Source organism: Tachysurus fulvidraco, chromosome 7 (assembly GCF_022655615.1).
Source record: "Tachysurus fulvidraco isolate hzauxx_2018 chromosome 7, HZAU_PFXX_2.0, whole genome shotgun sequence".
NCBI lineage: Eukaryota > Metazoa > Chordata > Actinopteri > Siluriformes > Bagridae > Tachysurus > Tachysurus fulvidraco.
Window position 1 is genome coordinate 25,570,005 of NC_062524.1, and position 144,179 is coordinate 25,714,183.

At 37.0% G+C, this 144,179-nt stretch overlaps 11 protein-coding genes and 2 long non-coding RNA genes across 17 annotated transcripts; 6 read left to right on the plus strand and 7 right to left on the minus strand.

The window, feature by feature from the left end:
* Window positions 1-22,371: 22,371 nt before the first annotated feature.
* Window positions 22,372-31,146, plus strand: LOC113650059 (serine/threonine-protein kinase TAO2). Of its 3 annotated transcripts, none has more exons than XM_047815997.1 (9): window positions 22,372-22,528; window positions 23,185-23,291; window positions 24,628-24,712; window positions 24,828-25,026; window positions 25,112-25,180; window positions 25,348-26,333; window positions 26,617-27,389; window positions 27,495-27,695; window positions 28,121-31,146. In XM_047815997.1, exons 1-9 carry the CDS (start codon window positions 22,407-22,409, stop codon window positions 28,378-28,380), a joined length of 2,802 nt encoding a protein of 933 aa, XP_047671953.1. In that variant the 5' UTR covers window positions 22,372-22,406; the 3' UTR covers window positions 28,381-31,146. The 3 variants fall into 3 exon arrangements, with proteins under 3 accessions (XP_047671953.1, XP_047671954.1, XP_027013898.1); XM_047815998.1 differs by having other exon boundaries at window positions 28,142-31,146; XM_027158097.2 differs by having other exon boundaries at window positions 25,348-26,330.
* A 102-nt stretch (window positions 31,147-31,248) lies between these two features.
* On the minus strand, window positions 31,249-35,949 carry LOC113650032 (butyrophilin subfamily 2 member A2-like). The gene is made up of 8 exons (XM_027158061.2): window positions 35,599-35,949; window positions 35,158-35,214; window positions 33,960-34,322; window positions 33,580-33,870; window positions 33,376-33,474; window positions 33,212-33,295; window positions 32,793-32,831; window positions 31,249-32,500 (listed from the first exon to the last, which is right to left on the minus strand). Exons 1-8 carry the CDS (start codon window positions 35,603-35,605, stop codon window positions 31,911-31,913), a joined length of 1,530 nt encoding a protein of 509 aa, XP_027013862.2. The 5' UTR covers window positions 35,606-35,949; the 3' UTR covers window positions 31,249-31,910.
* Window positions 35,950-37,673: 1,724 nt separating this feature from the next.
* si:cabz01076231.1 (calcium-binding protein 2) lies at window positions 37,674-41,010 on the plus strand. The gene is made up of 7 exons (XM_027158063.2): window positions 37,674-37,783; window positions 38,132-38,279; window positions 39,476-39,506; window positions 39,703-39,846; window positions 40,067-40,176; window positions 40,347-40,494; window positions 40,746-41,010. Exons 1-7 carry the CDS (start codon window positions 37,746-37,748, stop codon window positions 40,772-40,774), a joined length of 648 nt encoding a protein of 215 aa, XP_027013864.2. The 5' UTR covers window positions 37,674-37,745; the 3' UTR covers window positions 40,775-41,010.
* Window positions 41,011-41,735: 725 nt separating this feature from the next.
* LOC113650033 (putative C-type lectin domain family 20 member A) lies at window positions 41,736-46,575 on the minus strand. Of its 2 annotated transcripts, XM_047815999.1 has the most exons (6): window positions 46,413-46,575; window positions 46,203-46,246; window positions 44,684-45,070; window positions 43,945-44,292; window positions 43,503-43,591; window positions 41,736-42,999 (listed from the first exon to the last, which is right to left on the minus strand). In XM_047815999.1, the coding sequence occupies exons 2-6, from the start codon at window positions 46,234-46,236 to the stop codon at window positions 42,892-42,894; spliced, it is 966 nt and encodes a 321-aa protein (XP_047671955.1). In that variant the 5' UTR covers window positions 46,237-46,246; window positions 46,413-46,575; the 3' UTR covers window positions 41,736-42,891. The 2 variants fall into 2 exon arrangements, with proteins under 2 accessions (XP_047671955.1, XP_047671956.1); XM_047816000.1 differs by lacking the exon at window positions 43,945-44,292.
* A 2,541-nt stretch (window positions 46,576-49,116) lies between these two features.
* Window positions 49,117-51,267, minus strand: LOC113650006 (C-type lectin domain family 1 member B-like). Its single transcript, XM_027157990.2, has 4 exons — window positions 51,252-51,267; window positions 50,331-50,678; window positions 49,894-49,982; window positions 49,117-49,427 (listed from the first exon to the last, which is right to left on the minus strand). Exons 1-4 carry the CDS (start codon window positions 51,265-51,267, stop codon window positions 49,308-49,310), a joined length of 573 nt encoding a protein of 190 aa, XP_027013791.1. The 3' UTR covers window positions 49,117-49,307.
* A 7,689-nt stretch (window positions 51,268-58,956) lies between these two features.
* On the plus strand, window positions 58,957-63,446 carry LOC113641481. Its single transcript, XM_047815700.1, has 3 exons — window positions 58,957-59,154; window positions 60,307-60,422; window positions 61,389-63,446. The coding sequence occupies exons 2-3, from the start codon at window positions 60,315-60,317 to the stop codon at window positions 63,324-63,326; spliced, it is 2,046 nt and encodes a 681-aa protein (XP_047671656.1). The 5' UTR covers window positions 58,957-59,154; window positions 60,307-60,314; the 3' UTR covers window positions 63,327-63,446.
* Window positions 63,447-64,823: 1,377 nt separating this feature from the next.
* On the minus strand, window positions 64,824-66,450 carry LOC125145089. Its single transcript, XM_047815686.1, has 2 exons — window positions 65,905-66,450; window positions 64,824-65,242 (listed from the first exon to the last, which is right to left on the minus strand). Exons 1-2 carry the CDS (start codon window positions 66,274-66,276, stop codon window positions 64,916-64,918), a joined length of 699 nt encoding a protein of 232 aa, XP_047671642.1. The 5' UTR covers window positions 66,277-66,450; the 3' UTR covers window positions 64,824-64,915.
* A 1,496-nt stretch (window positions 66,451-67,946) lies between these two features.
* LOC113650061 (putative C-type lectin domain family 20 member A) lies at window positions 67,947-75,771 on the minus strand. Of its 2 annotated transcripts, XM_027158099.2 has the most exons (6): window positions 75,554-75,771; window positions 75,217-75,260; window positions 70,326-70,712; window positions 69,558-69,905; window positions 69,145-69,233; window positions 67,947-68,662 (listed from the first exon to the last, which is right to left on the minus strand). In XM_027158099.2, exons 2-6 carry the CDS (start codon window positions 75,248-75,250, stop codon window positions 68,555-68,557), a joined length of 966 nt encoding a protein of 321 aa, XP_027013900.2. In that variant the 5' UTR covers window positions 75,251-75,260; window positions 75,554-75,771; the 3' UTR covers window positions 67,947-68,554. The 2 variants fall into 2 exon arrangements, with proteins under 2 accessions (XP_027013900.2, XP_047672492.1); XM_047816536.1 differs by having other exon boundaries at window positions 75,217-75,771.
* Window positions 75,772-101,401: 25,630 nt separating this feature from the next.
* Window positions 101,402-102,483, minus strand: LOC113650005 (putative nuclease HARBI1). The gene is made up of 2 exons (XM_027157989.2): window positions 102,104-102,483; window positions 101,402-101,615 (listed from the first exon to the last, which is right to left on the minus strand). The coding sequence occupies exons 1-2, from the start codon at window positions 102,189-102,191 to the stop codon at window positions 101,422-101,424; spliced, it is 282 nt and encodes a 93-aa protein (XP_027013790.2). The 5' UTR covers window positions 102,192-102,483; the 3' UTR covers window positions 101,402-101,421.
* A 4,398-nt stretch (window positions 102,484-106,881) lies between these two features.
* On the plus strand, window positions 106,882-121,594 carry LOC113649968. The gene is made up of 6 exons (XM_047815651.1): window positions 106,882-106,913; window positions 118,919-118,975; window positions 119,659-120,036; window positions 120,312-120,644; window positions 120,718-120,809; window positions 121,368-121,594. Exons 2-6 carry the CDS (start codon window positions 118,942-118,944, stop codon window positions 121,473-121,475), a joined length of 945 nt encoding a protein of 314 aa, XP_047671607.1. The 5' UTR covers window positions 106,882-106,913; window positions 118,919-118,941; the 3' UTR covers window positions 121,476-121,594.
* Window positions 111,184-113,210, plus strand: LOC113649970. Its single transcript, XR_007143395.1, has 3 exons — window positions 111,184-111,582; window positions 111,656-111,747; window positions 112,309-113,210. It is a non-coding gene; the product is annotated as an uncharacterized LOC113649970 (long non-coding RNA).
* Window positions 121,595-125,948: 4,354 nt separating the features above from the next.
* Window positions 125,949-129,793, minus strand: LOC113649969. The gene is made up of 3 exons (XR_003442303.2): window positions 129,510-129,793; window positions 127,175-127,364; window positions 125,949-126,659 (listed from the first exon to the last, which is right to left on the minus strand). It is a non-coding gene; the product is annotated as an uncharacterized LOC113649969 (long non-coding RNA).
* A 7,953-nt stretch (window positions 129,794-137,746) lies between these two features.
* Window positions 137,747-142,009, plus strand: LOC113650042 (macrophage mannose receptor 1-like). Its single transcript, XM_047815720.1, has 6 exons — window positions 137,747-137,855; window positions 138,459-138,515; window positions 139,203-139,580; window positions 139,823-140,155; window positions 140,229-140,320; window positions 140,917-142,009. Exons 2-6 carry the CDS (start codon window positions 138,482-138,484, stop codon window positions 141,022-141,024), a joined length of 945 nt encoding a protein of 314 aa, XP_047671676.1. The 5' UTR covers window positions 137,747-137,855; window positions 138,459-138,481; the 3' UTR covers window positions 141,025-142,009.
* The last annotated feature ends 2,170 nt before the right edge of the window (window positions 142,010-144,179 follow it).

Here is a 144,179-nt window from a genome sequence, read left to right on the forward strand (position 1 = left end):
TGTGATTAATTTTGAAGTTTAAGCTTGCCATTTCCTTTCCTTCCTTTCTCTAGTTTCTTCTTTCCAGTCTCTTCCTCCCTTTCTCCAATTTTAATTTCTTTTGTTTTATTTTATTTTCATTTTCGCTTTCCCAATTTTCTTTTGTTTGTTTGTGTAGTTAGTTTTATGTTGTGTTTGTCTCATTCATTAAATGGCATAGTTTTGAGCCACAGGTGATTTGTCTCTGAGTATCGCTCACAAATTAAGGTACCTGCAACATCAGGTCTGAACTATACAGTAAAAGGAAAGCGAATCTTCCTTGGCCGGGAAGATACCGCCTTCATAGAATTAATAAAGGCACACGAACAGACCAAATAAGTGTAACCTTAATTCCAGTACCGTTAATTTCAACTTAGGTTAAATTATTTAGAAGTCACTATAACACGTTATAGTTACTTATAAATATTTACCTTGCTTCGCGAGCCAAAATCGCTACATCATAGTGAGGATTATTACTGAGAATTCTTACATTATTCTACACTGAAATGCTCTTTTAGATTTAGATTTTTTTTAGTACATAAACAAATTAGATAGTATTAAGTATCTGTTAAGATATTTCCTGTTTTTCACTCCCGGTGGTCTGACCAATTTAACAAATAAATGTTATGACAGTGGGGCACGGTGGCTTAGTGGGTAGCACGTTCGCCTCACACCTCCAGGGTCAAGGTTCGATTCCCGCCTCCGCCTTGTGTGTGTGGAGTTTGCATGTTCTCCCCGTGCCTTGGGGGTTTCTTCCGGATACTCCGGTTTCCTCCCCCGGTCCAAAGACATGCATGGTAGGTTGATTGGCATCTCTGGAAAATTGTCCGTATTGTGTGAGTGAATGAGAGTGTGTATGTGCCCTGCGATGGGTTGGCACTCCGTCCAGGGTGTATCCTGCCTTGATGCTCGATGACGCCTGAGATAGGCACAGGCTCCTTGTGACCCGAGGTAGTTCGGATAAAGCGGTAGAAAATGAATGAATGAATGAATGAATGTTATGACAGTGGGTGTGCTGAACAATAATAATCATGTTGTGTCATTGGTAACATTCACATTACAAACCTGCTTCATCCACAAACTGTTACCAAGAACACAATTGTACAGGATGTCTTTATATGCTGTAACATTACAACTTCCCTTCAGTGGAAAAAAATGCCAAACATGACAATGTCCATGGGCAAAATTAGAAAAATTTATGCCAATGAATCTTTGCCAAGATTGGAGACGAAGATCTCAAGTGGCCCTGACCTCAACCTGACTGAAGATCTCCTTCAGAAAGACTCGACTACACCCCAGACCTCTTGACCCAACATCAGAACCTGACTCTCACTGCTCTTGTAGCTGAACGATCACAAATCCCCAAAGCCATGCTCATACATCTACTGTAGCAGAAAGTCTTTCTCAAAAAAGTGGATGTCATTACAACAGCACAGGTGATTAAATCTGGACTGACATGTTCAACAAGTACTTATGACTTTTGGTCAGGTTCCCACTATAACAAATATTTAAACATTAGATATATCTTTGTTTACATTTCACTGTGAAAGCTAAACATATTTTTGTTACTTTCATTATAAATCTACAGTATGCCCCTGTCTTCTTGTCAAAATAAGTCACATTTGACTGAAAAAACACAATGCAGAGAGTTCAAGCTATTCGTGTCACACAGTAATGATGTTTGACGTCTCATATGCAGTGTTGTATAAAGTACTAGATAGCGATTCTTGAGTAAAAGTACAAGTATCGTACTAGAAAAAGACTTTGGTAGAAGTGAAAGTCACCTTTTAGAATATTAATCAAGTAAAAGTCTTAAAGTATCTGATATATACTGTACTTAAGTATCAAAAGTCATTTTCTGATATTTAATGTACATAAGTATTTGAAATAAAAGTAAAAAGGAAAATTTCAGTGATTTTCGGTAGGCATAAGAGCAGGGGCGGTTCTAGGGTTTCATCTTTAGGGGTTTTAGCCTTCAATGAGAATTTAAAACAAGAAGAGTTTTATATTATATATTATATGACTACATAGTAAGCCAAAGGTTATGGTATTATTAAATGGCAAAAGTGGACACCAAAATTTTATGCATGATGTAATGATGCCAGTCTTGAATCAAATCAGTTCATGTATTTGTGCATTCTCTTGAAACAGTGTGCTCAATGAATGCAGTCATTAATAAACAAATATTCACAAGACAAAGACCAAATCAATAAATGTTATTTTTATTTAGTATTGATATTGCATTAATATTTTGTTTGTGCTATCAACTGTGGTAATAAGAATAGTGACATTTCACTGCTTTTGGTTGCTTTTGGTTGCCGCCGTTATAGATCAATGCCTCCAGCTCTGACTGCGCATGTCTGTGCTTCTCTGTAGAGCGTGCGGACGAGCAGTGACTTGCCAAACCTCCCTTATTGCAGTCGCACGCATTTCTTCAGATTTTATTTTGTAGTAACGAGTAACGAAGATGCCTATTGGAAATATAACGGAGTAAAAGTATACATTTTATCTAGGAAATGTAGTGGAGTAAAAGTGAAAGTTGACATAAATGTAAATAGCGAAGTAAAGTACAGATACGTGAAATTTTTACTTAAGTACTGTAACGAAGTATTTTTACTTCGTTACATTACAACACTGCTCATATGTATTCACTATCGACTGAAGAAGGGCCTATAGGCAGGGGAGCTAGTTGGAAATTTGTTTCCTGTAAAGGAAAAGAGGTTTGAGTACCCTTACTACATTTTATTTAATGTTTTCTTTGGTTTAACAAAAATCTTAAAAAATATATTTGGTTTAACTAGCTTGACCTACTTGCTAACTAGCAAACAGGTCAAATGTGCAGGCATGTCATGTGGGTAGACATTCTTTCCTTATAAATCATTTGATTCTTATTCTTGTGAGGTAGATTTACAAGATAGGCATCTGACCTTTCTAAACCCATGACTATTTTAGACATGTACCTTGAGCTTTGAAGGTTAATCATCATATGGATTAACATTGCTTCTCCATTGGCATTTAAGATATAATCAGTTCTAAGTTTGGTTTCATTTTAACTAAAGAAAGGTATTTAACTAAAGAATAAAACTGCCCAGATCAAGATCAACAAGAAGATCAAGAACTGGAAATAAATTATGTTTGCTTTGAGAATTCACATGGAAAATAGCAAAGACTTCAGTGTGTCTTTATGTGTCAATCATTTCTCTGTGTCAAGCATCATTAAAAAGTCAAATCAATGAGTCAAATTAAACTCTTTTGTTTTTCTAAGGAAAAGGTAACTTAATTTGTGGCCACATCATCTAACTATATCTCACAATAGATCAATGTCAGTGTGCTAATATAACTACAAGTACTAACTAGATAGCTGGGTTGGTAGCAGGTTATAGCTAGCTAGAGTAAATTCGCACAAATTGTAGCATTCAGCATTTTCCTTAAGGATTCCTAATATGAATAAATGAGGAGAGAGGCCAAATGCTTCTCAGTCACCTGCCAAATTACTTCTTACAGTTAAACCCTTTGAATTGAAGTGTGTGTGTTTGTGTGTGTGTGTGTGTGTGTGTGTGTGTGTGTGTGTGTGTGTGTGTGTGTGTGTGTGTGTGTGTGTGTGTGTGTGTGTGTGTGTGTGTGTGTGTGTGTGTAGGGTGTTTTCCAGTAAAGTGAATAAGGTCACAAATGTCTATGTCTCATTCAGCCAATTGAATAAAAAACAAAAGTCTTTAAGTTGTGTTGAGTTTGTGTTGTTTCTTATTTTAAAAAAATATGTGAGATATCTAAACTATTCTGGAACATAATGTACAACAACTCAAATTAGCACTTACTGTTCTTACTCAACAGAAGAACGTACTTTACATAAAACTTTAATGCTGTTCCTTTGTTACGTAGGCTGACTTTTGTAACATAATGGGTAGGGAAGTTGACACTTGTTTTGTGACAACAAAATATATTTGTGAACCGGCAGGCCAAGGTTTTAAGCTTTTTTTTGTCAGGATATACTTTGAAGCTATTTATGGAAAAACTGCATAAAAACCTTGAACTTAATTAGATAAATCCCATTGAAAAATAATTATCAATACATTAATTTCATATTAAATCACTTTACTAAAACAACATTGCTAAAAATTTTATACACATCTTCAGTTACAAGATGAATAAAAAACAGAACAAAGAATTAGCTTCAACTCAGAGATGTAAAGAAAAATTCTACAATAATATCAACACACAGCAATTAAAAACACACAATAGCCTTGAAATACTTCACTGGTACTAGTACACACAGTTTGTGTTTAACACATTAAAACAGGTCTTAAATTACAGTCATCAAGGAAATCACTTAAAAACTAAGGCTCTACTTAGTGTATTGGTACTAACTATCATTATTTAAATTCCTAACATGGAAATATTTTAATGACTGTATTTTTATTTCTTAAACAATGGCACAATGTGCATTTAGCACAAATCGTGTGTGAAAGAAATTAGTCCTGCTTACTGCTATCATTTATAAGTGGAAACAATCATTTCCTCATCAGGCAATCTCTCTTTTCTTCTCTGTGGTTAAAAATACAGAAGGAAAAACAATGCTTGTCATATTGCTATGAAACCAGAAAGTGTACATTCCTGTAATTTTTTTTATTTCACTGAGAAAATACTGTGCTATAATGATAACGTGGTAGCTCGGTGGTAAAGGTGTTGGGCTACTGATCGGAAGGTCATGGGCGTGAACCCCAGGTCCACCAAGCTGCCACTGCTGGGCCCCTGAGCAAGGCCCTTAACCCTTATTTGCTCAGTTGTAAGTCACTCTGGATAAGGGTGTCTGCTAAATGCCATAAATGTAATGTAAATGTAAAATACGCAATTGCAAGGTGACTAGCGATGATGATCTATGTTGTAATTAAGATTTAAATATCTTTCATCTAAAATATTTAGTGTATATTTTTTCATATGTATTTGTTTTACATGCAGTCTTACTTTCCAATATTTCATTATTTATACAATGAAAAATAAGTATTGTTGTTGACATTATATGTTATGTTAGGAATCCAGTTTACTAGATTTTTCATTAAGTTAGTTGCAAGCATGTTCATGCAACAAATGTGAAAATGTCAAATGTTAGTACTGCAAAGTATATTTGTAAGTAGGATATGTTTATTATAAGTGTATTTGCAAGCTGGAATTGAGTGACTGTATGCTAATAACATAAAAAAATAGCAGGGCTACAGCAGTTGTTGGATCCAGATTTGGACATGTTAATATCAATACCTCAGCTGCATTATGGGAACTGAGATGATACTGTACTCAGAAATTACTCAAATACTTACCTATACAAATGTTAGGTATTTCTGCAGAAAATTGTACTTTATATCACCATTTTTACAAGTTAAGAACAAGCAAAAATACAAATTATAAACATCTACCTCTTAGGGCATAATCGCTGTGATTGCTCAAACACCTCCAAACTGGTTAAAGAAAATAATGGCAATAGATCATTGTGTTGTTAAGTATGTGTCATTATTCTAAAGGGCAGGATTGTTTTGCAATAGTTGTTTGTTAAAAACTTTGTGAACTCCACCTTTGTGACGTACATACTGCCATTTGCCACACAGGAATCACACGCTCTTTGGATGTCAGAAAGTAGGAATTTGTCAGCGTGTCTGGGGACCGATTCTAGACAGTTAAATTTCATTTTCAAAATAAATTATGATCATATTTTTATTATTAATAGCCTTTAAATCAAACAATGCCAGCAAATTCAGGTCAGTACTAAATATCATATACTCGAATATTATACCACTAACATATACCATTTTACCATTACAACTATACAAATATAGACAAATGGATAAAAAAAAATATAGGCACCCAGCACAAAAACCTGTCAAGTTAATATCACACACACACACACACACACACACACACACACACACACACACACACACACACACACACACACACACACACACACACACACACACAGAGAGAGAGAGAGAGAGAGAGAGAGAGAGAGAGAGAGAGAGAGAGAAAGAGAGAGACATTTTATGTCTAACTGTGACTCACCACTTATATTTCCAATAGGTGTTGCCTAAACTAAGCAAGTATAAACAGATCATTATTATATACACAAACCTTACATGCAAATAAACAATGACTCATCACATATTATGCAAACTAATAAACAATGAACATATACAAACATCTCATATCATAATAAATAATAAACAATTCATCAAAAACAACTTGTATGAAAATTCAAATTTGCCACATCGGTATGACCACAAATAAAAGCAGTGAGATTTTAAAACTTAAATCTGGACTGTTCAAAATTCTATATTAAATACAAAACATATTTGTCCAAAGTCTAAATTCATATAAGTATTACTTTTTGTATTAAAACAATGTGGTACGAGGTTTTAACACTAATCTAAATGCTATGAGAGATGAGAGGTGGGCCTTGGGCTAAAATTCAGGCTCATACAGCAGTCCAAGTAAAAGGAGTATCAATGAAGTATTAAAAAGTAGCAAAACCTAGTGTAAAATAAGAATAGAATAAGATAAACAGAATTAAAAATAAAACAATAGAAGCAATAAAATTAAGTAGTTTGTATGTACATATGATAGTTTTATATTTATATATACATGCGCAATATCCATGGTATTTATATGTGCAATATCTGAGGAATGCTTATTAATTCTTAAGTGCGTGCGTTCGTGTTGGTGTCGTAGGAGGTACTGGTATTGTTGCACTTTGGAATCTGATAGCTAATGGCACGAAAGAGCCCGCAAGACATCTTGAGTCATGTGGCTTTTGTGTGTGTGGCTAGACCTGCTAGACCTTTTTCTGGTTCCAATCAGCATAGAGAGGTTTAGAAAGATTATCTATGATAGCATTCAGCTTCCCTTTCATTTCCACATTATTCACTGCCTCCACACTTTCCAGTCCCATCCCCTTCATAGAGCTGGCCTTCCTCACCAGCTTGCCCAGTTTGTCAGTGCCACCAATCTCAATGCCACCTCCCTAGAGGCTCACAGCAAAGAAAATAATGCTGGCCACTACAGACTGGTTGTAAAAATGGTTGTTGTATCATCCTATGAAGCTTGTAATAAGATCTGTAGCGTCCTTCTTATCATCTGAGATAAAATCAACAATGAAGGAGTCATCTGAGAAATTCTGTAGGCGGTACATTCATGAATCAACCAAAGGTCAGAGGGAGAACAAAGAAGTACCAATGCAGGTAGACATCACTCCTATGGACACATGCACCATTTTAAAGTTTTACATCTGCAACAAATTAGTTGATCTCAGAGAGGTCATGTCTGGACAGAAGTAAAGAGACTTTGTGTATGATGCCTTGTGCTTTAGGGTGCCTTTTGCTACCCTTATGGGAAACATAGCTGTTGTGACAATAACTGGCCAGACCAGCATATGGCTACATTACTGAACTGGCAATGATGTGCAACTTTTGTGTTTTGTGTTGTAGAATGCAAATTGTCTGGCAGTATTTTCTGATAGCATTCTGCATTCATCCAGCCATCAATTTTAATTAACTTCCTTGTGCCATTAGAGCTCACACAGCCCCAAAACATGAGAGATCCACCACCATGCCTTAGATTGGGGATGGTGTGCTTTTCATCGTAGGCCTTGTTGACTCCTCTCCAAACATAGCTTTTATGGTTTTGACTATAAAGTTAAATTTTGGTCTCCAGGGCTGTCAAGTGTCACGCATTGAGAGTAACAGTCACGCATTTCTGTCTGTTATCACGCTCTCCCGCCACACATCCTATTTCTCACACAAAAAAACATTTTGACGATTTATCATATATTTAATATGCTGCAGCGCCCAAAATTTATCTGTCTGTACCGCACAATCAAGCACGTCTCCCCTGGAGTTCTTAGTCGAGCCTGACACTTATCAGCCAATCAAAATAAAGAGACTACACAGTAGCTAATCAGAAACTAGCACTATCTGGCTAAGATTTAATGCAACAACCAACGGAAAAAAAAAACATATTCCTTAGCGAGGGTATTTTCGTTGGTCAGTTTGAACAAAACCTCAACATAAAACAGCTTGTCTCTGGATGGGGCATTGTCCTCATTCCAAATGACTCTGCTCCAGAAGTTGTGAGGCTTGTCTAGGTGCTGTCTAGCATACCGAAGGCCTTTTTGTGGCATGGGTGCAGTTTTCTCATGGCAACATATATATCCAATTTATACTGATGTATGTGTCCCATAGTGACACTTGTTTTCGGGTTCAGAGTCAGGCTGTGCCTGGGGTCAGGGTGTGTCTTCTCTTCCTTGGCGCGATTTGGATTTCTCAGTCAGTTTGTCAGTAACTTTAATTCTTTGCTCGCCTGCTCTGTTTGAGTTTCTCCTATCTCTTGAAGTTGACCTTTCTTGCCTAGTTTTTATCCTATTTCTTGGTTGGATGTATCTTTCATCTTCACTCTCACTGGAAAGTACATTCTTCCCCGGTAGCTATTGGGGTACTGAACAATACCTTGGAAGGGTATTTTGGCTAAGGTAGAGAGGGGTAGAGACCACTTGTTTGAAAATCATCCCATGGCCTCTGTGTTTCTGAGTCTAAGACATCCTTGTCTAATGATGAATGTCCCACACTAATTCTTCTTTTCCTAAGTTCATTTACCAATTCTTGGGCCATGGGAGTCTTACCTCACACTGCATTATTTCCTGCAATTGACATGCCTCCTAAACTTACTTGTGACATGTCGCCTGGGGATCTTCTCCCCATTTCTGGTGGTAATGTTAGGTTGAGTTCCCTACCGTTGTGCCATATACTGCTTATCCAGGTTGAACCTGGATGTTCTGTGTGGGTTGGCATGTTATCGTCCACTCGGATGGTAAAATCCTTTCCCAGAGATCTACTGTACACAAATCCCTGATACTCTCAGTTAAGGCGTACATCTCGCCTACAGATGTCACTACCCATTCTGCCCCACTTTGCTGGTGAGGGCCAGAGGGCAGCTTTGACACCCAATGTATCACACGTGGATTGCTCATTTTTACGGGATGGAAGCTTTTCAACTATCTCTTGTATTGGATACTTTCTAGTTTTTTGCGCAGATACCTTGTTTAGTTGATTTTTCCACTAATGCCATAGACATTCTATGTATTAGTTTTCAAAAGGTCACTGTACGGGCCTCCATGAAGTAATTTATACTGACGTACGTGTCCCTTAGTGACACATGTTTTCGGATTGCGTAGGAAACCCTTCCACAATCCCACTAGGATGTGTCCTAGTGGGATTGGGACCATTCAATTTGGCCTTGGATGCCTTTCTAGATGCAATTGTTGCCATTTTCTTGCAAAACCAGGGAGGAGCCCTGGTACCAGCAAGGTGCCAGCAAGTCTGGTTGCTGACTAAAGGGCTATGAATTCTCGGTATGGGCTGATAACAATACTCATATACTCATACTCATATATGAAGCTTGATTGTTACATGGAAAGTCGGGTGGCTAAACTGGCTCCTTACAATGTGGTTGCTGATTCTTTCAGAAGATTTTCCTATGTCCTAACAGTGTCACTCACGGAAAGCGCATGTGAAAAGGAATGTCTACAAACAGTGTGAGTGAGCACTGGCATTTGTCAGCCAGGCAAGTTGCTAGGGTTCTGTGCGGAAAGTATTTTGTATTTATGATCAAAGTGCAAACTTTAATTGACAGTTATTGAGCTTCTTAGGGTCCCTGGTGTAGGCAAATTACACACCATTTATTATTAGCCTATTAGTAATGGAAGTGTGCGGCATTTTAACAGAACTCTTGGAAATGTAATTAGTGTATCGCCATCAGATGTGAAAATAGACCAGCATTTGCACCAACATGACATCAGTGCATGCAGTCATCAGAGCATGCAGACATGCAGTATTAAATAAGGGTGAAGTCTCTACTCACCTTGATAAACTGATAAACACTGCTGGGTTTCTAAGATGCCTGATGTGTTGCAACACCTATCCAATTCATACAGAAATTAGGTCCTGGCAGGTCCCTCAGCACAAATGTCTCCAGTATTGTCTCAAAGTGAAGAGTCCCATGTGTCAAAGAATGTGAAAACAGATGTTGTTGATGGTGATACTGCAAAACAGTCAGCTTCAATGGATGCAACGTCGGATACCACAGGAATATACGAAATAAATTTTTGTCATATATTTCCTAATTACTACAAAAGAAAAAACACACTATAAGCAGGTTTTACTAATCAGATCATTGTTTAAACTCCTTTGTGCATGTTCATACAAGTGCTGACACAAGTCATGTCATGCTAGCAACCCACTCAGTTCTATTCGATTCTAAGCCAGATTTTATGATGGAAGCAGAAATAATTTTGGTACCCGATACTCCAGTGACAAATGACGTTTGTAATGAAAACACCCGTGGCCATATCTGCAAGAATAAATTGTTTAATTGCGTCTAGCATCTTTAGATGAACAGTATTGCAGGGAGTCTCTCCAAATTCAAATTAAAGAGTTTATTTTTTAATTTTTGGAATGAATTATTATTATTATTATTATTATTATTATTATTATTATTATTATTATTAACTTGTTATACTTAAGTACAATAATTATCCCTGATTTTTTACTTAAGTAATATTTAAATGGTTACTTTAATTTCTACAAAAGTTATTTTCTGGTAAGGTATCTATACATTTACTCAATTGTCGCTTTCATGTACTTTATACTCAACTGCAAGTTAGGGCACATTTTGATCGCATCACCAGACCAGTTGATAGATCAATAGATAAAGTGAAGTGAAGTGATATACGGCTAAGTACGGTGACCCATACTCAGAAATTGTTCTCTGCATTTAACCCACCCAAAGTGCACACACACAGCAGTGAACACACACACACACACACACACACACACACACACACACACACACACACACACACACACACACACACACACACACACACCGTGAACACACATCTGTCTGGATATGCCATAATTAAAGACACAGTGTTCATTTGTAGGGCATTGCCATTTTGGACTAATGTTTCAAACACTGTTCCTTTACATATCTGTTGTAGGGAGCATTTCTAACTGTCAGTTAGAGAGAGAGAGAGAGAGAGAGAGAGAGAGAGAGAGAGAGAGAGAGAGAGAGAGAGAGAGAGAGAGAGAGAGAGAGGCAGGCTGTCACAAATAAATAATCTTTCTAAATATTTACATTTTTTGTAATTTCTGCTAAGATGTTTGGTTTACTATAAATTTAAAACACATTATAAATTTTATTTGAAAATTGGAGTTAAATTCATTCATTCATGTTCTACTGCTTATCCGAACTTCTCGGGTCACGGGGAGCCCGTGCCTAAATAATGTTGATAATAGTGACATCTGTAGGTGATCAAAAGAATTGCATTATTTTTGAAATTGTCATATCATTAGGTTAGCTGATTTTATAGCTAGAAATGTATACATGGAATAGGACGTGTTAAGATTATTAAAAAATATTCGACTGGAAATTGTTTCCTGGATTTTCTCTTTTTTCTTTTTTTTTTTTTTGATTGTATGTTACTTTCTAAGTTAGTGTAACTGTGTGTGATGATTCAGGTTAAAAAGGCAATAATAGTTTATTTTCAGTTTTTTCACAGTGTCTATATGATGTTGACTGTCCAGAATCCTTAAAAGAACTCAATACACTTTATGACACCAGTTGATGAAGCTCACTCGCAAGAAATTCAGTACATACTAAAACTAGATTATTTAGTAGTGTTCTGGAAGAACCTAGTGTGCAGTGCATCAGTGGCCACTAGGTGCTTCCAGACTTATTTTGATCCTTCTTGCTTGCCGTAACCAAGCATTTTTTCCTATTACTTGAATGATTATTTTTGTGAATGTCGAAATATTGAAGAAATTGTAGAAATAACTTCACTTTGGATAAATGCGTCTGCCAAATAATGAAAATGTGTCTATTCATCGGTTACACTGACCACATGTTATTATTTATATTGTATAAAGGTATAAATATCATAATAAATAAAACCAGAATTTATATTTGATTGCAAGAAAAAAATGTAAATAATATCTATCATGAATGACACCAGCAATTTATTTGTCTCAGATTTCATAGAAATTATTGCTATTTTTAAGTAAATGTTTTTGTTTACAAAAAAAGTATTAAAAACAAAATGTAGCATCTATTTGAGGATATCAGGATATAAATTTACGTAAATTTATTTACGTAAATTTATATAGGTATGATGTACATAAGTAAGGAATAAAACGTGACAGGGATATAATAGGAACATAATCAATAGGGGAGCTACATTTATTATTAGTGTTAAGGTGCGTCAAATCACACACTTTCGCACTCCATAGTGTCCATTCTGCATCCCTGCGGTGGTGTCAATTATTATGTTCAATTGTGTCCTATTTTTCTAATTAATAAAATAGTAAATTCCGTATTTTAATTCATTGTGAAGATGTAATTAAATGATATTTCATTGTGGTTGGGCTATATTTTTGCTTGGCTCTGATGACGCAGCAGCGAAACCATTCCATAGGACACGCCCCCGTGGTTCAGCTGTGCACTTGGAGTGGTGGTGAGAATGAAATACAGCAGGGCGACTTTACAATATCACGCGCATTGCTGACGCTTCAGACGTTCCCAACACGATATTAACACTTCTGCGGTATTGTAGATCTGATTTGAAGAGGAATTAACTGCATTTTCTGGATAAAATTCAGGCATATTTAGCGTGCGTCATGGAGGGCCAGAAAGACTCGGAGCCGGGGCGGCCGGCCACAGCGCGAGCTGTTGCTCTCGCTCACTTACTGCACCAGGAGTGCAAAAATTTGTTGGAATTATATGTGAGTGTGGGATGTATTTACTTGTTAATTTTGATTTGTTAATTTATGCTTCATTTTTAAATCAACATGACTCGAAATCTTTGCTGCTTACTGTACATACCTGTGTACCGTTATGTTACGCGCTACAGTATGATTCATTCAGCTGTTGTTGCACCTGTTAATGTGCTCTCTATTTTAAAAAAGCACGTAAAGAGATTTTATTTATTTATTTATTTATTTCTACATACCTCATAGCTATTCCTGCAGCAAACAAGACTGCATTTTGCTTACAATGTAAAAAAATAATTAGCTTGGAATACTGAAACAACCCATCCATCAACTTAAGTGGATTGAGGTTGGATGTCTTATCCAGTCAACTGTCATTTAAAGGGAAACTACACCCTAAGGAACATTTAAAATTATTTGATTGAAATATTTTGCGGATTTGGACAAGAATGGTGCTGAAATGTTAGTTGAAGCTGTGTTATCATTATTAATGTAAGAGGTTTGTGGTTGTGTTCTGTGCTGATGTCACACAGGAGACAGACAAAAAGAGAACCAAAAAATATGAACAGAATTTCAATGATTCTTTGGCAGTAATTCAGCTGGTGATGTCTGGAGAAAGAATGACTGTGTATGAATCCAAGAACACCAAACCCACAGCGAAGCATGGGGGTGGCAGCATTGTTGTATATGGTGGCTGTTCTGTAAACCCTACAGTGGCAGCTGATGGATAATTCAATAAGAAAAACAGTGCCAGACATACAGCCAAAATAATGCACAATGAAACGAAGATAATTTGGCAAGAAGAATGGACAAAAAATGAACCATGCTGCAGAAATGTGATTTTATACTTATGAATACATAGGTTTTTGACACAAAACAAAAGTCACATCATATCTGTAAATCTGAAGTGGATATGTGAATTGAAATTATGTTAAATGACAGAAATGTCAAAATATTTACTTCCCTATTTTTGTATTATTTGAAATGGTCCTTGTAAATTTCAGCATTGTGATACTGTAGGTTTATCTCTCCTCAGTAGGGTGCCTTCTTACTCACATCAGTCTGTTCTCTTGTTATTCAGAAAGAGCGAGAGCACTTTTTCTCACCTCACATCCCTGATGGTGAGCGTTTGTTGATCTTTGACCTCTACACTGACACACCAAGCTCTGAGCAGCGGGTTGGCCACGCCCACTCAGCCTTGAGCCGGTGCCTAGAGATGCTAGAGTGCTTGATTGCCCGAGAGGTAGAGGAGCTGGGTGAAGAATTCGAAGGCGAGTATGAAACCGTCAGGAATACGGTGAAGAATCGACTTGGGCATCTGCTGCACAGCACTGGAGCATTGCTGGAGAATGGAGAGGGCGTGTGCGAACCATTGCCTGAGTTTCATTGTGTCCAGGTGGGTAAAAGAGAGATAGAGAGAGAGCTCCCTTCATGGTTCATAAGTTTGTATGACATAACTCTTATACTGTAACTATCCACTTGTAGCACAAATGTGTCTCAAATTTTTCAACAGCATTTTCAATGGCAAACCAAGCAACAGTTAAAAAAGCTTCCCAAATGCCTTAGCTGCTAATTTCCTGTTTCACTTATTTAGAATAAAATAATAAAACAGATGTCGAAACAATCAATATATCGCTGTTAAAATGCTGCAAAAAATATCGACTAACATGCTTACTTTTGACTTTCCAATACAAGTTGACTGAGCAGTTTCTTTACTTTTTACACTGACTGGTGAGTTAGGACTCTTGGAGTCAAACCTGTACGCTTTCTTTGCTAGATATATTGAAAGGCTATATGCATTTTCCCATCTTTGTGAAACTTAACCCGGGGAGTCGCATTACAGCCTTAACTATTTATTCACTGCCTGGCCCCAGGATCATTTTGCATTTACACTTGGTGCAGTCACTTTAAGCAAAAAAGTCTTTCATGTTAAGCAAACCAAAGACCGGAGTAGTCAGGTGCACTAGAGATTTGTTTCCTCGAGCCTTTAACCGAATATCAAACTGCAGGTTATGGGCTCAGGTTTTGAAAAATATATAACCAATTATTTTGTAGACCATTTTAAAGTTCCTCTAAAATTAAAATTTGATTAGAAACATTTCACTTTTATTTATCACTTCTGGGGAAAGATTTTGATGGTTCATATTTGTGGAAATCTTTCTTATTGTTAAATTAAATGCTCTCCAGAAAATAAACAGGGTCTTGCTTTACTGTAGTGACTCGACAGTGGGTTTTTAGCAGTTTGTCTTTGTATTTAAATCACAACTAAGAAGGCAATTCATAGGGCGCCAAACATCTAACCACTGATCACCAGTGACCTTATAGTACTGAAAAAGCATACAGAGCTCACCTCGATTAGAGCTTGGGCTGGAAGAGGACTGCTGTTAGAGATGTGAAGGGATGTGTATGTATTTTATGTTATTATGTTATTATATTTTAGATTTATATTATTATATTATTTATTTATATTATATTATTATATTATTTAGATTATTTCTCTACACTGTGAATCAGTATACAGCTGTGGCTTTAGTGAGAATTTTAGCTCTGGTTGGAGCTTTGCCATGTTGTGTCAGTAAATCCTTCTTTACGGTAAATTAGACACCCAACACCCCCTAACACGCACACAAACACACACACACACACACTACACACACACAGGATACAACAGCTGCCAGTTAATCCTATGGTGACTATAGGTGCAGTTACAAGCTGAGCTGATAAAAAGTATTGTTTGGAAATTCTTGTCAGAATTTTATTCTTACATACCATAGATAAATTCTGTAGATACTGCAACCCAAACAAGAAAGACTAGTGAAATTATCTGTTAGGAGGAATGTCTTGTTGACACAGGCAGAACTGTTGTAAATGTATATCTTCAGTGTCTCTGATTTGATCCTCAGCTGTAGTTTATCTCTGTATAGAATTTGGCATGCTCTTTTTCTGGTTCATATTGTTTGGGACAGGGCCAAAGAAAATGTGTGTTTTTTTTTTTGTTTTTTTTGTTTTTTAGTTTTTTATTTATTTTTTTCAATATTGAAATTAATTCAAATTAAATAAAGGTATGATCAGTTGTACAGTATAATTAATCTTATTAGTATTTATTATTAAGCTATATTAAAAAATATAGTTATATACTAAACTTCCTTGCATCAAACCTATTTAAAAGCTAATTGTATTTTTCACATTTTTCGCATACCAAATCTGTATAATTCCAGTCTTTTATGCATGTACAGTTTATTCTGACCAGAAAAGAATGTGCGTACCTCTGCAGTTTGTCTGCCTTTTCTCATACACATGCTCTTTTCCCTTTCCCTACCGTTGTAGACACATCGCATTCTGTACGCACACACACGTACAGTATACGTCTGTCTCTCTTTCCCCCTGAGACTGTCTGTAAGAAGAAGAGACCACAGACATCTCCTTCACTCTGCCTCTTTCAATCCTGTGTGTGTGTGTGTGTGTGTGTGTGTGTGTGTGTGTGTGTGTGTGTGTGTGTGTGTGTGTGTGTGTGTGTGTGTGTGAGTGTGTGTGTGCATGTATTTGTATTTGAATTAGGTTTAAAAAAAAAATACTTAAACAGCCAAGCAGACAGACTGAAAAATGCATTTAAATAGGGCGCCCTGTTTGAAAGGGACCAATAGTGCGCTTAGGAATCAGATCAGCTGATGGGCGGGGTTAGAAAATTTGACATCAGCTGATAGCCGAGCTTGACTATGTGGCCTGCCTGAACTGACGCTGAACGCTATATATATATGGGGCTAACCTGCATTAATTATAATTTGAAAAGAATCTTTAAAGGATACCAGGATTGTAATCCTAATATCTGTGTGTGTGTGTTTCTTGCAGGGTATGGATGAGGTTGAGGGTACCGGAGGCTTTGCCGCCAAGCTCTGGACCTACAGGGTTCTACTGGAGCTGACCCACTGGAGCGACATGGCTGCCCACGCCCTTCGCCTTCTCCACTCCGAGCGAGCGAACGAGCAAGAGCTCTAGACGATTACATCCTCCGTGCGTGGGCTGCATCCTGATTTTGCAGGGAGTTATCAGGGGCGAGGCTTAATTTTTTTCCGTTTCTTTCTTTTATTTTCTTCTCATTTCTTTGTCTTGTCATGCTGACGTACTGAATAAATTCTGGTTTTAATTACACAAAATAACACTATCTATAACATATCAGCTAAGCTAGCTAAAACACTGCACTGAGCTAGTATGAGCCGGCTAACTAATCAACTTAATTTACCCTACCTTGCTGGAACCAGGCATCTGATGTTAAGTAGACAGCTAGCTAACCTTAGATAACTATTTTGATTAATTGACAAGAAGTCAAGTGCACACGTGAGATTAATTTAATTCAGTTTAAGCCCTGTCCTTGTTGCCCCAAGAAAGGCCGTCACTGACACAGCTGTGCATTATGATTACTTACTATATTCAAAAAAACACCCAAAATGACTCCTGAGTGGCAAAACAGGAAATTGTTTATCCTGTCATTAAATTCCAGTGATGCCCCAGCTCTCCATGGCCAGCAAAGCTCTCTGAGTGGGAGGCGGTGACTTAATCATTCCCCCTCTATCAATAACACTAGCAAATCACGGCATCTGTGAGCTTGTGTGTGCGGAAGGGGGCGGACAGCAGTTTCCTCTTAGTGTGTTACCTTGCTCTGTGACTCAGCATGAGCAGCTTGAAAAGATGTGATTATCTGGCTTTACAGTATGTGTCTCAGAAGAAAATGCGTAGCTTTCAGACTCAATGGTTGCCATTGATTATGTATGTGAGACCAAAGACTCAGTTAGGGAGAAAATATGGGGGCAAAAAAAATCCAAAATGATAAAGCTCTATCTGACTACTTACTTACATTTCTTTTTAATGCGATATATACATGTTGTCCTTATTAAGTAAGATAGGGTTAAGATTATTTTAGAATTTATCTCCCATAAAATTGATTATTTTGCAATAACAACACGGCATCAAGTTTTTTATTCCTGTTGCCAACAATGAAAATGTTGTACTTATTAAGGAATGACACATTATATTAATTTGTCACATACACAGCATACTTTGATCTGTTACAGTGAAATATAGTGTTTTTCGACCAGTTAAGACAGAAAAAGAAAATATAACAATACTATAAACTACATCATACTTTAATTATACAGTAAATCATTTATCATCACGTGGCAAATTTTCTCAGAAAAGAAATTTACTCTAGAAATATAAGGGCATTGATATAATCATCAAAACACCTTCTGACCAATCAGATATAAGAAACAAATAGGGTTCAAGTAAAATTTCATGATGATGATTTAGGTTTTTGAATTTTTTTTGTACATTGTAAGATCCATTTGGAGTGGCACCAATATGTAAACACTTTTTTAGTTTTCTAACTCAAGAGTTCAGAAAATTATTGATTGCTTGTTTTGGTGTTTACATATGTATTGAAAAACAATACAAAAAGTGAACATAATATGCAAATATCCAGTTAGCTGCTTGTTTATGTATACATTAATAAATCGTGTTGTAGCTTTACTAATGATAGCAAAGCTATATAAATGTATTTGAAAGTGGACGGTGACAAAATGTGTCCCAATGATTAGATTAGATTAGATTAGATTAGTACAAGGCAGCAAAATGCAGTTTGGCATCTAACCAGAAGTGCAATAGCAGCAAGTACTCTGACATAACGTAACAACGAGCACTGTCATGCTGCCTGCAGGATAGTAGCATCATGGGCATTTTCTTAATCAGCTACACGTTGCTATACAGATTAATTTTTTTTTTACATCTACACAACTGGTTGTTGATTTTTAATGCACTTTTTTTTAGTAAAGTGGGATTAAATTAACTTGCTTAACATTTGTCTGCTAGACAAATTAGCTGCTGGTGTGCTAGTTATTGTTAAGATGAAAGAGATGTTTTAATGAAATTGGCTTCTTCATATCAGACTGTATTACACAACCAAACAATCGGTAATCTCAAGGTCAAGTTGAAAATGTGTAATGCTGCTTGTGTGCTACAAAATGTTTCTCAGTAACACTTCATCAGTCTGCAGTGGCTCGGTCTCAATTGTGAAATGTAGCATCATCATAGTCCTGGCTAATGTCCAGGATCAGGCAAGTGCTTGCAGAGCTCTGTCAATGGGTTCACACAGACTCTCGAAATTTGACCCTTGATGAAACTTCAATTCACTACGTTTTATTGCCAACAACATCAATTTTGGGGCTGGAGCAGTTTTGTTCATGCAGCCAACCAAACATTCAGCTAAAATGGATATCCTTTACTTTACCAAAAGCCTTTCCTTTATATGTTCAGTTTTTTAATATATATATATTAATTCTTTCAGTTTTCATAGCGAGATTGTATTTGACCTCATTTGAATTTGGTCAAAATACATAACCTTAATACATAGCTAGTTATCTATTAGTTGGTATTTAAAAAATTATGTAGTTAAAAAGGTTATAAAATAATGTACAAAGCATTAATTGGGGCAAATATTACTATGATTCACTCTTCAGGTACAGTAGTCAGCTCTCTATCCTAGCTAACTACCTCCATAACATACCTTACTAACAGCTTAACTGTTTAAACACATTTCATTATCAATATGATGATTATTAATTATGATTGTTATTTAGTTCATTATTATTATTATTATTATTATTATCATTATTACCGTTATTAATTATAATAACGGTAATAATGATAATAATAATAATAATGGTCATGTTATTTCATAAACATGTTACTGCGTTACACAGTTGACTGTACTGCACTTTAGCTTTATTGTACTTGATATGAAATAACTTGCCAATTGACCAGTATTTGCATTCCTTTGTGATTTAGAGCTTTATTTACTTTATTAAATTATAGGCCATATGAATTCAAAGGGTTCAGCTTAACAGCTAAGGATCGGAATCTCAATGACCTTTAACACATCAATTTCTCCTTATCATTCCTCTTAATTGCCTCCCAATCTCCATCTTAAATGTTTACCGTCTTAAGAAAAGGCCTGAGGGATTAAATGTACATCAGTGTAGCCTTCAGGTGTAGAATTCGCTTGTAAAATATGTAATCTGAAAACATCAAAAGTGGACAGAGCTGTGTATTAGTGCATATAACATTACTAAAAACCTTTTTTTAATGTTTTAATTTTAATTTTCCAGCTCAAACTACATATAAGAGCAGACAACTCTTTATTTTGCCAGCTAGTTAGCAAACCTTTGTCTTAACATGCTACCTGGTTAGCAGATTAACTGATTAGAATGCCAGGTATTTATAAACCTGGCATAATATTGTATCTAGTTTTAGGGAACTTGAATGTACAGAGCAATCAGAGAAAATAATGGTAACATAGTTCTTGCTGCTAAAATTGGATGTGTTGCTGTTGGGGCTACTAACTACATACTCCATTAGTCAATGCTCCTCATGCAAGTCAGTGGAATGTGATAAAATCAGTAGTGAATGCAGAAGCCAAGCATGTGAACACTGCACTGCTTCTGTGTAGCATTTGTGTGACTGTGAAGTGTGCATTTGAATTGTAATGTTATATTAGCATTGTTGTGACCATATTAACAAAAACTGCAACCTGAATATAATTTTCTTTATTTATTTATATTAGGCTATTTGAAAATTTTCTTTATGTATTGTGCCAGAAACAGTGCTAACCTTTATGTGTAAACATGCTGTGAAAATCTAACGTTATTAATTGTTTGTAGAACCTGGTGTGTGTGTGAGGGTGTGCTGAAGACTCGAAAGACAGTGTGTGTGTTGGTGTGTGTGCTCTACCAAGCGGTCTCACACTCTGTTTTCAGTGCCTCCCTTTACCCCTTAACAAGAGCGAGACAAAGAAACACAAGTAAAAAAAACCTTGCATTTATAAGACACAGGTGAGAATCACCACACGATACCTGCCGAATTCGACCTTCCTCCTCTACGTACACAGTTGACACTCCATCACGACCTCGCTATCACTTGTTACTCAGTTTTTGCTATTATAGCAGACATGCATAAGTGATTTAAACTCTGATATTTAAATAAAGGTGTTTTGCAGATTCATTAACACTGTGAGAATGTAGACTATTAAATTAGTTTTTTATTTGTATTTATTAATGGATGACGTATATGAACCCTGAGTAATAAATTAAAAAATGTCACTAACTTGGAATTGTTTCGTGTGATTTATTCAAAAGATATATATAATGTGAAATGTTATTATTTCATGCTTCCTGATCAACTCAATACATTTTAGTGGAACTGAGTGAATTATGTCTAATTAAAACATTTCTTATTAGCCACTGTATGTTCATACGCTCAATAGAGAGCACTTTGATTGGCTGCATTGCTCAACTCTATGAATACAAAGCTTGTTGTAAAACCTTTTATTTACTACGAAAGCACAGGAAAGTTGCCAAGCAAAAACATTTCTCATTTTTACAGATGGAAAATTGAGTCTTGTGAAACATTTCTATCCACAGCAGGTTATCACAACTATGTATTTTTTTTTGCATATGGATATTATTATGGATTATCAGTATACCTTTGTGGGGGACGCTTTCTGTAAGGGCCCTTGTTACTCAGATCCACTATTACTACCTGTCTGGCACATCAGCTTTTTCATAACTAGAAATTGCGAATTATGTTAACATAGCGGGTTCTTCTGAGGTGTGGTCTGTAGAAATGTCATTAATAAAAGTATTTTAAAAGTAATATTTTAGTCTACGATATTTTTTAAAATATGACTGAAGGAATAGTACTGTAAGCGATGCTGTAATATGGCAAAAAATAGCAATATATATATATACATACACACAGTACAGACCAAAAGTTTGGATACACCACCTTTTCAACAGAACAATGACTCCAAACACACCTCCAGGCTGTGTAAGGGCTATTTGACCATGAAGGAGAGTGATGGGGTGCTGCACCAGATGACCTGGCCTCCACAGTCACCGGACCTGAACCCAATCGAGATGGTTTGGGGTGAGCTGGACCCCAGAGTGAAGGCAAAAGGGCCAACAAGTGCTAAGCATCTCTGGGAACTCCTTCAAGACTGTTGGAAGACCATTTCAGGTGATGACCTCTTGAAGCTCATCAAGAGAATGCCAAGAGTGTGCAAAGCAGTAATCAAAGCAAAAGGTGGCTACTTTGAAGAACCTAGAATATGACATATTTTCAGTTGTTTCACACTTTTTTTTTATGTACGTATATAATTCCACATGTGTTAATTCATAGTTTTGATGCCTTCAGTGTGAATCTACAACTTTCATAGTCATGAAAATAAAGAAAACTCTTTGAATGAGAAGGTGTGTCTGAACTTTTGGTCTGTACTATATATATATATATATATATATATATAAAAACAAGCTATACATAGTTTTACTTTGTTATATTTACTTTGTTTATTTATTTATTTGTTTGTTTGTGTGTACAAGGGACATATTTTTCGTTATAGGGTATATACTTACATATATTACTTGTATACACTTATATACACTATAATGTTTCTAATGTCCTAATGGTTAAGTGCGCATGCGCGGGGAAGTCTTTACCGGAGCAGCTAGGTACTACTGTACCAACGCTAATGGCGGAGTACGCATGCGCAGTAGAGTCTTTACCGGAGCCGTAATGGCGGAGAACGTACGGTCGCCTTTTGACTATCGGGAGCCACCGACTCTCGACAGCGATGGAGACGGTGGCAAGCCTCCGCCACCTCGGGGGTTAGTGAAAAATCCGTCTTCCGTGTGGGAACCGGGGCGCTATGTTAATGTTACAGGATCGTGTTGTTTTATCTATAAACATTAGGGTTGCAATACAAATAGCTAGCTTGCTAAGCTAACTTGTTAGTGTTTCAATACAATTAGCTAGCTTGCTAAGCTAACTTGTTTGTTTCTCTTGTCCATATAACAGTAGCAGTTCGCATTAAATAGCACTACAAATGTATTTAAAAACCGAATTTGCTAATTTTTGTTTCGATATTGAGGAATGTATTTTAAGACACAACGAATTTGCATGTTAGAGAAAAAAAAAATAGCAGCACATTCAATGGGCTATTTTAGCTGTATCGTTACCTGTAGCTATGCTAGCCGAAGATGTGCAGTGTTTATATCCCAATCAATCATCGTTTCTACCTTCTACCACATAAATTACAGTGTGGGGATTATATATACACACACATACACATAAACCACATATAGAAGTGCATAATATTATTAAGAATTAATGAATGTGTGTTATCATAAAAATCCAGGAACTGAGCTATGTGTTATAAAACAGGGTTGTGATCAGAGTTGTGATGTTTTATGTCCTGTGTAAGATTCCAGAATAGATCCATGGCAGGATAAGATGGTGTAACCACCAGGTTGTTGTCTTGCAGGCGAGTGTGTGGCCGAAAGAGAAAGGGCACTCCAGTGAAGGTGTGTGACCGTGCATATGTGACTGAAGATGAAGAGGAAAGTTTGTCTGAGCACAGTTACAGCCCAGGTATACACACACACACACACACACACACACACTCCTTTGTGCACAAAATGATTATAAAGACAAGGTCGAGTGTCTGCACACTGAGAGTCCCGTCCTCATTCCCACTGTATGCCTTTGGGATGAACTGGAATTCTTCCTTGCCAGCAGATCTTCTTGGATGATGATCAAGGGTCAAAAGTATTCTCAGCTATATTACAAAATTATTTGCTGTTAAAGTTATAAAATTAAAGTTATTATAACAAGGAAGGGGGACCAAGTGCAGGGTTTCCCACGGAAAGTTTGTTAGTTAAGGCGGTTGGGTGGGGGGCGGGGCCGGGGCTTCTTTGTGAGATAGACCACAGACTCTGTACTGCGTTTAACAATTATTAAAAACGGGCACGTGCAACTTAGCTAGCAGGTGAAGAACTCAAACAACAAAATCACCAGCTAATTTACTTTAAATTCGCAAGAACTATAGACTAATACAATAACAGGCTTAAATAAACCCAAAACATAAGTTCTCACGGACATGCGTTTTATCAACTGGCTAGTTATCCTCCAGACAGTGATGGACCACGTCTTTCTCTCATTTCGGCCACCCCAAAAAATGTGCAGGGTGAAGCGCATCTGCACTATTCTCTGAGATGCACTTTATGGCCTTTTGTGCAGCGGAATTTTTTATTTATTTTTTTGGACGACCTAGTTAAGGTGGTAGGGTTTTCCAGCTTAGGCGACCGCCCGAACTGCAAAGTGCTGCAGGAAACCCTGCAAGTGCATATTCCTGGCTATGGTTTTTGAATGGGATGTTTAAAGACCGTTTGGGGTGCGATGGTTAGTCACACAAACATTTTCCTATATTATATTATACGTTTGTATACATTTTTTATACTGCCGGCAGGACTGTCAGTGGTTATTTAAAAAACTACCACTTGTATTAAGCCAAGCCAAGTCAAGAAGCTTTTATTGTCATTTCAACCATATATAGCTGTTGCAGTACTCAGTGCAATGAAACAACATTTCTCCAGGACCATGATGCTACATAAAACAAAGACAGAACTAAGGACTTAGGAAGTCAGTCCTAGATACATAAAGTGCAATCTGGTGCAAACAGTGCAGGACAAGACAGAAAGACAGTGCAGGACAAAAGACAGTGCAAAAAATTACAAGACAATTCACAAAAGACTGTAAACAGAAACAGCGCTGACCAATGTGAATGCTGTATGTTCAAACAATATTGAGTGTGCAGAAATACTGGACACAGTGTTAAAGCAGCAGTTACCTGAGATATTGTAAAGGATTGTGCAAAAAAGTATGAAGACTGCATAATATCAAAAACCCTGCTCTTTTTGTTTTACAGGTGAAGGGCAATACCCAGATGAAGCAGAGGACCGACTCCCCCCACCCAACAGTCCTTACTATCTCGCTGACCCAACCCAGCTTTGGTAAGCTTTTATTTCTTACAGCTCAAACATTCAGATCGATTGCAGCAACCTCTGAAACTGAACTAAAGGTTGTAACTGAGATGCTTTTTGTTGGTGTATACGATTATGTTCACAGTGTATCAGAGCTCGGCGAAGAAGGCGCCAGTGGTGTTCGTGGCCCTGTGCTCTTTCCACCTCTACCACCTAACTGCAGGATCAGAGAGGTTCATTGTGGGAGTCAGGTACGACTGGTTGTCATAGCGATCAGAGACATTGCCAAGGGTGAGGAAATTACGGTGGACTACAACTTGGCTGAGTGGGGTGAAAATGCGCTGGTAATTATACTCAGTTTTTCATTTTTCAGGGTTATTCTTCTAGGGAATTTTCCGATTGTATTTCTTATGTGTTACAATTTCCTAGGCTTTCCATCGCTCTGTATCACCACGAGGATTTGAATGCGGCTTCAATCCAGACAGCAATATCAAGAAGGTGATGAGGCATACATACATATATACAACCTGCTTTTGCCATATAGTGATACATTTATGCAGCTCTTTTCCTTGTAAAATATAGTAAATTATTGAAGTTTCAGGTCTTGTGTGATGACAATAGCTAACAATTCATTTTTCAATATTTTTGTCTGCTTGTCTTTATAGGAAGAGGACGCAGCTCCGTCTCTCCCTCTGTCTCTCACAGTTTCAGACTACCTCACTCCCTCGTGGTCTCTCTCTCCTTCATCGTCTCCTCTGTCTCGCTCTGAGGCCAGTGATTCAGACCGAGAGGAAGATGAAGAAGAAGAGGAAGACGAGGAAGAGGATGACGAAGAGGAAGAAGATCTTGAAGAGCTAAGGGGCCACATGATGCAGAGGCGCAAGAAGCGAAAAACGACAAATAACACAGCCAAAAAAAAGCCTCAACCCAGCCCTCTTTCCTCTTTCCCTCCATCCTCCTCACCTTTCCAGTCACCTTTAGCCCCACCGACCACAAACATAAACAATAACATAAACATAAACATTAGCCGCAGCGCCAGTAGGAAGCAACACTGTCCTCATTGTGGCCGTAATTTCCGTTCTCTTGCTCGGCATCTCGAAAAGCACCACGATCAGCAACCGGAAATCCGGAATGCAATGGAACTGTCACACGGCCCACGGTCCACACACACACCGCCCTCGGCACACACACGTGGCTCACACTCGTTCGCCTCACCACAGCCCTCTGCTTCCGCTTCCGCTTCCTCCTCTTCCTCTTCCACCTCAGCCACCCCCAATCTCTTCTCTCGTGACTCTTCCGGCTCAGGTTCGGCGGCCATGTCATTCTCTTTATCCCTCTCTCCTCCTTCACGCCGTCCTACCACCAAAAAGAGCCCTGCCTCTATCTCCACTCCACCCAGAAAGAACACAGCACCTACTGCAGCAGCTGTGAAAAAGTCTTCCAGTCCTCCGGCCAAAAGGGGGCGACGTCCAAAGAAGGAGAAAGAAGAGAAGCAAAAGAAACAGGAGGAAATAGAACAAGCAAAAGAAGAAGCTCCACCCACTCCGGGCCGAAACGAAGAGGTTGAAAGGGAGGAGATAGAAGATGAGGAGCTGGATCTGACCGAAATGAGGGATGATGACAGCGGAGAAGAGAAGAATGGTGCAAGGTAGTCAGTACAGTTTGTTAAGACTTTGATTGTTGTGTTAAGAGGCATATCATTGTTGTTGAAACGCACTCACTTTAGTGCAGGTTCATTTAGAGCTTTAGACTTAGTTAAATGAAAATAAAGAGGGTTGCCCCTAGTACTTTGTCCCTAAATGATCAAGAACATGAATGGAAAGTTTGTGACCTAATGCTGACTAATGGACGAGGCTATTTCCCATTTTTTTTCTAAGCTTTATATCTATAACTACTATTTCATGCTTTAATGTATTAACTTATCTCTTCCTCAGCTCTCACCGGTCCCACGTGTCTCCTCTCCTGTCCTCTCTCTCCACCCTGGTTTTGTATCTCCGACGTCAGCAGCACACGTCCTTCCTGTCCCTCTCACGTTCAAGCAGCTCTGCAGAGGCCTGGCGCCTGCTATGCCACTCCAGCCTGGCACTGCTCATCCTCTATAATCGTCATCGTGAGTGTGAAATGGCAAAGCTAAGCATAAATGATTACCGCAGTCGCATCACAACTTCCTCTAACTCCAGCTCCCCACTTGAAGCATCTTTATCCCCTTTCGAGCGCCAAGTTTTGTGCCATAGGCCCCGCGTGGGTGTTTTAGGAAAGCGCGGTCGGGTTCAGCCGCTAATCCTTCCACCCCACTCTGAATCCTGCCTCGATTTGCTTCTGAAAACCTCCACGGATGTGAACGTCGATCCTGAAAGCCCTTATGTATTTTCTCGGCCGTTTCATTCTCCTGCCACCCCTCTGCGTGGCACAGACCTCCTGCGTGGATTAGCACGTTCCAGTGGGGCTAAAAACCCTGCAGCACTGACATCTCCACGCACACGAAGGCAAGTCGCCATCCTTACCCAGCTCCTGCTGATGGATGAGGGGGAGAAGGAGAGGCTTGAGCACTTCCTGCACAATGAGTATCACGTCACCCAAAGCTGTGCCAGAATTGGCCAGGACCCAGCGCTGATGGGCAGAGTGGGCCGTGTCGTGCTATATGGGGAGAGAGACGGCGTGTTGTTCAGAGGAATGAGCCTCAAACACATCTGCCTCGAGCTAGACGGTGAGAACAGGAAAAAAAGAACAGAAAATGTTCACCGTTCTGCTGATTTATTTTAAATCTGTTGATTCTTTATATGTTTTATCCTTTTTGTTCTCTTGCTTTCAGTAATGTCTGGGAATTCAGCAGATTCTTTCTCAGAGGAATCGGACAGAGAGGAAGAGAAGAGTAATGAAAGAACAGAGGTGGGAAAGACAGCACGAGTGAACGGCCGAGGGCCATCTAAAAAGGGCGCTAGTCCCGTCCCCTCGCCCACTACGCCCTCCCCGTCAGCTTCGCACAAGAGGCGGAGCTCACAAATAAAAACAGGTAAGAGTGATTTACCTGTCATATTAGTCATAAACTGAACGATGTGAAAACTCTTTGGTTTACATGTTATTTGCTGGGCTTTCACTGGAACACTGCACTAGCAGCACCAACTATGTTTACTACTTGCCTACTCGCATTCTTTTTGTAATGTCTCTATAGTGGTTCAATGAGAGAAACGTTCTATGATTAGATGAAACAGTAAATGGAAACTAATTCAGGTAGGAATTAAAGTTTATAAAGGGGAACTGAAGAAACATCTGACCATTTTTGGATTTGTCATGCCTAATTTCACACATGTGCATAGAACATCTGTTTGCTAATCTAAGCTGAGCCGGTAAGGCTTACATTGAAAAATAAATGTCAGCTTCTGTACTATATGTTTAAAGATACGATTTTAAAATAAACATCCTACGGCATCCGGGCAGAACGTTTACCCCACTTTTCAGGCAAGCGTGGTGTGCTGAAGAGGCCGTGGTCCGAAGCGGAGCGGGTCGCTGTGGAAACGCACCTAAAGCGAAACATTGTGGAGCTGCGTGTACCGGCGAAGGCAGACTGCGAGCGATGTTTGCAGCACTGCCCCCTACTGGTGAGCAACCAGCGTGACTGGAGAGCCATTAAATTCTACTGCCACAACCGGATCCAACTACTGAAGAAACAGGGACGTGGAGGAGCGGCTGTCTGTTAGCTCAACACACACACACACACGCACACACACAAACACACACACGCACACCTACTGAGGGAGAGACTCTTACAGGACATTCAGTCCTGGAACCATGGGTTGAATAAGTGACCATACATACATTTTTTGGATTGTTGTCCATCAGTGTTCATTGACCCCACACACACACTTGTACATTGTAAGTGGTTGTATATGAGTGTGTCCTTTGGCTGCTCATAGATAAAGGTGCAAGTAAGTAAGCGATCTTACACACACACGCACACACACACACACACTCTTTTGTGTCTATACATTTCAGCATTTCACCCTAAACACACACACACACACAAAGTGTTAAAACTGATTTATGCCTATAAACTGACCTCTTTGGACAATTGGGCGTGTGTATGAAAACATTGTTACATGCTTGACATCATTCATATACACGTGACAACGCAGCTCAAAGTACATCACACACAGATCGCAGCAAAGGATGTATTCCTTTATGAACTATTTTGTCCATTTTCTTTTATATGACGATGCTAATCCTGTTTGGCCAGTGGATTCTCAACATTGGACTGATTGTTATAGACTTATATATAAACATCTGAAATTTATGTACCTGTCTTTTGACAAGCAGTTATTTTGGGACCATGTTTTGTCATGTTGTTGGACTATATACATACGTGTTTGTGTACGTGTGTGTATAGATAGATAGATATATATCTATACACACACACAGACGATGTGAGAGGAACAGTAAGTCTATTATGCTAACGTGTTAATTCAATTATGAAGGTTTTCTCAGTTCCAGTCCTATTAAGGTGGCATAAAAAACAGCTTATTTAATACTTATAGGTTGACAGTAGCAAACATCCCAGCCAACTAGCTGTATATTGGATGATGCAGCAGTATAAAATTAACCAGCTTCTGTATGAAATAAAGTAATACATAGACTTAAACAAGCGTTCATAATATTTTAAACAAGAAGTAATATGTCGAGCTATTTATTTTAGTTCCTTGTAGGATAACCTCCTCAGTACACCACTAGCCTATATTTTCCTTATATTTCATAAAGTAAAATAACTACACCATTGATTAATGCTAGCCAGTAAACTATGTTAAAGAACTTTCCATGCATGGCTTAAATTAATAGAGATATTTTAGCTAACTAACAGTTTTGCAAGATATTTATTTGAACTACTCTAAGATCAAGCTCTGTGTACTGCTAGCAAGACAATATAGTACTTTATTTCACAGGTTGATAAATACCTTGCTAGCTTGTTAGTTGGCTAGTATTTTAGCTTCTCCAAAAATGACTCCTCGGCATACTCGTGTTTATTTTATATTAAGTATTATTACATTTCACAAATTGACAGTAGTTATTATAGTGTGTGTTAGTTTTTCTAGGTTTTGCTAAGCTTTTGACATTGATGTCATAAAGTGGAACACTAGTCAGCTAGCTGTATATATTAAATAACCAGAGTGATGCTAGCTGGCTAAAAACCTAGCATGCTATTTGGTTTAGTTACTCCAAAAAAAAGTCTCAGTATAAAGCTACCAAGTTAAAGTTTCATTCATTTATGTGGAACACCGCTTGCTAGCTTTTTTTTTTAGTTTTAGCGATTCTGAAGATTACCACGCCGTGTTCTACTTTCCCAAAGCTAGCTTTTTATTTTTAACTTGTAGCGTAAAACTAGCTGGCTAATATGTTTAGTAAATATTTGAGTGGTCAGACCTAATTAACACGCCAGCATGCTGTTTATGATACAATTAGCAGGCCAGTATTTTACACAGTGATAAATATCTTGCTAGCTTGTTACTGTGCCACTATTTTAGCTGTTCTGTTTTATTTCATTAGCCATAAGGTAAGCTATCTGGCTGGTTATATTTGACTAACCTTGTGTGTATTATTACCTTTATTATCTAATGCTATAATTGCTAACAACTAAGCTAGTTAGTGATTTATTTTTAGGTACTACAATCACAACCCCACAGTTTTTACTGCAAGCAAAATCATGTGTTGAATACAACATGTCCCTGATGAAGGAAACGAGTTCTATTAATATTTTTTATGTAAATGGAACAAATTTAAACACACCATGATGGACTGGAACTGAGTGAATGCATAAACCTCAAACGATTTTTTTTTTCTTTTTCTACCCCTCCAATTGATTGTAGATACAAAGTATAAACACAGACGGAACGTTTTATTCATTAAGCTAGCCACGGATTTCATGTTCTCTCTGTTTTTGTTTTGTTTTAAAGCATCAAATTGTTTTAAGCCTGGTCTTAGTCTCACCTCTGCTGTTAGTGCTGATTCTCCGTTAACCAAGAAGAGGCTTAATCATTGTAGAATTATTTCATTTATTTTCCCCCAGTAATTATCTTCAGAATTTTTACTGTTCATTTTTATGGTTATAATTCAGCAGTATTTTATATAAGCTAAAATCCCAGTGTGACTGTGATCACGATCCTCCTTTTACACTGTTTCTACCCCCCCCCCCCCCCGAACCATTTTATCCCTAATGATTTATATATTCCTGTTTCATCCCCAGACCATTGACTGTATGTTGATTTATAGTATAAACAATGAACTTGTATTAGCGTGCTAGCTAGCTTCGTGAAGGTGTACATTCTGTAAATATCGACTTATATAAAAGTGCTACATTTTGAATTTTTTTTTCTTGTGTTTTCTTAAATGGCATTGTAAAGATTTTAGAGTAAAAGCTGTTTAGAGACAGATTAATGTATGTCACTGCAAGAAATAACACACCTTTATTTGCAGTTTGTAGCTCGTGCTGTGTGTTTTTTTTTTTATTGGAAAGAAGGAAAATTTTAACCTTATACTGCAGTGATTTTGTCTGCCACTAGGGGGAGTAAAGAAACAGGTTTGTTCAAAGACGACTGTTTTTATTTAAAAAAAACAAACAAACAAAAAAAAAACTATATACATAATATAGTTAGTCAATCAAGGTATTTTTGTAAGTATTTGTACATCAGCATTCCAACATATTAAATGCAGAAAAAAATGCAAATAACTGCGCTGTTTCTTGACGCCCATAAAAACTTTTAAGGCTGCCTCAAACATTTTCATTTGGTGGTGTAAATACAATCATAAATTGAATAAATATATATGCAAATTAGAAATAATGTCTCTGCACGTTCACTATCAGTACCCATCAGTAAACATTTTACTATATACTTATTTAGGGAACGTAATTGTCAGTTATGGTTGTTTTTCTGCTGATGATGATAAAAAATAAAATACATATACAATAAAAAACATTTAGATTTTACCATTGACAAGTCTTACATTTGGAGTCTTAAATTTGGGAACAAGAGTCCTCCAGCTTTTTTATCCACAAACACAATTTATATAATGTGCACTTTTTTAGTTGAAATACTGTACAACAAACATAATGACTACATGATTATATCATACGCTTTTTTCTAACTTCGTAATGTACCTTAAAAAATCAATACCTGAAAAGCTTTCAAAAATATGTACACTTAAATGACAAACATTTCCACTACTGATACATAGCTACAGTCTAAACTCTAGCATTCACTTCAGCCTCGTTTTGAGATTTAACCTGTGGGTTGATTATTTGTAGTGGAGCATTATCTCCTATTCCTGGATTAAATAGAGGCACAACTTCCTCTTTGAAATCGATTTTCATTGTAAGGAGATGCACGCCATCTGTAGCGCTGTAAAATGAAAGCTCCTTTTTGTCAAAATCGAGCAAAACTCCAACAGACTCTAGTGTTGTGTTCACCGTAGGTGAGATTTCTGGCTCACTGTTAACATGGAGGCCATTTTCTTGGTCTAAGCACAAAAACCAAAACCCATTTGAAGGAGTAAAATAACTCTTGTCATAATGTTTGTCACTTAAGGTATATGAAGCTTTGGCGACTCCAATCAGCCATGACTTCTTGGGTGGGACATTTGCTTGTTTTAATCCAACTTCCCAATATACACGACCGGAACAGAATCGCTCTCTTCCATGTACACATAATCCATAAGGAAAACCAGGTCCTTTATACACAGCAGCAGCAGCATCAGCATCTCTCACAGTATCACCTTGAGTGTTAAATTTTAGGTAGTCTTTGTTGCAATTCTCCACATCGAACCTGATGGCCGCTGTAAAGTGAGAAAAATTTATTCATTTAAAACAAATCACACTTTAGCACTCGGTAAATACAATTAATATAATATCTAACACAATAATGCATAAACAAATAAGAAATAACCTTACATTAAAATGGAATATTTTATGTTGATTGAGTTGAGTTTGTATGCCACTTGTCTATCATTTCAGTGTGAAGTCACAGCAGCTCCTGCTTAGACTTCTGCTGCTTAAAATCTAGGCATCTCCAAAGTAAAACACCTACCTGCATCCCTGTAAGCTGATAAAATGCACAAGCAGACCTACCTTTTGCTTTCCTTAAGTCCTCCATGTTTGTAGGTTGACCTAAAAAAAAAAAAAGTGATTATCTGGTAATAACATCTTTGGATTCAGCATCGGACAAAACTAAGAAATTCTACTGAAACCACATATCTTTATCTGGGGTTAATAAGAATACTTTAATTGATGGCAGCTGCATGATTATTTTTTTTAATTATATTGGATGTGATTGGTTTATTCTGAATGGAGCCACATTCCCAATTATAAAAGGGTGAGCACTAGTTTTTCACATAGTTTAATATATTGTAATTCCTTTTAACGCAAAATGAAAAATAAATCAATGATCAACGAATTGCAGAAACACAGTAAATAAGAATATATGACATCCACAAACATAATTTTCCATAGATGAATATTGGGATTTTAGACATAAACGAAGCACGTACCAATTACCAGTTTTTGGTCGTTGGAATGTTGTGGTTGTTCATCTGACATCTGACATTCATTACCTCTATTAACCCCCTGATATCCTGCAACAAAGATACACCAATATGAAAAAGTAGTAAACTCAGTGCGTACAAAACTGTATATAAATAATAGAAATAAAAACCATTGTAATTTTTGTAGAGGAAGAGGCCAATGCCGATCAGAGCCAATACACATAACAGTGCCACAACAAAAAGAATCTTCCACACTCCACTATTCTGAACTGGAAGAGAGAAAAAGTTTTTAGTGTTAAAACACAGTCTGCAATTGGTCCGAACTACTCTGATTAATACTGTGCTTACTTCAGATAATCAACGTTTGTACGAACCTGACAGGCGCGGCCCTAAATCAACGCTCACATCCCTATTCTCTTCTGACAGAGCGACAGAACAGCTGATGGTGTTAGAGACAGAAGACGAAAGGAGGACCCAGCTAGAAATGGAAAACAGGCCATTCTCTTGTTTAGTGTATATGGGGGATTGAAGCTCAGAAAGAACATCGCCTTTATTGGTAAATTTCCACAAGAGCCTTGGTTGAGGATACCATCCAGAGGAAGTACAGCTAAGGTTCACAGAGTTCTCATGGTGCTCCAGAGAGAGGAGAGGCAGAGAGCCTAGAGCTGAGAAAAGGAACATAGTGGAGAAACATCAAGCTTCCATACAACCATCCATCTATTCATCAATTAAACCACATCAGACATCTACTCACCAGTTAAACTGAGCGTCACAGTTTTGCTATCGTATGATTTGTCTCCGCTCACGTAGCAGTGAAAAATTCCAATATCAGACAAGGCAAGGTTGTCCAACTTCAAGGAAACATCTCCCTGTTTCAGTCCAGTAGACTGAGGGCTGCTCAAGGTGAATGAACTCCGATTCTTGTAATTGTCCTGAAAATCTGCAACGACTTTATGGTTTTGGTAAAATAATATCGGATTTTTGAACTGGTCGGGGCGGTACCAACGAATCTCCAAAGTTTCTGCATCAGTCTTAGGGGTGAGCCAACATGGGAGAACCACAGAGGATCCATATTTCCCCATGATTACAGTCTCAGAACAGTTTACAACAAAAGGTTCTAAGAGAGAGAGAGAGGAACAAAGTATTAAATCCTGATTAAAAGTGTGGATGAACTATTTATCTATGGCAACAAGAGCTCCAATGAGGAGAATTTCTGTAATGTTACAGCCTTCTATACAATTCCAGCTTCCAACGTAGTGACAGTAGTTTAGGGGAAGATCCAAATGTAGATGTAATGGTCAGGTGTCTGCATACCTTTGACCATATAGCATATTCAATTGAATTCAAATTTATTTGTATAGCGCTTTTTACAATAGACATTGTCTCAAAGCAGCTTTACAGAACATAAATATAGAACAAAAGGTTATTATAAAGATTAATATTATACAAAAAATTCAAGATTAATACTAGATATAGTTAAATGTATTTTTATTTATCCCCAATGAACAAGTCTGAGGTGCCTTAGGTGACTGTGGGGAGGAAAAACTCCCTTATATGGTGAAGGAACCTTGAGAGGAACCAGACTCAAGAGGGAACCTCAGCCTCATATGGGTGACACTGGAGGGTGTGATTATAAATTTACAGTAATGTTGTATTGATTGTAGTCCTTAAAGACCACATGGAGTTGGCATCTCCTCTTTAGTATAGCAGAGTCTAACTGGAGCTGGTAGATCTTTAGATGGTAGCTAACACTATTTGATGGGAAAATATGGCTGACATTGGCTTATTATAATAAGTAAGACAAACTAATAAGCCTATCAAAAGCGTTCAATTTGGGATACTTCCAACAGAAAAATTAGGATCAAAATAGCGGTCAAAATATATCCGTTTGAAATCTGGCGTGAATTTGAGAGTGTGTATTTACCCATCAGTGGGTATTTAAAATTTCTTACCTGAAGCCTTTATGCACCTCAAGCAGAGAAATGTGATGATGGAATATAACAACGTTCCTGGAAATAATAGAAGAAGAAGAAGAAGAAGAAGAAGAAGAAGAAGAAGAAGAAGAAGAAGAAGAGTATGAATAATAATAATAATAATAAGAAGAAGAAGAAGAAGAAGAAGAAGAAGAATATAATAATAAAATAATAATGATAATAATAATAAGAAAAACAATAATAATGATAATAATAATAATAATAAGAAGAAGAAGAATGAGAAGAAGAAGAAACGTCATTCAGTTAACTACGTGGCCTCTTTTTCAGTCTGTTTTTAATAAAAAATTCCCATAAAAAGGCGTCGATTAATAGATAAATAGATAGATAGATAGATAGATAGATAAATAAATAAATAAATAAATAAATAAATAAATAAAATGTCCACGTGCGCGAACTAACCCTTCATTTTGTCCACACTGTCTTCAGATCAGCTCGTGTTGATTATTATAATCCTGAATTTACTGAAGATTAGAAAAAGACCATGGATTTATGTTTGTTCGCCGTTTTGGTCCCTCTGTTGCTTTCACTTTCGAATTGTGCTCTTTTAAATAATGGCGCGTTTTATTTTTTTGTACGATAGCAGTCGTTTGAGAAATGAACGACACGTCTGTGTTCTATTAAAAATCTTTATATGGTTTAATGTGTTTAATTTTAAGTGTGTGTATGTGCGGTAGTTATGTGTCGGTCGCGAATGAGTCGGCTCTAAGAGGTGATTCTTTGAAGCGAACGAAAAGAGCCGACTCCCGTTTTGTGCTCTGTTCTTTTGAGAATCAATACAGATGAAGGCGGGACTTTATTTAGATGGGCACACCATTTAGCCAATCACATGGGAGGGCAGACTCGGAGCAAACCATTGTGTGAAAGAAGGAAGGGGAGAGCGTCGGGGAAAAATGAAGAAAATGAGCGAAAACCAAAAAAATAAGCAACATCTGGCTCAATTTCAATGATATTGCAGTCGACGAATTACTCATGATTGCTAAATTAGACTAAAATAGAATGCTCCGAGTGATACTAAATGAAGAGCCTTTTGGGAGCCATTTGGGAGCCGGCTCTTCTAAGGGAACCGAGCCAAAAGAGACGAATCTTTGAAAAGAGCCAGATTTGTGGTATAGAATCAAAGTCTCTAACGGATTAATGGGTGGAGCTGAATATGATTTGACAGATTTTTTACTCATTGGCTACACCCTAATAAACAAAGAACACTTCAACACTTCCAGTGTGGTTTAAATAGATCAACAAGCTGAACACACACACACACACACACACACACACACACACACACACACACACACACACACACACACACACACACACACACACACACACACACACACACAGGTTTTTCACCTATGTAATACAATTGTTCTGAAACATTGGCTTTATAACTATTTCAAAATAATTTTAAATCATTTCTACACTTTAGTGATGGCAGGTTGACACTAATAGTGTAATAATTTAGTAGTAATATAGTATAGTATATTTTATCACCATCAGCATGAACACCACTCTGAACTTTGCTCTCATGTTTGCACACTAATCTGAACACATTTAACCTACTAATCACTTCTTATCCTTCTGATGGAGGACGGACAGACGGATGAAGGAAGGCAGGAGAAGATGAGGGAGGGATAAAAGTAGAATGATCCCAGCAGGTCATTTATGTTAGTCAAGTAATTTTGATGTGTTTGCATACAGAAGCTAATATTCAGTCTTTTAGTCTTTATCTCATCCACCTTTACTCTCCTTTCTCTCTTCTCGGATCTGTTCCTTTAACTGAAGGTAGGACATGAGGGGGGGTTCTAATGTCAGTGTTTGTTTATTATACTAACTAGTAGAAGTTATTTACACTTATTCCAGTACAGTGAATCTGCCATAAATGTGCCATACCGTTAAAAACCTGTATGTTAATATCCATATAATGCAAAAATCTGATATCTATAATAATTGTTCTAAGTCAAGGACAGGTTAAATAATAATAATAATAATAATAATAATAATAATAATAATAATAATAATAATAATAATAATTGTTCTAGGTGAAATAATACTTCTAATGCAACAGTATATAAATGACTGACATGTAGAATCAATAGTAGGATGTCTTCTTAAAATTAAGGTGACCAGATGATTTCTGATAATTTAACCAAATATGTCTTCTTTGTTCAATATATTTACATATATGTGCTTTTTTTTTAGCAATCTTAATTTTCATTTTTTCTTTTTTTTTTTTACAAATGAAAAGAGGAAAAAACAATTCTGTTCTCTAGTTTTCAGGAAAAATAAATAAACAAGAACTATGAGCAAATGTATTCTAAGTGTATGTATTTATTTGTATATTTCTTTATATTTTGTGCTGTGAACTGTCTGAGTTGCATGTTATAGCACAAAAAAGTGTTCTAATGTAATTCAAGAAAATCTGACTTTACTGTATGTTTGCACAGTGATATAAAAAAGACATAGATGTAGATCAAAACTTCTGTTCGATCTAGAACCCGTGCAAAAAATAGAAATATTAAACTGTTGTGTGTTCTCGTCTGAGCTGTAGAATGGCGCAGAAGGGCGAGAGAGCACCCTCCGCAGACAGGTAAAAATAAACAGGATTCAATTTTTTAAATGAATTAATAGTACCCTATAACAATGCTGTGTGCTACAGACTCCAGATTGTTTTATATATAACATTTTTTTTATATAAATTATTTTTTTTAAATCATAAATTTTTTTAGAATTTTTTTTTTTAATTATTTCATGTAATTTGATGCTTTGGTGTTGAACACAAATTCTGTAGTTTATGCAGGGAAATTTCTTAGCTTTCTGACTAATTTTACAGCTTTTTCAAAAATTCTCTCTCTCTCTCTCTCTCTCTCTCTCTCTCTCTCTCTCTCTCTCTCTCTCTCTCTCTCTCTCTCCCTCTCCCTCCCTCTCTCTCTTTCAGTGCTACAGCTGAAGGAGTTGCTCTAAAACCCAGCCTTCGAAAGACATCATCATCATCAGATACAGTGAAAAAAACAAAAAGCATGAAATCCAATGAAGAAGCCATGAATAAGGTGTACACAAACCTGCTTAATAATGTGTTTGGACAGGTATATTATTAACAAACACCTGTACACACAAACACACAGACCACAAAACCTGCTATATACTTTTAATAGTTCACCCTCAGTAAACCTCCACGTGTTATAGTACAATGAGAAAAGTCTCAACTGGGAGGTTTATTTATACATCATGCTTAGGGTTTAATAGGGACATGTGTATTTAGCTCTATCCATCTTGCCTGAGCAGGTTGCCAGGTTTTGCTGGTAAAAAAGCAGCCACTGATTGATTCTCTCCCCATCAAGCTTCACTCTGTGATGGTGTTCTAACAATGATGAGGACATACAGCATACTTCCTAAGTTTTCATGCTGTTTGTTTTGATCAGTTCTCTGATTAACTCTTGTGCCCCCTGAGGAACAGGTGTGTTTGCCCTAAACACATGTGGACACCATTCAACTTATTATGTGACTTTGAAGGGGAACGAGTTGCACCAGCTCAAATGGATTACTATATTTAATTTTTTTCACCACTTTAATATTATGGGGATACTTTGTGAAGATTTATGTGATATCTCAATGAAGTCTATTTTAGATGTCATAACAATACAATATTGTACAATATTGTACAATATTGGGGGGGGGGGGGTAGCGTAGTGGTTAAGGTGTTGGGCTACCAATCGGAAGGTTGTGAGTTTGAACCCAAGTCAACCAAACTCCCACTGTTGGGCCTCTGAGCAAGGCCCTTAACCCTCAATTGCTTAGTTGTATAAAAAAATTATATAATGTAAGTCGCTCTAGATAAGGGCATCTGCCAAATTCTGTAAATGTAATATATTAATAATACAATATGATGGAAAATTGAGGGGGGGGGGTGAATACTAAAGTAAGTCACTGTATAATGATATGATATGAAAAAGAAATAAGGCAGAAATGACTGTTACACCTTGTCTGTGTGTGTGTGTGTGTGTGTGTGTGTAAGGTTAATCCCCTTGTAATGCCTTTCAGGCAGCTGTAATAACCGCTCATAAGCATGGCTTAATGCCTCTCTTAATTAGACTCAAGAAGGCAAAGCACAAAGCAATGTTTTCATTCATGGCTTCACGACTTTATTGTGTGTGGCTACAGCCTCCTCTTGCACTGTGTGTTTACGTGTAAGAAATGGTGGCCAAGATGACTGCGTGATTTAGTGATAGATTTAATCTAGCTGTTATAAAAAACCTTTCTTCACGCTCTGTTCCTTTATTAGGAAAGGGAATTATCCCAAACTGAATTAGATGGTGAGTGTCCTTCATCCATTCCATCATGAAGTTATTCATTTAGTTAAAAAAACATTTAGTCAGACCCTTGCAATCAGTGGATCGATCAATAGTTAATGTTGTGATGTATTTTGCGTTATTAGTAGAAGCATTGCAGATAAATCAGCCACCACAATACTGAAACTATTTCTGAAGTGCATGTGGTGTTGCTGTTTAGAGCTGGCCGAGGCATTTAAGGAGTTTGATTATGATCAGGATGGATATCTGAACTACAAAGACCTGGCAGAGTGCATGAGGACGATGGGCTACATGCCCACTGAGATGGAGCTACTGGAAATCATTCAGCAGATCAAGATGAGGTGTGAGTGTCTAGTAACCTATTCTACTGTAACTGTCCTACTAACTGCTTGACTGATCACAGGTGTGTGTGTGTGTGTGTGTGTGTGTGTGTGTGTGTGTGTGTGTGTGTGTGTGTGTGTGTGTGTGTGTGTGTGTGTGTGTGTGCGTGTGTGTGTGCGTGTGTGTGTGCGTGTGTGTGTGTGTGTGTGTGTGTGTGTGTGTGTGTGTGTGCTCACACACAGTGGGTGGACTGATGGATTTTGATGACTTCTGTGAGTTGATGGGGCCAAGGATGATGGTTGAGACAGCTCATATGTTGGGACTGAAAGAACTCAAGTGTTCCTTTAAACAGGTGAACTACTACTACTACTACTACTACTACACAAACACAAACGCAGAACGGACACTTCTGTTCTGCCAGCACACTGATGCAGAAAACTATTTAGAAATATTTAGTACAAATATTACAAATGAATTCATTGGACTTCAGTCATGTCAAAAAAAGCTCCTTGTTTTGGTTAGTTTGATACAGATGGGGATGGAAAGATCACTCTGGATGAGATGAAGGAGGCAGTAAGAACATTACTGGGTGAGAAATTGAAGAAAGGAGAGCTGGAGGAGATTTTGAAGGAGCTGGACCTCAATGGAGACGGAATTGTGGACTTTGATGGTACCACAAACACACTTTATTATTATTATTATTAGTAGTAGTAGTAGTAGTAGTAGTAGTAGTAGTAGTATAATGCAAACTGGAAAATCACTTGTGTTTACGCATATTTGGTATGAGTTAAATTTGTATAATTCAGTGTGTGTGTGTGTGTGTGTGTGTGTGTGTGTGTGTGTGTGTGTGTGTGTGTGTGTGTGTGTGTGTGTGTGTGTGTGTGTGTGTGTGCACGCGTGTGTGTGTATTTTATCTTGTAGAGTTTGTTATGATGCTGTCAGCCCAGTAGCTGTCACTATGGAGTCTCACCATCCACAGATCTTCAGCTCAAGATCGGCCTATACTTGAGATGGCTGTAGTCACAAAAAAGTGTTCAGTCAGCTGCACAAGATTTGCGTTCTGTATCTGTTAAGATTAAGCTTGTGTACGACTGCACACTTAAGTTCAAGTTCAAAACATATTATATTACTGTGTGTATCAATTATATGTATGTGTATGTGTATGGAATTAAATGAATCCTGTTCTGTCGTGCTCTCTTTGATTTTATTTAAAATATTAAAGTACTAAAAAACTATTGGCCCTTTTTTGGCTTCTACATTATTTCTTTTCCTGCTACACGGTTTCAGGGAACTGATTATTGGGTGATTATTAAGTATTAACTGATTATGAAGTTCCTGTATTCTATATACTGAATTCTATAGATTCGATTTGCTCTAGAGGTGTTTGGAGTTTACAAAGGCAGAAAAAAGAAATGTTCAAAAAATGTTTATGAGGTTTAAGAGGTTTTTTCACTTTGCAATCTAAATAGTCATTTGTTGCTGAAATAAACTACAGCACTTTAAGTATCAAAACTCAAATAAATCAAAAAGTAGGAAAAAGATAAATAAATAAATAATCAATGATAAATAATAATAGTGGCGAAGTGTAGAGTGTTAAACACACAGCACTATAACGATACTGACACCTCGGAAACCTCAGCGCTGGTACAAAATAAGTGCTCCAGACTATTTGAATAAATTTTATTAACAAATATAGTGTTGTGTGATGGATAGAGGCACAAGACAAACATTTACAGCCATCTATAAAAACTAAAAACTATAAATCTTGTTTTAAAAGGGAACAAATATCATGTTTAAACAATTGTAGAGGAGCTACAACAAACCTAAATAATTTGTCTGAATAAATAAAATGTTAAAGTGACTGTATGGAGTTTACAGCACTGTAACACACCATATTATTTCTCTACTTGTTTTACGTTACCTATTTTTTATTTCTAATAATCACAGCAAAAAGCTTAAGTTGAATGTGATCTTTATCTGCCTTTGACCTAATTTTGTGGGGAATAATCATTTTTGACAAACAATCTGATTTAAAAAGTGATTTTGTTGTGTTGTTGTTCTTGCTGCTGTTGTTGGCCGCTGTACGTCCCTAAACATATTGTTTTGAATGTATTGACCACCAAATTGTTTATTTAAAACAGTGCAAATGAAGTGGAAGAGATTTTAATGTGGGTTAAAAGGTTTTCTGGCTGCACTGAATAGAAACTGCGATTACACAAAAACAAAATTCTTTTATGACTCAGAGATCAAGTGAAATTAGAATTCCTGATATCGCAGTTTCTTCATATTTTTTGAAAAATCTAAAATGTTACATCTATATTAATCCCTAATGACCAACACAGATACAAAGTATGTAGCTAGACAGACAAAAGAAAAAATAAAGAACCTTTAGCTTCCAGGCTTTACTGATTCCAGGAAAGACATTTTTAAACATTTTTTTGATTTTATTTAATTTATTTTAATAATATGAATGTAGAGACAGCAATAAATAAACAAATGATAAGTAAGATGTTAATGAAAGGCACAGATACTATCAATTGAGCTGTAATAAGCAGAGGCATCATGAAGCATGTTAGTGGATGTGGTAAAGTGGTAAAGGTCACTACTGTCATATAATGTCATGGGAAATGAACATAACAGTCAAGAGCATGTGCAATAACTACAGACTGGATAATTATTAACATCACAGCTACTACCTGGTTCCTCTTTTTAAATATTAAACAAGTAAATGAATAAATGAATAAATAAATAAATAAATAAATAAATAAATAAATAAATAAATAAATAAATAGCAGCTACTGAATGTCTATAGACTAACAATAACTTTAATATAATAATATAATTAATATCATATAACTCTAACCTCTACTCCCAACAAAATATTTCTTCTCTATCACTCAAATAAAAATATTATACATTCTCACTACATATATTGTCATCTGCTTGTATTTCCTCATTTAAAAGTCATTCTACTTGTTTTTCATGTATCTAATTAGATGAATCGTTATCACAGGTATATATTCACATTACGCATAGCTGGAATCTTTAAACCAGGATCATTTGCAGCTTATTTGTTGTCGTTTCCCTTCTTGTAAAAGATGCTTCCGTCTGGCTGCACCTTCCAGGTTACTGTGATGTTCACCGACATGCCATTTTCCTGCAGTTTCTGGATGATCTGTTGATCAGAACCACCAATATTTTATTAATGATGAATAAAAACCTGTTCTGTTACTTTTATTAACACTTTTCCTATCTAATATTATTACTCCTCCAAGGCTGGATAAGCAAAGATGACCCTGGGTTATAGCCAAATTTAGCCTGATTATCCAATAATAATAATAATAATAATAATAATAATAATAATAATAAGAAGAAGAAGAAGAAGAAGAAGAAGAAGAAGAAGAAGAAGAAGAAGAAGAAGAAGAAGAAGACGAATATCTCTTTTTGGGTCAAAGTGCAAAAACTATATTTGGAATATTGGTAGTTCTATAAACCAAATCAACATCCATCCTGTTCTTACAAATTCATAATTATATATAACAATAAAAACAATAAATGCTTTTATTTACCTGTCAATACAACAACAGATTAACACCTTACATTAGTAAAATATCCAGAAATAGTTTACAAGCAAAACAATAAAATTCAAGCACACAAAAGATCCATCAGGAAACGTACCAAATCTAAAATAGTCGACTGCACTGCAGGGTCAAGCACACTCACATCCGACATCACTTGCAGTTTCAGTACTTGTGTCCTATGTAGATCTGTGGAAGACAAAACACACACCTCAAAATGTATAATTCAGAATATTCAAGCCACAAGCTCTGATTTGAACCCTTGGTTCAACAGACAGCATAAAAAAGTGTTAAGAGAGGAAACAACAGAATGTAGAGCAAACACACACACACACACACACACACACACACACACACACACACACACACACACACACACACACACACACACACACACACACACACACACACACACACACACATAGAGAAAGAAAACATGCAAAGAAGCTCCACAAAGACAGCAAACAGAGAAAAAAACGGAATAATATTTTATATTATCTTGTTATTTATGGGGGTAGTATACAAGAAAAATAAACACTTACAAGCAGAACAGACAAAATAGTGTGCGCCTGAACATATAGTATTAGCGAGGAGTCCGTTTTGTGCAATTCCACAATTCGCCAAGGGATACTTATTATCTGGTTGGTTAACTGCCCATGGGAGGTATGAAGGCACATTTCCATCTGACCACTTCCAAGTTTCTCTTGTTAGACCAATCCAAGCAACATTCCAGGTAGTCGGTTTTATGCATTTTACCGCAAGGGTGAGGTCATCGGTGGTGGTCGTGGTGGCTAAATCTGTGTGATAGGTTCGGCAATATGTCTGAGCCTGAACCCAAGTATAGGTAGGCAGAATGTAGCAAACAAACCTGTTGGCATAACTGTTCCCTGCTGTAAAACAAAAAAAAAAACACATACAGTCTTGATTTGTTACTGTTTCATGGTACTATATTTGGTATGGCTTCTAATTCTATATGTTGCAAAGCAATCATATTCTTGAAAAGGAATATTAAAAACACTAGGAATTAATTTGAATTTATTGATATTGTCATTGACAATATCACTAGGTTTTTGTTCTTAGGGGCTTTTATAATCACCAGGGTTGAACAAAAAACACACTAAAACTAGGAATGCTAATATTAATATTATATACAATCCTTGCACAGCAAGTTGAACTCAAACACAAGACAGACTTTTAATATCAGTACTTATCACATCTCTCAGAGATCTAATAGTTTTGTACAATTCATTCAGGTGTAATGAAATCAGCATGTTGACTCACCATCATAACAAATAAAGGGAAAACTGTAAGTGCAGTCGAGAGGCCACCAGGTTTCTGGCCGGTATATTGTACCACACACATCTATTCCATAATCATCAGGGTATCCTGGTTCAAAGCTCCTTAGAGTTATATTCTTCAATGGCAAATGATTATAGGACCAATACCAGCTGTCCAGGTCATTGTACAGACCTGTCCAGACTGGCAGTAAATAATTTTTCCTATTCATTGCATTAATTAGCTTTTGTTGGTCACTTGGATCTGTAATTGTATAAAGATCAAGGTGGTTTGTCCTGCAGTAATTCTGTGCCATTGGCCATGTCATTGCTTGCTTGATGAGATGAGGGACAACTTGTGGCCAATTTTGGATGGATAGAGCAAATGGGAAACCTGTTGACAATAAATAAATAAATAAATAAATAAATAAATAAATAAATAAATAAATAAATGAATGAATGAATGAATGAATGAATGAATGAATAAATGAATGAATGAATGAATAAATAAATAAATAAATAAATAAATAAATAAACATAGTAATAAATACATTGTCTGGTATTCAGCCACCAAAAGGCTGTCAGGTGAGAATAGCATTATTTAACCCTTTCTGCTGGAGCATTACAAATCAACTTATCAGAGGTTTTTAATCAGTATAATTAAATGAATTACTTTATTGACTCTAAAATGAGTCAGAGCTCTGTTAGCTTTCAGTGTGAGACATGTGTTTTTACTTCTGCTTGATAACTTTACAGAGAATTTTAGTAGTTAAAGATAATGTCTTCACATTTTAAATTCTTATGAACAAGGTTTTATATCAATATTTCCAAAACAATCTTTTATAAATATATTTCCAATCTCCCCCCAAAAAACAGAAAAACTACAAATTCCTCAGTGTCTACTTTCATAGGAGCTTCATATTAACCCTCACTGTGTGACATGAATAAGACGTCCCATGACAAACATGAATTAAACAGGCACAAATTTTAAAAACGTTTTTCCCCCTAACACAAAGCCCATACAGTATGAGCCAGATAATATTCTAGAGGAATTTTTGTAAGTAAATAAAGATTTTTTTATTTCAGCATATTTTGCCTGAAGGGTATTCTGTAAAATGTCACTATTTACACCATTGTGACTCGGCACTAGCACTAGTGTACGATGCATTATGTAGTCAGATTTATACCTGTGTAGCATAATGGAGTTATGCAATATTATTACAAAAATTACATTGAAATCTAAAAATAAATATGATAAGTGTCCTATATGATTTTACTCATTTATACTGGTTAATTATGCCTTACTACTATTAAAAACCTGCTGATCATTTCTGTGGTATATCATTGATTTATTGGTTAAAGCAAAAAATCTGAATAATGTAAACAAAACATGGAATAATTTCTCGAAATGTAATTTCATTCATTCATTCATTTTCTACCACTTATCGGGTCACAGGGAGCCTGTGCCTATCTCAGGCGTCATTGGGCAAATTTGATATAAAAAAAAGTTCTAAATCATTTCTCACCCATCAGACACAAGAGACTGAACATGTTCATCATAATCAAGTAGCTGTAGAGCAAAAAGAAACGATTTATTTTATAGCTTAAATTATAAAAAGAGTAAGAATCTCAAACAAAATCAAATATCACAAAACAGATTTAAAATAATAATGTAATAATCTTTTTACTGATATAGACATAGACATGACTGACATAGAGTGCGACAGTAAACATACCGGCAAACGTTGAAGATTTAAAGGTTAAATGTAAAGACTCAGGCGATCTATATTTCACACCTTCTCTTCATTCAGCATCAGACTTTTGTGCTCAGCTTGTGATGGAACCTTAATGTTCCACAACCTTTTATGCAAAATGATCTTCATTTCCATAAAGGAGATTTCCATGATTTCCACTCATAATATCTGAACCAGACATTTCAACTTAAAAAGAAGGGGAAAAAATCTTTAAAGAAAATACAGAAATATAAAAATACAGAAATGTTTTATACAATTTAATGTAGTTTATATAAATTTTTAATTAATCCGAAGTGTTATCAAAAACCTTATTAGTTAGAAAATAATGACTATAATGATTATAATGACGATGTTAACCGATTCTCCTAACTAATAAAAAAAAAATTGAAAGGTTAAGACAAAGAATTAAACAAAACACACAACTGCTTCAATGCTTCAGTCTGTTGTTCTCTGAATTAGCAAATGAATAAAACAGGAATAAAACGCTGTTGCAGTTAAAATACAAGCTTCTTGTTTTGGTTAGTTTGATAGAGACATGGATGGAAAAATTAAATTGGATGAGATGAAGGAGGCAGTAAAAATATTACTGTGGGAAAAATTGAAGAAAGGAGAGATAGATGGTACCACAAACACACTTAATTTAAGTAGTAGTAGTGTAATGCAGAACGGAAAAACTTTTAACCATTGTCGTTGTTGTTGGTCAAAAACACTGTACTTCCCTAAGCATATTGTTTTGAATGTATTGACCACCAAATTGTTTATTTAAAACAGAGCAAATGAAGTAGAAGAGAATTTAATGTGGCTTAAAAGCTTTTCTGGCTGCACTGCATAGAAACTGTGATTATACAAAAACAAACTTCTCTTATGATCAAGTGAAATTAGAATTCTATATCAGGAATTTGTTGAAATGTTTTCCACACAAACACTGTACAGATTACAAATTACAACATATTATTTTTCTTCTTCTTCTATAACATAACAATTCGGTCTGTATTCAATTAAATTTTTTAAAATTTCAGATATAAATGATAGAATAACACAAGGGCTGGACGTGCTAACGCATTATTATCGCTTCATTATTAAATTATGTTATCACTAGTTAATGCAGGTTTTTTTTAGAATCATATTATTTTGAAAGTCGGTTGTTAACTGGCTCTGAATACACATACAAACAAACCATGGGTCACAGGAGGGGTGAAATAGTTTGGGTTAAAATAAAAAGAGACGGGAGACATCTTGTCTTTCATGGGAAATTTTACTGAACAAATCTGCATAAGAGACGAAACTTTTTGTGTAAGTTTGCAAGCAGAAAAACCAATAGAATACAGAGCGCGCATGGCCGCTCAATCCCAGCATTCACCGCCGACATCTCTAGCGCCGATGCTCATGGGAAATGCAGTTTGTTTAAAACAAATGTCGTGAAGGCAAACAACAAACCCATTATAAACATTAAAGCAGCACTAAAGTTTAACTTTACATTTAGCATTGTTCAATATCAATACTAGTGCAAATAATAAATTGCAACAAGGGGTGGGATGTTGATCAGTAATATCTGGGGAAAGAGACAAAAGTACCAAACTCTTAAATGGATATATTCAGTGTTTCTGCTGGTACTTGTTAAAAAAGAAAAGAAAAAAAAAGATTTATAAATGTTAATTTGCTGTTGCTCTGAAGTTCCCTGTTATAATGTTATGATCGAGGCTCTGGACTCTGAACATAACTTGTTTTTCTATAACAAACTAGACAAAACTGTAATGCACTGCCAGTAACAAATAGCTTTGGTTTTATATTTAATTTGATTTGATTAATGATTAAGTTGAGATTTACAAGAAATATTTTAATTGCTACTGTGTAAAGGGAATACTGCTGTTAAAAAAGTACCTTTTAAGTGTTTGCAAAGCAAATGTTATTGCACTTTTGTTCATATAATAGTACTTTTAAAATAAAAGTGTGAAATCTATTTCTTTTGAATTCATTATTGAATTTTGTGCATAATAATGTGATTACTTGCAATAAAAAATTATTTGTTGCCCTGAACCAAATATTACATAAAATTTAGATTAATCCCTAATAAGCCAGTCAGAAGCAAATTATGTAAGAAAGACAAAAGTATGACATAGTATGCTAGGCAGAAAAAAGAGAAAACAAAGAATCTCCTTCTTACAGAGAAGCTTCCAGGTGTTACTGATTCCAGGATAGACTTTTGACATGTTTATTTAATTTTATTTATTTATTATAATATGAATTAACAGACAGAAATATACAAATGGTAGGTAATATTTGAATGAAACTCTCAATCATTGATTATAACCTTAGCTGTAATAAGCATGTTAGTGGATGTGGTAAAGTGGTAAAGGTCACTACTATATAATATATAATATAATATAACGTCATGGGAAATGAACATAACAGTTAAGAGCATGTGCAATAACTACAGACTGGATAATTATTAACATCACAGCTACTACCTAGTTCCTCTTTTTAAATAATAAATAAATAAATAAATAAATAGATAGATAGATAGATAGATAGATAGATAGATAGATAGATAGATAGATAGATAGATAGATAGATAGATAGATAGATAGATAGATAGATAAATAAATAAATAAATAAAATCTACTGAATGGCTATAGACTAGCAATAAAGTTAATATAATAATATTATTAATATCATATAACTCTAACCTCTACTCTCAAAAATATTTCTTCTCTATCACTCAAATAAAAATATTATACGTTATCACATCTTATATTGTCATCTGTTTGTATTTCCTCATTTATATGTCATTCTATTTGTTTTTCTTGCATCTATCTAAATAAATCATTATCACAGGTATATATTTAAGACATTACACAGTATGCATTAGTCGAATGTTTAAACCTGGGGCATTTGCAGCTTATTTCTCTTCTTGTAAAAGATGCGTCCGCCTGGCTGCACCTTCCAGGTTACTGTGGTGTTCACCGACATGCCATTTTCCTGCAGTTTCTGGATGATCTGTAGATCAGAACCACCAATATTTTATTAATGATGAATAAAAACCTGTTCTGTTACTTTTATTAACACTTTTCCTAATATTATTCCTCCTCCAAAGCTGGATAAGCAACGATGATGCTGGGTTATAGACAAATTAAGCCTGATAATCCAATAATAATAATAATAATAATAATAATAATAATAATAATAATAATAATAATAATAATAATAATAATACTCGAAGTGCAAAAATAATAATCAAAGTGCAAAAACTATATATGGAATATTGTTTGTTCTATAAACCAAATCAATATCAATCCTGTTCTTACAAATTCATAATTATATATAACAATAAAAACAATAAATGTTTTTAATTACCTGTCAATACAACAACAGATTAACACTTGACATTAGTAAAATATCCAGAAATAGATTACAAGCAAAACAATAAAATACAAGCACACAAAAGAGCCATCAGGAAACGTACCAAGTCTAAAATAGTCGACTGCACAGCAGGGTCAAGCACACTCACATCCGACATCACTTGCAGTTTCAGTACTTGTGTCCTATGTAGATCTGTGGAAGACAAAACACACAGCTCAAAATGTATAATTCAGAATATTCAAGACATGCTACAAGCTCTGATTTGAACCCTTGGTTCAACATAAAACATAAAAAAGTGTTAAGAGGGGAAACAACAGAACGTAGAGCAAACACACACACACACACACACACACACACACACACACACACACACACACACACACACACACACACACACACACACACACACGCACACACACATACAGAAAGAAAACATACAAAGAAGCTCCACAAAGACAGCAAACAGAGAAAAAAACGGAATAATATTTTATACTATTTTGTTACTTATGGGGGTAGTATACAAGAAAACAAAACACTTACAAGCAGAACAGACAAAATAGTGTGCGCCTGAACATATAGTATTAGCGAGGAGTCCGTTTTGTGCAATTCCACAATTCTCCAAGGGATTATTATTATCTGGTTGGTTAACTGCCCATGGGAGGTATGAAGGAACATTTCCATCTGACCACTTCCAAGTTTCTCTTGTTAGACCAAACCAAACACCTGTCCAGGTAGTTTGTTGTACGCATTGTATCGCAAGGGTGAGGTCATTGGTGGTGGTCGTGGTGGCTAAATCTGTGTGATTGGTTCGACAATATGTCTGAGCCTGAAACCAGTTAAAGGTATCCTGAACGTAGCAAACAAACCTGTTGGCATAACTGTTCCCTGCTGTAAAACAAAAAAAAAAAAACATATACAGTCTTGATTTGTTACTGTTTCATGGTACTGTATTTTGGTATGGCTTCTAATTCTATATGTTGCAAAGCAATCATATTCTTGACAAAGGAATATTAAAAACACTAGGAATTAATTTGAATTTATTGATATTGTCATTGACATGCTTGACTTTGACAGACTGGATTTTAGAAAATGCAGAACACCAAGGTTGTTTTTGTTCTGAGCCTCTTTAAAAAACACACTAAATCTAGGAATGGTAATATTAATATGATAAGCAATCCTTGCACATCAACTTGAACTCAAACACAAAACAGACCTTTAATATCAGTATTTATCACCTCTCTCAGAGATCTAGTACAATTCATTCAGGTGTAATGAAATCAGCATGTTGACTCACCATCATAACAAATAAAAGGTAAATGGTAAGAGTAGCAATCGACAGGCAACCATTTTCCTTGCAGGCCTATTGTACCACACACATCTAGTCCATAAGCATTAGGGTATCCTGTTGCAAAGTTCCTTAGAGTTATATTCTTCAATGGCAAATGATTATAGGACCAATACCAGCTGTCCAGGTCATTGTACAGACCTGTCCAGACAGGCAGTAAATAATTTTGCCTATTCATTGCATTAATTAGCTTTTGTTGGTCACTTGGATCTGTAATTGTATAAAGATCAAGGTGGTTTGTCCTGCAGTAATTCTGTGCCATTGGCCATGTCATTGCTTGCTTGATGAGATGAGGGATAACTTGTGGCCAATTTTGGATGGACAGAGCAAATGGGAAACCTGTTGACAATCAATCAATCAATCAATCAATCAATCAATCAATCAATCAATAAATAAATAAATAAATAAATAAATAAATAAATAAATAAATACACATAGTAATATATACATTGTCTGGCATTCAAGTTTCAAATATCAATCCGCCTTGAATAAGTACAAAATTGCAAGGATGCCATACACCAAAAGGCTGGCAGGTGAGAATAGCATTATTTAACCCTTTCTGCTGGAGGATTTGAAATCAACTTATCAGAGGATTTTAATCAGTATAATTAAATGAATTACTTTATTGCTGCAAGTTTTATCTAAAATGAGTCAGAGCTTTCAGTGTGAGACATGTGTTTTTACCTCTGCTTGATAACTTTACAGAGAATTTTAGTAGTTAAAGATAACGTCTTCACGTTTTAAATTCTTATGAACAAGGTTTTATATCAATATTTCCAAAACAATCTTTTATAAACATATTTCCAATCCCCCCTAAAAAACAGAAATATTTATGAAAAACTACAAATTCTGAAGTGTCTACTTTCATACAAAATATGGAATAATTTCTCCAAAAGTAATTTGATCTAAAAATAGTTCAAAATCATTTCTCACCAATCAGACACAGGAGACTGAACATGTTCATCATAATCAAGTAGCTGTGGAGCAAAAAGGAACAATTTATTTCATAACTTAAATTATAGAAAGAGTAAATATCATATAACAAAATCAAACATCACAAAACAGATTTTAAATAATAATGTAATAATCTTTTTACTGATATAGACATAGACATGACTGACATAGAGTTCAACAGTAAACATACCTGTAAACGTTGAAGATTTAAAGGTTAAATGTAAAGACTCAGGCGATCTATATCTCACACCTTCTCTTCTTTCAGCATCAGACTTTTGTGCTCAGCTTGTGATGGAACCTTAATGTTCCACAACCTTTTATGCAAAATGATCTTCATTTCCATAGAGGAGATTTCCATGATTTTCATTCATAATATCCGAACCAGACATTTGAACTTAAAAAGAAGGGGAAAAAATCTTTAAAAAAAATACAGAAATATAAAAATACAGAAATGTTTTATGCAATTTGATGTAGTTTATATAAATTTTTAATTAATCCGAAGCTTGATCTAAACCCTTATTATAGTTAAAAAAATGACTATAATGATTATGATGACGATGTTAACCGATTCTCCTAACTAATAAAAAGAAATATTAAAAGATTAAGACAAAGAATATTAGATTAAACAAAACACACAACTGCTTCAATGCTTCAGTCTGTTGTTCTCTGAATTAGCAAATGAATAAAACAGGAATAAAACGCTGTTGCAGTTAAAATACAAGCTTCTTGTTTTGGTTCGTTTGATACGGATGTAGATGGAAAGATCAAATTGGATGAGATGAAGGAGGCAGTAAAAGCATTACTGTCGAAAAATTTAAGAAAGGAGAGATAGAGGATATTTTGAAGGAGATGGACCGAAATGGAGACGGCACTCAGATGGTACCACAAACTATTATAAGTAGTATAGTAGTAGTATAATGCAGACCAGAAAATAACTTTTAACCATTGTTGTTGTTGTTGTTGTTGGTCAAAAACACTGTACTTCCCTAAGCATATTGTTTTGAATGTATTGAACACCAAATTGCTTATTTAAAACAGTGCAAATGACGTAGAAGAGAATTTAATGTGGCTTAAAAGCTTTTTTGGCTGCACTGCATAGAAACTGCGATTGTACAAAAACAAACTTCTCTTATGATCAAGTGAAATTAGAATTCTATATCAGGAATTTGTTGAAATGTTTGCCACACAAACACTGTACAGATTACAAATGACAACATATTATTTTTCTTCTTCTCTAATATAAGAATTCGGTCTGTATTAATTTTTTTTTTATTTCAGATATAAATGATGTAATAATCCGAGGGCTGGGTATGTTAGCGTGTTATTATCGCTTCATTATTAAATTATTTTATCACTAGGTAATGCAGGTTTTTTTTTTAGAATCATATTATTTTGAAAGTCGGTTGTTAACTGTAATACACATACAAACAAACCTTGGGTCACAGGAAGGGTGGGATGTTGATCAGTAATATCTGGGGAAAGGGAAAGAGACAAAAGTACCAAACTCTTAAATGGACATATTCAGTGTTTCTGCTGGTACTTGTTAAGAAAAGAAAAGAAAAGAAAAGAAAAGAAAAGAAAAGAAAAGAAAAGAAAAGAAAAGAAAAGAAAAGAAATGAAATGAAATGAAATGAAAAGAAAACCAAAAAATATATAAATGTTAATTTGCTGTTGCTCGAAGGTCCCTGTTATAATGTTATGATCGAGGCTCTGGACTCTGAACATAACTTGTTTTTCTATAACAAACTAGACAAAACTGTAATGCCCTGGCAATAACAAATAGCTTTGGTTTTATATTTAATTTGATTTCATTAATGTTTAAGTTGAGATTTACAAAACATATTTTAACTGCAACTATGTAAAGGGAATGCTGCTGTTAAAAAAAATACCTTTTTAAGTGTTTGCATGTTATTGCACTTTTGTTCATATAACAGTACTTTTAAAATAAAAGTGTGAAATACATTTCTTTTTATTTCATTATAGAATTTTGTGCATAATAATCGGATTAATTTCAATTAAAAAATGTATTTGTTGCCCTGAACCAAATATTACATAAAATTTATATTAAACCTTAATGACCAAGTTGAAAGCAAATTATGTAAGAAAGACAAAAGTATGACATAGTATGCTAGGCAGACAAAAGAGAAAACAAAGAACCTCCTTCTTACAGAGAAGCTTCCAGGTGTTACTGATTCCAGGATAGACTTTTGACATGTTTATTTTATTTATTTTATTTATTATAATGTGAAAGTCCAGACAGATATAAAGAAATGGTAGGTAATATGTGATAGAAAGGCTCAATCATTGAGTATAACCTTAGCTGTAATAAGCATGTTAGTGGATGTGGTAAAGTGGTAAAGGTCACTACTGTAATGTAATGTCATGGAAAATGAGCATAACAGTCAAGAGAATGTGCAATAACTACAGACTGGATAATTATTAACATCACAGCTACTACCTGGTTCCTCTTTTTAAATATTAAATAAATAAATAAATAAATAAATAAATAAATAAATAAATAAATAAATAAATAACATCTACTGAATGTCTATAGACTAGCAATAACGTAAATATAATAATATTATTATTATCATATAACTCTAACTTTCACTCCCGAAAAAAATATTTCTTCTCTATCACTCAAATAAAAATATTTGAGTGATAGGTAATATAAGTTATCACAACTTATATTGTTGACTGCTTGTATTTCCTCATTTATAAGTCATTTTACTTGTTTTTCTTGCATCTATCTAAATAAATCATTTGCAGCTTATTCATTGTCGTTTCCCTTCTTGTAAAAGATGCTTCCGTCTGGCTGCACCTTCCAGGTTACTGTGGTGTTCACCGACATGCCATTGTCCTGCAGTTTCTGGATGATCTGAGGATCAAAACCAACACTGTTTTATTAATGATGAATAAAAACCTGTTACTTTTATTAACACTTTTTCTATCTAATATTATTACTCCTCCAAAGCTGGACAAGCAACAATGGGTTAAGACAAATTTAGACAAATTATAGACAAATTAAGCCTGATAATCCAATAATAATAATAATAATAATAATAATAATAATAATAATAATAATAATAATAATAATAAGTATACTACTTATTATTATTATTATTATTATTATGTTTGGGTTGAAGTACAAAAACTATATATGGAATATTGGTAGTTGTATAAGCCAAACAAGCGTCCATCTTGTTTGTAGAAATTCATAACAAATTCGTAATTATATATAACAATAAAAACAATAAATGTTTTTAATTACCTGCCAATACAACAACAGATTAACACTTGAAATTAGTAAAATATCCAGAAATAGTTTACAAGCAAAACAATAAAATACAAGCACACAAAAGAGCCATCAGGAAACGTACCAAGTCTAAAATAGTCGACTGCACTGCAGGGTCAAGCACACTCACATCCGACGTCACTTGCAGTTTCAGTACTTGTGTCCTATGTAGATCTGTGGAAGACAAAACACACACCTCAAAATGTATAATTCAGAATATTCAAGGCATGCTACAGGCTCTGATTTGAACCCTTGGTTCAACAGACAGTATAAAAAAGTGTTAAGAAGGAAAAAACAACAGAATGTAGAGCAAACACACACACACACACACACACACACACACACACATAGAGAAAGAAAACATGCAAAGAAGCTCCACAAAGACAGCAAACAGAGAAAAAACGGAATAATATTTTATACTATTTTGTTACTTATGGGGGTAGTATACAAGAAAACAAAACACTTACAAGCAGAACAGACAAAATAGTGTGCGCCTGAACATATAGTATTAGCGAGGAGTCCGTTTTGTGCAATTCCACAATTCTCCAAGGGATAATTATTATCTGGTTGGTTAACTGCCCATGGGAGGTATGAAGGCACATTTCCATCTGACCACTTCCAAGTTTCTCTTGTTAGACCAAACCAAGCAATTATCCTGAAAGATTGTAGAACGCATTCTGCTGCAAGGGTGAGGTCATTGGTGGTGGTCGTGGTGGCTAAATCTGTGTGATAGGTTCGGCAATATGTCTGAGCCTGAAACCAGTTAAAGGTATCCTGAACGTAGCAAACAAACCTGTTGGCATAACTGTTCCCTGCTGTAAAACAAAAGAAAAAAAAACACATACAGTCTTGATTTGTTACTGTTTCATGGTACTGTATTTTGGTATGGCTTCTAATTCTATATGTTGCAAAGCAATCATATTCTTGACAAAGGAATATTAAAAACACTAGGAATTAATTTGAATTTATTGATATTGTCATTGACATGCTTGACTTTGACAGACTGGATTTTAGAAAATGCAGAACACCAAGGTTGTTTTTTGTTCTGAGCTGCTTTAAAAAAAACACACTAAAACCAGGAACGGTAATATTAATATGATAAGCAATCCTTGCACATCAACTTGAACACAAACACAAAACAGACTTTTAATATCAGTACTTATCACATCTCTCAGAGATCTAGTAGTTTTGTACAATTCATTCAGGTGTAATGAAATCAGCATGTTGACTCACCATCATAACAAATAAAGGGTAAATGGTAAGAGTAGCAATCGAGAGGCTGCCAGGTTCCAAGCAGGCTTATTGTACCACACACATCTAGTCCATAATTATCAGGGTATCCTGGTGCAAAGTTCCTTAGAGTTATATTCTTCAATGGCAAATGATTATAGGACCAATACCAGCTGTCCAAGTCATTGTACAGACCTGTCCAGACTGGCAGTAAATAATTTTGCCTATTCATTGCATTAATTAGCTTTTTCTGGTCACTTGGATCTGTAATTGTATAAAGGTCAAGGTGCTTTGTCCTGCAGTAATTCTGTGCCATTGGCCATGTCATTGCTTGCTTGATTAGATGAGGGATAACTTGTGGCCAATTTTGGATGGACAGAGCAAATGGGAAACCTGTTGACAATAAATAAACAAATATGTAAACAAACAAACAAACAAATAAATAAACAAATAAACAAATAAATAAATAAATAAATAATATTCTAGATGAATTTTTGTAAGTAAATAAATATTTTTATTTCAGCATATTTTGCCTGCAGGGTATTCTGTAAAATGTCACTATTTACTCCATTGTGATTCGGCACTAGCACTAGTGTACGATGCATTATGTAGTCAGATTTATACCTGTGTAGCATAATGGAGTTATGCAATATTATTACAAAAAATTACATTGAAATCTAAAAATAAATATGATAAGTGTCCTATATGATTTTACTCATTTATACTGGTTAATTATGCCTTACTATTAAAAACCTGCTGATCATTTATATGGTGTATCATTGATTTATTGGTTAAAGCAAAAAATCTAAATACCGTAAACAAAATATGGAATAATTTATCCAAAAGTAATTTGATCTAAAAATAGTTCAAAATCATTTCTCACCAATCAGACACAGGAGACTGAACATGTTCATCATAATCAAGTAGCTGTGGAGCAAAAAGTAACAATTTACTTTATAACTTAAATTATAGAAAGAGTAAATATCATATAACAAAATCAAATATCACAAAACAGATTTAAAATAATAATGTAATAATCTTTTTACTGATATAGACATAGACATGACTGACATAGAGCTCAACAGTAAACATACCTGTAAACGTTGAAGATTTAAAGGTTAAATGTAAAGACTCAGGCGATCTATATCTCACACCTTCTCTTCTTTCAGCATCAGACTTTTGTGCTCAGCTTGTGATGGAACCTTAATGTTCAAAACCTTTTATGCAAAATGATCTTCATTTCCATAGAGGAGATTTCCATGATTTTCATTCATAACTTCCGAGCCTGACAGTTCAACTTAAAAAGAAGGGGAAAAAATCTTTAAACAAAATACAGAAATATAAAAATACAGAAATGTTTTGTACAGTTTAATGTAGTTTATATAACATTTTTAATTAATCCGAAGCTTGATCTAAAACCTTATTATAGTTAGAAAAAATGACTATAATGATTATAATGACAATGTTAACCGATTCTCTCGAAAAATTTAAAGATTAAGACAAAGAATATTAGATTAAACAAAACACACAACTGCTTCAATGCTTCAGTCTGTTGTTCTCTGAATTAGCAAATGAATAAAACAGGAATAAAACGCTGTTGCAGTTAAAATACAAGCTTCTTGTTTTGGTTAGTTTGATACGGACGTAGATGGAAAGATCAAATTGGATGAGATGAAGGAGGCAGTAAAAGCATTACTGGGGAAAAATTGAAGGAAGGAGAGATAGAGGATATTTTGAAGGAGATGGACCGGAATGGAGACAGCACTCAGATGGTACCACAAACTATTTTAAGCAGTATTAGTAGTAGTAGTATAATGCAGACCAGAAAATCACTTTTAACTGTTGTTGTTGTTGTTGGTCTAAAACACTGTACTTCCCTAAGCATATTGTTTTGAATGTATTGACCACCAAATTGTTTATTTAAAACAGAGCAAATGAAGTAGAAGAGAATTTAATGTGGCTTAAAAGCTTTTCTGGCTGCACTGCATAGAAACTGTGATTATACAAAAACAAACTTCTCTTATGATCAAGTGAAATTAGAATTCTATATCAGGAATGTACATGTACTCTAACATAAGAATTCGGTCTGTATTAAATTTTTTTTTTTTTTTAATTTCAGATATAAATGATGGAATAATATGGAAGCGTATTGTATTCACTTGAGAAAAAAAAATCTACTGTGTTTTTCTGAATTAACGACTTAATTATCTCATAATTCTGAGATAATTTTTCATGAATAAAATTTTTTTGCTCTGTTTTTCTGAATTAACGACTTAATTATCTCAAAATTATGAGATACATTTTTCATGAATAAAAAAAATCTACTCTGTTTTTCTGAATTAACGACTTAATTATCTCAGAATTATGAGATAATTTTTCATGAATAAAAATTTTTTGCTCTGTTTTTCTGAATTAGAGATCCCTCAAAATCCTGCGAGAAGCTCTCACCTGCACGAAGTAACGTCAGGCCACAGTTGCTGATGCTAATCAGCCTGACCCTCCAACAACAACAGTGCCAGGCCTACATGGGTTCAGTGCAGGTAATAGCTAAGTTATTATAGTTAGGCTACATGTTAATGCCAAATGATGTCAGCTAACTGTTCGCGTTACGACATGTAAAACGAGGTTATAATAGCTGTTTATAAACGTATGTTAACGATAATGTTACGGGCATAGTTTTTACTAACTACGTTAACTTAAGTTACGTACATCAGCTGCAGTTGATAGGCTAACTTATGTAACGTTAAGCTAATATTTACCATTAGTCAGCAAAAGGAACCTTAACTTTTAAGGTCGAGGGGATAATAACGTGTGATTTTTTACGAGGAACATTATGTTAACCACTTTTCTTTCAGTTTGTTGGCTAAGATAAGTAAACCACGCTATTTGCTGTAACTTTAGTGCTTAATCTGTAAATCAAGAGGTCCTCGAACACAGCGAGCTCGGCTGCTGTCAGGGGGAGTGAAAAAGTCACGTCAGAAATCCCCAGTGCATGCAGCACGTTCGCCGTCGCGACATTACATAACAGTAAACAAACATTCAGAACTTTGCCAGTTTCAAAGCCAACAGGGATACTATTCCGATTAAGTTTTGCACGGACGTTTAGTATAGTGTTCAGCGTGCTACACCAATAATAATGTTGAATATATTCTGACATTGCTTCGGTTTCTTTAGTTGTGCCCTCTCTTTTGGTTTGTCACTATGCATATGTGTCCTGTAATTGTTTTATTTGTTGATATGTTTCTAAACTGTGTACTTGATGCATTTAATAATTTAGTAACAAAGCTAGCTTTTTGAAGCTTTCCGAAACAAGTTATATATTTTTCAGAAACTAGATTGTGCAGTGATCACGGATAAATGAGTACATATAGCCTGTGTCTCAACACTATTGACCTTCTTGAGTCTAGCCTTCTCTACGTTTTGAGTAATGTTACTGTTTAAGGTGAGCACATTCAAATGCTTAAGACAGTTGTCTTAGTGATAAGAAGTGATAAGAAAGGCCTATAGTTGCCTACCTATACAGCTGATGCATGAAACATCAATTTTTAGCAAGGTTATCACACTCTTGGCCAAAATACATTTTTGAGATATTTAAAGCAATTATACTTTTGAGGGTACAGTCCTAAATCTGTTTATATTTATGGTGCAACACATATTTACATAAATGCTGCCTTTTTCCGACATTTGTTCAGGGCCAGCTATGGCTACGTCTTCAAATACCCCTCTCCCACAAGATGATGGTCTGTGGATGTTTCTTCAGAGCCGAGGGATTCCTGAGAAAAATATTCAGAAAATGCAGCAAGATCATGTAGGTGACAGCACATTCATTCCTGCGATATATTAATTTTAATTGTTTTACATTTTACTGAATCTGCAGATTATACAAGTAATCATAACCCTATCACATTTAGTGCCAGTGCTTCTGATTTCTTTTTTATGCCAAGCACACCTGTCTCTCCCAACAATGTTTTCATTTCTTCCCTATTCTAGTCCTGTAAAATAAGGTTTATAGGTATCTTTAGGAGTCAATTCACACTATATTTTGGTCTCTACCCTACATAAACAAGTAACAGTAGTTGTGCAGTAGCATCACCATTATACATTCAGGCAAAGTGCTGACTTGTATGTTTGAAATTATAAATAAATGCACAAAATAAATATCGTGCCCTTACAATTACTGCTGTCCATTATGTTGTGATTTGATATTGTTTTAAAAGGATGGAGTAATGTTTAGATGCCAGCACAGGCCTTGGTTGGGAGCTGAAGTATGGAATCAATATGGAATAGCAATATTATGGAGAACATAAAAGCAGTAATATAAGGTAGACACAGCATTTGTGGATGGGCGAATTCTGTGTGTGTTCCAGAGGTGAACAACATCCTGCTTCTGTCAGTGTGCTTTTCTTGTAATTGAGGCAAATAGTTATGTAATTAAAGAGGAATACATGAAAGTAATCAGTCCCCTGACTAACTTTGATGTCAAGGATTTTCACTGTTAATACACTTTATTTTCAGCATCATTATGTCACTCAAACTTCATTGTTATGGTTACAACCATTTTTTAGACAGCTGTTTTTGTGTTAAATTACTTAATATTTTAGCTCCTTTTTATTCCCATGCGAAAAGAGAAACAAGCAAGTGAAGAAAAATAGAAATAAATTGCTGATTTGTAGCTACTGCTAAGAAATTAATTTTCACTCATATGGAAAAATAGCCATCTCTTAGATTTAAGATAACCAATATATCTTACTGTATTGTTTTGTTTTTATTACAGATTGACAGCTCGGTAGTTGGAGAAATAGATGATGCCACTATGACTGCTTACATTCCAGCATATGGTGATAGGATTGCTACAAGGCGTTTCTGTATGGAAAAACAGAGAAAGGGTGGTGATGATCTAAAAAGACAGTCCTTATTTGAAAAACTTAGAAGAAAGTTGGGCACATTGACAAGCAATAAAGACACAGATCAAGATTTTGAGGAGGAGCATTCTATGCAGCCAACAAAGATACATCTGAGAAATAACAAAAGGGCCGTGAAGATGACAAGGAAAATAGAACTAGGATGGATACACGACAAGAAACAAGTGAGAAAACGCAATGGTGGAGGAACCAGAGTTCTTGATATTTCCAAGAAAGCCACAAAAACAGAGATTCTATCACAAGCTAAAAAGCTATTTTTCCCCAATGAGAAATCGAGAAAGGGAAAGTGGGAAGAGTTTAGTCACAATATTGTTGACTTTCAGGAAGCATACCTTGATGAGGGTGTTAGTGTGGGAGAGCTCTATGAGACACATAAATTGGGGATTTTAAGATTTTACTTGTTCACAGAGCACCAGACAAATGAAGATGAAGTGTTCACAGAGATGACAGAAGGAACTGATGAACAGACAGATGCAGCGAGGCAAAATGAGCGACAGAAAAACACAACAGAAGATAATGAGCAGCTGACACAAAAAACACATGACAGTGAACAGCAGACACATACTGTAGAAGATGTTGTCTCTACTGCTGTAGAGATTGTTGATCTTACATCTTTGTGTGATACATCAGAGGTCATTTTTGGCCCTTTGCAAGGTGGACCATTTTTAGAAGATCTTGATGACACAATCTTACATGAGCCTATAGAAGAGGCACAGATACACATCAACACCTACAGCTCAACTCCTGTCCATTCTGACACAGTGCCTGCTGGCCCCTTAAGTCCTACTTATGAACCTTTGCATGTGACGGTGAAACTCCACAGAGTCAATCTCTTGGAGGAACTGATTACCCAATTCAAGGATGAAGTGATTATGTCCTACTCTGTGAAATACAGCTTCATTCATGAAATGGGGGCAGATGCTGATGGCGTGTCCAGGGATGTATATGCTGCCTTCTGGACAGAGTTTTTAGACTGTGCAGCAGAGGGTGCAGATGTGAGAGTACCATCACTATCCCCAAAATGGCAAGAAGAAGAATGGAAATCTGTTGGTAGGATAATGGTCAAGGGATTAAAGGAACATGGATATTTTCCTTCTCGGCTGGCTCAAGCCTTTACAGCAGCAATCACATTTGGTGAACACACTGTCTCACCTGATTTATTGTTTGACTCACTAATGTTGTATTATAGTCAGTCTGAGCGCGATCTCTTGTCCACTGCTTTGCAAGACACCCTTGATGGTGATGATAAAGATGAGCTTCTTGATCTTATGGATCGCATGGGAGTAAGAACAGTACCAACACAAGAGAACTTGAAAGCTGTGCTTCTCCAAGTGGCCCACAAGCAAATAATCCAGCAACCAAAATATGCACTGGATAACATTGCAGCAGTCGCAGGACCAACTCTCAGGGAGTTCTTCCCCAGTGTGCTGGATATGCAGAAGATGTATGAGAATCTTAAACCATCAACCCGGAAGGTTTTAAAGTCGATCACGGCCTCTCCAGCTACTCCAGCAGAGAACCAAAGTTTGCAATTTTTACATCAGTACATCAGGGGATTGGATGAGATAGGCCTCCGGAAGATGTTGAGATTCATGACAGGGTCTGATGTCATCTGCGTTAAAGACATTCAAGTCATATTCACCCCTTTGGAAGGTTTATCAAGGCGGCCTATTGCACATACTTGTGGCCCAACTTTAGAGCTGCCATCAACTTACAACAGCTATCCTGACCTCCGAGCTCAAATGGAGGCTATACTGTCTAGCAACTTCTATGCAATGGACATTGCATAGAAGTGTCTCACTCACTCACATGTACACACTCTTCCCTTTTGCCCAGGTATACAGTAGCCTTATCAGTGCCATCTGTTTACCTTTAGATAGTGTGTGAATGTAAGACAGAGCACATAGGGGAAGTAATTGACTCAGGTGGTGCATTATGAGTGCAGGGTGATTTATTTTTTATTTTATTTTTCAGTTTCAGTTTTATACAAAATGTCATTACCAAACTTACTGTGGAAACAAGTTTACTGGCTGATGAGCATTTTGTTGATGGACTCCGAATATATCCAGCCCATAGAAACATTTACACATGATAACAAGATTCAATAATCAGTTTGATTTATTGATAATGATACAGGACCATTTAAATGCCATTTATGTTGCATTGTTTGCAGTGGGCCCAAAGTTTGTCAAATCACATTTGGTCATGCTGAATAGTTCCACTTCAGTTCAACGTTTTGCAACGTTTCATATGCAGTTGTTGTTGTTACCAGACTTAAACTGTCTGTAGAAACATATTGAGTGGCTGAACATTTTGTTAGTATACTTTAAGGTCCATTTAATCAAAAAAACAATTATAAGCCTTTTACACAATGTATGTTAGAAATGCATGTGGATACATTTTCATTTTTATTTAGATACATGTACCAATATTTTAAATGTTTTAAAACTTTTATATAAGCCATCATTTCTGTTAGCAGTTTAGGAGCATACTTTTTGGGACAATTTAACAATTTAAAAGACCCTGGGGTAATGTCAGCTCATGTTAATTCTAAATTTTGCCAGTGTTTGGAAATCTGTTCTAACATACAGCACTGTACATTAGAAGGTGTTCTGCTTTTTACAAATAAAAAGCACAGGTTTCTCTCTTGTTTTCAAACAAATCGGGTCTTTACTGCAGATAACACACACAAATTTTGTCTACACAATAGAATTACTGAGTTTTGACAACTGCACTGCAGTTCCTGCATTCACCAGTACTCTTTAGACAACATATTTAAACAGTCATCTCTACATTACCAAATTTACCAAATAGGCTTATTTCCTACATACACAGTAAATCACACTGGGGAGAAAAAATGTTTTACTGGTTTAGCATGTATTTATATGATGACAAATAATTGTGTAAAAAAGTGCTTTATGTGCAGCCCAGAGACACATGATAACAAGATACAATAATATGTTTGATTTAAAGGCCATCCAAGCATCATGTAGGTTGCCCTGTTTACAATGAGTCCAAAGTGTGTCAGACCACATCTGGTGATGCGAAATAGTTCCACCATAAGGACAAATGTGCCATTTTTGACAATGGCAACATGTGATACCTTTCATTTGCAGGTACAGGATTGTTCCCAGTTCTGTGGATGAGATGTACTTTTTACATAATGATGAATAAAAAGAGATGATATGGAGCTGAGTTGGGAGATGTCCATTATGAAAGAGGTGTTTATTATCGATTGCAAACACAGTACTTCTGTCAAACATTTACAATGAATGTCATGGTATATCCTTTTCCGTCCAAACAGCAATTCTGTTGTTTTTTTGGCTATGAGTGGGTGCTCACATTCAGTCATTTGATCCAGTAGAACAACTTGTGATTATTAAATTTGGGTACGTATGTAAGCACGTAAGAACATGTAAAGATCAATGGCTTCCTCTGGAGAGGTTGGTGGATGAAGACTGTTTTCTACCATGGCAAGGCAACAAATGTCAAACACTGTATTATCACAGGGATATGGTCCTCTCTCACGACATTCCTCCCTACAAGCCTGTATCTTCTGTTGGGATACCTCTTTAAGGTACTCCCTAGCACCAAAAAGTTGGGGTAGGGTGTACATCATCACTGGACGTCCACATGGAGACACAGCATTTCTGGATGGGCGAATTCTGTGCGTGTTCCAGAGGTGAACAACATCCTGCAGTTCTCTCTAAATATAAAAAAAAAACAGTGGGGAAGTAAAAAAATTAGTCCACACCATTGCAATACCACCTGCAGGCAAAATAAATGCTTATGGTCCAGTATGATACAGTAGAGCCGTTTCTCAAACAGTTTCATGCATGTTAAATTCTATATTTGAAAACAATAAAACTCTATGTTAAGATTTGTTTTATATGATCAGGGTCAGATAAGTCATCCCTCTCATATACTGTGTCCCACTAATGCAGAGAAACAATTTTCTTTCACCAAAATGTTCATAAAAGTACCAGAATGAAATTGATAAAAGTAGGCTACTCATAGTGCGGTAAATTTTCCTTGTCAGTGTTTTATATTATGATGTTTTTGGGTTAATATTAGATAACCATTTTATTGTTGTAGATGCAGGCTGCTGCTAATTCTAACTACTTATACTGAGATCCATCTCTTAAAAAGTCAACTATATGGGAATAAGGAAAAAATTGTGATCTACAAATTAATTTAATAATCTAATTAAATAATGGTTATTGCCCATTTGCTTCTGTTGTGGAACAGTTGTTAGACCTATGAAATGACATAATTATGCTGCATGTCACAACATTTGGCGTATTGACAAAATCTATAGCTGAATAACATATCACAATTTACATGTCTAAAGCACATTTCTTACTGTACCTCTATTATTTCAAGACATGTGAACTGTATTAGACTTTTGTCTATGAAGTCACCGGAGAAGTCATCAGAATCTTTTAGATCTTGAAATAGGTTGATCCAGAACTGTGCATGCTGTTTCCTCAAAAATCCCCACCACTGCTCTATCCGTTGGTTATGATTGCTTGAGCCATACAAATAGCAATTTCTCGAAAAGTCGTCCGTATGATCATGTCTCATGAACATCTGCATCTGTTCCATGTAACAGTTCTCTGTCCCTAAGTCTGAGCGAATTCGGGTGGCTGTCCCATTCCTTGATAACGCCGCATCAATAAAGTATCCAGCGATGACCTTGGGATCACTACTTGTAGAGTATGCATGTAGCCATATCACCATTCGTGAAAACCCGTCGATTGCACCATTGATGCAGATCCCATATGGTTTGAGTTTATCATATGAATCAACATGCCATAAAAAGTTCGGGCCTGGATTATGATACAAACGTCGCCGAAGACGATTCCGGCGCCTCAGTTGCACTCCATGGGGATCCAGTATTTTCAACAATTGCCTGATTGTTGAAAACATAAAAAAAACAACCACATAGCCAGCCTGAATGCATTTCAGATGCATCATCTTATATCCGTGAAGCATACCATATCGGTTCAACTGATCCTGTAGAAACACAGCAACGTCAAGCAGATCAGAATGTTCTTTTCGTCTGAACAGGCGCAAAGTCTTGAGGTGTCTGCGCAAAGTTGACGCACTAATAACAATACCATTTACATTGCTTAAAGACAGCAGTATCTCCCAATGTCTCAAACCCAAAGTAAAATAAAACTGGATTAAACTTGAAAGGCGGGACATGTTTATTTCCATGCAATCCACCTAAAATAGAGCTCCTGGCAGGATTTTGAGGGATCTCATTAATTCAGAAAAACAGAACAATTAATTTTTTTTTTCATGAAAAATTATCTCATAATTTTGAGATAACTAAGTCGTTAATTCAGAAAAACAGAGCAAAAAAATTTTATTCATGAAAAATGATCTCATAATTCTGAGATAATTAAGTCGTTAATTCAGAAAAACAGAGTAGATTTTTTTTTCTCAAGTGAATGCAATACGCTTCCGTAGAATAATACAAGGGCTGGGTATGTTAATGTGTTATTATCGCTTCATTATTAAATTATTTTATCACTAGTTAATGCAGGTTTTTTTTTTAGAATCATATTATTTTGAAAGTCGGTTGTTAACTAGCTCTGAATACACATACAAACAAACCATGAGTCACAGGAAGGGTGGGATGTTGATCAGTAATATCTGGGGAAAGGGAAAGAGACAAAAGTACCAAACTCTTAAATGGTCATATTCAGTGTTTCTGCTGGTACTTGTTAAGAAAAGAAAAGAAAAGAAAAGAAAAGAAAAGAAAAGAAAAGAAAAGAAAAGAAAAGAAAAGAAAAGAAAAGAAAAGAAAAAAGATTTATAAATGTTAATTTGCTGTAGCTCTGAAGTTCCCTGTTATAATGTTATGATCGAGGCTCTTTACTCTGAACATAACTTGTTTTTCTATAACAAACTAGACAAAACTGTAATGCACTGGCAGTGACAAATAGCTTTGGTTTTATATTTAATTTGATTTCATTAATGGTTAAGTTGAGATTTACAAGAAATATTTTAACTGCTACTGTGTAAAGGGAATGCTGCTGTTAAAAAAGTACCATTTTAAGTGTTTGCAAAGCAAATGTTATTGCACTTTTGTTCATATGACAGTACTTTTAAAATGAAAGATTCATTATTGAATTTTGTGCATAATAATGTGATTAATTGCAATTAAAAAAAATATTTAACGCCATGAACCAAATATTACATAAAATTTATATTAATCCCTAATAAGCCAGTCAGAAGCAAATTATGTAAGAAAGACAAAAGTATGACATAGTATGCTAGACAGACAAAAGAGAAAACAAAGAACCTCCTTCTTACAGAGAAGCTTCCAAGTGTTACTGATTCCAGGATAGACTTTTGACACATTTATTTTATTTATTATAATATGAATTAACAGACAGAAATATACAAATGGTAGGTAATATGTGAATGAAAGGCTCAATCATTGATATAACCTTAGCTGTAATAAGCATGTTAGTGGATGTGGTAAAGTGGTAAAGGTCACTACTGTAATGTAATGTCATGGGAAATGAACATAACAGTTAAGAGCATGTGCAATAACTACAGACTGGATAATTATTAACATCACAGCTACTACCTGGTTCCTCTTTTTAAATATTAAATAAATAAATAAATAAATAAATAGATAGATAGATAGATAGATAGATAGATAGATAGATAGATAGATAGATAGATAGATAGATAGATAGATAGATAGATAGATAGATAGATAGCATCTACTGAATGTCTATAGACTAGCAATAACTTTAATATAATAATATTATTAATATCATATAACTCTAACCTCTACTCCCAAAAAAATATTCCTTCTCTATCACTCAATTAAAGATATTATACGTTATCACTACTTATATTGTCGTCTACTTGTATTTCCTAATTTATATGTCATTCTACTTGTTTTTCTTGCATCTATCTAAATAAATCATTATCACAGGTATATTTTCAAGACATTACACATTACGCATTGGTCAAAACCAGGATCATTTGCAGCTTATTTGTTGTCGTTTCCCTTCTTGTAAAAGATGCTTCCGCCTGGCTGCACCTTCCAGGTTACTGTGGTGTTCACCGACATGCCATTTTCCTGCAGTTTCTGGATGATCTGTAGATCAGAACCACCACTATTTTATTAATGATGAATAAAAACCTGTTCTGTTACTTTTATTAACACTTTTCCTAATATTATTCCTCCTCCAAAGCTGGACAAGCAACAATGATGCTGGGTCATAGCCTAATTAAGCCTGATAATCCAATAATAATAATAATAATAATAATAATAATAATAATAATAATAATAATAATAATAATAATAATACTCGAAGTGTAAAAATAATAATCGAAGTGCAAAAACTATATATGGAATATTGGTAGTTCTATAAACCAAATCAACATCCATCCTGTTCTTATAAATTCATAAATTCATAACAAATTCATAATTATATATAACAATAAAAACATTAAATGCTTTTAATTACCTGCCAATACAAAAACAGATTAACACTTGACATTAGTAAAATATCCAGAAATAGTTTACAAGCAAAACAATAACATAAAAGCACACAAAAGATCCATCAGGAAACGTACCAAGTCTAAAATAGTCGACTGCACAGCAGGGTCAAGCACACTCACATCCGACATCACTTGCAGTTTCAGTACTTGTGTCCTGTGTAGATCTGTGGAAGACAAAACACACACCTCAAAATGTATAATTCAGAATATTCAAGACATGCTACAGGCTCTGATTTGAACCCTTGGTTCAACAGACAACATACAAAAGTGTTAAGAGGGGAAACAACAGAACATAGAGCAAACACACATACACACACACACACACACACACACACACACACACACACACGCACACACACACACACACACACACACATAGAGAAAGAAAACATCCAAAGAAGCTCTACATAAACAGAGAAAAAACGGAATAATGTTTTATACTATTTTGTTATTTATTGGGGTAGTATACAAGAAAACAAAACACTTACAAGCAGAACAGACAAAATAGTTTGCGCCTGAACATATAGTATTAGCGAGGAGTCCGTTTTGTGCAATTCCACAATTCTCGAAGGGATAATTATTATGTGGTTGCTTAACTGCCCATGGGAGGTATGAAGGAACATTTCCATCTGACCACTTCCAAGTTTCTCTTGTTAGACCAAACCAAGCAATATTCCAGTTAGTTTGTAGAACGCATTTTGCTGCAAGGGTGAGGTCATCTGTGGTGGTCGTGGTGGCTAAATCTGTGTGATAGGTTCGGCAATATGTCTGTGCCTGAAACCAGTTATAGGTAGCCTGAACGTAGCAAACAAACCTGTTGGCATAACTGTTCCCTGCTGTAAAACAACAAAGAAAAAACACATACAGTCTTGATTTGTTACTGTTTCATGGTACTGTATTTTGGTATGACTTCAAATTCTATATGTTGCAAAGCAATCATGTTCTTGACAAAGAAATATTAAAAACACTAGGAATTAATTTGAATTTATTGACATTGTCATTGACATGCTTGACTTTGCCAGTCTGGGTTATCAGAAAATGCAGAACACCAAAGTTCTTAGGGGCTTTTATAATCACCAGGGTTGTAAAACAAACAAAAAAAAACACTAAAACTAGGAATGCTAATATTAATATGATAAGCAAGTTGAACTCAAACACAAGACAGACGTTTAATATCAGTACTTATCACATCTCTCAGAAATTCAGTAGTTCTGTACAATTCATTCAGGTGTAATGAAATCAGCATGTTGACTCACCATCATAACAAATAAAGGGAAAATTGTTATAGCAATCGAGAGGCAGCCAGGTTCCCTGCCGGTGTATTGTACCACACACATCTAGTCCATAATCATCAGGGTATCCTGGTTCAAAGTTCCTTAGAGTTATATTCTTCAATGGCAAGTGATTATAAGACCAGTACCAGTTGTCCAGGATATTGTACAGACCTGTCCAGACTGGCAGTAAATAATTTTTCCTATTCATTGCATTAATTAGCTTTTGTTGGTCACTTGGATCTGTAATTGTATAAAGGTCAAGGTGGTTTGTCCTGCAGTAATTCTGTGCCATTGGCCATGTCATTGCTTGCTTGATGAGATGAGGGATAACTTGTGGCCAATTTTGGATGGACAGAGCAAATGGGAAACCTGTTGACAATAAACAATCAAACAAACAAACAAACAAATAAATATTGCCATTCTGGCATTCAAGTATTAAATATTATTCCCACTTTAATAAGTACAAAATTACATGGACGCCATCCACAAAAAATTTTTTGGGTGAGAAAAGTTATAAATATATTATAAATCACTCACTCTCCCACAACGCTCCGCTTCGCCTGACTACTAATTACCGTCACCTGTTCCCAATCACCTGCTCACAGTATTTAAGGACTGCTCATGCATTTATTCCCCATCCAATCTCGTTAATACATACATCATTTGTTGTATTGTTGTTACCTGCCTGACTCTAACCATTTGTGGATTATTATCTCTTTCAGCTCTCATCATCTTCGTTCTTTCAGTCCTGTCATCTGTCAAGTTCAGGAAAGTATCGTTTGCTATCTGTGACTGTCATTTGTGTTTGTTTGTTGGAGTTGCATCCCTCACCTGCACCATTATCTGCATACTGCTGTCATTCATATGATCTATCTGGTTTATATTGTATGTGATAATACATACCTCTGTTTGTTACTCCGTTGTCCTCTCCCTCTGTCTACCATAACAGAAGACTGGACCCATAAGCAATAACATGTCAACAACCACAGCAGATCCCATTCAGGAAATGGAGGATACACTACGTCAAGCACTTCTCCACACTCCCACAACACCAGTCACAGTACAACCAACTGCTACCATGGTCACAGCTCCCATGGCTAACCCGCACCCTACTCTGGTCTGGCTTTAAGATTCGAAATGCAACCTAACTGTTTTCCCACAGATCGAGGCAAGATCTTGTTTATCATCTCTCTACTTACCGGAAAGGCATTGCGGTGGGCAGAATCCATTTGGCAGCAAAACAGATCGTTTCTCTACTCTATAACAGACTTCATGACATACTTCCAAGAGGTATTTGGAACGCCAGCTCACAATACTACCGTTTGGCATAGTCTGTATAATTTAAACCTAGTGGTTGGAATGAATGAGCCCTCCTCACCACTTACCACAATGGTTTTAACTCAGCACTGAGGTTGTAGCTCTCAGCCTACGATGACACCATGGGCTCAGAAAACTTCATTCAGAGAGCGATCAGAACAGAAAACCGGATGCAATCCTGTTTCCATGATGTTCAAGGACCAGTCACGTCAAATATACTCCACCAGCTAGAATCACCTCCTTCAGAGCCAGAATCCATGCAGATCAACACCACCCATCTCTCAATGACAGCTGACCCAAGGGCTGTGTCTATACTGTGATGCAGCTGGACACTCTATTGGAGATAGATTTAAGCTAAGATCTTCTCAAAACTGGATCTCAGAAGTGCCTACAACCTCATCAGGATTCGCAGTGGAGAAGAGTGAAACTGCCTTTGTGACCCCTACTGGCCACGTAGAATATTTGGTCATGCCGTATGGGTTAGTTAACGTTCCCTCTATCTTCCAAGATTTCATGCTCATCATCTTCCAGGACATCATGAACCTTTATGTACTGATGTACATCGATGATATGTTCATCTAATCCAAAGATCCATCTAATCACACTCAGCATGTAAAGGAAGTCCTCCAGCATCTCCATCAGAACAATTTGTATTTGAAGGCAGAAAAATGTGAGTTCCAGCAATACACCATTCGGTTTTTGGGCTATAATGTCTCTCAAGAGGGAGTGAGTATGGATGAGAGGAAGGTGAAAATCATAACATCCTGGCCAACCCCCATCAACGTGAAAGACCTGCAGAGATTTCTGGGGTTTGCAAACATCAGTTCATTAACCATTTCAGTATGGTGGTTCAGCCACTTACCACCCTTCTGCAAGGGGAAACCCAAAAGATTATCATAGACTCCGGAAGCGGACCACTCCTTCCAGGACCTGAAAGCTGCCTTCTGTTCTAAACCCATCCTCGTCCATCCAAATCCTAACACACCCTTCATTGTGGAAGTAAATGATTCATCTACAGTTGTCGGAGCCGTCCTGTCACAGCAGCAGGAGAAGCCTCCATTGCCTCATTCATGTGCCTTCTATTCCCATAAATTCAGCCCAGCAGAAGATAATTATGACATAGGGAACCGGGGGTTACTCGCCATCAAGCTGGAGAGTGTAGAGTGGAGACATTGGCTAGAGCAGAGGTATTCAACTAAAATTTAAAGAGGTCCAGTAAGAGAAAATTACTTCAAGCAAAGGTCCGGAAGATCATAATGTCTAACTAGTTAGTGTTCTATATATTTAAGTAGCCTACATCTGCAAGCAATCAATACCTGACTGTCAAATCAAATAAATTCAGTACAATTCCAAAACCTTTTGACAATATTTATTGTCATGTAACATAGAACTGAACATATGTATGATTGTAGATATGTATAAAATTTTCTCATTAAATAAATAAAAGTAGGGCTACATTTCAAAATAAGAGAAAATAAATAAAATGTGAAAATTGTGTATGTTTAAATAAAGTGCTTAACTTTCCCTTTTATATCTCAGTGAGAGAACTGAGCTCTAGCTTGGCTTGGCAGGATTTTAAACCTGGGCTTGAATGGAGTCCGGGCCATTCTCATACACATGTGGAGGTGAGCCTGGAACCATATTTAGTTTTGATTACGTTCATAGTAGAGAAAGCTGCCTCGCAGTTGTATGTAGAGCCAAACATGGTCAGGATGTATAGGGCTACTTTCCTCAAACCCGGGAAAGCTGTCTTCAGATTTGAGTGGATTTGTTTGTTCAGATCCTTTATGTTTTGTCTCATAATTGCGGTTCACATTGCCACTTTTAATAAGTGCCACGGTTTCTGAACATATGAGACACACTGGTTTAGTGTGAAGTGGGAAGTATGAAAATAAATGAGTCTCCGTCTCACTCGTCTGTTTCTCTCCTTTTGTTTTCTACATACATCGCTATCTTTCTTTCATGTGTAACTTTACTCTAATTCTCTCTCATCTGTCTTGCACTGTTGAGTCGCAGTGTCTACTTCAGGAATGGAAACGCACAGACCAATCAAGTCGGTGCGTTTCCAGTACCACTACCGTAAAGATTGCAAAAGCTGTGCCGGTTAAAAAAGAAGTGCCCCGTCAAGTTTTACATCATAACCTTTTGTAGATCCGGGTCCGTATTGGACAGCTTCTGGGTCCGGGTCCGGACCACGGTCAGCCTGTTAGTGACCTATGGTCTAGAGGGTGCAAGACATTCCTTCACGGTACTGACAAATCACAAAAATCTCATATATCTGCATGAAGCTAAGAGACTAAATACCTGACAAGCTCGATGGGCACTCTTCTTCACCAGATTCGCATATGTCCACTTTCACTGGTCACCCCGGTATATATCAAACCCTCTCACTGCTGAAGCATCGCTTCTGGTGGCCCAACATTGCCGAGGAAATCAGAAGGTTCGCGAGTGGGTGTAAGGATTGTGCCATCTAGATGACTCCCCGACATCTTCTCACAGGTAAACTCCGTCCACTTCCCATTCCACACTGTCCCTGGTCACATCTAGAAGTAAACTTTGCCACAGACCTCCAGGCTTCTCCAGGTAACACATGCATATTTGTCATTTTCGATCAGTTCCCTAAATCTGTCCAGACGTCAAAGTGGACAGCTGGAATATCTCATCGATTGGGAGGGGTTTGGACCTGAGGAACGTTCCTGGGTTCCTCGGGACGACATTCTGGACCCAGAACAGGTCCCAATCACCTGCTCACAGTATTCAAGGACTGCTCATCCCCTTCCCGTCTTGTTAATACATACATAGCTTCCACGTGTATTGTTGTTACCTGTCTGATTATAACCAGTTGTGTATTATTCGTCTCTTTTAGCTCTCGTCATCTTTGTTGTCTCCGTCCTGTCATCTGTCAAGTTCAGTAAAGTCTCGTCTGCTATCTGTGAATGTCATTTGTGTTTGTGTGTTGGAGTTGCATCTCTCACCTGCACCATTATCTGCATCCTGCTATTGTTCATACAATCTACCTGGTTTATGTTGTATGTTATAATAAATACATGTGGTTGTTACTCCGTTGTTCTCTCCCTCTGTTTACCCTAATAATTTGATTCTCAAATAAGAAGTTTTTCCCCCTAACACAAAGCACATACCGTATGAGACAGATAATACTGTAGTAAAATTTTTGTAAGTAAATAAATATTTTTAATTTCAGCATATTTTGCCTGCAGGGTGTTCTGTAAAATGTCACTATTTACCCCATTGTAACCACGCACTAGCATGTGTATGATGCATTATGTAGTCAGATTTTTTACCTTTGTAGTATAATAGAGTCAAATACTATTCCACCCCTTATAGTAGATGTTCAGCAGTGATCAGTTTTTAATAGTAAGCCAAAATTAACCAGCATATATGAGCAAAATCATATAGAACACTTATTATAATGACTTTTATATTTCAATGTAATTTTTGTATAATTGATTTACAGGATAAAAATCAACAAACTATCAAATAAAAAAAATCTGACTAAAATTATCAGAAATTATTTCTGTCAGAAATTATTTCTCACCAATCAGACACAGGAGACTGAACATGTTCATCATGATCAAGTAGCTGTGGAGCAAAAAGAAACTATTTAATTTATAGCTTAAATTATAAAAAGAGTAAGCATCAAGAATCAAATATAACAAAACAGATTTAAAATAATAATGTAATAATCTTTTTACTGATAATGCTGTATGGGATATGGAACAAATGTTAAGTTGAAGTAGATTCTGAAATGTTCAGTAAATTTTGTGTCCAAGAAAAAAACCCTATACAAGTAAAAGAGGCAACGTAAAAAAACAGTAGTTAAATCACAACCAAGAAACAAAATGTCATTAAAAAGAGCGCAACAGTAAACATACCTGTAAACTTTGAAGTTTTAAAGGTTAAATGTACAGACTCAGGCGATCTATATTTCACACCTTCTCTTCTTTCAGCATCCCACTTTTGTGCACAGCTTGTGATGGAACCTTTATGTTCAAAACCTTTTATGCAAAATGATCTTCATTTCCATCAAGGAAATTTCCATGATTTCCTTTTATAGCAACCGAATCAGAGATTACATTATAAGAAGAAGTAAAAAAATCTTTAAATTCATTTCTAATAAATATTTAACTAATCTGAAACTTGATCTAAAAGCTTATTAAAGGTAGAAAAGAATGACTATAATGATTATAATGACTATGTTGATTCTCCTGGATATATCTAGTGATTGGATCTAGGATTTAGACAAAGGATAATAGTGAAAACTGCATCAATCTTAATTCTCTGAATTAGCAGGAATAAAATGCATGCTGTTACAGTTATAAACATATCAAAATAAACAATATATATAGATATATAGATATATAAAATTTTTTTAAAAAAGCCAGTATAGTGATGCATGCATGAGAGGATGGATAGCTAAAACCCCAGCATTTTTTCACTGCTATCTATCTATCTATCTATCTATCTATCTATCTATCTATCTATCTATCTATCTATCTATCTATCTATCTATCTATCTATCTATCTATCTATCCATGTTTTTGTGTGCATTCTTTTTTTTTACACACTTTATTTACTTAGGTATTCAAATAAAAGCCATTCAAATGAAAGCCATTCACACACCTTTGCAGTGCCAACTTTTTTCGCACTACACATTTATAGCTGTGTAAATTAATCAGAATTGGATTTTAAAAAGCACAAAGTCATCTCAATCATCTCAGTCTCTGGATTTGATTGCTATTGAAATTCTCAGTCTACAAACATAAAAAATACCATACTGCACGAAATGTTCTGTAATTAACATTACTTTATACTTTATTTTTTCACTTACACACAGAGCACAAATTTGCAAACATTCTAATGAACAGATAATGAACAGTAGTTCTAACACTATTTGACCCTAAATTCTTTATTAAAAGCTTAAGGTTTTGGCCACAAGGATGGCTTCGTTGTGAGATAAAACAATTTAGCACATCAACCTTTCCTGCTTAAAATAATTTATTTGGCAGTATTACAGCCATTCAGTTTTAGATAATAAGACCAATAAACCTGTTGGCAAAAGTATAGACAAGCAGCAATAATTTTGCAGTAATAATACTGTAAGCAATAATAATATTATTGTTTCTTATACATGCCGCTATTTTACATCTTATTTGACGTATTCATCACTTATTAGTTGTTCCATGTGAGGTCAAATTTACAACCATTTTATTGTAAAGCATTAAATTAAATTATATTAAATTATTATTGCCATTAAATTTTAATGAATAACCTAAAGAAGTAATAAGGGAGTAATAAGTATGATACGGGGCAATAGACAAGTGTCATACTTCTTACTCCTACTTCTTTAGTGTGTGTGTGTGTGTGTGTGTGTGTGTGTGTGTGTGTGTGTGTGTGTGTGTGTGTGTGTGTGTGTGTGTGTGTCGATTGAGAGAGAGTCCACTGCCATGGTTTCTGGGAAGTGTAGTTCACTGATACTGACTCAATATATGACTTCATGTACCAAATAATAAAAAAGGTCCATCTATATACTATTACTGTGATAAACACATATTTACCCATATTTACACATATACTGTATACATTTATAAGGGTCAGCAGACTGAAAAGCCAGTTGGGGAGGTTAATAATTTCAAACATGGTTTTTCCTGTCCAAGGCTACATTTGGAGAGTTTTTTATTTATTTATTAATTTATTTTCGAATATTGTCTAATATTGTGGTCATTTTGGTTTTTTGCCTTTTCTGAAACCAAAAAATGTGGGGAAAGGTGGCAAGAGAACAAAACTGCAAAAGAGAAAACAATATAGTCATTTTATGCTATATGATTATGCTGTTGCAGACAGATCTCAGGACTGAAGCAAGGCTCATTTAGTTGCTGTTCAATGTGAACTGAAAGAAAGAAGCACTTAATATGTCAGCAGCATGGACGCCTAAATTTGCAAGCATTTTGTATGGAGTGATGACCTCATTCAGGTGCATGCCTCATTTAGAGGCTTTTACAAGTAAGCTAAAATTTAGGCAAGGCAAGGCAAGGCAAGGCAGGTTTATTTGTATAGCACATTCATACACAGAGGTCATTCAAAGTGCTTTACTTAGAAATTAGATAAAAAAACAAGAAACACACCATAAAATAATAATAAAAACAAAGAACAATTAAAGAAAATAAATGTGATTTTAATAAAAAAGAACAGTTTAAAATATGTTAAAAAGAATAAAACAGGAGTAAAAGTGATTTGTATAAAAAGTGCAGTCAGTGTGAAGCACCACAGTGCTCATTCAGTAAATGCAGAGTTAAACAGATGTGTTTTTAATCTTGATTTAAAAGTGTCTACTGTTGAAGCACATCTGGTCTCTTCTGGAAGCTCTTCTGGATTCCAGCTATAGGTGGCATAATAACTAAATGCTGGCGCACCTTGTTTTGAGTAAACCCTTGGTATCTCTAACTGACCTGATCCTAATGATCTGAGTAGTCTGCTTGGTTTATATTCAATTAGCATATCTGTAATGTATTTCGGTCCAAAGCCATGAAGTGATTTATAAACGAGTAACAATACTTTAAAATCTATTCTAAATGTAACAGGAAGCCAGTGTATGGACCTGAGGACTGGAGTGATGTGCTCAGATTTTTTGGTTCTGGTCAGAATTCTGGCAGCAGCGTTCTGTATGAACTGCAGCTGTCTAATGGTCTTTTTGGGGATCCCAGTAAGGAGTCCATTGCAATAATACACCCTGCTGGTGATGAAAGCATGAACAAGTTTCTCTAAGTCCTGTCTTGAGACAAAACAACTATCCATCCATCCATTTTCTACCGCTTATCCGGGGCCAGTTTGCGGGGGCAGCAGTCTAAGCAGGGACACCCAGACTTCCCTCTCCCCAGACACTTCCTCCAGCTCTTCCGGGGGAATACCGAGGCGTTCCCAGGCCAGCCGAGAGACATAGTCCCTCCAGCGTGTCCTAGGTCTTCCCCGGGGCCTCGTCCCGGTTGGACATGCCCGGAACACCTCCCCAGGGAGGCGTCCAGGAGGCATCCGAAACAGATGCCCGAGCCACCTCAGCTGACCCCTCTCAATGTGGAGGAGCAGCGGCTCTACTCTGAGCTCCTCCCGAGTGACTGAGCTCCTCACCCTATCTCTAAGGGTGCGCCCAGCCACCCTGCGGAGGAAACTCATTTCGGCTGCCTGTATCCGGGATCTTGTCCTTTCGGTCATGACCCAAAGCTCATGACCATAGGTGAGAGTAGGAACGTAGATCGACTAGTAAATAGAGAGCTTCGCCTTGCGGCTCAGCTCTTTCTTCACCACAACAGATCGGTATATCGACCGCATCACTGCAAAAGATATACCGATCCGCCTGTCGATCTCCCGCACCATCCTTCCCTCACTCGTGAACAGGACCCCAAGATACTTAAACTTCTCCACTTGAGGCAGGAGCTCTCTACCAACCTGAAGGGGGCAAGCCACCCTTTTCCGGCTGAGAACCATGGCCTCGGACTTGGAGGTGCTGATTCTCATCCCCGCCGCTTCACACTCGGCTGCGAACTGTCCCAGTGCATGCTGAAGGTCCTGATTTGAAGAAGCCAACAGGACAACATCATCTGCAAAAAGCAGAGACGAAATCCTGTGGTCCCCAAACCGGACTCCCTCCAGCCCCCGACTGCGCCTAGAAATCCTGTCCATATAAATAATGAACAGGACCGGTGACAAAGGGCAGCCCTGCCGGAGTCCAACATGCACCGGGAACAAGTCTGACTTACTGCCGGCAATGCAAACCAAACTCCTGCTCCGGTCATATAGGGACCGGACAGCCCTTAGCAGAGGGCCCCGAACCCCATACTCCCAGAGCACCCCCCCACCGGTCACGACGAGTGACACAGTCAAATGCCTTCTCCAGATCCACAAAACACATGTGGACTGGTTGGACAAACTCACACACACACACACACACACACACACACACACACACCTGGTGAGGGTATAGAGATGGTCCAGTGTTCCACGACCAGGACGAAACCCGCATTGTTCCTCCTTAATCCAAGGTTCGACTATCGGCCGAATTCTCCTCTCCAGTACCCTGGCATAGACTTTTCCGGGGGGGCTGAGGAGTGTGATACCCTGTAGTTGGAACACACCCTCCGGTCCCCCTTCTTAAACAGAGGGACCACCACCCCAGTCTGCCAGTCCAGAGGCACTGTCCCCAACCGCCACGCAATGTTGCAGAGGCGTGTCAACCATGTCAGCCCCACAACATCCAGAGACTTAAGGTACTCAGGGCAGATCTCATCCACCCCCGGTGCCTTGCCACTGAGGAGCTTCTCAACTACTTCAGTGACCTCAGCTTGGGGGATCAACGAGTCCACGGCCAAGCCCTCCGCCTCTGCTTCCTGAATGGAAGACATGTTGGTGGGGTTGAGGAGATCCTCGAAGTACTCCTCTGTGCGGCTGCATCGACAATGGAGGTGGAGAACATGGTCCACTCAGACTCAATGTCTCCAACCTCCCTCGGGATCTGGTTGAAGCTCTGCCGGAGGTGAGAGTAGAAGATCTCTCTGACAGGAGACTCTGCCAAATGTTCCCAGCGGACCCTCAGAGTACGTTGGGTCTGCCAAGTCAGTCCAACTTCCTCCCCTGCCATCGGACCCAACTCACCACCAGGTGGTGATCAGTTGACAGCTCCGCCCCTCTCTTTACCCGAGTGTCCAAGACATACGGCCGGAGGTCAGATGAAACAACCACAAAGTCGATCATCGACTTCCGACCTAGGGTGTCCTGGTGCCATATGTACTGATGGACACCCTTATGCTTGAACATGGTGTTCGTTATGGACAAACTGTGACTAAATCACAGTTCCTCCCAATCACGCCCCTCCAGGTGTCACTGTCGCTGCCCACGTGAGCGTTGAAGTTCCCCAGTAGAACGACGGTTGGGGCACTTTCTAACACCCCTCCCAGAGACGCCAAGAAGGTCGGGTACTCTACACTGCCATTTGGCCCATAAGCAAAAAATAACAGTGAGAGACCTCTCCCCGACCCGAAGGCGCAGGGAAACGACCCTCTCGTTCCCCGGGGTGAACTCCAACACATGGCCACTGAGCTGGGGGGCTATGAGCAAGCCCACACCAGCCCGCCGCCTCTCACCATGGGCAACTCCAGAGTAGTAGAGAGTCCAGCCTTTTTCGAGAAGTTGGGTTCCAGAGCCCAAACTGTGCGTGGAGGCAAGCCCAACTATCTCTAGTCGGTATCTCTCAACCTCCCGCACCAGCTCAGGCTCCTTCCCCCCCAGCGAGGTGACATTCCATGTCCCTAGAGTCAGATTCTGTGTCCGGAGATTGGGTCGCCAAGGCTCCTGCCTTCGACTGCCACCCAATCCACATTGCACGAGCCCCTTTACTATTTCTCCTGCAGGTGGTGGGCCCACAGGAGATCGGCCCCACGTCGCTCCTTCGGGCTGAGCTCGGCTGGGCCCCGTGGGGTAAGACCCGGCCACCAGGTGCTTGCATACGAGCCCCAACCCCGGGCCTGGCTCCAGGGTGGGGCCCCGGTTGCGCCATACCGGGCGACGTCACGGACTTTGTTTTGATTTTCTTCATAAGGGTTTTTGAACCGCTCTTTGCAAAACAAAACATCTAATATTTCTATATTTCTGAGATGGTAGTAAGCTGATTTGCTTATATCTTTCACATGACTACTGAAATTAAGGTCAGACTCTAAAATTACACCAAGATTTCTGACTTTATTTTGTGTCTTTAGACCCCTAGAGTCAAGGTGTGTGTTAACCTTGAGAGTTTCATCTTTATTTCCAAATACAATGACTTCGGTTTTGTCTTTGTTTAACTGGAGGAAGTTTTGACGCATCCAACTGTTAATTTCATCAATGCACTTACATAGAGAGTCAGTGGGGCTGTAGTCATTAGGGGACAGGGCTAAGTATATCTGGGTGTCATCTGCATAGCTGTGGTAAGCAATTTGGTTCTTTTTCATTATTTGACCAATTGGGAGCATATACAAATTAAAGAGAATTGGTGCAAGAATTGAGCCCTGTGGGACTCCACATGTCATGGATGTCCACTCAGATTTATGGTTACCTATGTTCACATAGTAACCTCTCCCTTTTAGGTATGATTTAAATCATTTGAGGACCATCCCAGAAAGCCCTACCCAGTTTTCCAGTCTATGTAAGAGTATAGTGTGATCTACCGTGTCAAAGGCAGCACCAAGATCTAGTAGCACCTGAACTGATATTTTACCTGAATCAGAGTTTAAGGGAATATCGAAAGCGAAAATTGTAGAAAATAAGTAGAGTTAGCTTTCATCAGAAGTTTTAACCCCACTTAACCCTAAACATTGCATCAGAAATCGCCCCATAACAAAAACTTACCTTAGCAGTTCCATAGCTTAGCCTTATTTATTAGCCAGTATTAAAAATGCAAGAATGGAAGCCAGAGATGTATATACTGAATTTGCAAGCGTTTGGGGTGGGATGTCAAGACCAATTTGCAAGCATTCTAATGAATAAACTGGGATTATATAATAGTAGAAGTTGTTCTAACCTAGTTGAGCATAAATAATGGATAAAAAAATTGAGGGTTTTGGACACTATGATAAAGAATAAACCTACCCTGATGTGATGACTAGGTTTCTACTATAGTGCAACAGGTCCTCAGTAAGATTTGTATGTTTCTTTACTCCTCAGCTAATTAACACAGTTTTCACATGCTGAATCTGGGGTGTTGGACTAGAGCATTTACAAATCTCTAGCATTTATTTAAATGAAAAACAGCAAAGCCCTATGATGGACTATCCCATCCAGGATGTGATTTTGCCTCACAAACAGTAATGTTGTGATAATTTCTGGATACAACACAAATTTTGTGCAAGATTTCATCAGGAAGTGTGTCTAGATCTACATACTAAAAAGTATCTTTGTACTGATTTATAAGCCAAGCTCTAGTAAACTTGCAGTAGTGCAATAATTGTGTAAGTGTTTTAGCCTGGTCAGGAATATGGTGGATCTGGGGTCTACTGTATGCTAGTGAGACAATAGTGGTTAGCCATAGGGAACCTGATGTGCTTGTTACATACACCAATTCATCTTTCACAACTGATATGTTGCTCATTTGCCTGAATACAATGTGTATATCCAACATCATGTAAATATGGTAATATTGACATCAGTTATACACAATGTATATATTTAATATATAATCACACTAGCTAATCCTTACACTTTGCAATATACTTTACATATGATTGATTGCATTGCGCTAATGCTATGTTTATACACTTGTGTACATAAGTTTGGTATTAGATATGTTTTTTTGTCATTCTCAGTCTGTGAGTAATCATAGAGGCTCTGATATTTTCAAGTATGTTTGAAATCGTATGACATGATTCATCATCAAGAAAGAAACAAACAATAAAAATGAAGACAAAAACAAATTCATCTGCTTTCAGAAGCAACTGAACGCTCATTAAATTTTCATATTCTTTTTCTTATTTAAAAATAAATAAATAAATTAATTAATTAAAAATTCTGAAGTTTAGTTGATGATTTAATTCAGCATGTTTTACATCAGGCTCATAACAACATTTTGTATGACATATTTCAACACTGCTGTAGTTCTTTAGTCTATTTAGCTAAATGCATGGATCATGGACCTCTGCAGGTTTTAAACTTGTTTAATACATGCAATAAAATAATAATCCATTTTAATTAACAATGATCGTTTTTCATGTTCCTTCCCTTCCAAATATATAAATAATCTAATTTATATTATGACCAATTGCTAACCACTAATATTCATTATCAATTACATCATGCAGTAAAAAAAATGTAGAAAAAAAAGTTTTTGAAGTTTTTTTTTATAGACTATTTGGTTTGTTCAAGAAAAAAGGCAAATGGAAATTCTGGCCAATCTATCACCCGTAAACACTAGGTCTGATTTGAATAAAACATTTGGTATTATAATGGCTCAGTAGATGAGATGGAGGCAGCAAAGATCTAAATCTAGAGAGCTTTACAAACAGCAGCCAAAAAGTACGTCCTGTTGAACACTTTTGTCTGTTTACAGTGAAAATCCTTTTAAAATGTATTTAATGTAAATGCATACAATGCCAAATCTTTATGATGACATTTACTTGAATAAAATATAAAAGCAGTTTATTACCAACACTGACATTGTTTTATCTGCTGTTTGCCTTGTGCTTGGGGAGCTGACAGCCTGTGTTATTTTAATTTACCTAATGGACTATTTTCCCCTTCATTCATTTGCCATGCAAATCTTCTGAGCACTTTGTTGAAGTCTAGGCTAGATTATTTCTCTCTTTCTCTTTCTCTGTTTTCACTGTTAAAAAAAACAAACTCAATTTACTACACACTTGGATGTAGAATCTAATGTGAGATACTGCTAATGTCTCAGCCATTTGTTTACAGTGCAAATGCCTGTCAACTGTGACAGGTCTGAATGCAACACTAAATCTATGTTGTGAGTGTTTTCTATACTCAACATTGTCTACAACATTTTTGTTGTATTTAGTTGTAGAGACTTTCCAAACAATGTATTGTTCAAAATGTCAAACAACTTGATAAAAAAATCTAATATTCTATTTTTTAGGTTATTAGTCAATATTGTATTAGAACTTGCCAGAAATGCTGTATGGCATAATCAATTACAGTAGCAGATGCCTGACCCAAATATGTACGAGTCTATGTGTCTGAGGACCTCTCCTGGCAGCTAAACATATCCCATATTGTGGAGAATGTAAAAAGAGTCAGCCTACTACAGCATCTACTAGCATATTCTATCTTGACACTGTGGATAGCATTCTGAATTACCTGTAAGATGTGGCAAAGATGAGGCCTAACCTCAGAGTGAAGTGAGGTGACATGATGTGACATACACCTAAGTAAGGTGACCCATACTCAGAATTAGTTCTCTGCATTTAACCCATCCAAAGTGCACACACACAGCAGTGAACACACACAGCAGTGAACACACACAGCAGTGAACACACACAGCAGTGAACACACACAGCAGTGAACACACACAGCAGTGAACACATATCCGGAGCAGTGGGCAGCCATTTATGCTGCGGCACCCAGGGAGCAGTTGGGGGTTCGGTGGTGTATCTGGCGTGTCGTGGTATTGCCGGCCCGAGACTCGAACCCACAACCTTAGGGTTAGGAGTCAAACTCTCTAACCATTAGGCCACGACTTCCCCCTCTGGATCAATCTTATCCTGGACACTGCCTCCTTGTTCCCTAGCCATAGAGAACCTGAAGTGCTTATTATATGCACCTTTATTGGTGATCTGAACTATTATTCAATTTCTATCCCCATCTATTTACAGTGCATTCAGAAAGTATCCAAATCCTTTCACTTTTTTAAATGTTGCAGCCTGATACTACAATCATTCAAATATTGTTTTTAATGACGAAGTGAAAACAAGAATTCTAGAAATGTCTATAAATTTAGTAAAAAGAAAAAAACTGATCACATGTACAGTACCTAAGCACCTCTAAGCAGCAATTACAGCCTCGAGTCTTTCTGGGTATGGCGAAACAAGCCTTGCACACCTGGATTGGAGGATTTTTTTTGGCATTCTTCTTTGTAAATCCTCTTACTCTAGAACATTGTGTCCCTAAGCCACTCCTGTGTTGTCTTGTCTGTGTACTTAAGGTTGTTGTCAGGTGAACCTTGTGAGTCTGTACTGTAGCTCCTGAGCGCTGTGGAACAGGTTTTTGTTAAGGATATCTCTGTACTTTGTTCCATTCTGCTTTCCTTCAAGCCTTCCACCACCATGTTCAACTGTTGGAATGGTATTGGGCAGGTGATGAGCAGTGCCTGGAATTCTCAAGACATAACATTTAGAACTGAGGCCAAACTGTTCAATCTTAGTTTTATCAGAGAAGGGAATCTTGCTCCTCACAGTTTGAGAGTCCTTCAGGTGTTTTTTTGCAAACTACAATGAGGCTTCATACACTCATGATACTGTTTTAGCAATGGCTTCCTGAATCTAATATTGATTTTATAGCAATAATCCGAATTACCTTTATTGCCAAGTGTTACCAAGGGTTTCGATGTAAATAAAATATCCTTCTGAGCTACTCCTAAATCTGGTTTGGTAATAGTTTCCAAATCAGATCACAGCAAATCTTGTTTGCTCCCAGTAAACCAGTCACCAAAATACACACTGTTATTACTGTTTAACTGCAATAACAACAATAACAAAGTATTTTAAACAACACGTGTGCAATAACAGAAATTTTAAAACCGTTCAATATTACCTGTGTGCAATATGTCTGTTAGCGTAGCTACTTACTCGTGGTCTCTTTTTTCTTCTTTGTGTTTATAAATTGTGTTTTGTATATACTGTATATATATATATTCTTTTATATATTTGCATTTCTTTTTCTTTGCTGCTGTAACAAAGACATTTCCCTATTGTGGGATGAATAAAGGTACATCTTATCTTATCTTATCTTATCTTATCTTATCTTATCTTATCTTATCTTATCTTATCTTAATAAAGCAAAACTGGGAATATTACCAGTTATGCTACTTCAACAGCCATAGTTATTCAGCAAAGCCTTATTTAATATATAATGACAAAATAACAAGAAACAAATATCACACTACACCAAGCCAAAACAGAAATCCACCATCACTACCACATTGTTTATGTGGTATTATTAGGTATTTTGTTTTTTATTATTTTAATTTTTTTTGCTTATGAAGTTTGAAAATGCTTTAGAACGTTTCGTTCTTTTCCTTTGCATGCAATTTGGCTTCGTTCAAATAAGGAAAATCTGATGATAACAGAGTGTCTTAGGAAAAGTCAAAATGGAAATCAGACTCTCTCTCTTTCTCTTTCTCCTTATCTCTCTCTCTCATCTCTGTTAAATACTCACCATCCCAATAGCAGCAGTCTTTTGAAAAGAGCCCTGATTTTTATAGTGCATTTGTTATTATAAACACTCAGAAGCCAGTTAAGATTTATTAAGAGTTAAAGGCTGACATCAGAGAACTAAAACATCCAGAGGCACTGAAGAAACAGCAGTCATATTTTTACATTCCAGGTATGATTTAATGTCGTCTTCTTCTCTTTTCTGTTCATGTTGCTTAAATGGTTTAAAGTTTTATGGTGTATGGCTTTTTCTGTCTCTCAGATCACCTTTAATTACATTCTGTAAAACATGTATTTAGTTATAACCCTGAACTATTCTCCGTTCTTATTTTTCTCACTTTCTAATCTATATATTGAACTATTTGAAATTTATTTTGAGGCTTATGTGGACTTTTCTGTCTCTGTGAATGATCTGCTTCAGCTCTGAAAGTATACTGTTGGTGAGTTCGAAAGAATGTTCATAAACCAAGAAACAGATTAAATCATTATTATCCTTAGTCATAGATTATGTAATGTCTACAAAATATGAGGCACTACATACCACTACACCATAACAAGAAGTCCCTTTGAATTTAATGTTACTATAAAAACAGTAAAGTATTACTACAAGAATATTGTTATAAAGCTGTGATTTGAATAAAAGACCACTATAATCAGTGCTGATTTTAACTTCTGACCAATCAGATTTGAGAATTTCCGAGTTCTGTGGTATAAATGAAACTAAAATGAAATGAAATTGTTGACTCTGTTCGTCAAATCATGTAGATACATATACAGATACACAAAAATATAGGTTAAGAACGAGTGGTTCTCTAAAATATTTATAGAAAACAAACAAAAAAAAAAACTCAATTAGCCTCTTATATGCATTCCTTAGAATTAAGTTAAGCAAATCTGATGTGGTTTAACATTCATTTTAGTGGTTCCAACTTCACATCCACCATGAAGCTGAGTCATTTTCTGCTCCTGTGTCTCACTGGTAAGAACCAATTTATTTTATACATTTGTGCTCATGTTTTACTTTATGAGCTCCCAGTGAATTAAAATACTACTACTACTTCTACTACTACTACTACTACTACTACTATTACTACTACTACTACTACTACTAATAATAATAATAATAATAATAATAATAATAATAATAATAATAATAGTGTTTAATTTAAGGATGACTTTAAGTGGGAGATTTTACATGTTACAGTATGTAATGGTCATTTGGTCACTATTATATTTATATTTATACATTATATGCTCATTGTAAAATGGAATATTGCAACAGGTGTTGTCCCAGTCACCATGCAACCTATCCGCCATGAATATTTTATGATAACAATACCTTCGACGTGGGCAGATGCACACACATACTGTCAGAGCAAGTATCTTAACCTGGCTACGGTGCAGACAAGTGATGACTGGTACAGGTTAAACGCTGCAGCAGAAAACAAAGGTCTTGCACCAACTGGCTGGGTTGGAATGTACATCAATGTCATAGACTGGTACTGGTCCAATACGGCAGTCGATCTGTTGAACACCACATCCTTCTGGGCCCCTGGACAGCCTGATAATTCAGGTGGAAGACAAGAATGTTGTGCAATTGACTCAAATGGATACTGGGCAGATTATCCATGTAGAGATTTAAAACCCTTCATATGTTTCAGTGGTAAGCCATGCAAACATTTTCATTTTGATTTATTTCATGTCTCCAAATCTGATATCTTTTCATTGCATGTACTCAGAAAAACAATTAAGGACAGTATGCTTTCTGTCATCACCTAATGACCTAAAGAGGGTCTCCATTATCTCATACATCCAGAGTAACCCAAGATTTAAGCTGCATTTATATACATAATTAATTGTTCTACTATGGGGCAGCCTGGTTTCCTTTAGAACTATGAGAGTCTGTATATCAAAGTTATGACAATGGGATTGTAGCACATTCTGATGCACTGTACCAGAGAATAACAAGCAGCACTCATACATACTGTAATGCAGAAAGGTTTCGTGTTTATTGTACACCCTATGACCTTTCAGAAGCACATGTATTTTTCTTTTAACGTATATTTGTAATATTGTGTTTTCACAGCTGCCACAGGAGCATTTTTTTCTTACTCAACACTCATGAGTTGGTATGGAGGTCAGACATACTGTCGGACATATCACACAGATTTAGCCAGAGCCACCACTTTGACACAGAACGATCAGTTAAAACAATTGGCGGCAGCCCAGGGAACTTGGATTGGCCTATTTAGGGACACTTGGATGTGGGCGGATTCGACCGTGCCCTTGCCAGCCCGGTGGGCTCCTGGTTTACCAAATAATGTTGATCATGACGACAACTGTGCTATTGCGACTAATAACCAAATAGTGGATCGAGAATGCAACACCCTATACAATTTTTTCTGTCACATAAGTGAGTCTTTCAGTTTTTGGTTTACTGCCATAATTAAAAAAGTATCATGTCTGTGGCAGGCTTAAATTTTTCAAAAAGGAATTTATAAGTCTATGTTTTGTCTGTATGTTATATCTTCTACAGAGTATAAAGTGATCTATCAAGTAATGAAATTGCAGATTCAAGGAGATGAGAGTGTGTTTGATCCTGCTTTCCAGTCTGTCATTTTACAGCAGGTAACTCACTACATTTTGCTAGTTTGACTAACAAAGTACACTTTCTGATAACATAAAACCTAAAATCTAACCCCAGACTTACTGTTCACAAATGTCTTTTGCAAATTCATGAACCACAAAACAGAATAAACTGTTATTATTATTAGTTGTAGATTATGTAGCACCAACATACCTGTGCATTGGTGAATTTGAATTAGCACATTCATACGTATAACAGTCAGAACAGTTTGTGCTGCTGTTACTTTCTGACCAATCATAATCAAAAGTTTAGTGGTATAAATGAAATTTAACGTTCAATAGTAAAATCCTGATTTTGCTCTTCAGGTCATGCAGAAACTGAAGGACTATGGCATAACGAGGGAGATAAACGTGGCCTGGAGGGTGCACCCAGATGGAAACATCTTTCATAAGAAACTTATCTGGACCCTGTAACCTCTAAACATTTACATGTGTTTCCATGTTACTGTAATTATATATTTAATCAGTTTGATTTGTGTAACATAATCATTATCAACTTTACCAAATGCTAAAAATATAATAGAAATATTACAAAATGTCCTTGTATTTCCACTCAGCTTGTTTTTCAGAATCATTTTGGGGTTAAATTATCATGGGTAGCTAGTAAAGAGGGTAGAAAAAATTTATTTATCAAATATTTTATGAATCTCTTTAATATAACTTGCATATGTTAACCAGAGAATAGCCATGTAGAATATCTTACAAGACACAGCCTACTTGTTCCAGCTATCCAACTTCTAACTAAGGATTTGGGGAATGTCTTTAACTAAAGAAGTTAGTCACTTGGAAGCTTTGGAGCTCAATCTTGCTTTGAGGCTAGTCCTGGATGTTTTCTTTAAAATGTAAGTTTTGTGGCGTAGTTTGAATGTTTGCATATGGTGTTTTGAGAAAATAAAATACACAGACATGTGTAGGACACATTAATGCATATATTAAAGTATCTAAAATAATTAAATGGAACCAGTCATTTCTATAATTGATATTAAAGCCAATATTTGTGATAATATAATTAGAATATGTTATGCTCCATTTACGCATGTGAGTTATTAATCTAAAATAATTAACTTTTATCAGTAAAGACATAATCTGTATTGAACCTGACCTTCAAAATGCTAGACATTTTAATGCTGTTAACTATAGCTTCACTGCTCAGTTTACTGACTGTAAATGAAAGGACTATATTAAATGGTGTGTGTGTGTGTGTGTGTGTGTGTGTGTGTGTGTGTGTGTGTGTGTGTGTGTGTGTGTGTGTGGGAATTTTTCTCTTTCAATATAATCCATATTTTTCAGAAGAAGATTTTCTGTTGGTCGTATAGCAATACTGTGTACAATACTGATCTTAATCTTACAAATGAAACAAATTATGGAAGATACACACTGATATTAAGCATTAAATATATTTTAAAAGTATAGCACTTTGGAAGTTCACTATGAACTGTGTGGTTTCCTTTTCTTTCAATTTGATCTTCCTCAATGTTTTTTTTTTCTTTTCACGACTGCGAGGTTGTAACATTATTTATGCTACTCTGCTGCCACCATCAGGTGAAAGGAAATATTGAAACTTTTTTCAACTTATCAAACATTGTAAGTAAGACGTATGCCCCTGCAATAAATAAAAATAAGAGTCTTAAGTGTCAGCATAATACCAAAACATAACGAGGTACTGTTCAGAGAGAGAGGTTTAAACAGATAGTTGCGTTTTATGCATTATGTGCTTTAAACATTTAGCTGTAATTGCCTGAATATCCACACGGTGTCACTCATTTCCATTTCATTTCAAATTACGTGCAGGAACTGTGGCCCCAAAAGAAAAAAAATAATTTGTTCATCAGTAGCATAGATATATACACTAGATGTCGCCTTGTATAGGGCAGTACATTGGAACGGATGCGTCAATTGAGCCGCCATCTTGGTACGGGGGACCCCCTCTTTTTAATGCATTAGCGTCAATGTAGGCAAACAAATAAAATCACCATAAATCGTCATGAATGCCATTTCTAGTCTTTTTTTTTTTGGTTCATTCCAAAGGTCAGTCATGTATTTATCATTAAGTCCAGAGAAAATTTAACTTTTTGATATTAAGATAATCTATTTTTTCACAATATAATGCATAGTGCTAATAGGTGTAAGTTTATTACTTACATTCTTCCACTTGAGTGAACTTCATATGAACAATCGCTACTTACCTTATAGCTTACTGCATGTAACACTGCTACAATGGTGTGACTGTACATGTTCATTTAGACATTTAAATTGTAAATGTTTATTAAATATGATACACAAAGCAGTTTACAGGTGGAAACAAATCACAAATTCAAGAGGACCATAATGTGAAAATTATTCCTTTCCTGCAATACTTTTGCCACATTAAATAAGTATGTAATAAAGTCACATAAACAAACAAAAAAACAAAAAGTTTAACTTTGAGGATGAACTTGTGTGTTACACTGCCAACCTAACTGTGACATCCTTCAAGGACTGTCAGCTGAGTTAACCATTTAAAACTAAGTGTTTAGTGTCCCTGCAGCTTGTCCATGACTGACGTCTCTGTTTATCACTTGGGAATCTACAAACAGATTCAGATTATTTTACTTAATACCATGTCAGCAATCAAAAGCTATTTTCATGGCAAAATTCTATTACAAAAACACAAATATCATATAAATGCAATAAAAACAAAACAAATATAAACAGCAAGTCATATTATACTTTTTTTTTTTATTTTAATTAACATACGATAAAAAAAATTCAAACCCTTTTCAGGCACAATGTCATTAAATATGTCCTTAAGTGAAGTAACTTGATAAGAGCATTCTGTTTGTGTTAAGTCCAGGACAATCTAATAAAATATGTTTGACAGATAAGGGAATCTTACAAAACATACATAAAGTTGGGTCTTTTCACCTTTTAGCAAAAAAAGCTGGGGTCAATTTTTAATGTCCTTATTAAGAGCTTCATAATCTGCAAACATTGTCGGTTTCCCTAACTGTCAATAACTAATGGGTAACTAACATGGATTAGCTGCAGCCGTTAACCAAGGACTAAAACAAACCAACGTAACCAGAAATATAATTTCCTACCATTCGATACCATATAACACATTCTCACTAATGTAATCCCTTGCTGTCTGGTTTTTATATTTCTTTCGTTTGAACATCCACATGCAGCACAGAAGTCCGGCATCATCTATGTGTTTAAAATACAAGAGCGCCGTATAAAGATGGCGGTGGTTTTGACGCATTTTAGGCCCCAAGGCGACATCTAGTGTATAGATATCTATGATTGACCACTGAACAGAGCTCTGAAATCATCATTAAAGGCCTGTTTTGAGTTGCTTTTATTGGCATGGATCCAAGTACGCTGGAACATCAAAAGAAGTCTTCAATTTCTGCATTTTTTAAAAAAGAGAACCAAAAATTAATAAAGACTATCTCCTGTGTTTCCATCCTGAATCCTGAATCATCATGAAAGGCCTGTTTTGAGTTGCTTTTATTGGTATGTTTCCAAGTATGCTGGAACATCAAAAGAAGTCTTCAATGTCTACATTTTTTTAAAAAGAGAACCAAAAATTAATCAAGACTATCTCCTGTGTTTCTCTCCTGAATAGGATACACAAGGATGTGTTCATTTCCCTTCATTTCCATTGTTTTGGTTTGTTCAAATAAGGAGACTATTTACACACGTCTTAGCAAAAGTCAAAATGAAAAAACAGATTAGTCATCACTGTGGATAAATCTAGCCATCCCAATGACAACTAACTCAATAAGAGAATAGATTTGCATTGTTGTAAGTCACAGTATCCAGCGAATGATTTAATGAAGTGAAGTGACATATGGCTAAATGGGTGACCCATACTCAGAATTTGTTCTCTGCATTTGACCCATGCAAAGTGCACACACACAGCAAGTGAACACACAAACACCGTGAACACACACCCGGAGCAGTGGGCAGCCATTTATGCTGCGGTGCCCAGGGAGCAGTTGGGGGGTTTGGTGCCATATCTTATATCTTAAACAGGGAGGAGGAGTTACGCCATGAGCTCAAGTGGTGGACATAAGTCCTCAAGGCCCTTACTAGGCAAAGCAATTGCAGCCTCTCCTGTTCCGCCGACTCATGGGGTGGGAATCAGAAGGCCTGCAAAATGATCGGACAGCCCACCATGCTGGGCAACTTAGGGACATATCCTGCCCTGGGGTGCAGGATAGACTTAGTCATGCCAGGGGCAAATTCTAGGCAGGTGGGGGTATTTGACCTCATAACATCTTCAACTGGGCCAGAATAAGCCAGTTGTCCAGGCAATTCAGTACACGGATGCCCCGGTAATGCATGTACTTCATAAATGTGCATGGTGAAAGGGCTATCCCAAAAGAAAGAACACAATACTGGTAAGCTTTGCCCCCAAAAGCGAACTTGAGGAACTTCCTGTGCTCTGGCAAAATGCATATGTGAAAATAAGCATCTTTGAGGTCTATCATCATTTACATTTACAGCATTTGGCAGACACCCTCATCCAGAGCGACATACATAAGTGATTAAATCTTTAACATTGAATCATTAATGCTGGCTCACTAGGTTACATACTTAAGATACCATGAGTTTAAATTGAGTTTAATTGTAAAGTTACAATGAAAAAGTGTCAAAGGTTGTGTTTTTGCTTTTTTTTTTTTTTTTTTTTTTAAATGCAAAAGTTAAGGAAAGAAGTGCTAGTTGAAGTGTTTCCTGAATAAGTAGGTCTTCAACCGACGCTTGAAAATAGTCAGTGACTCAGCTGTCCGTACTTCTAGGGGAATTTCGTTCCACCACCTTGGTGCCGGAACAGAGAATAGTCTTGTAGTATACTTGCCTCTTACCCTGAGAGATGGTGGAACCAGTCGAGCAGTGCTGGTAGATTGGAGGGTGCGGGGTGCAGTGCGAGGAGTGATGAGGGCTTTGAGGTAGGAGGGAACTGGTCCATTTTTGGCTTTGTAAGCCAGCATCAGTGTTTTGAATCTGATGCATGCAGCTACCAGAAGCCAGTGGAGGGATTGCAGCAGCGGGGTGGTATGCGAGAACTTTGGAAGATCAGAATGGTTGTGCGAGGATATAGCAAGGTCATGACCTGGGGATGAATCATCTGGGATGAACAGCAGTTCAGTTTGGCTAGGATTGAGCTTTAACTGATGAGCAGTCATCCATGATGAAATTTCTGCCAGACATGCTGAGATCCGATCAGAAGCTGTGGTATCTGAGGGTGGGAAAGAGAAGATAAGTTGTGTGTCATCAGCATGACAGTGGTAAGAGAACCCATGTGAGGAAATAACTTCACCAAGAAAGTGAGTATACAGGGAGAAAAAAAGAGGACCAAGTACTGAGCCCTGTGGGACACCAGTGGAGAGTCTGTGTGGAGCAGATGTCACTCCCCTCTATGTTATATGATATGAGCGTGCTTCCAGGTAGGAAGCAAACCATTCCCAAGCTGATCCGCAAATCCCAAGACTCCTGAGGGTGGATAGGAGAGTCTTGTGGTTGACCGTATCAAAAGCTGCTGAAAGGTCAAGGAGTATATAGGAGGATCTAGCAGCATGTAGTTTCTCAGATACATCCAAAGGGCCGTCTCTGTGGAGTGAGATTCTTTAAAGCCAGACTGGTTGGGATCTTGGAGGTTGTTATGTGAGAGATAGACAGACAGTTGATTATAGACAATGCGTTCAAGAATTTTTGAAAGAAACGAGAGAAGTGATACCAGTCTGTAGTTACTGATGTCTGATGAAACCAGAGCAGGTTTCTTTAGGATTGGAATAACCCTTGCTCTCTTGAAAGTAGTTGGTACCTGACCAGATGCTATGGATCTATTGATGATAGTGGTAATGAAGGGCAGAAGGTCTTGCAAGATGGTCTGGAGCATAGTGGAAGGAAGTTGATTGTTGCACAGCACATCTGAAAGGAGCAGAACAAGAAGTTTTCTTGGGTTTAGTGGACAGAGGACAGAGAAAGTCCATAGTTGAGGAAAGAGATGAGAGGACAGTATCTGTGGCTGAGTCCAATGGTAGTGAGGAAAAAGACTCAGGATCAGGAAGAGAAGAAAGAGTGCCAGAAGCTACAGAAGAAGGAGAGACAGAGTGAAGGTTGCGGCCGGTAAGAGCAAGGGGGTGAGAGGTAGTTTTAGGTAGGGTAGGGAGAGTGATGGTGAAGGATACCAGGTGATGATCAGAGACGTGTAGTGGGGGTAGCAGTCATGTCTGTAGCTGGGGAAGGACGGGTGAAAACCAGGTCCAGGACATTGCCTCCTTTGTGTGTGGGGATGTAGCTGTTGAGTGTCAGGGCGAGGGTCGAGAAGAGTCAGGAGGGAAGAAGATTGAAGATTGAAGCTTGTCAGAGGGGAGGTTGAAGTCACCAAGCACCGTCAGATGGGAGCTATTGGAAGGGAAAACACTAAGCAGTGTGTCCATTTCTTCCAGGAAGTCTCCTAGGGGACCAGGAGGGTGGTAAACAACAATGATAACAAGGTTGATTGGAGATGTAACTGAAATGGCATGGAACTCAAAAGAGGAGATGGTTAAATGAGACAAGAGGAGAGGTGTAAAGCACCATTTCTTTGATAACAATAAACCTGTACCACCACCCCTGCCTGTTTCTCATGGTGAGAGAGAGAAAGCATATGCAGACAATAAAGCAGACAGTGTTCTGTGGGGATATCCAGGTTTCTGTTAGCTCGAGAAAATCAAATGAGTAATGAGAAGTTAAAGCAGATAAAATAAGCTTTCTTTACAGCAGACTGGCAATTCCAGTGCCCACCTACCACCACTGTTTGAGACTTACACAACAGAGGAAGGTAGATGAGGTTACTGGGATTGTGACCTCTGCACTGTAGATGAGAGCGTCTGCGACAGTAGGAATTGAGTACAGAGATGGGTTCTGGGCACATATTTGCAGTCAACCAAAAGTGAAAATTAAGGTATGGTGTAATATATCAAAACAGTACTAGACACTTATATTACAATGTGAGAGAGATACTTGGAGAACCTACAATATGAAAGGGTAAGCCCTGCCCGCAATTCACACCTTAAGGGAGACTGAAACTACTCCTGATTAATCAGCTGAGAGAACAAAGACCAACACTCATCACAAACCAGTCCTCACACAAAACCCTTGAGCATGAGCATACTGAACTTGTAAGTCTTCAGAGTAAAGTTCAGAGACTGGGAGGTGCCACAATTGCCCTTTTTGCTTCTCTGAATAAGCTAGGAGAGGGTTGGGGTGGCTGGAAGATGCCCATTCTGCTTGCCGTGGCGAGGGATAACTGCCCTGAACGCCACCAACTGGCATTTCACCTCCTGGAGCCTGTGGATGAAAAGCCCTGAGGTGAAATTGGAGTGTCCAGGAGAAAGGACTTATCCTTGTCTTTAATTTCTGGTAAGTTGAGCCATAGGTGCCTCTCTGTGGCAACCAGTGCAGCCATTGAATGGCCGTCTACTTTGCGGTTTCATGTTTCAAGTTTCATGGCTCAGCGGAGTTCAGCCAAAGCCTGAGGGTCAAACCCCTCTCCACTGTCAAGCTCTCTCAGTAGGTCAGTTTGGTAGGCCTGAAAAACTGCCATGGTGTGCAGGACCTCACCTGCTTGGCTGAAGTAGCTCTACAAGGCTTGGATGGAAGCGCAGGCTTCCTCCATGTAGGTGATGTAGGTGAGAGATAGCTTGCAAGCGGCTCTTCGTCCCAGGCATTGTCCTATACCCAGGACTTTCAAGCCCTATAATGGCTGAAAAGTCAGACATGGCAGGGGAAAAAAGACGTGCTGAAAAGGGATTCCACCAAGACCTCGACACCTCGGCATAAAGGTGGCCTGCAGCCTGAAGTCAGATAGCGGTCATCTAGCTTTGAACGGATGACACAAACATCTTCAGGCCAATCTAAATTCAATTTAGATACAGCTCATGTCACCACCTCGAGGAGCTCCTCGAATTTCACTAATTGCATTGGCAATTCAGAGGGGGAAAACCCTTCCCCACCTGCATCAAGCTCCTCAGAGCCCGACAGAATGCTCTATTCCAGGTCGGGAGAAAATGCACCGTGAGCTCAGGAGAGTCAGGAGAGAGAGATGGAGAACAGAGTTAGGGGAGAGTGCAAGAGAAAGGGAAATACCTGTGAACCCCATTATTGAAGCCATCGTGCCACCTTGGCAGACATGGGACACAAACCACTGAAAGCTGAAAATACAGCCAAGCAGGATCGGAGCTTTTCTCTGCACTAAACAGACAGGACATAATCGACTCAAACATACACAGAGCGTTTCCTGAAGACAAAGAAGCTGGAGAAATGTGACATAGATGCCCTTATATGGACTTACTGGTGCATAATTAGTTCTTCATGTGTCCTTCCTGAGCCATTCCTTCCAAATTAGCCTGTGTGCACACAGAGCATCAGACACTTCCTCACAGAAGCATTCCCATAGTGTCAGCTCTGATGCAGCGTCGAGTTCCCTCTATCCAAGTGGAGTGTCCACTATCCAAGTCCCTGAATCACTGAATGGACTGTTTATATAGAAACAAGAAAAATGTATTATTGTCAAGAACTAGACAGTGCTGGATGAGACAGTACACAGTGTAGTGTAACAAATACTACATAATAAATTTAGTGAAAGCAATAAATTTAGCCACATTATTCAGTTATCAGCAAAAAAGACTCTGACAAGAAGGTCATACTGGGATAGAGTTGAGTATTGGGACTGCTTCAGGGAAGATAATTTTGCTGTTGGTGGTGAGATGGAAGCTCTGGTACCTTCTGCCTGATGACAGTAGGGTTTTTAGTTGGTGAGAGAGTTGAGATTGTCCACAGCACTAGTGCCATTGCACATAAAGCAGCTGTTGTAAAAGGCGTCGATGGTGGGTAGACAAACCCAGAATCTTTTCAGCATTTCTCTGAATTTGAGAGAAGGGTCAAAAGGGCCGAAACTCTCCAGTTCCTTTACCAAACAGTAGCACAGCTGGTCAGGATGCTCTCTACGATCCTCTGTAGAAGGTGGTGAGGATGGGAGGTTGGATCCAAAAGTTAGAGGCACTACTAGGCAGTCTTGGCTAGGCAGGAGATATATTGTTGTCTCTAAACCATTCTTTGGTCTGCTCCACATGCTTCCTATAAGAACAGATTAAGTCCCACATCTGAAGTATCATCATATTTATATTAGTATTTTGCAGCCCAGTCATAAGTCAGCAACATAAACAGCAGTATGAAACCTGATAGTATGGTACAACCATTTCAAGATGGCGGCGCGTGCACAACGCGAGGCCCAGCGTCTCTCCAGGTCTTGCGATTTAGTAGTAATTTCTCTATCAACAGCAAGTTTATTCACTCAGAACAGCTTTGCACACATCTCATACAGCCGACAAGCATTATTAGACATCGGCCACAATTACAGATACAGACTTTCAACTAACTTTGAACTCCCTCTGGAAATCACCCGAACACTGCGGACCACTGATCCAGCTCGGCTGACAGCGAGACCGCAGCGCCGGCGCCGAGACCGTAAACAAAGGAGAGGGAAGCGAGGCGGCATCAGGGCTAGGCTAAGGCAAAACCCGCATCAACCATCGATTCCAAGCATCTTCCTTGCTAATGTACGGTCTCTCGCAAACAAAATGGATGAGCTGCTGCTCCGGATAACATCACACAAACGGATTAAGGATTGTAATGTCATGATTTTTACGGAAACATGGCTCAACAACAACATTCCCAGCAGCGCAATTGAGCTTGGGGGTCACAGTGTTTTTTGGGCGGACAGGACGGCAGAGGACTCTGGTAATAGCAGAGGGGGAGGTCTGTGCATTTATGTTAACAAATCATGGTGCATGGACTCTACTGTTACTGAAGGTCATTGCTCTGTTCATTTAGAGTATTTGATGATTAAGTGCAGACCATTTTATGTACCGAGAGAATTCTCAGCCATTGTTGTGACTGTGGTGTGCATTCCGCCAGATGCTAATGCTGAGCTAGCTATGGAGGAACTGCATGCAGCTATCAGCAAACAGCAGTCTGCACATCCTGAAGGATCAATCGTTGTTGCTGGAGATATCAACCACTCCAACCTGAGATCTGTTTTTCCAAAATTTCACTGCAATGTCTCCTGCTCTACCAGAGGGGACAAAACACTTGACCAGGGGGTATTCCAGAAAGCTTGGTTAACTTACCATTTGATAAATCATAACCTCTGGGTTGATTTACCTCAAACAGGCATACCATGAGAATGTCGGTTCCAAAACACCTGAGAAGAGTTAGTTTAATCAACCTCCAAATGGTTACCCAGAGTTTATGCGCGTGCACGGTGCATGTATAAAGACATTTTCAATGGATCGCCGATTTCACGAGTCACCATGGAAACTCAAAGCGAAAAAAGAGAGCGGCGTATTTCACAGAGGCGGAGTTGGAGGATTTAATGCACGCTTATGCGGAGTTTAAGCCAATAATATTAAAAAGAAGCGATACAGCTGCATCGGCTAAAGCAAGAGAGTTGGCTTGGCAAAAAATAACGGACAGAGTAAATGCGTGAGTGTATTAAAGTTCTTGTGGCTCCAGAAGGATTACACCTTATTAAATAAGAAAAATACATTATTATTTTAAACTAAAGAAATAAATGGCAGTAAAAGTAAATGCTTTCATAGTGATATAACATATTCAAAAGGATGTATAAGTCATACTTCATTATTTTGCATTATAATAAAACGGGAGCCAATACCAAATTTGTAATTTAAGCCAAGTCAAAATGAAACACAAAAACATTCTGCAAAAAGGTAATATTTGATTACACAATTACTGAACTATTATTATAACAGGATTTAGTATATTCATTCTGTCATGTAGCTAATAGAAAGAAGACTGAAGCCCGTCTAACTGGCGGGGGCCCACCACCACCTCCCCTCACCCCATCTGAGGAGCTGGCTCTGTCTCTTAATAAAGGGTGACCAGGGGTTGCTGGCATTCCAGGGGGGCAGTTCCTCGCACACACCATGCACCACAAGTGATGGTGAAAAAATGGTGAAATGTAAGTTTACCTCTATGATTTGTTTTCATCTCTGTCACTTAAAGGCTTTTTGAACAAGATTAATTTTTATGTAGGCTTACTTTATTTAACTGCATATGATGTATGGGCTACTGTGATCTTAGTCTGACATGTTACTCTTTTCATGTATTATTTTCTTTGATAATATTGAATATTTAATGGATTGTGTTTTCTTATAGATACTGATGGACGGATTGTATTATTGGACCCTCCAGAAAGAACAGTCTGTCACAGTGATTTGTTGTCAGGTACCTTTAGATGCTTTTAGGTTTGTTTGTTTGTTTTTTTTGTTTTTTTTTTGCCAGATAATGTATACTTGAATATTTCTCCTGTAGGATGAAGATGATGAAGATGACGATGAAGAGACCACATCTGCTGTGACAGAAGTGGACAATGCTGGTAGATCCACTGAGGTATGATGCATACCATTATAATGTATCGCCCCTTTTTGCATTAGAGTAACAAACTGTCATTGTCCTTTCACAGTACATACCTAGGGATTTGCCCACACATGAGGGTCCTTCAACCTCAGCACACAATCTAAGCAGGGTAAGAATTTGTGTCCAAGTGTCCATATTTGAATTTTATTGTCTGACCAAACAATCTCATTCATTAAATTTTTTCCACCTTCCTAGTTGCCAGCAAAGGAGCTGTATAAGGTCCATCTTCAAAAACAAATAAGAAAAAGTGACATGGAGATGGACCTTATACAGCTTCAAATGGAAGAGAAAAGGCTCCTCATTAAAAAAGCAGCACTTGAAATTGAATTATGTATGTATGTATGTATGTATGTATGTATGTATGTATGTATGTATGTATGTATGTATGTATGTATGTATGTATATGTGTATGTATTTGTAAAGCAATATTTAAAAAAAAACATTTTATTGAATTTTACTTTTATTGTTTTTCAGGAAATAAAGAAATAACCTGCCTGGCAGACCAGTGCAAAAAAATTAATATAAGTAATTTTGACAGATCCTGTCTCTCAAAAGTCTTCTGTCTCTGTTGGCCTCTAAAATCTGTAGGTGTTCCTCTGGGCCATCTTCCTCAATACAAGGAGGGTGGCTCTTCTTGTATTGAGGAAGATGGCCCAGAGGAACACCTACAGGCAATATTGTGAAGCACAACACAAGCCACTAAAATGTTGCATGCCCTCTCTGGACTAACTAAGGAGCCCACGCAGACACTGAAACCGAGATTTGAGGATCCCTATAGTCATCTCCACCTTGGCCCGTGTTCGGTTGTGAGCCAGGTTAAACCGTGTCTGTGGTCCAGGCTCAGGTTCAGGGTAGGGTGTCATTAAATAGGGCAGACAAGGGTATCCTCTGTCCCCCAGCAAGTAACCATTGTACTGTCCTGTAATGATTGAAGTGTACAACACAAATGGAATGTAAAAAGAAAAAAAAACAATTGTATAAAGCAAAACATACCCTGCTGAAATGTCTGGCATAATGATGACTCGCAAAAAACCTAAGTGCTAAGCGCAGAACCGCAGTTTGTCATATTTGCGATATGCGGTTTTAAAAGACGTAAATAAACTAACGAATCTTTTGAAAAACTAAAACGCTCTTTCAAATATTCATTAGGGTATGCAAACACATCAATACGCGGTCTTATAACCCTCTCCCGGCGGAAAAAACTCGTATAATTTGTGCTTCTACGTCGACAGGATCCTCATCAAAAGGGCACACCATGCTCACCAACCTTCTGCAACGAAGTTACACTGAAACATAACCTGCTCCCGAGCATGTTATCTTCAGAGAGTCAGTTGCTATGGTTAAATACATACCCAGAAAGTTACCTCCGTTTTTGGAACCGAAAGTTGAGGTTATCCACGAACTTACCCTTAAACATACCCAGGTATGTCACATAACCTGCTTTCTGGAATACCCCCCAGGTATACACAAACATACCTTGGGCATACACAGCCATTTCCCTCCCCCACTTGTGTCCGTCTGATCACCTCTCTTTGTTCATGCTACCCAAATACACACCACTGATCAAACGGGTGAAACCAGAGGGGGCCATCTCTTCTCTATGGCAACAGTTTCAGGATACTGACTGGAACATGTTTGCCTCACAGGCCACACAGGACTCTCACACAGACATGGACATTTACACATCATCTGTTTTGGACCATATTAACACGTGCACTGACAATGTCACTAATGTCAAACACTTGAAATGCTTTCCTAATCAGAAGCTGTGGATGAACTCTGAAGTCCGTCTCCTGTTGAAAGCAAGAGATGCTGCCTTTAAATCCGGCAGTGCAGAGGACTACAACAGAGCCAGGTCCAACCTGAAAAGAGGCATCAAGAAAGCAAAACTCATATTCAACCTCCACATAGAAGCGCACTTCCACAACTTTGACCCTAGATGCATGTGGAAAGGCATCCAGACCATCACAAACTACAAACGCACAGCTCAGCAGTGCCTTCCAACCGGAGGAACTCAATCACTTTTTTGCTCGTTTTGACCAAAGCACAGGACATTTCACCTCAACCACAGACTCTTCTACAGCTTACAGCCCACTTTCACTCTCAACAATGGATGTCTATTCAGTGTTTAGCAGTGTGGATGCACGCAAGGCAGCTGGCCCGGATGGCATACCAGGACATGTTCTCAGAGCATGCGCTGGACAACTGGCACAGTTTTTTACTGAAATTTTCAACCTGTCACTGGCCCAAGCCCAGTTCCTACATGCCTGAAGACCACAACCATCATACCTGTGCCTAAGCACTCAGCTGCCGAATGCCTGAATGACTTTCGCCCAGTTGAACTAACTCCCATTGCTATGAAATGCTTTGAGAAACTGGTCCTGAATCACCTCACTGCTGGCCTACCGCCTACACTGGACCCACACCAGTTTGCCTATCACCCGAACAGGTCAACAGAGTATGCAGTTTCCACAGTTTCATTCAGCTCTCACCCACCTGGATAAAAGCAACACCTACATCAGGATGCTGTTCATTGACTTTAGCTCTGCGTTCAATACAGTCCTCCCCACTGTACTGATCACTAAGCTCAGTGACCTCGGTATCTGCACCTCCACTTGCAGATGAATTCTGGACTTTCTCACCAACAGACCTCAATCTGTTAGGTTGGGAAACCAGGTATCCTCAACCCTCATTCTGAACACTGGCATCCCGAAGGGCTGTGTCCTGAGCCCACTACTCTACTCCCTGTTCACCCACGATTGTGCTAATCTGTATAACTCCAACATCTTCATCAAGTATGCAGATGACACCACCGTAGTTGACCAGATCGACAACAACGACGAATCGGCCTACAGGGAAGAGATCCGAAATCTGTCAGCATGGTGTGCCAACAACAACCAGACCCTCAACACCACAAAGACCAATGAGCTCATTGTGGACTTTTGGAAATCCTGGCAGCAGTACACTTCAGCTCTGGTTAAAATAAGCACAACAATGCCTGTACTTCTTGAGAAGTCTCAAGAAATCTCATCTGTCCCCGGGGATTTTAATAAGTTTCTACCGCTGCACCAACGAAAACATCCTGACCAACTCCATCACCATAAGCCCTGCAAAGGGTGGTCAAAACCGCCCAACGCATCACTGGCATCCAACTACCTGACATTGAACACATTCACCACAGCAGATGTCTGCGCAGAGCTCACAACATTATCAAGGACTCTTCACATCCCAGTCATAAACTGTTTAACCTCCTTCCATCAAGAAGGAGATACAGGAACTTACGCACCAGAACCAGCTTTTTTCCATCTACTATCACACTACTGAAGTCTACACTACACCACTAGATCTCTACAAAACTAACAAAACAAAACACTGTATATAACCTCTGTACAATACATGTACATATTACATAGTTTATCTTTTTTACTCCTCATTACATCTGAATTTTTTTTATCTATATGTATCTTTTTATCATTACTGTACATTATGCCCAACATTTCACATTCATCTATGTGTGTATATATATATATATATATATATATATATATATATATATATATATATATATATATATATATATATATATATAATCTTGTTATCTTGTAACCTTTCACTCTGCACATTCCTCTTCGATGCCATAGCCTTAGAACCATTTCTGTAATTCTGTAATTTCTTCTGTAAATATGCTAGATATTTATCTGCACTTTTGCATGACTGCTACATTTTGCACTTCTGGTAGATACCAAACTGCATTTCATTGCTGCTTACCTGTACAATACAATGACAATAAAGTATCTATCTTGTATCTATCTATCTGATAGACTGGGGTCCAAGATCCAGTTGCAGACGGAGGGTGAAAAGGGGGCATTCAAAAACTCAGTGTTTCTGTCAGTTGCTGTGAGATGACTGTGTTGAGGTCTATAAACAGCATCCCCATGTAGTTGTCATTTTTGTCCTGATAGGTCAGAGACAGGTCTTATTTGAATACTATTAGTCACTGGTCAACATTGTCTGCAGGTTGCCAGTTGTGATAGGACTCCTGACTCAAGATTTGAGGTGAATTTTTCCAGGCTTTGATCAACCAGTTTGTGCTGTGATAATAATAAGGAGTAGATTTACTCCATCTCATTCTGCAGTCATGGAATTTATATGCAAATAAATAAGACAGAAGTGAAGGTATTCAATTTGAGTTGTCTTCAAATCCACCATATGAAGACAAAGTGACTCCATCCATACATCCATCCATCTATCTACCCAATTTTCTTGTGTAGCGCTTATCCTAAACAGAGTTGAATAGTTTCAAACACTGTTGTGTCTATGATCCAGAACCTTTTTCTTTCCTGTCCACTAGCTTGTTCATCTTTCCTTTAATGTTCCTGTACCTCAGGTTTTGTCAAACTATGCACTGGAGGCAATGATAGTTTTAGTGACAAGTCTCCTCAGTAGAGCTGCCTTCAAAGTAAGGACACCGATTTTACATTTCCATTTCTTTCCATGCTCTTTGGTTTTGTTCAAATTAGGAAATGCGTGAATGAAAATCAGTCTGTGTCATCTGTGCATTGGCCATACACTGCACGCGACTGGTTTAAATGATTTGCTATTATAATGACTCAGTGAGACGGACAGAGATGATCTCCATATTATGAGTATAGTTTAGTGCTTGTCTATATAGTTTAGTGCTTGTCTACTAACAACTGAAAAACATTTTTAGCAAATTTTATCAGATAGCAAGTTGATTAAAAATTTTATAGGAATTATACAATTAAAGCCTTGAATTGCATCAATTTTATTGTGTATTTCAACCCTCATTTTAAAAAATCAATTGACAAATAAATTTAATAATTTAGTAAATTAAAGAAATATTTCTACATGTTGATTTCCTTGTGGTGTTACATGACCTTAACTTGACCTTAACCTTGAACTTGACCTGTTTACCTATCGTTTTTTAATTTATTTGCCATGCAAAGTGTGTAAGCATTGTGTTGTTACCTGGGAAAGACTGATTCTTTCTCAACCTGTTGTTTTTACTGTTAAGAATTATTTCCTGAATTTGTTTAATTTTAGAGTACAACATGTTTACTGTTTGTTGCTTTTTTTAAGGCTTTACACATTTGCATTATTTAAACCAGCCATTTGGTCACGATTAGCAAAGGCCTGTTCAGGCATACAGGTCTGAATGTGACACGGAAAACTATGAACACAGAAAAAGAAATGTGTATTATTATTATTATTAGTAGTAGTAGTAGTAGTAGTAGTAGTAGTAGTAGTAGTAGTAGTAGTATTAGTAATATTATTATTAACATCTATAATGTAAAAGAATTTTAATTGAGATTTCAAACTAGTTAGAATTAGTAGTTTCGAGGTTGTATGCTAGTTTACCTCTGAAGTAATCATTAAATTACTGTTTTGAGATTTACATTTACAGCATTTGGCAGCTGTACAACAGTGCAGTGGGCACTTGGTAGATTTGGAATTAAAACTCACAACCTTCCAATCGGTGGTCCAAGCTACCACATCCCCAAAAAAAGAAAAGATGTTTATTCTCTTTTCATTTAATTTGGCACGTACCATTGCTATGGGTCTAAGAATGCTGGAACATCAAAAGGGGTTTTGACCTCGTAGATAGATTCTGGACTTCATATTAAAATTAAGATTTGTCTAGAAAATTAGACACATTATAAATGGCCTCTTCCTGTTCTTCTGGGCTGCCCTCTCAGTCACTGGAATCACAATAACTTTTAACATCAGTTTCATAACAGCACTTATCCACTCAACATTCCAAAATATACATCACAACATTTCCTTTAATAAAATTTCCAAATATGTTTCTAAAAAATTTGAATGATTAGGCTTTAAATTTAAAGCACCAATTAATGCAATTTTTTTAAATGACCAGATAACTGAAAGAGAAAAACCATACAATGATAGTTTTCATTTTCCTATTCAATGACAGACTTTGAAGGACCTGTGCATTTCCCTTCATTTCCATGGTTTTGGTTTGTTCAAATAAGGAGACTGATTCCAAACAATGTCTTGGAAAAGGAAATGAAATGAAAATCAGTTGGTCATCGTTGTCAAAAAATCTCACAATCCAAATGTCAACAAACTCTGCTTTGCATTTCTGTAAAGCCACAGTAGCCAGAAAAGCATTTTAAAAAGGTGAAGACTGAAGACAGTCAGGAGGAGATATACAAGCTTTTATATTATTACATTTCAGGTATGTTTTGATGTCACTTTTTTGCCTTTGCAGCTCACACTGTGTTAGAGATTTGATGGTATACCCTAGTTTTTAAACTAAAACAGGAACTTTTACAGTCTGGTGAGGATGTGAGGTTTGCTCTGGGAAGGCGAGGTGCTACTGAGCATTGTTGACTAGGCAGGAGATAAGAGATAGTTTGTTTTCTCTACGCCACTCTGTGACCATACTTTGAGTGTTTATGCATGCATGATGGGAAGACTGCATTTAACCTGTTTCATAACTAACCACTCAAAGCACATCATGAAAGGTGTTAGTGTAACTGGATGGTATTCTCTGAGGCAGGACATGGTCTACTGACATACCATGTCATTCCATTTAGTGGCAGCTTAAAGTAAAGTTTTTGAACTTTACAATGTTATATCTGTAACCCTATCCTTAACCCATAAGGTTATAAAATAAATTTCCTTATTCAAATTTATTTACCCTTAACTAAGAAACCTGGATTCCCGGCAGTTGAATGGTGAATTGGCCGGTAGTATTTTACTATTTATGTCAGTCTCTTATTACAATAAAGAAGTAACTCTAATATATTAGATATCCTAAAATCACAACATTTCTTAGTGTTATATTAACCATCCCAATAAATGAAACACAAGTATTAATTAATAGAGAAATGAATTATTCTCCTGCTTTTGCTATTCTTGTTACAACCCTGTATTTATACATTAAATTATGTTTATCACATCATATGAGATTGCATTTCACTAGTGGTTCTTGGGGGGGTGGGGGTGGATCAGTGCCCCTGTGACAACAAGCTTGGACCCCCTTGTCGCCCCCCTAAATGTGGAGTGTAAAATAATTTTCATAAAACTGTTTTGTTATGATCGTTGTTTTTTACATCCGTTATTAAACGGTGGCAACGCTGAACAGAAATGTAACCCACACATTTTTTAGACAGACTGCTTAAAGCGGAACACAACAGTATCGTAGAACATTCATCTGCAGGTTTTTTCTGCTCAGAAGTTGGTAAAAGTTTTGCACGAATATAATAGTTGAACACTTCAAGCAAAGAAGGAAATATAGAGGTGAGTAAAGTTGTTAATATGTTGTATTTGTAAATGCATAACGTTAGATCAGCTAATCTCACATAAGTAAAGTTGGCCGCATATTCACAGAATCTGTGACAAAGATTCGAGTTTCCCGAGACAATAACTCCTGAGCTAAACGCTCTTTTTACACAAATAACACATCTTTTTTTATAGTAGTAATGTAGAGAGGCAGCTATAACCCAATTTTTCTCAAAATCAGCGACGACTGAGAAACAGATTCCAAGGGACCGTCTGCAAAGTGCAAAACTCAAAAAGAGAATACTAAAAAACAGTCAATAACTTCACTGTAATCACACCAGGACATCAGTGGTGTGTGATCTGAAGTTGGTGACAGTACAGTGTATTACTGTGAAGTTATTGACTGTTTTTTGTATTCTCTTTTCGGGTTTTGCACTTTGCAGGCGGTCCCTTGGAATCTGTCTCTTGGGAGTTCGCACATAGAGACTTATGTATTTTGTCAAATGCGGAGGAAAGCTGATATTGAGGAAAATTACAAATGACAGAGTAAAAATGAGGGTGGTAAAATAAATATATAAATACATTCTCATCAGAAAATAATGGAAAACTGAAAAATACTAAGATAGACAGATGAAGTAATAAGTGCACTTAAAACTTAATTCTCAATATTTATGTAAATGAAAACTATTTGCTGGGTATACATACTTACTACACCTGTGCAGCCAATGATGTGTATATACCCAAGAACTCTGATGGTGGACTGGATGACAGATTGAGCAATTTAGGTGTTCTAAGTGTTGAGTCAAGGAGGGCAAAGGCCTTAAATCTACAGTAGATGAATTTGCTGATCTTTTTGCAAAAAAAAAACACAAAAATCGTAGAATACAGTTACTGTGACTGATACTGAATATGTAATGCAAATGTAAAAAAATAAAATTGAACTGCAAATACATTGTTGAATGATTATAAACATGGTATTTTGCCTGTTAATGCCTGCAGTGCAGTGCAGAAAGTCCATCCATCCATCTATCCAAGGAAAAACAAGAGGAAACGTGAACAGTGTTAACTCACGATTACCAGTGATCAATTCTTCCTTTGTGATGAGTCAGGCCGATCCAAGTGCAAACATGTGAACTTTACAGCAGCAGCAACACAACACATCCAGTCGCAAACGAGGAAGTCCTAGGTCCAACTCGATCCCGTCTACAGTCACTGTCCAAGCACACGCTGTTCCTTTGATAACCGCTAGGCCTTTGTTACACGTGATGGCAGAGATATCTTATAAACAGTCACAAAATGAAAATAACGTTGAACTTTGAGAAGAAGCAAATAAACTAAAAGGAATACAGTTTTGTTACACTTTGGGCCTTAATATTTCAACAAAAATACTCAGTCTCCAAAGATGCTAACCCTGCCGTTTTAGCAGACACAGCCTACACGTCTCTTCTTGACATGTGCGTTGCTCCTCCCCACTATTCCACCTGTAACTCTCGTCTTTACATGAACTTTTACCTTTCACTCAACAGTCATTGGACAACAATAATACTCTCACATTTAACCCATTAATTGACTGTATATAAAACAAACCCATATCTGAAAAAAAATAAAACAATGCTGCATGTAATATTACATTTTGAAATAGAAATAAAATAAAATAAATTGGCATTATACAACATTGCCTTTGTATGCCTTTGAACACAGTTCTGTGATGCTGCGAAGAAAAAATAACAGATAATTAACTTGTGATTACCTGAATATTGTTCAGTTCAATATGGAAATGTTAAAACAAGATCAGTTACATTTATTTAAATGGTATTGACTGTTACTTATTGATTGTGTTCATTGTTTTAGTACTTCCCATCTACTCATTCATCATGAAGCTGAATCTCCTGTGTCTCACTGGTAAGAGCATACTACGTTAATACATCATTTTTTTAACAATTAATTTTTTGAGTTTATACCGAACAGGCCAAGAAAAAAATTTGTTATTGTAATGTGAAATTCCAAAAATAATATCATGTATATTATAGAAATATTTGTAAGCAATTATTTTCCTCATGATGCAAGAAAACTGATTTGTTCTAAAGTATTTATGGACAATGGCATGCTGCTGTATCTAAGTTGATTAACTTCAAACGTTTACTTTTTTCTGTGAGAGTAAAATTTGTATAGCCCTATGTAGTATCACTAAATATCAGTTCTTAACATTAAACAGGAGCAAGTAAATAATTTATCATGGGCGATGGTGCTATGCAGTATAAGTAGGGATGGGACAGAAGGTAAGGGATGCATATTTGTAGCGGTACTTGAATGCAGAATTGTATCTTAACCTAATATGGCCATTTGTTTATGAAGCTTGCTTTGTCATATTGGAATAGGTTTGTGCTTTTTAGACTCAGTGAGAGGGAAATCTTAGTGTTACAGCATTATTTTAGTGTTAAGACAATTTTAAACAATTGTTGTGCTTCCAAATTGGTAGAGAAGACCTACATTTAGATGTGTTGGGCAGGTATCCATGGTACACTATATGGCCAAAAGTGCATAACCATGATATCAAGAAAATGTCAATTGTTTTGTTTTTACTGTTTTTGAATATTAAAATGACATTTTGCAACAGGTCTTATCTCAATCACTTTGCAATATGTCCGCCATGATTATTTTTTGATCAAAACACCAATGACATGGGAAAATGCAAAAAATTACTGCGAGACAAACTATCAAAGTTTAGCTGTGGTGAAGACAGCAGATGACTGGAACAGGTTGACTGCTGAGGCAGAGAGGCATGGTCTGGGAGTAACTGGCTGGATCGGACTGTACAACGATGTAGATGGCTGGTTCTGGACTGTTTATTCGCCAGTAACGTATATAGAAAATATAAACAACTGGGCCCCTGGACAGCCTGATAATTTTGGAGGGGATCAAACATGTATTGCAATGGAGTCAGATGGAACCTGGTCAGATTATTGCTGCTCAGACCTGAAACCGTTCATATGTGGTAAGCCATAATCTGCGTTTTGATTTACTTTGTTAGTATCATTGACTAAATGAACTCTGGCTGTAACCCAACTGTCCAGAAATCAAGTATAGATGATGACTGGATTATCACTGCATCATGTCACATTCCCAATCACTATTTGCTTATAAGATTTCTAACTTCTGCATTAAAGTCTTGCTGACTACTGAACGAGGGCATGAGTATAACTAATGTCATGAAATTGGAAAGTTCTTTTCTATACTCATGTTGTCTTTCACTTTAATCAACTTTTAGTAACTTTATTATTTTACAGCTACCTCTGGAGGGCTTATTACTATCACTTCTCCGGCATTGGACTGGTCGGAGAGTCAAAGTTACTGCCTGAGCCATTACTTAGATTTGGCAAGCCCAAAAAATGTAACAGAGAACAATGAGATTCAACCATTCGTGTCACCCCTGGGCACTTCTTGGATTGGCATATATAGGCCTAATTGGACTTGGGTAAATGGGGATTTAGGGACTGGGCTTCCGTGGCATCCTGGCAATCCAAATAATGTTGATGGAGATGACAACTGTGGTTTTCTAGATAACAGCTTGGTAGAGGATAAACCATGCAGCAACCAATTCTACTTCTTCTGTCACATCCGTGAGTATTTTGGTTTTTGGTTCATATAAATCATAAAGCATCCACCTTTAATAAACCATTGTGTCTTCTACAGCATATACAGTGAGACAGCAAGTATTAAAACTGAAGATTCAAGGAGACAATAGTGTGTTTGGTCCTGCTTCTCAGGCAGCCATTTTACAACAGGTAAAGTCATGCAAAGTTAACATTAACTGAATGATAGAAGTATTACAAATGTACTGTATTCATGAACACACTCTACATTTATTTATACCATTTATAGCAATAACAATTCATAGTTACGTTATAATCTTGGAACTTCTAAAAGCTACTTGTTTCCTCACCAGCATCATTTTTCTCTACTATAAAAAAAGAGAAACTTGAGAAACTATAAATTTCGCTGTTCTGAAGGCTTTTTCATAGCAGAAAACACTGACAATAGAGACTATTATCCTAGATGTGAAATAAACAATTAACTTTCAGGAGATGTTTTCATGTCCTTGTGTTGTTTAATCTGTATTTCTAGGCTTACATGAAATATCTGTCATCAAATCCCTGTGAATTAGCTGTTACAGTACCATAGAAATGCTAACGCCTAACAAGAAGTGCATTAATATAAACATGCAAACTAAACCTTCTGTGTGAGAAAATTAATCTCCACCTTCTGACTGATTCAGCAGTGCTGTGTTATAAATGTAAATAAGACATTGTATTATTCAGCAGTAAAATCATGACAATTTTCTTCAGGTCAAGCAGAAACTGAAGGACCACGGCATAGAGAAAGAGACAAATGTGACCTGGAGGGTGTGGCCAGATGGAACAGTCATTCACAAGAAAAGCAAGAATGAACTCTGAACAATCTCCTTACATACTTCTCAAAATATAACTTTTAAATTCTATATCAGGTTCTGTTGTGGTGAAATGTAATGTCATAGAAAAAAACAGATTAAATTCAATTTGAATTCAAATTTATTAATTGATACTTAGACATTCAAATCAAAAGGACACAGTACAAAATATAGTTTTACTAGAAGAGTCTCTTGATTGTTATGGACATTCTGTATAATTATTTTATCATAAAGGCACAACCAGGGTCTGTGAACATGATTTGGAAAAAAGCTTTTTGCAAACATTCAATCTGTGATGATCTTGGTCTTCAGATGTGGTTTATAATCCCTAATAATTATGCTTTATTACTGTTAGCTGTAGCGTCTACTTAGAATTTAATTTCTACTATCTTTCTAATGTCTGTCAACAACCTGGATGTTATGACTGGACTAATGGAGAGATTTGGGGCCACATTAGGAGTATCTTCTTGGTACAGTATCTTAGTCTCGTACATGTCTGGCTAGATTTAAGTCAGACATATTTTATTTATATATTCATATCATTTACATATTGATGTACTTAAAACTTTGTAAGGTGTCTCAAATATAGAATTTTATTTTATATTTTATATTTACAAGACATCCTCTTGATACTATCCTTGTGTTATATTGAATGAGTCAGATGTTATATAAAAAATATCTTTTATTACATTTGATTGAATTTGTATTGTAACTGGCTTAAGTAATTGTCATGTCTCAGGTTGTCTTCATTTACTATGACGAACAAATAATACAAGTAAATAAAATTGTTCAGGAATGTGATTTTCAGACTTTATGATCATTAATCTGTTGTGGTAACGACAACCTGTTATTACATTAGTTTATATAGAGAGACTTTTTGTTTTTGTTTTATTTAGAAAATTAAAGAGACACCAGACCAATACGTCCCAGATCAAAGAATTTAGAGTATAATCTAAAATGTTTAATGAGCAATAAATATCTATGTTTTAATGTTTCTCCTGGCCAGGAGGCATGAACTCATTTATTATGAAGTGTAAAATTAATAAGGTGGCTTGCAGACTTAGCTGTATTTCTCTACACATCCACACGGTGTCACAAATTCCTGCTGTTTCAAAAATGGTGACTCAATTTCTGCCAAGAATTTCCTTTTAAATCCCCCAGTTTCTGCATGGCAGGTTAAATACAAATGAAAAGCTGCTCATACATCCAACAGAATATAAATAAAATTAGTTACCACACCTTCTCCCAACAGATAAACACAAACAAAACAGTACAATATCTTGAGAAAAGAAAGAAAAGGATAACATTTTTGTTAAAATGATAGAAAATATATTTTATTAAGGTAAAACAAAATAAATAAACTCCTACTGTCAATTATCGCAGGAGCAGGAGATCATACGTGGAACCAATAACAATCAATAACAAGCACAATGTTACTTCTACATGAAGGTGACGTGACATATGGAAAAGTACGGTGACCCATACTCAGAATTCGTTCTCTGCATTTGACCCATCCAAAGTGCACACACACACAGCAGTGAACACACACACACCGTGAACACACACCCGGAGCAGTGGGCAGCCATTTATGCTGCGGCACCCGAGGAGCAGTTGGGGGGTCCAGTGCCTTGCTCAAGGGCACCTCAGTCATGGCCGGCCCGAGACTCGAAGCCACAACCTTAGGGTTAGGAGTCGGACTCTCTAACCATTAGGCCAACCAACTCAGTGAGATGGAACTCTCAGTCGCTCTCAACAATGCAAATCAATCATCTGCGTGGTAAATTCTTACCATTCCATTGCCCATACGTGACTGATTTAAATAAGTGATTTGGTATTATAATGGCTCAGTGAGACACACAGATGAGCTTCACATTAGAAGTATACTTCAGTGTTTGTGTTTTTACTACTTACATTGAAAAGCTGTTTTTCAGCATACAAGTAAATTCTAATATCTTGCAATTTGGATGAAATAATTGAAGCCTTATTGATGCTACACAAACCTCATTTAAGAAAAAAAGATAAAAAAATAAAATAAATTGTATACATAAAAAAATTCTGTTTTACCTTGTGATGTGACTTGACCTTGTTTGCCAGTGTTGTTGACAACCTGAACTGCATTACTTTACCTATTGTTGTTGTTGTTGTTGTTGTTTTCATCCAAACTTTGTTGTAGCTTCGGAAAGATGGCTACTTCACCCATCTGATTATACTGTTTCCACCCACATCAAGCTCCTCAGAGCCCGACAGAATGCTCTATTCCAGATCGGGAGAAAACACAGCGCGAGATCCTGAAATTGAAACCGAGTCAGGAGAGAGGGCAAGAGAAAGGGAAATATCAGTCTCTTGCTCTGCTTCTACAAAATCAACCTGTGAACCCCATGATTGAAGCCACCGTGCCGCCTCGGCAGACGTGGGAGACAAACCACAAGGCGCAGCCAAAGCTGAAAATGCAGCCAAGTGGGGTCGGAGAGTTAGCAGGATCGAGAGTTGTCTGGGCATGCTCCTCCCCCAAACAAACAATGCAAAGAGAGTGCATGTCATCCCCTGTGATATAGCATATAGCAGGGGCATGGACCCATGCATCTCTTAAAATGCTTGGATTGCAATATACTTCCATGAGCCTAGCTTTTGAAATATATATATATATATATATATATATATATATATATATATATATATATATATATATATATATATATATATATATATAATCTTTTTTTTTTCTGCATTAAACAGACAGGACATAATCGACTCAAACATACACAGAGTGCTTCCTGAAGACAAAGAAGCTGGAGAAATGTGACATAGACTTATATGGACTTACTGGTGCATAATTAATTCTTCATGTGTCCTTCCTGAGCCATTGAATTGGCCTGTGTGCACACAGAGCTTCAGACACAACTTCCTCACAGAAGCGTTCCCATAGTGTCAGCTCTGATGCAGTGTAGAGTTCCCTCAAAAAGGGAACTTATTGTGGAGTGTCCACTGTCCGAGTCCCTGAATCCCTGAATGGACTGTTAATATAGAAACAAGAAAAATGTATTATGGTCAAGAACTAGACAGTGCTGGATGAGACAGTACACAGTGTAGTGTAACAAACACTACATAATAAATGTAGTGAATGCAATAAATTTAGCCACATTATTCAGTTATCAGCAAAAAAGACTCTGACAAGAAGGTCATACTGGGATACAGTTGAGTATTGGGACTGCTTCAGGGAAGATAATTTTGCTGTTGGTGGTGAGATGGAAGCTCTGGTACCTTCTGCCTGATGACAGTAGGGTTTTTAGTTGGTGAGAGAGTTGAGATTGTCCACATGACTGTGTTGAAGTCTATAAACAGCATCCTCACATAGTTGTCCTTTTTGTCCTGATAGGTCAGATACAGGTCTTATTTGAATACTATTAGTCACTGGTCAACATTGTCTGCAGGTTGCAGGTTGTGATAGACTCCTGACTCAAGATTTAGAGGTGAATTTTTCCAGGCTTTGGTCAACCAGTTTGTGCTGTGATAATAATAAGGACTAGATTTACTCCATCTCATTCTGCAGTCATGAATTTGTATGCAAATAAATAAGACAAAAGTGAAGGTGTTCAATTTGAGTTATCTTCAAATCCACCATTTGAAGACAAAGTGACTCCATCCATCCATCCATCCATCCACCCAATTGTCTTGTGTAGCGCTTATCCTAAACAGAGTTGAATAGTTTCAAACACTGTTGTGTCTATGATCCAGGACCTTTTTCTTTACTGTCCACTAGCTTGTTCATCTTTCCTTTAATGTTCCCGTACCTCAGGTTTTGTCAAACTATGCACTGGAAGCAATGATCGTTTTAGTGACAAGTCTCCTCAGTAGAGCTGCCTTCAAAGTAAGGACACCGATTTTACATTTCCATTTCTTTCCATGCTCTTTGGTTTTGTTCAAATTAGGAAATGCGTGAAAATCAGTCTGTGTCATCAGTGTGGTGAAGTCTGACCATTCCATTGGCCATACACTACATTGCACGCGACTGGTTTAAATAAGTGATTTGGTATTATAATGACTCAGTGAGACGGACAGAGATGATCTCCACATTATGAGTATAGTTTAGTGCTTTTCTATTTTTACTAGCACACTGAAAAACCTTTTTAGTAAATTTTATCAGATGGCAATTAAACAATTAATGCCTTGAATCGCATCAATTTTATTGTGTATTTCAACCCTCATTTAAAAAAATCAATTGAAAAATAAGTAAAAAAAAAAAAAGTTAATAAAAGAATATTTTTACATGTTGATTTCCTTGTGGTGTTACTTGACCTTTGTTTGCCAGTGATGTTGACATCCTGAACCGCATAGATTACTTATCGTTTTTTAATTTATTTGCCATGCAAAGTGTGTATGCATTGTGTTGTTACCTGGGAAAGACTGATTCTTTCTCAACCTGTTGTTTTTACTGTTAAGAATTATTTCCTGAATTTGTTTAATTTTAGAGTACAACTTGTTTACTGTTTGTTGCTTTTTTAAGGCTTTACACATTTGCATTATTTAAACCAGCCATTTGATCACGATTAGCAAAGGCCTGTTCAGGCATACAGGTCTGTATGTTACACGGAAAACTATGAACACAGAGAGAGAAATGTGTATTATTATTATTAGTAGTAGTAGTAGTAGTAGTAGTAGTAGTAGTAGTAGTAGTAACAGTAGTATTAGTATTAGTATTAGTATTAACATCTACAGTAATCCCTCGCCACTTCGCGGTTCAAGTTTCGTGGCCTCGGTGCATCGCTGATTTTTCAAAAATATTCATCGAAAAATAAAAATAAAAACGGTTTCCCAGGATGCCAGACAAAGAGAGAAACTCTCTCAGAGGCTTTGTACATACCCAGGGGCACTCAGACAAGACACATGATTGGTTCCAGGCGTGAGATCTGAGCTGAGCATCATTGCATCCTCTCCCAGCTTCTTCCCTTGTTGTATCTCGCCACTCTCGTTCACGCTGTCAACTGTGTCTCATGTATTGTGTTCGAAATTAACTTTTCATTAAGCCCTTACAATGCCTCCTAAGTGCCGTGCCTCTGCGAAAGATTCCTCTAGTGAGCCCAAGAGGAAGAGGAAGATGATGACCATCAGTGAAAAGGTCAAACTTAGGGCCAATCCTACTTGGCAGATTTTCACCTATCGCGAGGGGTTCCGGTTCCCATTAACCGCGATAAACGAGGGATCACTGTATAATGTTATCCTGTACTAGAAAAAATTCCTCGTATGTGAAAACATACTTGGTAATAAAGACCTTTTTGATTCTGATTATAATGTAAAAAAAAAATTTTATTTCAAACTAGTTAGAATGAGTAGTTTCGAGGTTGTATGCTAGTTTACCTCTGAAGTAATCATTAAATGACTGTTTTGAGATTTACATTTGCAGCATTTTGCAGACATTCTTTTACTGAGCAACTTTTTTTCATACAACTGATCAACTGAGGGTAAAGGGACTTGTTCAAGGGCCCTGTAGTGGGCACTTAATAGATCTGGAATTAAAACTCACAACCTTCCAATCGGTGGTCCAAGCTACCACATCCTCAAAAAACTGAAAAGATGTTTATTCTCTTTTTATTTTATTTGGCATGTACCATGGGTCTAAGTATGCTGGAACATCAAAAGGGGTTTTGACCTCGTAGATATATCATATTAAAATTAAGATTTGTCTAGAAAATTAGACACATTATAAATGGCCTCTTCCTGTTCTTCTAGGCTGCCCTCTCAGTCACAGGAATCACAATAACTTTTAACATCAGTTTCATAACAGCACTTAGCCACTCAACATTCCAAAATATACATAACATTTCCTTTAATAAAATTTCCAAATATGTTTCTAAAAAAATGAATGATTAGGCTTATTTTAAGACACGAATTTCATGCTAAATTTAAATTTAAAGCACCATTTAATGCATTTTTTTTAAATGACCAGGTAACTGAAAGAAATTACATAAAAAGAAAAAACATACAATGATGGTTTCCATTTTCCTATTCAAGGAAGGACTTTGAAGGACCTGTACATTTCCCTTCATTTCCATGGTTTTGGTTTGTTCAAATAAGGAGACTGATTCCAAACAATGTCTTGGAAAAGGAAATGAAATGAAAATCAGTTGGTCATCAATGTCAAAAAATCTCACCCTCCCAATGTCAACAAACTCAATAAAAACTGGTTTGCATTTCTGTAAAGCCACAGTAGCCAGAAAAGCGTTTTAAAAAGGTGAAGACTGAAGACAGTCAGGAGGAGATATACAAGCTTTTATATTACTACATTTCAGGTATGTTTTGATGTAACTTTTTTGCCTTTGCAGCTCACACTGTGTTAGAGATTTGATGGTATACCTAACCACAGTTCTGTGATGCTGCAAAGAAAATCTAACAGATAATTAACTTATGATTACCTGAAATTTGTTGAGTTCTTATGGAAATGTTAAAACAAGATCAGTTACATCATAAAAATCTTATTGAATTTTACTTATTGATTGTGTTTGTTGTTTTAGTACTTCCCTTCTACTCATTCATCATGAAGCTGAATCTTTTTCTCCTGCGTCTCACTGGTAAGAGCATACTATGTTAATACACCATTTTTTTTCAAGAATTAATTTTTGAGCTCATACTGAAGAATTTTAAAACAGTTTTGGCTAAGTAAAAAATATGCAAATGTAATGTATATTATATAATTTTTTGTAAGCAACTATTCTCATCATGATGTAAGAAAACTGATGTATTCATGGACAATGGCATGCTATCTAAGTTGATTCATTTCAAACGCTTACTTTTTTCTGTTAGAGTAAAATTTGTATAGCCCCAAAGTCCTTTAGTATCACTATCAGTTCTTAAGATTAAACAGGAGCAATTAAATAATTTATCAATGGCGATGGTGCTATATAAGTAGGGATGGGACAGAAGGTAAAAGATGCATGTTTGTAGCAGTACTTAAATGCAGAATTGAATCTTAACCTAATATGGCCATTTGTTTATGAAGCTTGCTTTGTCATATTGGAATAGTTTTGTGCTTCTTAGTCTCAGTGAGAGGGAAATCTTAATGTTACAGCATATAAGACATTTTTAAACAATTGCTGTGCTTCCAAACTTGTAGTGAAGACCTACATTTAGATGAGTTGGTCAGGTATCCATGGTACACTATATGGCCAAAAGTGCATAACCATGATGTCAAGAAAATGTCAATTGTTGTTTTGTTTTTACTGTTTTTCGATATTAAAATGACATTTTGCAACAGGTCTTATCTCAATCACCCTGCAATATGTCCGCCATGATTATTTATTGATCAAAACACCTATGACATGGGCAAATGCAAAAACTTACTGCGAGAAAAAAAATCAAAGTTTAGCTGTGGTGAAGACAGCAGATGACTGGAACAGGTTGACTGCTGAGGCAGAGAGGCATGGTCTGGGAGTAACTGGCTGGATCGGACTGTGCATCGAGGTAGGCCGCTGGTTCTTCACGGTTTATTCGCCAGTAACGCCTTTACAAAATATAAATAACTGGGCCCCTGGACAGCCTGATAATTTTGGAGGGAATCAGTCATGTATTGCAATGGAGTCAAATGGAACCTGGTCAGATTATTGCTGCTCAGACCTGAAACCGTTCATATGTGGTAAGCCATAATCTGCATTTTACTTTGTCAGTATCATTGATTAAGTGAACTCTGGCTGTAACCCAACTGTCTAGCCATCAAGTATATATGATGACTGGATTATCTCTGCATTAGTTATCACTCTGACTTCTGCATTAAAGTCTTGCTGACTACTGAACAAGTGCATAAGTATAACTAATGTCATGAAAATGGAAATGTGGCATGCTGCAATTTCTTTTCTATATTCATGTTGTCCTTCACTTTAATCATTTTTTTGTAACTTTATTATTTCACAGCTACCTCTGAAGGGTTTATTAATATCACTTCTCCCGCATTGGACTGGTCTGGGAGTCGGAAATACTGCGCGAGCCATTACTTAGATTTGGCAAGCCCAAAAAATGTAACACAGAACAATTTGATTCAATCATTCGTGTCACCCGAGGGCGCTTCTTGGATAGGCATATTTAGGCCTAATTGGACTTGGGTAAATAAGGATGTTGGGTCTGGGCTTCCTTGGCGTTATGGCTATCCAAATAATGTAGATGGAAATAACAACTGCGGTTGTCTAAATAACAGCTTGTTAGAGGATAAACCATGCAGCAGACAATTGTACTTCTTCTGTCACATCCGTGAGTATTTTGGTTTTTGGTTCATGTTATAAGTCATAAAGCATCCACTAATAAACCATTGTGTCTTCTACAGCATATACAGTGAGACAGCAAGTATTAAAACTGAAGATTCAAGGAGACAATAGTGTGTTTGGTCCTGCTTCTCAGGCAGCCATTTTACAACAGGTAAAGTCATGCAAAGTTGCTATATTTAACTGAATGATAGAAGTATTACAGATGTACTGTATTTATGAACACACTATACATTTATTTATTCCATTTATAGCAATAACAATTCATAGTTACATTATAATCTTGGAACTTCTACAAGCTAATTGTTTCCAGCATCATTTTTCTCTACTATAGAAAAAGAGAAACTAGAGAAACTATAAATTTTGCTGTTCTGAAGGCTTTTTCATAGCAGAAAACCCTAACAATAGAGACTCTTTACCTAGATGTGAAATAAACATCTCCTTTCAGGAGATGTTTTCATGTCCTTGTGTTGTTTAATCTGTATTTCTAGGCTTACATGAAATATCTGTCATCAAATCCCTGTGAATTAGCTGTTACAGTACCATAGAAATGCTAACGCCTAACAAGGAGTGCATTAATATAAACATGCAAACTAAACCTTCTGTGTGAGAAAATTAATCTCCACCTTCTGACTCTTTCAGCAGTGCTGTGTTATAAATGTAAATAAGACATTGTATTATTCAGCAGTAAAATCATGACAATTTTCTTCAGGTCAAGCAGAAACTGAAGGACCACGGCGTAGAGAGAGAGACAAATGTGACCTGGAGGGTATGGCCAGATGGAACAGTCATTCACAAGAAGAGCAAGAATGAACTCTAAACTATCTGCTTACATACCTCTCACCATATAACTTTTAAATTTTCTATCAGGTTCTGTTGTGGTGAAATTTAATGTCATAGAAAAAAACCCAGATTAAATTCAATTTGAATTCAAATTTATTAATTGATACTTAACTAGAATGTGTATAATGAAGGACATTCAAATCAAAAGGACACATAGTACAAAATATAGTTTTGCTAGAAGAGTCTCTTGATTGTTATGGACATTCTGTATAATTATTTTTTCAGAAAGGCACAACCAGGGTCTGTGAACATGATTTGGAAAAAAGCTTTTTGCAAACATTCAATCTGGGATGATCTTGGTCTTCAGATGTGGTTTATAATCCCTAATAATATTCTTAATTACTGTTAGCTGTAGTTAATGTGCTTGCAAAGCACATTCTTATTCTCTTGCATACTTATTATTATTATTATTATAATTATTATTATTATTATTATTAATGTGCTTGCTAAAGCACATTCTTATTCTCTTGCATACTTATTATTATTATTATTATTATTATTATTATTATTATTATTATTATTCCGGACACTTTTTCGGCGCGTAACTTGACCCGCAGCTTTTGTCCTAGACCAGGGGTCGGCAACCTTAAACACTCAAAGAGCCATTTGGACCCGTTTCCCACAGAAAAAAATACCACAGGGAGCCACAAAACCCTTTTGACATCTAAAATGAAGATAACACTGCATATATCGTTTTTCACCTTTATGGAAAGTATAGAAAAAACTGTAGTGTGGTAATTTATGAAATCAATTAACTGCTACCGATTAAAGGCAATTTTATTTCTGCAGGCAAACAAAAATATTTTGAACAGTTTGAACTAACCTTAAGAAAAAAGACGCTGGGTTGAAGGTTACTTTCAAATAAAAATGTTTAATATATAATTGAGTCATTCGTATTCATGACCAGGGCTCTCAAGTTTTGAAGACAGGCAAGCATGACATCTCCAACCCCTCGCTTTTTTTCATTGGATGTTGCGTTAAATCTTTCCCAGATAGTGCTATTTTCTGATTGGCTATTGTGTAGTCTCTTTAACTGAGACGCGCTTGATTCCTGCCCGTTCCACAGTGCGGACTGATACATTTTTGGCGCTGCGGCTTATTAAATATATGATAGTCAAAAAGTTTTTCTGCGTTAGAATATGATGTGCGGCGGGAGAGCGTGAGAAAAGACCCAAATGCGTGACTGTCACTCTCAATGCGTGACACTTGAACGCCCTGCATGACATAAAAAAAATTTAACGTGCCGGCTGCAGCACACCAAAACTGCGCCTGCTTCTGTGTGTCGGATTTCGCAAGTCGGCAGTTATGACGCATATTTTGAGCGACCAAAAAAAATAAATTCTAATAATAATAATAAATTAAACACGGTTTATTTTAATGTTACAAGAGCATCATGATCTTAGAATTCAGAATTAATTTTTTTTAACTAACAAAAATAAAAAATTGAAATTAAATATTTATTTTCCAAATCTACAGGGAGCCGCAGCAGAGGGGTCAAAGAGCCACCCCTGAGCTAAACCAAGTACAGAGACCCTAGCATTTAATGATATCTGTAATAGCTCTTAAATAAGCAGCAGGATTACATATGTTTAAAGTGTACATAAAAGTGAAATGTATATTTTTGTATATTGTTGTATATATGTTCATAATGCAAACAATAAAAATAATCAAAAAGCAAGGTTTCTCAAAATATTTACAGTAAAGTTATTGAGTATAATTTCCATAACAGTCAATTTATTGATTTTTGTATTATGAAAAATCATAAAAAATCAAGAAAAAGACATTTCCCCCAAATAAATGTTTTAGTACATGTATTATGATATCAGTGATGTGTGTTCTGAGTTTGGTGACAGTACAGTGTATTACAGTAAAGTTATTGATTTTTAAATTTTTTGAAAAATCATAAAAATTCAAGAAAAAAACATTTCCCCAAAATAAGTGTTTTTTTTTTAAAAAATCATAAAAATTCAAGAAAAAAACATTTCCCCAAAATAAGTGTTTTAGTACATGTATTAGGACATCAGTGATGTGTGATCTGAGTTTGATGACAGTACAGTATATTACAGTAAAGCTATTGAGTATAATTTCCATAATAGTCAATTTATTGATTTTTAAAATTATGAAAAATCATAAAAAATCAAGAAAAAGAGATTTCTCCCAAATAAGTGTTTTAGTACATGTATTAGGACATCAGTGATGTGTGATCTGAGTTTGGTGACAGTACAGTGTATTACAGTAAAGCTATTGATTTTTTTAAAATATGAAAAATCATAAAAATTAAACAGAAAGACATTTCCCCAAAATAAGTGTTTTAGTATATGTATAAGGACATCAGTGATGTGTGGTCTGAGTTTGGTGACAGTACAGTGTATTACAGTAAAGCTATTGACTGTTTTTTGTGTTCGTTTTTCGAGGTTTGCACTTTGCAGACGGTCCCTTGGGGTCTCTTCAGTGTTCGCACATAGAGAATTATGTATTTTGTCCAACGCGGAGGAAAGCTGATATTGAGGAAGATTAGGTCGAAGCTGCATTCTAGCTGCCTCTCTACATTACTAAGATAAAAAAAGAGGTGTTATTCGTGTAGTAACACCCTTTAGCTCAGGTATTGACCCGGGAAAATCGAATCTGGGAATATGGGGCCAACTTTACTTAAGTACGCAAAAGACCTAGGAACCATGATAGTGAAAATGCTAACCCACATCCTTCAAAATAAAAGTTTGACTACGATACATAAGAATTCTTCCAAAATGTATGATGCTGTGGTCATATTATAGCGTAACAACATCACACTATAGCCTTCCAACACAAGCTAACTTTATGTTGCTGCTGAGACTCTTTTTCTGTGATAACTCATTTTATATTGTAATATACCACTACATGTGTTCTTCTTACTAGTCCAGTGATAACAAAAGAAGTTTTCTTACCTAAGTCAACCAGTTAAATTTTGCAAGATGAGCAATGTGGAAGAAAATGAATATTCACTGTCTGTAGCCTACTCTCTTCAAATGTCTTGTAGACCTGCTGCATTTTTTTTTTTAAAGGCGCATTTTGACAGGAAGTGCTTTTCAATTAAAATTTGCCTGATTACATTAATTTGAGTTCACTCAATATTCTCTCCATTTGGGATTAGATAAATATAATGTTTAACTTTTATTTAACTGCAATTGGTAGATTTTATTCCAAACATTTTTATTTGAAATTTAATTAAATATTTGCCTCAAAATCAAAAACACAATTATATTGAATACATTTTAACCAAAAACATTAATTAAAATCTACATGACCACAGAATCATTTCTTACAGTGTAGGAGTATCTTCTTGGTACAGTATCTTAGTCTCGTACGAGTCTGGTTAGATTTAAGTCAGACATATTTTATTTATATATTCATATCATTTACATATTGATGTACTTAAAACTTTGTAAGGTGTCTCAAATATAGAATTTTATTTTATATTTTATATTTACAAGACATCCTCTTGATACTATCCTTGAGTTATATTGAATGAGTCAGATGTTATATAAAAATTCTCTTTTATTACATTTGATTGAATTTGTATTGTAATTGGCTTAAGTAATTGTCATGTCTCAGGTTGTCTTCATTTACTATGACCGAACAAATAATACAAGTAAACAAAATTGTTCAGGAATGTGATCTTCAGACTTTATGATCATCAATCTGTTGTGGTAACGACAACCTGTTATTACATTAGTTTATATAGAGAGACTTTTTTGTTTTTGTTTTATTTGGAAAATTAAAGAGACACCAGACCAATAAGTCCCAGATCAAAGAATTTAGAGTATAATCTAAAATGTTTAATGAGCAATAAATATCTATGTTTTAATGTTTCTCCTGACCAGGAGGCATGAACTCATTTATTATGAAGTGTAACATTAATAAGGTGGCTTGCAGACTTAGCTGTATTTCTCTACACATCCACACGGTGTCACAAATTCCTGCTGTTTCAAAAATGGTGACTCAATTTCTGCCAAGAATTTCCTTTTAAATCCCCCAGTTTCTGCATGGCAGGTTAAATACAAATGAAAAGCTGCTCATACATCCAACAGAATATAAATAAAATTAGTTACCACACCTTCTCCCAACAGATAAACACAAACAAAACAGTACAATATCTTGAGAAAAGAAAGAAAAGGATAACATTTTTGTTAAAATGATAGAAAATATATTTTATTAAGGTAAAACAAAATAAATAAACTCCTACTGTCAATTATCGCAGGAGCAGGAGATCATACGTGGAACCAATAACAAGCACAATGTTACTTCTACATGAAGGTGACGTGACATATGGAAAAGTACGGTGACCCATACTCAGAATTCGTTCTCTGCATTTGACCCATCCAAAGTGCACACACACACAGCAGTGAACACACACACACCGTGAACACACACCCGGAGCAGTGTGCAGCCATTTATGCTGCGGCACCCGAAGAGCAGTTGGGGGGTCCAGTGCCTTGCTCAAGGGCACCTCAGTCATGGCCGGCCCGAGACTCGAACCCACAACCTTAGGGTTAGGAGTCGGACTCTCTAACCATTAGGCCACGGCTTGTCACTCTCGCGTTCAGATAAACCAACTCAGTGAGATGGAACTCTCAGTCGCTCTCAACAATGCAAATCAATCATCTGCGTGGTAAATTCTGACCATTCCATTGCCCATACGTGACTGATTTAAATAAGTGATTTGGTATTATAATGGCTCAGTGAGACACACAGATGAGCTTCACATTAGAAGTATACTTCAGTGTTTGTGTTTTTACTACTTACATTGAAAAGCTGTTTTTCAGCATACAAGTAAATTCTAATATCTTGCAATTTGGATGAAATAATCGAAGCCTTATTGACGCTACACAAACCTCATTTAAGAAAAAAATTAAAAAAAAATAAAATAAATTGTATACATAAAAAAATTCTCATTACTGTTTTACCTTGTGATGTGACTTGACCTTGTTTGCCAGTGTTGTTGACAACCTGAACTGCATTACTTTACCTATTGTTGTTGTTGTTGTTTTCATCCAAACTTTGTTGTAGCTTCGGAAAGATGGCTACTTCACCCATCTGATTATACTGTTTCCACCCACATCAAGCTCCTCAGAGCTCGACAGAATGCTCTATTCCAGAGCAGGAGAAAACACAGCGCGAGATCCTGAAATTGAAACCGAGTCAGGAGAGAGGGCAAGAGAAAGGGAAATATCAGTCTCTTGCTCTGCTTCTACTAATTCAACCTGTGAACCCCATGATTGAAGCCACCGTGCCGCCTCGGCAGATGTGGGAGACAAACCACGAGGCGCAGCCAAAGCTGAAAATGCAGCCAAGCGGGGTCGGAGATTGAGCAGGATCGAGAGTTGACTGGGCATGCTTCTCCCCCAAACAAACAATGCAAAAGAGTGCATGTCATCCCCCGTGAGCAGGGGCATGGATCCATGCATCTCTTAAAATGCTTGGATTGCAATATACTTCCATGTGCCTAGCTTTTGAAATATATATATATATATATATATATATATATATATATATATATATATATATATATACATATATATATATTTTTTTTTTTTCTCTGCACTAAACAGACAGGACATAATCGACTCAAACATACACAGAGTGCTTCCTGAAGACAAAGAAGCTGGAGAAATGTGACATAGACTTATATGGACTTACTGGTGCATAAGTAATTCTTCATGTGTCCTTCCTGAGCCATTAAATTGGCCTGTGTGCACACAGAGCTTCAGACACAACTTCCTCACAGAAGCGTTCCCATAGTGTCAGCTCTGATGCAGTGTAGAGTTCCCTCAAAAAGGGAACTTATTGTGGAGTGTCCACTATCCGAGTCCCTGAATCCCTGAATGGACTGTTAATATAGAAACAAGAAAAATGTATTATGGTCAAGAACTAGACAGTGCTGTATGAGACAGTACACAGTGTAGTGTAACAAACACTACATAATAAATGTAGTGAATGCAATAAATTTAGCCACATTATTCAGTTATCAGCAAAAAAGACTCTGACAAGAAGGTCATACTGGGATAGAGTTGAGTATTGTGACTGCTTCAGGGAAGATAATTTTGCTGTTGGTGGTGAGATGGAAGCTCTGGTACCTTCTGCCTGATGACAGTAGGGTTTTTAGTTGGTGAGAGAGTTGAGATTGTCCACAGCACTAGTGCCATTGCACATAAAGCAGCTGTTGTAAAAGGCGTCGATGGTGGGTAGACAAACCCAGAATCGTTTCAGCATTTCTCTGAATTTGCTGTAGAGGCATAAGGGCCGAAACTCTCCAGTTCCTGTACCAAACAGTGGCACAGCTGGTCAGGATGCTCTCTACGATCCTCGAAGGTGGTGAGGATGGGAGGTTGGATCCAAGAGTTAGAGGCACTACTAGGCAGTCTTGGCTAGGCAGGAGATAAGAGATATATTGTAGTCTCTAAACCATTCTTTGGGCTGCTCCAAATGCTTCCTATATGATGAACAGATATTGTTGAACACATTAAGTCCCACATCTGAAGTATCATCATATTTGTAGTAGTATTAGTAGTATTGTAGTAGCCCAGTCATGAGTCAGCAACATAAACAGCAGCATGAAACCTGATAAACTGGGGTCCAAGATCCAGTTGCAGAGGGAGGGTGAAAATGGGGCATTCAAAAACATTCAAAAAGTGTTTCTGTCAGTTGCTGTGAGATGACTGATTGACAAGTTGAAGTCTATAAACAGCATGCTCACATAGTTGACCTTTTTGTCCTGATAGGTCAGAGACAGGTCTTATTTGAATACTATTAGTCACTGGTCAACATTGTCTGCAGGTTGCAGGTTGTGATAGACTCCTGACTCAAGATTTAGAGGTGAATTTGTCCAGGCTTTGGTCAACCAGTTTGTGCTGTGATAATAATAATGAGTAGATTTACTCCATCTCATTCTGCAGTCATGGAATTTGTATGCAAATAAATAAGACAAAAGTGAAGGTGTTCAATTTGAGTTATCTTCAAATCCACCATTTGAAGACAAAGTGACTCCATCCATCTCTCTACCCAATTTTCTTGTGTAGCGCTTATCCTAAACAGAGTTGAATAGTTTCAAACACTGTTGTGTCTATGATCCAGGACCTTTTTCTTTACTGTCCACTAGCTTGTTCATCTTTCCTTTAATGTTCCTGTACCTCAGGTTTTGTCAAACTATGCACTGGAGGCAATGATCGTTTTAGTGACAAGTCTCCTCAGTAGAGCTGCCTTCAAAGTAAGGACACCGATTTTACATTTCCCTTTCTTTCCATGCTCTTTGGTTTTGTTCAAATTAGGAAATGCGTGAAAATCAGTCTGTGTCAACAGTATAGTGAAGTCTGACCATTCCATTGGCCATACAGTACATTGCACGCAACTGGTTTAAATAAGTGATTTGGTATTATAATGACTCAGTGAGACAGACAGAGATGATCTCCACATTATGAGTATACTTTAGTGCTTGTCTATTTTTACTAGCACACTGAAAAACCTTTTTAGCAAATTTTATCGGATGACAAGTTGATCAAAAATTTTAGAGGAATTAAACAATTAAAGCCTTGAATCGCATCAATTTTGTATGTAGCACCCCCTGCCCTACTTAGTCGTGTCAAGTCTAAGCTCTTTAGGGTGGGGAGACGGGTTCAATAACTTGGGGTCTCTCGACTAAAGAAATTAAAAATACTCTGATACCTGGACTCTTAAATACACAATAAAGAAACAAACATTCATGAAAACAGTTTTGTATTTATTTTTCTATATAAAATATATTGTGATATGAATTATAGAATGTATATATTTATATGTTTAAGTAAGTAAGTGTAAGTGAAATATGTATGACAATATATAGGTTTTAACAAAATGAATTATTGTCCACTTACTGAATAAACTGAATAAACAATGTAAACAGTTCAAATACTTCACTTTGAAATACACAAAAAACCCAGCAATGAATATGCACTCAAGGAAAATACTTAAGCACTCTTACTGTTAACTAGGGTCTCACCGTCAGTTAATAAGACGAAATCACGGTCATTTAACACATCTCCTGGTTAACATTAAAGCATAAACAAACTAAAACACTGTTTATAAAGAAAACAAATCCATATAACATGCATTTAGCACGAGCGTTTCTGCTTCCGCCACTCTCTCGAACGCGACTCTCTCAAACTCTCTCTCTTTTGATTGACACATTACCAACCAAACACATTGCACTCTCATATGCATGGGTGGGTATAAAATAATAAACATCCAATCACAGAAAAAATAACAAACTAGATAGAAACCAGCACATGTCTTCCAAGTGCATTTAAACCAAACTTTAGTATACACAGAGTTTCTCAACTCTTTCGCCGCCATTGACGAATTAAAGGGATACACACTCATTTTCAGATCACATAAAAAAAAATGTTAATCTCTTTAAACACAACAGTTTAATGAATAGTGTACTTAAACCTTATTATAAACAAATCTTTTCAGCCACAAATATTTGAATAGGGCAGTTATTAAAAAAATAAGCTTTTAAATAAGTATGACTTGAGCTTTTATATGCACATATTCTTAATAAAAGAAACATAACTAGTAAGAGGGTTACACTCTCCCCCTTCTAACTTCTCATGCCCTCATGAGGCAAAGAATTCTACATCTGAACTACTGTTCTGACAGCAGGGCAGGGGTTGGCAAGGACACATTGGCCATGGGATGGCACCATACAGTGTTGCAGACTTTCTTCTTCACTTTAACGGCATCTTCCATATGTACGACCATTCCTTGATGAATAACTGTTAATGGTTTATCGGAGGGTTGGCCCAATTCATCATAGGTCAGTTTAATCAAAGGCTTTACCTCTCTCCGAGATTTGCGGCACACTGAAGGTTCTGTCTCATGTCCTGAGACATTCTTGGGACCATTTTCTCCCCCTCCTAATTCATGACCCCCGGCTACTTCCATAAGTTGATCAGGCAGTATTCCTGGGTCATCTTCTGTCACACAATCTCTTATTACACACTCCTGGCCTTGATCATTGTCCTGACAGACGGTGTCTTTCTCTACTGTGAGCTGAGAAGTCGGTGGCCTACTTAGTATGCTGACAGGATCTGGGCGGTAGTACCAGAGATCATCATCATCACTTTCTGAAGTATCCACTTTCTCACATCCAGTAAGAGAAACATTTTCCTTCACCAGTTTATTTTGTCGCTTTCTAACTGTTCGTGCTCTGGTTACAGGTGGTTGCATAATTTTGTTCGAGTCATCCGAACTAAACAGTCTCACATTGTCTCCAATGGGTAACAGGTGATTTCTGTGAATAGTCCTCTCACCTCCCATTCCACTTTCAGGCCGTAGTCTATATACAGGTAAGTCTTTGAACTTCTCAGTGATAACAAAGATAACAAGAGCAAGTAATAAGGGGAATAACCGGTCGCCTCGTTCTTCGTACAGTTGTACCCATGTACAAGCAAACTTATATGTTGACTCCACTTACTCTTTTGGGTTGGATCCAGGGTTCCAAGCATAGAGAGAAGGGTTCTGTTAAAGCGTTCGGGTTGTGGGTTACCTTGTGGATGGTAAGGTGTTGTCCGTGATTTGCGGATTCCTAACATTCCTAGGAGCTCTCGTATTAGTCGACTTTCAAAGTCCCTTCCCTGATCAGAGTGAATACGAGAAGGTAAGCCATAGTGAACAAAGAACTTCTCCACAAGGACTTTAGCCACGGTCACTGCTCGCTGGTCTTTGGTTGGGAAGGCTTGAGCGTAGCGGGTGAATTGATCAGTTATTACAAGCACATTGGAAATGCCTTTGGAGTCAGGTTCTAGGGTCAAGAAATCAATGCACACTAGGTCTAATGGACCATTGCTGGTAATATGGTTCAACAGGGCAGACTTTGTAGGGAGGGTCTTCCTGGTAATGCAACGACCACAGTTCTTGATGTATTGCTCTATGTCCATGGACATTCGTGGCCAATAGAAACGATCTCTTAGTAACTCAGTGGACCGCTCCACTCCAAGATGACCTGATTCATCATGTAAAGACTGTATGACTACCAGGTGAGAACTTTTTGGGCAGAACAAGCTGAACAAGCTCTTTCCCACACTGGCGTTTACTGACTCTGTACAGTAGGTTGTCCTTAATGACCAGTTTTGGACACTGACGTTGTAGAAGTGCAAGGCTTGGGTCTGAACCTTTTACAGAGGTAGGTGCTCTGCCACGTTCAATGTCTTGTTTTACTACACTTATAATAGGATCTTGTTCTTGTGCCTTCTTTAGTTCTGAATTGGTCAGCTGCTCCATCTGTCCCATTTCCAGTTGAGCAGGATAGGAGTATGCAAGGGGGATACTATCTGGTGAAACACCTAGCTGGTCTACAAGCCTGGTGGATTCATCATCCCGAGGAAGACTGGCCAACTGACATATAGCTTTTACACCAGATTGTGGAATCTCAGCCCATGAGGTAGGAGCATCATCACTGCCAGGTTAACGGGATAGCACATCAGCATCAATGTTATGTTTACCTGGCTTATACTGGAGACGGAAATTATAAGTAGCTAAAGCTGCTAGCCAGCGGTGACCAGTTGCATTCAGCTTGGCACTCGACAGCACGTAGGTAAGAGGATTATTGTCAGTCCGCACAACAAACTGGGCACCATACAAATAATCATGATATTTATCTATGACCGCCCACTTCAATGCCAGGAACTCTAGTTGGTGGATCGGGTAACGCTGTTCTGAGGAACTCAGCTTTCTGCTCGCAAAAGCCACGGGCCGAAGACCTTCAGGATGTTCTTGATTTAAGACGGCACCCAGACCACTCAGACTAGCATCAACATGGAGGACATAAGGCAGGGTTGGATCAGCAAAGGCAAGTACTGGTGCATGTGTTAGACAATGTATGATTTTCTTAAAAGCAGCTGTACAATCTTTGTCCCATCGCACACCAAACATTTCTCTCTCATTGTAGTATTTCTTTCCTTCCAGCTTGCCTCGTCCTTTTGCAGGTGGATAGCCTTTCGTGAGCTCAGTTAATGGTCTTACAATGGCAGAGTAACCCTTAATGAAGCGACGATAGAACCCGCAGAACCCCAGAAATGATCGCAAGGATTTCAAGTCGGTAGGTGTCTTCCAGTGAGCTACCACTGCTACTTTCTCTGGGTCTGGGGCTATACCTGCTGCTGAGACAATGTGCCCCACATACTTCACCTGTGGCTGGCAAAACTGGCATTTGTCTATAGATACTTTTAGACCAAATTCCTCTAGTCGGTCAAGAACTTTCATCAGTCGCTCCTCATGCTCCTCGAGTGTGCGGCCAAATACAATGAGGTCATCAAGGTAGACAATCACTTGCAGGAGGTGCATATCACCAACCACTCTCTCCATAAGCCTCTGAAACGTGGATGGTGCCCCAGTGATACCTTGCGGCATGCGTTCGAACTGGTAGAACCCCAGCGGGCAGATGAAGGCAGTCTTTTCTTTGTCTTCTTCAGACATGGCTATCTGATAGTAGCCACTACATAAATCCAAGACTGAGAACCACTTGCTACCAGACAAACAGTCTAAAGCATCATCGATTCTTGGTGTTGTGTATTGGTCAGGGATAGTGCGGCTGTTCAAGGTTTGATAGTCAATGCACATTCTTATAGCTCCACTCTTTTTTCGGGCTATCACAATGGGAGAGGCATAAGGGCTTCTAGACTCTTTGATAATGCCAGCGGCTAGGAGATCTTTAAGCTGGCGTCGTACATCATCAATATCGGCTGGAGCGATACGACGAGATCGTTCTCTGAAAGGTCGAGAATCACTTAGTCTGATCTGGTGATTAACATCTTTTGCTAGACCTACATCCCATTCTTCGAGGGAGAACACATTACTTCGTTCATCCAACTTCAACCGTAATCTCTCTTCCCATGCTGCAGGTATTGTCGACTCACCAAAGTTAAACAACTCTGGATCGATATGCTTTGAGTTTTGGACTCCAGGCGCCACAGTAAATGTGTCAGTGGGAAATACATGTGCTATTATAGTGCCAGCAGGAATGGAAAGATCTTTGCTTGTTTCATTGTGGACTAAGACTCTAAAATTATTCACATCCACAGCAGAGGAGGGCAATATCACCGGGGGAATGAACAGTCCAGCAGGAAGTGGATCAGCTGATGGAGATTCAATTATAAAGATATCATCTTTTAGTCGCTTTTTGGACTCCACTTTGCACGTAGCATAAAGCTCACCCCGAGACGGGACAGTAAAGTTTCCTGGGCCCACCCAGTTCACTTTCCCTTCTGGCTGATCAGGATCAGAGGTTTTAAAGCTCTGTGGTGTGTGGAAGACTGGAGGAGTTTGAATTCGTAATGTTTGGGCAGTATTTGTCACACTTGTGGGCTTGGTAAGGGCCGTTAATCTCTGGAAGAAACTGGCATTTGTGCCGATTATTACAGGAAACTGTGGAGGACCTTTGGGATCTGGGCAGACTAAAGCAAGGATGGATACGGACTCTTCTCCACCAGCGAGAGACACAGGAAATGAAACATCTACAACAATGTATCCTTTATAGGTATAACTGGACGAACCAAGTCCCCAAATGGACAACCCAGTAAGAGGGTGAATGGGCACATCTGGTAAGCTTTTACCAGATGGTAAGATGGTTATCTGGTAAGAGTACCATGAGTCAAACACAAGAGTGACCTGAGAACCACTGTCCAAAAGAGCTTCACATGACTGCCCACAAATCTTCACTTTAATCCTTGAAGTGGGTCCCACCAAGCCCTTTGGTAGACCATTTGGCTCATAGGTGTGTATGTGGCTATTTTTTGAAAAACAGGTACGATCTCCAGAACAATGATTGTAGTTTGGATCATTTCTCAGTTCTTTAGCCTTCTTCAAAGAGCGGACTAGCTAATTGATCACTTGAGTGGAGTTCTCAGGAGCTTGACATTTCGTAGCAATGTGTCCGTCCTCTCCAGACCTATAGCAAAAGTAATCATCCTTGTTCCTGACAGGTTTCTGTCTAAAGGGAGTTGGGGAAGGCTGTGGCAAGGATGAGGTCTGGCTCATTGTATGACTGTGGCCAACACTTATAACAGCTAGCTGTTGTTGTAACTGCTGGACTTGTTTTTTCAAAGGTTGAACTTCTGAATAATTCTTTGTCTCCTGCTTGTCTGTGGTATTTGTATATCTTATATTTGCCTTGGGCTCTACCATCATGGACGAAGCACGTAAAGCGGTTGGACATCCCCTTTTCAGCTGAGCCCTGAGTTCTTGAATTTCGACTTTGAGCTCCCGTACAACTGATGGACTAATCTTTTCTTCTCCCTGCAGGTGTATGGGCTTTGCCGTGGCAGTGATCTTACGCCGAGTGGCTTCACTCTCTTCAGCCTCACGTATTTCATTCAGTAAGTTCAAGAAAGTAGGTGGTCGCTCTTTTCTCTCCCTTAGTCGCAACTGCAGGAGCATCATGTCTGATTCAACGGCTCCTCGGATCAGCTGTTCTACTCTTGCTCTGTCAACATTGGCTGAAGACAAACCTCCTCTTTGAACGACTTTGGTCAGAGATTTCTCCATCCGTCTCAAGAAATCAGATAAGGAGTCTCCAGGAGATTGGCATAGTAGTCAAAAAGCAAAATATAAGTCTTCTCCAGACTCGGAGGATCCAAATGTGCTTTCCAGGGCTTCCAGATACTGCAGGGCACTGGCATCCGGACTAGAAAGACGAACAGCTTTTATGATTTCGAGTGCTGGTCCCTTCAAACTTTCTACAATTCTCCGACGTTTTTCTTTCTCAGAGCAGTCACATTCTGTTATCATTGTTCTGGCCTGCTCGATCCAATGTTCCACGGTTTCCTCTCCTGCAGGGGTGGGAACAGTGCCTGAGAAGTCGTGTCAAGTCTAAGCTCTTTAGGGTGGGGCGACGGGTTCAATAACTTGGGGTCTCTCGACTAAAGAAATTAAAAATACTCTGATACCTGGACTCTTAAATACACAATAAAGAAACAAACATTCATGAAAACAGTTTTGTATTTATTTTTCTATATAAAATATATTGTGATATGAATTATAGAATGTATATATTTATATGTTTAAGTAAGTAAGTGTAAGTGAAATATGTATAACAATATATAGGTTTTAACAAAAAATTATTGTCCACTTACTGAATAAACTGAATAAACAATGTAAACAGTTCAAACACTTTGAAATACACAAAAACCCAGCAATGAATACGCACTCAAGGAAAATACTTAAGCACTCTTACTGTTAACAAGTTTAGTAACGGGGCAACTGTACACTCTAAACCAACACATATAGTACCACAGTGTAAATTCAACATAAATATTAGTGGGCCCACTCACACAACCCCCCCCTTTGACCTTTGTTTGCCAGTGATGTTGACATCCTGAACCGCATAGATTACTTATCGTTTTTTAATTTATTTGCCATGCAAAGTGTGTATGCATTGTGTTGTTACCTGGGAAAGACTGATTCTTTCTCAACCTGTTGTTTTTACTGTTAAGAATTATTTCCTGAATTTGTTTAATTTTAGAGTACAACTTGTTTACTGTTTGTTGCTTTTTTAAGGCTTTACACATTTGCATTATTTAAACCAGCCATTTGGTCACGATTAGCAAAGGCCTGTTCAGGCATACAGGTCTGTATGTTACACGGAAAACTATGAACACAGAGAGAGAAATGTGTATTATTATTATTATTAGTAGTAGTAGTAGTAGTAGTAGTAGTAGTAGTAGTAGTAACAGTAGTAGTAGTAACAGTAGTATTAGTATTAGTATTAATATCTACAGTAATCCCTCACCACTTCACGGTTCAAGTTTCGTGGCCTCGGTGCATCGCTGATTTTTCAAAAATATTCATTGAAAAATAAAAATAAAAACGGTTTTCCAGGATGCCAGACAAAGAGAGAAGCTCTCTCAGAGTCTTTGTACATACCCAGGGGCACTCAGACAAGACACATGATTGGCTCCAGGCGTGAGATCTGAGCTGAGCATCATCGCATCCTCTCCCAGCTTCTTCCCTTGTTGTATCTCGCCACTCTCGTTCACGCTGTCAACTGTGTCTCATGTATTGTGTTCGAAATTAACTTTTCGTTAAGCCCTTACAATGCCTCCTAAGCGCCGTGCCTCTGCGAAAGATTCCTCTAGTGAGCCCAAGAGGAAGAGGAAGATGATGACCATCACTGAAAAGGTCAAACTTAGGACCAATCCTACTTCGCGGATTTTCACCTATCGCGAGGGGTTCCGGTCCCCATTAACTGCGATAAACGAGGGATCACTGTATAATGTTATCCTGTACTAGAAAAAATTCCTCGTATGTGAAGGACTTGGTAATAAAGACCTTTTTGATTCTGATTCTAATGTAAAAAAATTTTGATTTCAAACTAGTTAGAATGAGTAGTTTCGAGGTTGTATGCTAGTTTACCTCTGAAGTAATCATTAAATGACTGTTTTGAGATTTACATTTGCAGCATTTTGCAGACACTCTTTTCCTGAGCAACTTTTTTTCATACAACTGATCAACTGAGGGTAAAGGGACTTGTTCAAAGGCCCTGTAGTGGGCACTTAATAGATCTGGAATTAAAAATCACAACCTTCCAATCGGTGGTCCAAGCTACCACATCCTCAAAAAACGAAAAGATGTTTATTGAAAAGATGTTTATTGTCTTTTTATTTTATTTGGCATGTACCATGGGTCTAAGTATGCTGGAACATCAAAAGGGGTTTTGACCTCGTAGATACATCATATTAAAATTAAGATCTGTCTTGAAAATTAGACACATTATAAATAGCCTCTTCCTGTTCTTCTGGGCTGCCCTCTCAGTCACTGGAATCACAATAACTTTTAACATCAGTTTCATAACAGCACTTATCCACTCAACATTCCAAAATATACATCACAACATTTCCTTTAATAAAATTTCCAAATATGTTTCTTAAAAAATTGAATGATTAGGCTTATTTTAAGACACGGATTTCATGCTAAATTTAAATTTAAAGCACCATTTAATGCATTTTTTTAAAATGACCAGGTAACTGAAAGAGAAAAAACATACAATGATAGTTTCCATTTACCTATTCAAGGAAGGACTTTGAAGGACCTATGCATTTCCCTTCATTTCCATGGTTTTGGTTTGTTCAAATAAGGAGACTGATTCCAAACAATGTCTTGGAAAAGGAAATGAAATGAAAATCAGTTGGTCATCAATGTCAAAAAATCTCACCCTCCCAATGTCAACAAACTCAATAAAAACTGGTTTGCATTTCTGTAAAGCCACAGTAGCCAGAAAAGTGTTTTAAAAAGGTGAAGACTGAAGACAGTCTGGAGGAGATTTACAAGCTTTTATATTACTACATTTCAGGTATGTTTTGATGTAACTTTTTTGCCTTTGCAGCTCACACTGTGTTAGAGATGTGATGGTATACCCTAGTTTTTAAAACTAAAACAGGAATTTTTACAGTCCGGTAAGGATTTGAGGTTTGCTCTGGGAAGACAAGGTGCTACTGAGCCTTGTTGACTCGGCAGGAGATAAGAGATAGTTTGTTTTCTCTACACCACTCTGTGACCATACTTTCAGTGTTTATGCATGCATGATGGGAAGACTGCATTTAACTTGTTTCATAACTAACCACTCAGAGCACATCATGAAAGGTGTTAGTGTAACTGGATGGTATTCACTGAGGCAGGACATGGTCTACTGACATACCATGTCATTCCATTTAGTGGCAGCTTAAAGTAAAGTTTTTGAACTTTACAATGTTATATCATTTTAATATTTTCTTTGGTTAGACTGTGAATTTATGCCTTTGAACACAGTTCTGCGATGCTGCAAAGAAAAACTAACAGATAATTAACTTATGATTACCTGAAATTTGTTGAGTTCTTATGGAAATGTTAAAACAAGATCAGTTACATCATAAAAATCTTATTGAATTTTACTTATTGATTGTGTTTGTTGTTTTAGTACTTCCCTTCTACTCATTCATCATGAAGCTGAATCTTTTTCTCCTGCGTCTCACTGGTAAGAGCATACTATGTTAATACACCATTTTTTTTCAAGAATTAATTTTTGAGCTCATACTGAAGAATTTTAAAACAGTTTTGGCCAAGTTAAAAAAATGCAAATGTAATGTATATTATATAATTTTTTTTAAGCAACTATTCTCATCATGATGTAAGAAAACTGATGTATTCATGGACAATGGCATGCTATCTAAGTTGATTCATTTCAAACGCTTACTTTTTTCTGTTTTTCTGAGTAAAATTTGTATAGCCCCAAAGTCCTTTAGTATCACTATCAGTTCTTAAGATTAAACAGGAGCAATTAAATAATTTATCAATGGCGATGGTGCTATATAAGTAGGGATGGGACAGAAGGTAAAAGATGCATGTTTGTAGCAGTACTTAAATGCAGAATTGAATCTTAACCTAATATGGCCATTTGTTTATGAAGCTTGCTTTGTCATATTGGAATAGTTTTGTGCTTCTTAGACTCAGTGAGAGGGAAATCTTAATGTTACAGCATATAAGACATTTTTAAACAATTGCTGTGCTTCCAAACTTGTAGTGAAGACCTACATTTAGATGAGTTGGTCAGGTATCCATGGTACACTATATGGCCAAAAGTGCATAACCATGATGTCAAGAAAATGTCAATTGTTGTTTTGTTTTTACTGTTTTTCGATATTAAAATGACATTTTGCAACAGGTCTTATCTCAATCACCCTGCAATATGTCCGCCATGATTATTTATTGATCAAAACACCTATGACATGGGCAAATGCAAAAACTTACTGCGAGAAAAAAAATCAAAGTTTAGCTGTGGTGAAGACAGCAGATGACTGGAACAGGTTGACTGCTGAGGCAGAGAGGCATGGTCTGGGAGTAACTGGCTGGATCGGACTGTGCATCGAGGTAGGCCGCTGGTTCTTCTCGTCTTATTCGCCAGTAACGCCTTTACAAAATATAAATAACTGGGCCCCTGGACAGCCTGATAATTTTGGAGGGAATCAGTCATGTATTGCAATGGAGTCAAATGGAACCTGGTCAGATTATTGCTGCTCAGACCTGAAACCGTTCATATGTGGTAAGCCATAATCTGCATTTTACTTTGTCAGTATCATTGATTAAGTGAACTCTGGCTGTAACCCAACTGTCTAGCCATCAAGTATATATGATGACTGGATTATCTCTGCATTAGTTATCACTCTGAATTCGGCATTAATGTCTTGCTGACTACTGAACTGAAGTGCATAAGTATAACTAATGTCATGAAAATGGAAATGTGGCATGCTTTAATCAAATTTTTGTAACTTTATTATTTTACAGCTACCACTGAAGGGCTTATTAATATCACTTCTCCTGCATTGGACTGGTTTGGGAGTCGGAAATACTGCGCGAGCCATTACTTAGATTTGGCAAGCCCGAAAAATGTAACACAGAACAATTTGATTCAACCATTCGTGTCACCCGAGGGCGCTTCTTGGATAGGCATATTTAGGCCTAATTGGACTTGGGTAAATAAGGATGTTGGGTCTGGGCTTCCTTGGCGTTCTGGCTATCCAAATAATGTAGATGGAAATAACAACTGTGGTTTTCTAAATAACAGCTTGTTAGAGGATAAACCATGCAGCAGACAATTGTACTTCTTCTGTCACATCTGTGAGTATTTTGGTTTTTGGTTCATGTTATATGTCATAAAGCATCCACTAATAAACCATTGTGTCTTCTACAGCATATACAGTGAGACAGCAAGTATTAAAACTGAAGATTCAAGGAGACAATAGTGTGTTTGGTCCTGCTTCTCAGGCAGCCATTTTACAACAGGTAAAGTCATGCAAAGTTGCTATATTTAAATGAATGATAGAAGTATTACAGATGTACTGTATTTATGAACACACTATACATTTATTTATACCATTTATAGCAATAACAATTCATAGTTACATTATAATCTTGGAACTTCTACAAGCTAATTGTTTCCAGCATCATTTTTCTCTACTATAGAAACTAGAGAAACTATAAAAACTATACTATAAAAACTATACTATAAAACCTAGAAAAACTATAAATTTCGCTGTTCTGAAGGCTTTTTCATAGCAGAAAACACTAACAATAGAGACTCTTTACCTAGATGTGAAATAAACATCTCCTTTCAGGAGATGTTTTCATGTCCTTGTGTTGTTTAATCTGTATTTCTAGGCTTACATGAAATATCTGTCATCAAATCCCTGTGAATTAGCTGTTACAGTACCATAGAAATGCTAACGCCTAACAAGGAGTGCATTAATATAAACATGCAAACTAAACCTTCTGTGTGAGAAAATTATTCTCCACCTTCTGACTAATTCAGCAGTGCTGTGTTATAAATGTAAATAAGACGTTGTATTATTCAGCAGTAAAATCATGACAATTTTCTTCAGGTAAAGCAGAAACTGAAGGACCACGGCGTAGAGAGAGAGACAAATGTGACCTGGAGGGTGTGGCCAGATGGAACAGTCATTCACAAGAAAAGCAAGAATGAACTCTAAACAATCTGCTTACATACTTCTCAACATATAACTTTTAATTCTATATCAGGTTCTGTTGTGGTGAAATGTAATGTCATAGAAAAAAACAGATTAAATTCAATTTGAATTCAAATTTATTAATTGATAACTAGAATGTGTATAATGAAGGACATTCAAATCAAAAGGACACATAGTACAAAATATAGTTTTACTAGAATAGTCTCTTGATTGTTATGGACATTCTGTATAATTATTTTTTCATAAAGGCACAACCAGGGTCTGTGAACATGATTTGGAAAAAATGTTTTATCAAACATTCAATCTGGGATGATCTTGGTCTTCAGATGTGGTTTATAATCCCTAATAATATTCTTAATTACTGTTAGCTGTAGTTTCTACTATCTTTCTAATGTCTGTCAACAACCTGGATGTTATGGCTGGATTAATGGAGAGATTTGGGGCCACATTAGGAGTATCTTCTTGGTACAGTATCTTAGTCTCGTACAAATCTGATTAGATTTAAGTCAGACATATTTAATTTATATATTCATATAATTTACATATTGATGTACTTAAAACTTTGTAAGGTGTCTCAAATATAGAATTTTATTTTATATTTACAAGACATCCTCTTGATACTATCCTTGTGTTATATTGAATGAGTCAGATGTTATATAAAAATTCTCTTTTATTACATTTGATTGAATTTGTATTGTAATGGGCTTAAGTAATTGTCATGTCTCAGGTTGCCTTCGTTTACTATGACCGGACAAATAATACAAGTAAATAAAATTGTTCAGGAATGTGATATCCAGGCTTTGTGATCATCAATCTGTTGTGGTAATGACAACCTGTTATTACATTAATTAATTTACATTAGTACATAGAGATTCTTTTTTGTTTTTGTTTTATTTAGAAAATTAAAGAGACACCAGACCAATACGTCCCAGATCAAAGAATTTGGAGTATAATCAAATGTTTAATGAGCAATAAATATCAATAGAAAGAACCAGACATGTTTTAATGTTTCTCCTGACCAGGAGGCATGAACTCATTTATTATGAAGTGTAACATTAATAAGGTGGCTTGCAGACTTAGCTGTATTTCTCTACACATCCACTAGGTGTCACAAATTCCTGCTGTTTCAAAAATGGTGACTCAATTTCTGCCAAGAATTTCCTTTTAAATCCCCAAGTTTCTGCATGGCAGGTTACTTAATTTCACATGATTTTTTGTGTTGGTACTGTAAGTCAGGGTTTAAGTGACAATTACATCTTTTATTCCTGACTGCAATTCGAGGAGCAAAACATTAAATTAGTTACATTTTGGGGTTCTCAAAAAGGACCATTAAATAAATAAAATCACAGTTTTAAACAAAGGACATAAATTGTTTGACCTCTCCCTTATGTTCTATGTTCATTTAAAACTATAACATTTTAAACTAAAATACAAATGAAAACCTGCTCATACATCCAACAGAATATAAATAAAATTAGTTACCACACCTTCTCCCAACAGATAGACACAAACAAAACAGTACAATATCTTGAGAAAAGAAAGAAAAGGATAACATTTTTGTTAAAATGATAGAAAATATATTTTACTAAAGTAAAACAAAATAAACAAACTCCTACTGTCAATTATCTCATGAGCAGGAGATCATACATGGAGCCAATAACAATCAATAACAAGCACAATGTTACTTCTACATGTATAAATATCCAGCTGGGAATGTAGTCTGTGGTGAGTTAACACTTTCACATTAATCAAACACTTGTCACTCTCTCGTTCAGATAAACCAAATCAGTGAGATGGAACTTCACATTAGAAGTATACTTTAGTGTTTGTGTGTTTTTACTACTTACATTGAAAAGTTGTTTTTCAACATACAAGTAAATTCTAATATCTTGCAATTTGGATAAAATAATTGAAGCCTTATTGACACTACACAAACCTCATTTAAGAAAAAAAGATAAAAATAAATAAATAATGTAATAAATTGTATACATAAAAAAGTTGTCATTACTGTTTTACCCTGTTATGTGACTTGACCTTGTTTGCCAGTGATGTTGACAACCTGAACTGCATTAATTTACCTATTGTTGTTGTTGTTGTTGTTTTCATACAAACTTTGTCGTAGCTTGGGAAAGATGGCATCTTTACCCACCTGATTATACTGTTTACATTATTAAAAATGAGTTATTGTTCTGTCATAAGTTATTTTTAATTTTACAGTACAACCTGTTTACTGTTTGTTGCTTTTTTAAGGTTTTCCACATTTGCATTATTTAAACCAGCCATTTTATTTACCAAGCAAAGCCTTGTCAAATAATTTCCTTAAAACCTAAAAGGTTTTTCCATAAACTGTTTGTGTGTTCATTTTCAGTTACAACCTAATAATTAATTGCTGTCTCTAAACTAGTAATTTTAAGACGTCGATTCTGTTCTCATTTTATTTAGTTTGTACGCTGTAACATCAAAAGTCTCAAATGCTGCATGCTTGAAATGGGGTCTTGACTTCTTAGACTAAAATTCTCACAGAGGAAATTTCTCATCTTAATATTAAAATGAACATTTGTCTGTGAAAATTAGACTAATTTTAAATGACCTCTTCCTTGGGCTGTCCATAGCACCTATCCTTGACCCTCAACATTTCTAAATATAAAAATACTAAATATACATAGTAAGATTCATTTAATTTAACACAACTTTTTATTTTATTTTGCTATCTTTGCATATTCGCTGTCTTGCACAACTCATTACAATAACTAATATACTTGCTTCTATTACATTAAGTGTTTCCTGTATTTTTTCAAATGTACAGTACTGTAGAATATACTGTATGTACTGTACTCTGGTTGGTGCTGCTTTGGTGTATTGTCTTATAGCTTTTTGTATTTGTTTGCACTGTCTTTTGTCTTGCAGTGTTTCCACCATGTTGCACAGAGGCACTTTATGTGGCTTGGACTAATTTACTCAGTTTTTGTTCTATGTAGCACTATGTTCCTGGAGAAAAAACATCTTATTTTCTTAAGCCCCATTTTCACCACATTCTACTATATTTAGGCATATTTTAAAGAGAAAAAAAAATTGCCAAGAAACCTCATACCTTGAAGGATTTTGAAGGACATGTACATTTCCTTTCATTTCCATAGTTTTTGGTTTGTCAAATAAGG

Excerpts from the sequence above, each read along its gene's own strand:
- LOC113650059 (XM_047815997.1), top strand. The coding sequence starts at position 22,407 with ATGCGCAGTAGAGTCTTTACCGGAGCCGTAATGGCGGAGAACGTACGG. Across the intron at positions 24,713-24,827 it reads GCTGACCCAACCCAGCTTTG|TGTATCAGAGCTCGGCGAAG; the intron begins GTAAGCTTTTAT and ends TTATGTTCACAG. Across the intron at positions 25,027-25,111 it reads AGTGGGGTGAAAATGCGCTG|GCTTTCCATCGCTCTGTATC; the intron begins GTAATTATACTC and ends ACAATTTCCTAG.
- LOC113650032 (XM_027158061.2), bottom strand. Across the intron at positions 33,871-33,959 it reads TGTGACGCTCAGTTTAACTG|CTCTAGGCTCTCTGCCTCTC; the intron begins GTGAGTAGATGT and ends TCCTTTTCTCAG. Across the intron at positions 33,475-33,579 it reads TTTAGGGCCGCGCCTGTCAG|TTCAGAATAGTGGAGTGTGG; the intron begins GTTCGTACAAAC and ends TCTCTCTTCCAG.
- si:cabz01076231.1 (XM_027158063.2), top strand. The coding sequence starts at position 37,746 with ATGGCGCAGAAGGGCGAGAGAGCACCCTCCGCAGACAG. Across the intron at positions 37,784-38,131 it reads AGAGCACCCTCCGCAGACAG|TGCTACAGCTGAAGGAGTTG; the intron begins GTAAAAATAAAC and ends TCTCTCTTTCAG. Across the intron at positions 38,280-39,475 it reads TTAATAATGTGTTTGGACAG|GAAAGGGAATTATCCCAAAC; the intron begins GTATATTATTAA and ends TTCCTTTATTAG.
- LOC113650033 (XM_047815999.1), bottom strand. The coding sequence starts at position 46,236 with ATGATGAACATGTTCAGTCTCTTGTGTCTGATGG. Across the intron at positions 45,071-46,202 it reads CAGTCTCTTGTGTCTGATGG|GTTTCCCATTTGCTCTATCC; the intron begins GTGAGAAATGAT and ends TATTGTCAACAG. Across the intron at positions 43,000-43,502 it reads AGTCGACTATTTTAGATTTG|ATCATCCAGAAACTGCAGGA; the intron begins GTACGTTTCCTG and ends TCTGATCAACAG.
- LOC113650006 (XM_027157990.2), bottom strand. Across the intron at positions 49,983-50,330 it reads CTATTTTGTCTGTTCTGCTT|ATCTACATAGGACACAAGTA; the intron begins GTAAGTGTTTTG and ends TGTCTTCCACAG. Across the intron at positions 49,428-49,893 it reads AGTCGACTATTTTAGACTTG|ATCATCCAGAAACTGCAGGA; the intron begins GTACGTTTCCTG and ends TCTGATCTACAG.
- LOC113641481 (XM_047815700.1), top strand. The coding sequence starts at position 60,315 with ATGGCTACGTCTTCAAATACCCCTCTCCCACAAGATGATGGTCTGTGG. Across the intron at positions 60,423-61,388 it reads AGAAAATGCAGCAAGATCAT|ATTGACAGCTCGGTAGTTGG; the intron begins GTAGGTGACAGC and ends TTTTTATTACAG.
- LOC125145089 (XM_047815686.1), bottom strand. The coding sequence starts at position 66,276 with ATGGTGATATGGCTACATGCATACTCTACAAGTAGTGATCCCAAGGTC. Across the intron at positions 65,243-65,904 it reads CATGTCTTGAAATAATAGAG|AGAGAACTGCAGGATGTTGT; the intron begins GTACAGTAAGAA and ends TTTTATATTTAG.
- LOC113650061 (XM_027158099.2), bottom strand. The coding sequence starts at position 75,250 with ATGATGAACATGTTCAGTCTCCTGTGTCTGATTG. Across the intron at positions 70,713-75,216 it reads CAGTCTCCTGTGTCTGATTG|GTTTCCCATTTGCTCTGTCC; the intron begins GTGAGAAATAAT and ends TATTGTCAACAG. Across the intron at positions 69,234-69,557 it reads CTATTTTGTCTGTTCTGCTT|ATCTACACAGGACACAAGTA; the intron begins GTAAGTGTTTTG and ends TGTCTTCCACAG.
- LOC113650005 (XM_027157989.2), bottom strand. The coding sequence starts at position 102,191 with ATGGCTGTGTATGCCCAAGGTATGTTTGTGTATACCTGGGGGGTATTC. Across the intron at positions 101,616-102,103 it reads ATACCTGGGTATGTTTAAGG|GACAGTACAATGGTTACTTG; the intron begins GTAAGTTCGTGG and ends CAATCATTACAG.
- LOC113649968 (XM_047815651.1), top strand. The coding sequence starts at position 118,942 with ATGAAGCTGAATCTTTTTCTCCTGCGTCTCACTG. Across the intron at positions 120,037-120,311 it reads CCTGAAACCGTTCATATGTG|CTACCTCTGAAGGGTTTATT; the intron begins GTAAGCCATAAT and ends ATTATTTCACAG. Across the intron at positions 120,645-120,717 it reads GTACTTCTTCTGTCACATCC|CATATACAGTGAGACAGCAA; the intron begins GTGAGTATTTTG and ends TGTCTTCTACAG.
- LOC113650042 (XM_047815720.1), top strand. The coding sequence starts at position 138,482 with ATGAAGCTGAATCTTTTTCTCCTGCGTCTCACTG. Across the intron at positions 138,516-139,202 it reads TTTTCTCCTGCGTCTCACTG|GTCTTATCTCAATCACCCTG; the intron begins GTAAGAGCATAC and ends ATTTTGCAACAG. Across the intron at positions 140,156-140,228 it reads GTACTTCTTCTGTCACATCT|CATATACAGTGAGACAGCAA; the intron begins GTGAGTATTTTG and ends TGTCTTCTACAG.